Below are 110,885 nucleotides of genomic sequence, written 5' to 3' on the forward strand. Positions count from 1 at the left end.
ACCTGTATATAACTCATCATAAAACTATACAACAGTCTACATCAACCTGTATATAACTCATCATAAAACTATACATAAAACTATACAACAGTCTACATCAACCTGTATATAACTCATCATAAAACTATACAACAGTCTACATCAACCTGTATATAACTCATCATAAAACTATACAACAGTCTACATCAACCTGTATATAACTCATCATAAAACTATACAACAGTCTACATCAACCTGTATATAACTCATCATAAAACTATACAACAGTCTACATCAACCTGTATATAACTCATCATAAAACTATACAACAGTCTACATCAACCTGTATATAACTCATCATAAAACTATACAACAGTCTACATCAACCTGTATATAACTCATCATAAAACTATACACACAGTCTACATCAACCTGTATATAACTCATCATAAAACTATACAACAGTCTACATCAACCTGTATATATAACTCATCATAAAACTATACAACAGTCTACATCAACCTGTATATAACTCATCATAAAACTATACAACAGTCTACATCAACCTGTATATAACTCATCATAAAACTATACAACAGTCTACATCAACCTGTATATAACTCATCATAAAACTATACAACAGTCTACATCAACCTGTATATAACTCATCATAAAACTATACAACAGTCTACATCAACCTGTATATAACTCATCATAAAACTATACAACAGTCTACATCAACCTGTATATAACTCATCATAAAACTATACAACAGTCTACATCAACCTGTATATAACTCATCATAAAACTATACAACAGTCTACATCAACCTGTATATAACTCATCATAAAACTATACAACAGTCTACATCAACCTGTATATAACTCATCATAAAACTATACAACAGTCTACATCAACCTGTATATAACTCATCATAAAACTATACAACAGTCTACATCAACCTGTATATAAACTCATCATAAAACTATACAACAGTCTACATCAACCTGTATATAACTCATCATAAAACTATACAACAGTCTACATCAACCTGTATATAACTCATCATAAAACTATACAACAGTCTACATCAACCTGTATATAACTCATCATAAAACTATACAACAGTCTACATCAACCTGTATATAACTCATCATAAAACTATACAACAGTCTACATCAACCTGTATATAACTCATCATAAAACTATACAACAGTCTACATCAACCTGTATATATAACTCATCATAAAACTATACAACAGTCTACATCAACCTGTATATAACTCATCATAAAACTATACAACAGTCTACATCAACCTGTATATAACTCATCATAAAACTATACACCAGTCTACATCAACCTGTATATAACTCATCATAAAACTATACAACAGTCTACATCAACCTGTATATAACTCATCATAAAACTATACAACAGTCTACATCAACCTGTATATAACTCATCATAAAACTATACAACAGTCTACATCAACCTGTATATAACTCATCATAAAACTATACAACAGTCTACATCAACCTGTATATAACTCATCATATAACTATACACAGTCTACATCAACCTGTATATAACTCATCATAAAACTATACAACAGTCTACATCAACCTGTATATAAACTCATCATAAAACTATACAACAGTCTACATCAACCTGTATATAACTCATCATAAAACTATACAACAGTCTACATCAACCTGTATATAACTCATCATAAAACTATACAACAGTCTACATCAACCTGTATATAACTCATCATAAAACTATACAACAGTCTACATCAACCTGTATATAACTCATCATAAAACTATACAACAGTCTACATCAACCTGTATATAACTCATCATAAAACTATACACAGTCTACATCAACCTGTATATAACTCATCATAAAACTATACAACAGTCTACATCAACCTGTATATAACTCATCATAAAACTATACAACAGTCTACATCAACCTGTATATAACTCATCATAAAACTATACAACAGTCTACATCAACCTGTATATAACTCATCATAAAACTATACAACAGTCTACATCAACCTGTATATAACTCATCATAAAACTATACAACAGTCTACATCAACCTGTATATAACTCATCATAAAACTATACAACAGTCTACATCAACCTGTATATAACTCATCATAAAACTATACAACAGTCTACATCAACCTGTATATAACTCATCATAAAACTATACAACAGTCTACATCAACCTGTATATAACTCATCATAAAACTATACAGTCTACATCAACCTGTATATAACTCATCATAAAAAAACTATACAACAGTCTACATCAACCTGTATATAACTCATCATAAAACTATACACAGTCTACATCAACCTGTATATAACTCATCATAAAACTATACAACAGTCTACATCAACCTGTATATAACTCATCATAAAACTATACAACAGTCTACATCAACCTGTATATAACTCATCATAAAACTATACAACAGTCTACATCAACCTGTATATAACTCATCATAAAACTATACAACAGTCTACATCAACCTGTATATAACTCATCATAAAACTATACAACAGTCTACATCAACCTGTATATAACTCATCATAAAACTATACAACAGTCTACATCAACCTGTATATAACTCATCATAAAACTATACAACAGTCTACATCAACCTGTATATAACTCATCATAAAACTATACACAGTCTACATCAACCTGTATATAACTCATCATAAAACTATACAACAGTCTACATCAACCTGTATATAACTCATCATAAAACTATACAACAGTCTACATCAACCTGTATATAACTCATCATAAAACTATACAACAGTCTACATCAACCTGTATATAACTCATCATAAAACTATACAACAGTCTACATCAACCTGTATATAACTCATCATAAAACTATACAACAGTCTACATCAACCTGTATATAACTCATCATAAAACTATACAACAGTCTACATCAACCTGTATATAACTCATCATAAAACTATACAACAGTCTACATCAACCTGTATATAACTCATCATAAAACTATACAACAGTCTACATCAACCTGTATATAACTCATCATAAAACTATACACCGTCTACATCAACCTGTATATAACTCATCATAAAACTATACAACAGTCTACATCAACCTGTATATAACTCATCATAAAACTATACAACAGTCTACATCAACCTGTATATAACTCATCAAAAACTATACAACAGTCTACATCAACCTGTATATAACTCATCATAAAACTATACAACAGTCTACATCAACCTGTATATAACTCATCATAAAACTATACAACAGTCTACATCAACCTGTATATAACTCATCATAAAACTATACAACAGTCTACATCAACCTGTATATAACACATCATCATAAAACTATACAACAGTCTACATCAACCTGTATATAACTCATCATAAAACTATACACAGTCTACATCAACCTGTATATAACTCATCATAAAACTATACAACAGTCTACATCAACCTGTATATAACTCATCATAAAACTATACACAGTCTACATCAACCTGTATATAACTCATCATAAAACTATACAACAGTCTACATCAACCTGTATATAACTCATCATAAAACTATACACAGTCTACATCAACCTGTATATAACTCATCATAAAACTATACAACAGTCTACATCAACCTGTATATAACTCATCATAAAACTATACACAGTCTACATCAACCTGTATATAACTCATCATAAAACTATACAACAGTCTACATCAACCTGTATATAACTCATCATAAAACTATACAACAGTCTACATCAACCTGTATATAACTCATCATAAAACTATACAACAGTCTACATCAACCTGTATATAACTCATCATAAAACTATACACACAGTCTACATCAACCTGTATATAACTCATCATAAAACTATACACAGTCTACATCAACCTGTATATAACTCATCATAAAACTATACAACAGTCTACATCAACCTGTATATAACTCATCATAAAACTATACAACAGTCTACATCAACCTGTATATATAACTCATCATAAAACTATACAACAGTCTACATCAACCTGTATATAACTCATCATAAAACTATACACAGTCTACATCAACCTGTATATAACTCATCATAAAACTATACAACAGTCTACATCAACCTGTATATAACTCATCATAAAACTATACAACAGTCTACATCAACCTGTATATAACTCATCATAAAACTATACAACAGTCTACATCAACCTGTATATAACTCATCATAAAACTATACAACAGTCTACATCAACCTGTATATAACTCATCATAAAACTATATACAACAGTCTACATCAACCTGTATATAACTCATCATAAAACTATACAACAGTCTACATCAACCTGTATATAACTCATCATAAAACTATACAACAGTCTACATCAACCTGTATATAACTCATCATAAAACTATACAACAGTCTACATCAACCTGTATATAACTCATCATAAAACTATACACAGTCTACATCAACCTGTATATAACTCATCATAAAACTATACAACAGTCTACATACATCAACCTGTATATAACTCATCATAAAACTATACAACAGTCTACATCAACCTGTATATAACTCATCATAAAACTATACACAGTCTACATCAACCTGTATATAACTCATCATAAAACTATACAACAGTCTACATCAACCTGTATATAACTCATCATAAAACTATACAACAGTCTACATCAACCTGTATATAACTCATCATAAAACTATACAACAGTCTACATCAACCTGTATATAACTCATCATAAAACTATACAACAGTCTACATCAACCTGTATATAACTCATCATAAAACTATACAACAGTCTACATCAACCTGTATATAACTCATCATAAAACTATACAACAGTCTACATCAACCTGTATATAACTCATCATAAAACTATACAACAGTCTACATCAACCTGTATATAACTCATCATAAAACTATACAACAGTCTACATCAACCTGTATATAACTCATCATAAAACTATACACAGTCTACATCAACCTGTATATAACTCATCATAAAACTATACAACAGTCTACATCAACCTGTATATAACTCATCATAAAACTATATACACAGTCTACATCAACCTGTATATAACTCATCATAAAACTATACAACAGTCTACATCAACCTGTATATAACTCATCATAAAACTATACAACAGTCTACATCAACCTGTATATAACTCATCATAAAACTATACAACAGTCTACATCAACCTGTATATAACTCATCATAAAACTATACAACAGTCTACATCAACCTGTATATAACTCATCATAAAACTATACAACAGTCTACATCAACCTGTATATAACTCATCATAAAACTATACAACAGTCTACATCAACCTGTATATAACTCATCATAAAACTATACAACAGTCTACATCAACCTGTATATAACTCATCATAAAACTATACAACAGTCTACATCAACCTGTATATAACTCATCATAAAACTATACACCAGTCTACATCAACCTGTATATAACTCATCATAAAACTATACAACAGTCTACATCAACCTGTATATAACTCATCATAAAACTATACAACAGTCTACATCAACCTGTATATAACTCATCATAAAACTATACAACAGTCTACATCAACCTGTATATAACTCATCATAAAACTATACAACAGTCTGCATCAACCTGTATATAACTCATCATAAAACTATACAACAGTCTGCATCAACCTGTATATAACTCATCATAAAACTATACAACAGTCTACATCAACCTGTATATAACTCATCATATAAAACTATACAACAGTCTACATCAACCTGTATATAACTCATCATAAAACTATACAACAGTCTACATCAACCTGTATATAACTCATCATAAAACTATACAACAGTCTACATCAACCTGTATATAACTCATCATAAAACTATACAACAGTCTACATCAACCTGTATATAACTCATCATAAAAAACTATACATCAACCTGTATATAACTCATCATAAAACTACACACATCAACCTGTATATAACTCATCATAAAACTATACACAGTCTACATCAACCTGTATATAACTCATCATAAAACTATACAACAGTCTACATCAACCTGTATATAACTCATCATCATAAACTATAAACAGTCTACAACAGTCTACATCAACCTGTATATAACTCATCATAAAACTATACAACAGTCTACATCAACCTGTATATAACTCATCATAAAACTATACACAGTCTACATCAACCTGTATATAACTCATCATAAAACTATACAACAGTCTACATCAACCTGTATATAACTCATCATAAAACTATACACAGTCTACATCAACCTGTATATAACTCATCATAAAACTATACAACAGTCTACATCAACCTGTATATAACTCATCATAAAACTATACAACAGTCTACATCAACCTGTATATAACTCATCATAAAACTATACAACAGTCTACATCAACCTGTATATAACTCATCATAAAACTATACAACAGTCTACATCAACCTGTATATAACTCATCATAAAACTATACAACAGTCTACATCAACCTGTATATAACTCATCATAAAACTATACAACAGTCTACATCAACCTGTATATAACTCATCATAAAACTATACAACAGTCTACATCAACCTGTATATAACTCATCATAAAACTATACACCGTCTACATCAACCTGTATATATAACTCATCATAAAACTATACAACAGTCTACATCAACCTGTATATAACTCATCATAAAACTATATACAACAGTCTACATCAACCTGTATATAACTCATCATAAAACTATACAACAGTCTACATCAACCTGTATATAACTCATCATAAAACTATACAACAACAGTCTACATCAACCTGTATATAACTCATCATAAAACTATACAACAGTCTACATCAACCTGTATATAACTCATCATAAAACTATACAACAGTCTACATCAACCTGTATATAACTCATCATAAAACTATACACCATCTAACTACATCAACCTGTATATAACTCATCATAAAACTATACACCATCTATACTACATCAACCTGTATATAACTCATCATAAAACTATACAACAGTCTACATCAACCTGTATATAACTCATCATAAAACTATACAACAGTCTACATCAACCTGTATATAACTCATCATAAAACTATACAACAGTCTACATCAACCTGTATATAACTCATCATAAAACTATACAACAGTCTACATCAACCTGTATATAACTCATCATAAAACTATACAACAGTCTACATCAACCTGTATATAACTCATCATAAAACTATACAACAGTCTACATCAACCTGTATATAACTCATCATAAAACTATACAACAGTCTACATCAACCTGTATATAACTCATCATAAAACTATACAACAGTCTACATCAACCTGTATATAACTCATCATAAAACTATACAACAGTCTACATCAACCTGTATATAACTCTCATCATAAAACTATACAACAGTCTACATCAACCTGTATATAACTCATCATAAAACTATACAACAGTCTACATCAACCTGTATATAACTCATCATAAAACTATACAACAGTCTACATCAACCTGTATATAACTCATCATAAAACTATACAACAGTCTACATCAACCTGTATATAACTCATCTATACAACAGTCTACATCAAAAAACAGTCTACATCAACCTGTATATAACTCATCATAAAACATACACATCTCATCAACCTAACTATCATACTATACACAGTCTACATCAACCTGTATATAACTCATCATAAAACTATACAACAGTCTACATCAACCTGTATATAACTCATCATAAAACTATACAACAGTCTACATCAACCTGTATATAACTCATCATAAAACTATACAACAGTCTACATCAACCTGTATATAACTCATCATAAAACTATACAACAGTCTACATCAACCTGTATATAACTCATCATAAAACTATACAACAGTCTACATCAACCTGTATATAACTCATCATAAAACTATACAACAGTCTACATCAACCTGTATATAACTCATCATAAAACTATACACAGTCTACATCAACCTGTATATAACTCATCATAAAACTATACAACAGTCTACATCAACCTGTATATAACTCATCATAAAACTATACAACAGTCTACATCAACCTGTATATAACTCATCATAAAACTATACAACAGTCTACATCAACCTGTATATAACTCATCATAAAACTATACAACAGTCTACATCAACCTGTATATAACTCATCATAAAACTATACAACAGTCTACATCAACCTGTATATAACTCATCATAAAACTATACAACAGTCTACATCAACCTGTATATAACTCATCATAAAACTATACAACAGTCTACATCAACCTGTATATAACTCATCATAAAACTATACACAGTCTACATCAACCTGTATATAAATCATCATAAAACTATACAACAGTCTACATCAACCTGTATATAACTCATCATAAAACTATACACAGTCTACATCAACCTGTATATAACTCATCATAAAACTATACAACAGTCTACATCAACCTGTATATAACTCATCATAAAACTAACACAGTCTACATCAACCTGTATATAACTCATCATAAAACTATACAACAGTCTACATCAACCTGTATATAACTCATCATAAAACTATACAACAGTCTACATCAACCTGTATATAACTCATCATGTATATAACTCATCATAAAACTATACAACAGTCTACATCAACCTGTATATAACTCATCATAAAACTATACAACAGTCTACATCAACCTGTATATAACTCATCATAAAACTATACACCGTCTACATCAACCTGTATATAACTCATCATAAAACTATACAACAGTCTACATCAACCTGTATATAACTCATCATAAAACTATACAACAGTCTACATCAACCTGTACTTATTATCACCTTTGAACATTTTAATAAAAATAAATCAAATGTTAATTTCCTAAGGTCGTATTATGTTCTCCACACGTTAGTTGAATATCACTGCGTCTGACAGCATTTTAAAAATTTATTTCAATTCAATTATTTATTACCTTGAGCTTTTCGGCTCATTGGGAAATGAATGTTCATTGGTAACTAAGATTTGTATGATGTTGTAACCTTATTTCAGGCCATCGATTTACCCATTTTGATAATGCTAGTTTACTTTCTAACTATATTCAAATTCGAATGAAGCAAAAAAGCTTCAAAAATGGATATCTAAACCAAAGGGACCTGGCACGAAAATTTTTAACCAACAGTATACATATATATATATTATAGTATCTATAATATGTATATATGTATACTGTTAGTTTAAAAAAATCGTGCCAGGTCCCTGTGATCTAAACGCAAGTAGAGCATCAAATATCTTTACAATGGTCTTATAATTTCTTAAATACTACAAACGGCGAGCTAACGCATCTCTCAGGAAAACATCACGGTATTGATGCAATCAAATATGAACATCGATGACGTATAAATAATTAAGGTTCTTTATTAGCACATTTCATAACGAAATTCAGGTTATCATCAGGTAGCGTGTGCATTCGATATCCAACTTGTTTTCAATCGACTTCCGGAAATTCATAGTTGATCAAGTGGTTGTCTTCATTAGCCAATCATGTAGATTTCATCAGCCGGAACTTCTAAAGCAAGTCGATATTTCTTTGTCTCCAAAGTCTGCGACAACGTCTCCCTCTTCTCATAGGACGACATCGAACCTGCAAAACAAAAATAGTGTAACAATCTTAATTACTCAGTATGAGTGGCAGTTTTGGGCTGCTTCTGGACTCTTTGAAAAACAGCTCGCGAACAACATGCATGCGCGTGAGGGTGAGCGCGTGTGGGTATTCCCTAATACCTTATACACATAACCCTTGAGTCAATCTAGCATCTTTCCTAATATACAGAAACCCTGGTGAACACTTGTAAGACAGGTACGTGCTATTTTTTTCTAGCTTTTCTCAATTATATGGTAAGTTACTAAAAGATGATAGAAAGTATTCAGAGTGGTCTGGTTGAAAACTCGACTGACAATTGATAATTGAAAAAAAAGAGACTTCCTTTGAAGATTACAGAGAAAACGACAATCAAGGTTAAAGCCACACCATACACAGTTTTTCGATTCTTTTGGTATACATCAAAGGACCAAACTACCTGCTTATTTGTTGTCGAATACAGAGCCTTGCTATGACATAATCCACGGGTGGATATTACGACGGTGATAGTAACCCATGGAATATCGAGAATGACATATGTACTAGCTACGGGCCTATATATCTATAATAACTTTAAAGAAAAATCCTTACGGTCGAAATCTTTAAGAAATAAAAACAATAACGACTGACTAGTGAGCGCTTTATGGGGCGAAAGCGCTCACTAGTCAGTCGTTATTGTGTTTATTTCTTATATATACACTGACCTCCCCTGCAACACATGCGCATCTCTCGCAGTCTGACTGGAATGCCCTCCTAAACCCATGCTGAATAAAGACGCCCTTGTATGCACAGCCTAGAAAATAAAAAGAACATACACATATTTAATCGCTAATTATTTACACGAATTTACCCTATTTCGGTGTATATTAAGTAAGGTTTGTTGACCTCCTAAATTTATAATCTGTACATAATTATATTTGCGCATTAATCATAAAAAACAAAAACTTGAAATAATAAAATCTTGAGCATTTTCAGTTTTTACACCTTATATATACTGATAGATGTCCTTTGTTTTATAGACTTCTTAAAAGTTTGATGCTCCGGTTGATTAAAAGTTTGATGCTCCGGGTGAGGATCGAACTCACAACCTCCGCATTCCTCGTCCTGTGTCTAGCACAGGGAAGGTACTGTCTATAAGTACGGCGCGCTAACCGATTGTGCCACCGGAGCATCTATGCCAATTGATTTATGTATCACATGCACATTACAGATTAATTTGTAGTCTTTGATATGTATTCTGCTGTATACCATATGTACTATTAAGTTTACTGACACCCCCACCCCCGCCCATTTAATATATTATGTGGTCACAACGTAACGGCTCTCCGCCAATCATTTGGGGACATTTCTGTCTGAGGTGCGACAAAGTACAAATTTTCTTAAAAGTGCATTCTACAGTAGAGTGAGAACCGAAATGTCCAAGTAGTTTATATTCGAGAGAATTAAACTAAATAGAATTTTATATATTTAACCGAGCTATATCACGAATTACGTTAAAGACTAGGAATACAATGTACGGTACACCCGAAAATGAAAATCTGTATCGTACAATGTACCGTGGTGTGTAAAAATTAGCCTGTTCATAATATCTGAATTTCTATTGTATATATGTACATTATCTTATTGTGAATTATCAATTATCTTTGTTGAGGTCCATTTGGTGGTATATAACGACTTGGTAGATTTAAATAATGAACAAGGGCATAGGTCGAGGTCATTATTTTAGACTCTATCATGGTGATTCAAGGCGTTATAACACCATGTGGACCGAATCAAAGGTCCTTAATAATTTCTCATACAAATTGTATAGTTCCTTTAATAAATGTCAAAAGAATTTTCCGATTTAAATATTACAGGAAGAACGATGGCTATAGGACGTCACCCTGAAGAACTCAAGAGTTGCTAAATGACGTTACAAAAGATACATGTACAGTGTATATACAGTGTATGCTTCTAAAAATGGCCAACACCGAGTCAATATGCTACATACCGAACCTCACGTGACCATGTATTAACAAATAGAGGAACAGCAAAACATATGTATTATTTCCATATAGTATTTAAATAATGTCGTAGACGACTAGCATACATTCCTTGTTTCTTAATGACAACAGTTTATTTCATCGAGCTTTGTGGGAACTTTAATATTTTTCAAAATCATAACAAATATCAAAGTTCCCACCTCACGAGATGAAATATGATTTACTGTCGTTCATCAAGAAACAAGGAATATCCTCAGTTTATTTCATTTTAGTATCTATTCTATGTCTAAACTAGGTCAGCTGATACCGAATTATCTATTTCAATCAGCCGCGAATTTTCTGCTTACAAATTTAGTTCTACACTCGCGGCATTTCGACAAAAAATTTATGCAGCACATGTTTCAACAATTAAATGCCCATTACCTTTCCGAAGCAAAATTTGAAGGTTTCTTAGAAACATATATAACACAAGAAAATACATACCGATGGCCTAAGATGAGGTAACAACACCAAACATATGAAAGATTTCTGCGTAATATATAATAACTGTGGAGATTCATTTCGCTGATTTGCCGTTTGGCGCAGTGATAGTTAACTACCGGGCGGTATTTATATAGGACGACGGCGGGAAACATCAGACGACCCGCGTTATGAAAATTAAAATTTTATTTATTTTGATAAAATTATTCAGAAGATGATGATAAGTGTAGTATTATCGGTAAGTTAATAACTTTTGCGACTCTACAAAATTATCGATCTCGTTTTACATTCCCATATCAAAAATTCAAAGCCGTTTCAGAAAGGTAGGGGACCTTTAAAAAAAACCCAAAATGATGCACGTGATATGTCAAAAAAGGGTATTCCCGCCAAACGAAAATTTCACTGTATAAATGCTTCTTATTGGTCAATATTAAGTACAAATATCAAAAGTGGAAATTTCACTCGGATACCACATATACCACATATATTTTCACCATAAAACTTTATATTAGATATGCTCTGGTTTTCCACTTTTCTCGTTGGCTAATACATACTTACGTGAGGTTCAATGTATAGCATATCAACTCGGTATTTCCATTTTTCGAAACACCGAGTAAGTATTCCTTCTTTTGCGTCATTCCTAGACGTTGAGTTCTTCAGGGTGACGTCTTATGGCCACAGTTCTTCTTGTAATTTTTTAAAAGGCACTATATCTGATAAAAAGTTATGACCTCAACAAAAGTTCATAATTGATAAATATTTCACGCTGACAAATGCAATAAATACCTCGCTTGCAGTGACAATGTGCCGCCATACCATCCATACAGATACTGTATGTTCCTCGCTCTGACGTCTGCACACAGTGGAAGCCTGGCGCGTCACAGCCGAGGTTACTGCAAATATAAACAGTCACAAGTTATATGGTCATCGATTGGATAAAGTTACCAAGAACCGAAGCACAATTTTAATTGCTAATAGACAACATCAATAACAAAATTTTACTTTATTAGCACATGAAGGAACAAAATGGCGTCGCCATTTGTAACGTCGCTTCTGATTGGCTGAGATAACGGCGTAATAATTTGTTGTAAAATAAAAATCCAAAAATGAATTGTTATTTGAATTATTTTATAAAAATCTGAGTGCGTTCTCAAAGCACACCTAAGTTTATGTGTTATATATCCATAACATAAATATCTTATTCAAGTGTCACATTTTCACGGCACGTGCAAGTTACATCAAGTAGGCAGAGAAAACATCCATATTGCCATAAATATTAATAAAACGTATCCGGCCACAATCACTGTGGAAAAATATATCAAAACAATATTTTTGAAGTACAAACGTGAAATAAATCATGACATTTAAATAAAATAAATGAAAATATTATCATAATGTCAATCACAGTATGATGCATACCAGCCAGGTCTGCTCCACATGCACATACAGGCTATGATACTGTAATGTTGGTAAATAGATAGATATCAAATAAATAGATAAATAAATATATATATAATAAACGAATAAATAAATAAATAAATTAAAATGAATAAATATATAAATAAATTAGTATAAATAAATAAATAAATAATAAATAGATGAATAGGAACCTACTGGTGTTGACAGCCATCTCGGTTGTGGCCATGCTCTGCACCCTGTCTGTCGGCTAGTAAACCGTCAACCCTTTCCTCCTGTAGCCGTTCATGAATGTCTCCACCCAATAAACGATCAAATATTCCAGAAATTAAGCCACTGGATAGTAGGCCACCGCCGGAAGGCAAACCACCGGATAGGAGGCCACCGCCGGAACGCAAGCCACCGGTCAGGAGGCTACCGCCGGTTGCCAAGCCGGTTGCCAGAGGGCTGACTGGCACTACTCTGTGAGTGTGCAACCCAGATGTGTGACTGTTAAACATGGGTACTTGGGGCACTATATGGGGATGGGGAGGAATCGGTACTATAACCGCATCGGACAATCGTCCGAGTAATGAAAGAACTAAAACTATCCACATGGTGGTTGAAAAATAACAGTCGCGTGCTAGCGGAGTATTTTATATAGATGGTGTGACGTCATTTGTGATCCATCAGTACCGCCTCTCCGTCAGGCGATAACCCATTACATTGGTAAAGCGGAAAAACACTAACCATAAGGTCGCTGGGTTGACTAATCAACACTTACAACAATTCAAACCGGTATATTTACTTAATAACGCATTTTCTTTAGAAAATGTATTTCAGAATGAAATTAATTTGTCTTTTCGCAAATTTCTCTTGGCCAAGATATGATGCTGAAAACTTGCAAAAAGAGACGGCCAATTTGATTAAATTATTGATCAACTTTTGACCTGGAGGACAACTACTTTACTTCAGAATTATTGTCGTAAATCAACTTTCGGAAGAATTGTGATTGTATGCTTGGTATGGTCCCATTGGCTTTTTGGTCAAAGGTACCAGATCAATCGGAACACATCGCCCACTTCTGCGAACGCAGGAGAAAGACGAGCGGAGGTGATCCGATTGCTACATGATCTATTAGAGTTACTTCCCTTCGTTTCAGCACTGACGGAATCAAACAAATCTAAACAAAGTCATCAAAATGGCATGCGTTTGTTAGAAGCTAAAAGTTAATAGTGAAGCTTTGTCAATCTTCAAATGGACAAATGCTGAAATCAAAGGCCACACTTGAGGCTTAGCCAATTTTCAAACGTGGAAACGCTTAACCAAATACCAAAACTAAGGCTTTGGAAATTGCTCATATTTATGTCAAAAGTTAGAGGCTGTGTCAATCGCAAAAGGAAAGAAACGCTAAACTATTAAACACCTAAACTATGTTCAACTAAAGGCCAAACGTTAGGTTGTAAGCTAATTAGCAACTATAGGCTGAGAATGGGACGGTGCTGTGGCAGTTGTCAAAGGACAAACATCCATCTAAAGATCAAAGTGATACCGTGACAATCGTCAAATTATCAAATTATGTTGGCCGGTTAGGGCCAACTCGCAATCTCGCAACCTCGACTTCCAAGATCGCGAAGTTGCAAGGCTTGCGATCTCGCGATTCTGCCTCGCTGCCTCACCTCGCAATCTCGCGGCCGCGACTTCCAAGTCGAGATTGCGAGGTGGTCCTAACCGGCTACCCTACCAAACAACTAAGTTAAGACGTAGTGAGATCATGTACGTTTACGATGTCAAAGGATTTTAGATTGAAACACGAGATAACGCACAATTTTCCTAAGTTACAGTACAGATGTCTGGGTCTTATATTGATATTGACTCCATGGTTATTTATTATCCTTCCTGGGCCCAGTTTCATTAGCATTCCCTAACTTAAAGAAATTCCTTAACTTAAAATTCTCCATAGGAAATCATCACAGAAGTTAAGGAAGTCTTAAATTAAGGAGTCTTCTTTAAAACCAGCAATACTTTCCTATAGAGAATTTTTAGTTAGGAGTTGTTTAAAATGAAGGAAAGTTCATGCAACTCGGCCCAAGTTCTGATCAGTTATCAAAATTCAGTATGATTATCTGACTTTGCAAGCTATACACAAATGATACGAAGCAGGAACAGCTATCAACGATTTATTTCCGCCATTGTAAAAATTTATCAACGTCTTTTAGGAGATGTATCGACTAAATAGCGATTGTTGTCCTGACTGATCAATATGTCTTCACGCCCGATTGAAACAGATTCGATGACGCTGGTCATGTTCAGGTCCGTGACAGATCCCCGCTATCAATTGTTATACATCATGACCATGATCACTTCTGCTCGCTCGCCCAGAGAGAATTTTACTGGGTCACGAGCTGCAGTTACGAAATAGCCCGAGATGATACCTTTAGGATGCCGTCTCGCGTGTTCATCAGTTCTGCGCAATGCTTTGGCTCATTACATAATCGTCAACACAAACCCATCAATGAATGAATTGTTTTCAATTGTTCGATTAACGTTTTGTTTACACATTTGATGTGAAGTTTCACGATCGTATAAACACCTTTAGTATTTGTTTTCATTTAATTTTAAAAGCCAAGAATAAAACATCTTTTAGAATAGCGATTGCATTCGAAAAAAATTCGTTGGTGGCACTATATGAATATATGGAATGAAGTAATGATGCGCGTGGGCAAACTAAAATGTGTTATTTTTTGTGTTAATTTCCATAATATATACAAAAATAAACACCAATTATTGTTCAAATGATGACGCATCTTTAACATTCAGTGAATATAGCACTAAAAAAGGGCAAAAGTTCCACTATACAAGACGCACCACGAACATACTGCAGTCTCCCAAAAAACACACCCGCACTTCATACACTTAACACATCGCATACAAGGGAGGCCGTCCTTACATGACCCTGGTTGTTTATAAACAAGCATACAATTATGCGCAATCTAATTTGTTAATTACTAATTTGTTAATTACTAATTTGTTAACAATGTTCTTTTGCGTGCGATTCACTTACTCAAATTTCGCGATCCAGGTAAACTCGCGAAAGTTTATCTCCGCAAATTTACATCTACATCATTGATACTGATAGGAATATCCAGTCAATTTTAAAATACGCGAATGATAATCTTCGCGAACTTATTTTGAAACGGAAATCGCGAAATTTAGTAGCTGCGAAAGAAAGTTGGTTTACAGTTTCCGCCTCGATATTAAGTTCTGTCATCTTAAATGTATTTATTTGATTGACCTTCTGTGACATACGAACTGTACGTGTGTCAGAAGAGGTACATGTATAAATAGATTTGATTTGATTGACGACCGGGAACAGTGGGTCATCGCGACCAATTGTGCGCGTGCATTCTTTGTCCACGTGGTCGTCACAGGACACTGTGTCAGCTGGACTTTCATACATTTGATTTCATACTTTGTATTTTATCTATTTTCTTTTTGTCTATAACGGGAACGACCAGTTAATTGTAAATACATGGATTTGTTGTCATGTTTTTGGTATCATAAATATCGTGGATGTCCACCGAAACGTTGGACGAGTAGTATTAACACTCTCAGTATTTAAAAATCGCTGTCGTTGGTGACCAGGTGGAGTAATCTACCGGCATTCTCTTGATATTTATATCCCCTAGGAAGGTCTGCAGCATACCACTATCACATGGAGACAAGCAATCGATGAACCCTTTCTTGTTTCTAGTCCTATTGAAATCATTTGGTAAGTATACATTGCCTGACATAAATGTCAGATTTACTTAATTACCTTCATATTGCGATTCACTTTAGCAATTAATTGCTTTCAGTTGGCAATTATGGAAGGATGAATGCCAACTACAACTGCAAATGATGAAGCACCTTATTTTAAGTTTTAATAATATCTATCGTAAAAAGTAGGTCACATTTACCTAATATTGCTAATTTCATTTAGTATGCATATTGTTGATCCTATATCTGTCCTAACACATTTAAAAAAATAGGTCACTGTGACCTAATTTTGTGATTTGTAAGCGTTGCCTTCTTTGCTCATCACAGAAGTCAATTTTCCTTGCTCTATAATTGTGTTCTAAAAAGTACATTTGTAGGTCATATTTAACCAATTTAATTAAAAACAAAATATTTTGCTAATTTCAACTTGCATTGTTCATGTCAGCACTACATGCAAAGCACACAACCCCAGTCTGTCAACTATCGTGTTGTAACAAACTTGCTTCCACAGCAACTAAATTTTGAAATTTCTGTTTAAAAACATGGCTGCAGAGATTCACTCTGGCGTAATCAAACTTGAATCAACATTTCCTTCCAATATTTGTCAGGCTATAATTGCAAATTTCCCAAAATTTCATGTATTGGGAAAGAAATTTATTTATAGTAGATAAATTCACCTGAGCTAAAGATCGGCCAGACTTGTTTGGTCAGCCGGCCAAAAAAAAAAAAAAAAGACAAAAAAGGGTATATTAACAAAAAATATATTTATTCAGCACCAGTTCCTCTGGATGTAAACAATTAACTGACCACTAAAATTGAACAATTCAGATAGTGGTCTACAAATTAATATATAAATTTAATAAAATTAGAAACTTCATTTTTATAAAATTCCTTGTTTTTATATTTCTGACAGCAGGATGTAATTAGAACAGTATGTCAAAAGTTATAATGATAAAATCATCAATGAACAAAATTGCCATTGGGGTTAAGAACAATTAAGGTGAAAAAACAATGAAAAATAAAAATATTTTTGTCACTGGAGTTAAGAACAACTACGGTGAAAAACTGAAAAATAAAATGTGGTATTTAACAAAGTAAAAGGCACCACTATCTAAAACAAAACGTTAAAGGCCTTGTGTGTCTTCCAAGTGTATCAGGAAGGTTTTAAATACTGGATAAGATAAAGAAATTTTTCTATGACGATTTTGGCAGTATTACTATTCTTTCTTTGTATATTACAGAGTTATCTGCCCTTGCATGTAGGTATTGGTTGTTACATCATGTGTTTGCGAGCATAACATATTACATTTAAGAGAAAATAATGTGAATATTGCTCCCAAAATGATGACTTTATAATTGATACCTACCTCCACATTAGTTATATGTAAAGATTGAAGATCTGGGTAGAAATTTCTATAGTAACAACCAAGGGATGTATTAGTATAATTTTGCATGGTGAGAAAATTGTATACTAAATGTTGTTTTACCATACAACATCCTCAATACTCATGGGGTTACATTCACTGACATTATCCACCCCATGACTATCTTATAGTAAAACTGAAGGCAGATCAGGGAAAAAACCCTGACCAATCACAAGCCTGCGCATCTTCATTTGAAGATTACAGTAAGAGAGAGAGAGACGTCCAACTTCAAAGCAAGAGTCAACCACAATGTAGTTATTCGAATCTTTTGATGTACATCAAAGAATGAAACTAACTTATAATTTGTTGTCAAGCTCAGAGCCTTCAGTTTTGCTATGACCTAGTCAAGGGATGGATATAACGATAGTGAGAGTAACCACTGAAATATAGAGGATGTGCATAAAGTGATATTTGACAAAGAGCCTTCTATTACACAGTAGGTATTACCATCAAGTGACAATGAATTGGGGTAAACTGGACCATGATAATGTCAATAGCAGTATATTTATTGCATATGTGTATATTACAGAGTTATCTGCCCTTGTGGGTAAGTATTGATGAACTATGAGGTCACAATAGATACCTTGAAGCAAGGGAGGTAACTCTGCAATATGCAAAGACGGAAAAAAGGTTAACATTTGCAATCAATTTGAAATACACATTATTTAATTACACTAATGCTGACAGTGTAAAAAGTAAGTGTTTTATCAATATGAATTAAATAGTTATACAATGTTGTTGCTTGATAGGCTCAGCACATATAAAACATTAAATTGAAGAATAAAGAATATGACAAAAATAATACGGAAAATAATACAAAGTAACATATTCAAAATGAATTCATATACATGTAAAGAACAATAAAATTGTGGTCCCAACTTTCAGCTGTGTCAAAATGAAACAAAATCAAAATGGACTACATACAAAGCTATAAAACATGCTAGATATAGCGATACTTAAATTAATAATAGGTCTAAATACTAGTCTTGGATCGTCAAGGTCGTTAAAAATGTATACATTCATGTACCAGATTTTAATCAGCATTACTTATTTTTTGTTCTATATATACATCTATTTGTTCTTTAGTTCAAGGTCAAAATGAAAGGTTAAAGTGCAATTGATGTGTCTTGCCAAACATGTATTTTTGTTGTAGTATTTTCTTATGCGTTAACTCCAATCTAATTTAAGTCAGACTTGTAAACGTTTGGAGTCACCTCAGCATGACCCCTATGGTTAGCTAATCAGCGTGTCGCCGATGATATCTTCAGTGTGGTTGATTCACTCGGATGTATAAATGGCTATGTAACGTCCCAAGGTGTTCCGACTCTGGGCCAGGGGTCATGCACCCATCTTTAATTAGATAGCTTTTTAAAGCTCATTACCACCATATGTTCAAAAATAAAATAACAAATGGCCTTGACCCCTGTCGATAATAATGACCTTTGACCTAATGTCAAATAAATGAAATAGGTTTATGTGATATTTTGTGTACAAAAGATAAAATATAAACAATAAACAAATATGTACATCAATATAACAATATACATTCAAAGCATCAAAAGTAAGAGATTACACATCTGGTGGAATTAAAAGTATTTTTTATAGAAACAATAGAAAAATTTAACAAGAAATTTAAACAAAGCATATTGTTCCCAATACAGATATGTGTAATGTAATTGTATAATACTGTGTACTTCAACAAAAATAACAACTTCTCCATTAATCTACATATTTATCAATCTTAATGTGATGCCTACATTTTGCGACCACTTAATTTTGGGTTTTCATGCTTAACATTTTTATTTCCACTGGAATCATATCAAATTTAACTATAACCTTAATTGAGCAATATCGAAAATGAAAATGGATTTCTTGAAATTGGATAAATGAACACATGAAGAGATACCATTATTGAAAGACGAGCTCAAAACAAGTTTTTGTTTGTGATTTTTACATCTAATCAATCTCCTTTTTTTACCATTAAGAGATATCTCTTGTTACTGGGTAGCAAAAGCAAAAGTTTCCCAAGAAATTGATAATGCCCACTTTCTTGAGAAAACGAATTAAGAATGTCATGGTCACACATTTTCAGAACACAAAATATATTTTGTTATTAGAAATGGAAAAATCAGAAGAGATCAAAAGTGTTAGAGAATGATATGCAAGAAAATACAATCAGTTTGATCAGAGATATATGTACACCTTGTAATACAATTCTTGTTTTTAATCATTCACCCCTAAAAGTTCATAATGGTCTGCTCTAGTCTTTGAATTAGATGAGTCTAAATCACCTCAAAGGTGAATGATATATTGAAAGTATTGATGGCAAAAAGTTAATTATAATATATATTTAGGTTGAAAATCTGCAGTAAGATTAATCCATCATTGATCATATTTGTCAACCATTAACTCTTAATTTTATCTTAACCTACTCACCCCTGAAATTTTATAATAGCCGAATCCAGGTCTTGAAGAAGAAGAGTCCAAATGTGTTTTCAGGGGTTAATCAATAAAGCATTAAGACAGCGAGTCATGGAGAAGGGTAAATAATATCATCAACATGTAATAAATCAAAACAGTAGGAATGGTAAACAATCTCCTCTTGTTTGTACAATAATCATTTAGAAAAGAATGTTACATCATCATATAAAAATATCTATACAAATGTCACATTGGCAAAGCATATACAAAGCAATAGTTGGTGAACAGAAATTTAAAACTACCATACATCAGGATAGTTTATGCATCATCATGTTTTTCATTTTTATCCAGAGTTCCCATAGAAAAACCATCAATACTTTTAAAAAGATATATGCGCCATAACTGAGCAAAAATTTTGACATGTGATTTTTATCGTAAACTTTTGAAAACCATCAGGTTTGATAATGTAAGTTTTGAAAGCCTTTCAAATGCACGGACCTACTTGTGACGCTGTCAAACGACTTATCAACATTAATAACAACATAGAATATTTGTAATTTGATGTTTTTAGGCTTTTTATTTTACTAATGTATATTGAGATGAAAACAAAACTGCAGGAGTCACTTTACATTTACTAATAACACTGGAATGACATTGTAAACCACAACTTCACTTCGTGATGTCAAAGTATGAATATAATTATTTTTGGCAGCACTTATTTGTCTGTGTGAAATGATTGTATTGTAAGTATAATCATTATTTTTAAACAGTTGTTAACTTTTGCTGGTGAATAACTTGAAAATCTTTTATTGATTCTAAGTAGGATTATTTTTCAATTATGGCAGATACAACTTTGACAAATGCTTCAAGGTGGGTTTCAAACTTTTAATCCAAAGATGGAATATTAGAAGAAGAATCTCAGAACACCTTATACCGTATTCGACCCAATAAGTGCCCATGTCCCTTTAGCGCCCCTCCCCCTTTTTGAGGCCTCAATTTCAATTGCCCAAGCATAAATAAGGACCAAAACTACATAAAACGGTATAAATTCACAATAATTTTGACTTATTAGCACCTTTTCATTTTTATCAATTTTTTAAGAGCCCTGGGCGCTTATTGGGTCAAATACGGTATTGATATTGCTACAAAAAATTCCTGATTTATGGTTTTTGTTTATCGTGCAAATCTCAAAAAAATATTTTCTGATTACCTGTAGGGGTATACAAAATTAGGTCACAGTGACCTATTCGTTTGTCTAGAAGCACAGTATATTTAGGGTTCATCAGTAAATAACTTTTACTGTATTATAACAAGGAACAGAAACAATAGAACCTGAGAGAGAACACAATCAACCTATTATCTTAACGCATTCACCCCTAAAATTCCATAATGAACTGCTCTAGAGGAAGAAGAGTTCAAGAGTATTTTAAGGGTACGAATGATCTAAATACTGGAAAATGAACACATCAATGTGTAGGATAAAAAAAATATAATTTTAGCTACTGGCTATATACTTTTGACAAAGATATATATACATCTCAAATAAGTACAATATAATATGACTGCAATTTAATAGCAGAAAATGGGGGGGGGGAGACTTATAAGAACAGTGAAAAAATCTATATACATGAGTGAAATGGTTCATTTATCACAAATAGCTTATCTTTTGTGTGTCACTGACACCACACTGAATCTTTTAACTCCTTCACCCCTGAAATTTCATAATGGACTGGTCTAGTCTTTGATTTAGAAGAGTCTAAATGTGTCTTCAGGGGTGCATGAGTTATACCCAGATAGTTTAATACAAGATGCTTCCCATACAAAGGAAACATTGCCCATGTCTGCATTCCAACATTACCCATGTCAGATGTTATTTAGCAGGGTTCATACAGAAAAAGTAATTATCAAAATAAGCACTTTTTAAGCACTTCACTACTAATTTGTAACCACTAAATATGACATCACAAAATTTGCTTAATGAAGACCTACTACAAATGGAATACACTCATCAAAGAATCTTTTTAAAGAAAACAGATGATGGACTTACATTTTAGAATCTACAAGCAATTCTTTTTTTATAGTTCTTATTCTTTTCTAAATCTAAATTGATTGCATTTTTGATGGAAGAAGCATCAAACAAAGAATCATAAGCATTTTTTAAGCATAGTATGTCAATATGGCAAAACTAAGCACTTTCTAAGGACAAAACCTTTTCTTAGCACTTTCTAAGCACATAAACCTCAAAATGAAGTACTTTCTAAGCTCTGTACAAACCCTGACTTGACTACCCTGAACGACACCTGTAGTACGACTTGTACCTGGTTTGTTGTCGGGGACTTTCGTTCCAACCCTTAAAGATGTTGTTTTGACTACACTGTCACTTGAAGTGTGCCTTGTTGTCCATGCGACTATCAGAAGGTGTTGTCTTGGCAACCATCAGATGGGTGTTGTCAAGGTTACCTTAAATAATAGCCTGTAGCAGGAATTGATGCTGTTAGTATTTTGGTTCCAGTCCAGAAAAGTGTTGTCTACGCTACAGTTATCCCTTTCCTAAGAGTATCACATATATCAGCAGTTGGAAACAGCATGCAGTGGATTGAGTACAATCTAGAAAACAATAACAAACATATAAATAAATCAATTGATAAATTCAGTTTTGAAGGAATTTTTTAAAAACTTTTGTTGTTTGGGTTATCTCCCTTGCCTCATCAAGTCATTTGTTATCTCAGCTTAAAAGCATATGTACGGAATTGAAATATAACTCAGAGTTAAATAATTTCTCTGTTGGGGAGTGGGGATGGGATTGGATTTATATAATTTAAAAGAACCAGGCCGGCACCATTAAATTATTCTCAGACAGTTTTTTTCACTCAAGTAATATCAATATTCTGTTATCGCCATGAAGATCACAACACCAAATTATGTCGACATCACTTATGTGGATAAGCTATTTTATAAATGAAATTTATCTTTCCTGGCTAGCTTAGTATACCTGGATGGATCTTGTTTCTTTGGAAATCCGTCAATGTGTACAATATTGGTATCCGAGTAACTGAACGTCAGCTGTAACATAAAGTAACAGCACATATAGCACACTGTTAAATCAAAATGGAGGCCAGCAGCTGTCTCATTAATGTTTACAGCATCAAATCAAATGGTAAATGACGTAGGATTCCAAGATATAAAGAAAATTTCATTTCTTTGGCAAAAATGACACCATGGACATGTAACAGCATTAGTTATGGCCATGGTCAGGAAAAAATTGATCTAATGTCAACCGTAAATAATTAAAAGTTTTAATGTTCCAAAGTTTGACTGTCAATATATTCTCCTGGTGCGTAGCCTACCTGATCCTGTAAATTCCGTACAAACCAAAGAGCTTCTAGGTGAGAGTGGAAACGGTCAATAATGGTCAGCTCCTTCTGTAGCAGGTTATCTGTTGAAACATAAACCAGTCAATATTACAGATTTATCCCCCTTGGTAGTAGGTATCAATTGCGATGTCATGATATTGTGAACACAAATTACGTTGTTTTGTCTTGAAAATACAACATTGCACTCATAGAAACATTATGTTTACATCCATATCATTTATATTGACAGAAAACTCAATTCAATTTTTAAAACCGCAAACATCAATCTTTACAACTGGTTTTGAGATGGAAAACTGAAATTTAATAGCTGCAAAAAATAGTTGGTTTACAGTGCCAGTTAAAAGATCCAACATCAAATATCTATTACATAATGGTTATCATGGGTTACATACTAATTATAAAACCTATGGTACAGTCATCAGGCAGTCGGATCATGTCAGAAGTGGTCATGAATCGCCCTCCACTGGAAACAAAAAGCAAAGGAATGGTAGAAAAACTTGCCAGGAATATATACAGAATACATTTTCTTAAAGCATCAACTCCACTTAGGGCTGTTCCAGCAAAACATATATGGTAGGGGGGGGGAAGGCACTTTGAAATTGGGAGACCCACCAATAGAAGCGATTTTCAATTTTGTTGACCCCCACACATATCTATTTTTTTGTTAACAAGACCATGGCATAGAAGCCATTTAATTTTTTATTTTGCTCCGTCATCTTTTTGGATTTACATACTTTGATTTCTAGCATCACTGAAGTCAAAATGGCACTGTATATGGTGCAATTGTTGGATGTGCTGCATCTATTACTAAATTTGTATAAGGTATAATCCTCGTAGAACCAGCGGAAAATCTAGTTACTAAAGATACAAAAGGTATTTCTCAAACGCACTGTCATAGTCATCTGGACATTCACACTTCAGCTTGTGAACTGTCACTTTTTCCTCAACTTAATACCAGTGAATTTAAATAAAGATCTGTTATTTTGCCAAAACTAATCCATTGTTTCTCTGTATCATTGTCAAGTTTGAATGAATACAAATGTTTTAGATAAATATTCTGTCATTATTATATCAAAACACTTAGAAAATAAAATTGTTTTTTATTGAAGATGAACAACACATTAAATATTGTCAGAAATAAGTATATGTTTTGCTGGAACAGCCCTAATCATGAACTTAAGGTTTTGCTTCAGGTGATACTAATTGTAAACAGGTTGGTAGGATATATGGACTGCCATCAAAGATTCCATCTTTGCATATTACAGAGTTATCTCCCTTGCAAGAAGGTAGCAATTGTGACTTCATTACCTAATGAGCAAATCTCACACTTATTTCTCCGAAATAAATGATGCTACAGTTGCAAACACAATACATCGTAATCAATACCTAACAAGGACAGATAACTCTTTAATATGCAAAGACAAAATTTATCAATGCGAGACAAAATCAATACTTATCCGCAAGGACAGAAAACTTTTTAATATGCAAAGACGGAATATCAATGCGAGACAGGACAGGTTGGGGAATAAGTAAGGTAAAAGTAGGTATAGATTAATAACGTGGATATCTGGGGATTAGGCTCAATGGGATTATAATAATAACCAGATTCGTTTGGAAGGAAAGTCAATTTTCAGCATAACGCCATGCACAGTTGATCTTCCACGGTGTCTAACTACAGTAGGACCGAAGCATTTCATGAAAGGGTAACAAATTACACTTTTTTAATATATAAACATTAATTAATAATCCTTTAATTCTTATCCAACCATCATTAATGATTCCAAAAGATTGGGATCAATTATATGTTTGAGGCAAAAGTTTCTACAAGCATATAAGCAAGATACATTTGGATAGAATTTTTTCTGTTATAACCAAGTGTAAGCCAAGTTCAGGATAATAATAAAATATTGCCATTGTGCAAATTTAATTTATATAATTGGTCTGCGTTTCAGAATTGTCATCAAAATATGGATAAGGAGAATATAAATTGTTTATATGGGAAGCATACCTTGCATGCGGCATCATTTTGAGAGCTAGGCTGCGGCTGATGCAGAAACCAGCCCCACCCGTAGCAAACCAGAATGCTATCTTCTGCTGTAAACAAAAAACAGTACTTTGGTTACGATCATCAGCTTCAAAAATTTGTCAAGGATATGGCGACTAAATACATAAGCTCAGGGAGATAAATATTTGAAAAACATTTCTGTCAATTTTAATCCATTCACCCCTGAAGACGTAATTAGATTCTTCTAATTCAAAGTCTGGAATAGTCCATTTTAGAATTTCAGGGGTGAATGAGTTAAGAGAATTTGACACAAATCCCTAAATAGATATTGAAAAGGACTGGGCCCAATTTCATGAACATTCCTTAAATTTAAGGAATTCCTTAAGTTAAAACTATCCATAGGAAAACATTACAGGTTTTAAGGAATGCTCCTTACCTTAAGATTTTTCCTGAACTTTTGTAATGCTTTTCTATAGGGAAATTTAAGTTAAGGAATTTCTTAAAGTTAAGGAAAGTTCATGAAACTGGGCCCTGATGTTACTTGTAAATTATACAGGAACCCTGAAATCAAAATTGGGGAAGGTTGGTGTAAAGCAAGCAATGGGAGCCCTTAAATGGGCGTTCATCTCCTACAGGAGTTTGAAGCTGGGGTCCCGATGCAGGTGGACTTCAATAAAGGGCTATATTGTAAAGGTAAAAGGAGACCCCTAAAATTAACACAATTATACATTGATGTACTGTGCAGGGCTTTAAATTTTGGAGTTAATATTTACTGTTTCATATGAAGAGCATATTTGCGGCGTTAGATTTTGCGATTCACTTATTCCTATTAATTCTTTAAACTTTTGTTTCTATGTGTATTGATGATTTTGTGAATATATTGTTGGTGTTTTGAATGTTGTTTGGATTTCAGCAAAATAGTGATATATAGCGAAAATAAGACACCCACAAAACTGACATTCTATACAGTATATATAGAAAACAGAAAAGAGGCTCCAACTATTAAAGGCAAGTTATACATATACTTGATATATCAGTCACTTTTCATTACTTTGAGATTCCAAAGAATTTCACTGATCTACATTCTAGATTATGGTAAACAAATGGACAAGAGGTCAATGGGACCTGTATCCCTGTTTGGTTAAGTCCATAAATGTTAAACATCAGTATCTGCACCAGGACTGTAAAGAGTTTGTCGATTTTGATACCATTGCTTCATCCTTGTAAACCCAGACCCATATATACAAAATTTTGTATTGATTTAAAACAACTTTTTGATGGAGACTTATGAAGTTGCTTCATGGCATAAGTTAGCCAGCCATTTGGACCTTTGAACCTGGCCTAGATTTTTCAAAACGAACTTCAGTCAAAATTTTTACATGAGTTGCATCACGAGAAAAATTCAAGTTGAAGTTTTGAGAAATCGGAGCCAGGTGGGCAGACAATACAGGTCAAATGATATTTCTACTATGGCGCTTTACCTCTGGGTTAGAGCGTTTCATAACTTCTATGGGATGTCTAAGACTAGGTCGACCTAGGTACCAGTCGTCTGTATGGTTGTACGACTGCAGCAGCTTAACTAGACCAGGAACGTTCAGGTAAGTATCGTCGTCAAGGTGACAGAACCATCTGAAACAAGGGAGATATAAAGAGAGAATTACAAATTACTAAAGAACAAGTAATCTTGAGGGACTGAAACAAGGGAGATAATTACAAATTTCTGAAAAATAAGTGATCTTGAGGGACTGAAACAAGGGAGATAATTACAAATTACTGAAGTGTTATTGAAGGTCAGAACCATGTGAAACAGGGGAGATAATTATAAATTAATCAATAGTTCTTCTTGAGGAGCAAAACCATCTGAAACAAGAGATTTAACTACCAAATAATAAACTGTTGTTTTCCCCAAAACTTTTCCGAGTAGGACAAAAATTTTAACATTATTTATCAATTGTGCAACTTTGTTGAGGTCCATATGATGTAACACCACCTTGGTAAGTAATGAATAAGAACATAGACAGGTCATTATTTTAGATTCTACCAATTTCTACATAAGTATGTAGTTCCTTTAACGAATGTCCAAAGAATAATCTGATGATTTATATTAATTACAAGAAGAACGATGACTATAGGATGTCACCCGGAAGAACTCAATGTCACTGAAGGAATATTGACTCAATGTTTCTTAAAAATTGAAACACTGAGTCTTGACAGCTGACCAGCAGATTTTCTATAGTTTGATAGCTTATTATCAGCCAGAACTTCATTCAAATTGTAAAAGCAAAATCAATACATCAGTTGTGTCATATAATGTCTTTAAGAAAACATATACATTTATACATATGGTCAAAATGCATGTTTGAAGAAACAAATTTTTTTTAATCGCTTTTAGAAACAGCAATTTTTTTTTTTTTTTTCATTTCCATTTCAAAAACCGGTAATAAACAGTGTTATTAATAAATAATATTTACAGCAAATGATTTATGACGACCAACTAACCTTTTGCCCGTGAGCATAAAAAAGTCATATTCCACTGCCATTTTACAGCTGAGAGCTATCCTGAAAGTAAAATCGTGACAAATGGTAAAGAGCAGACAAATCAATACTGAAAAAACAATATACTGGCATCATCAGCAGGAACCGGATAATATGTGTATATTTGGTCTGAACTTTGTGTATATGACCACATATTTTGATCACTCCAGCCAGCCTTTTATATTTGGACTATAAGGCCCTTTATATCCATGCATCATTTAGATGGGTTGTCTATAAAGGTGTAGTTTTGAAAAAGACTTGAGACATACTGTTTTGATTGATTCCTAGATCTTATAGTTTTTGGTCTTAGAGCTATAGTATACACCCGTCAAGCTGTTAGAGCCCCACCTGTGATCTAGTATTTTTATATGTTTATTTTCTGTTTCATGATCTAACTTACCGTTTCATGATCTAACTTACCGTATTCAAACCAATATATGCCATCATACCTATAAATAGCGCCCCACCTTTTTTTTTTTTTTTTTTAGTCTTATATTGAAGTAAATGCATACTGAAAACAATATATGAAAACTGTGTTTCTTTAAAAAAGATTTCTTTTGCAAATTATTTTGTGTTATCATTTTAAGAAAATCTAGTCCAATTTTGATTCTATTACGTGCCTGCTACTCTGGGGTAGAATATGGACCTATTTAACCGTGACATTCATACTTACCTATAATGAGTATTAGAACAGTTAGTATTGATGAGATGTCCATCTGAAATGTAAAATAAAATTCAATTTAATATATGCATACATGGATATTCTTTAAAGACTTCTACATGTATAAGCACGACTAATTTCTGACCATCAAGACAGAAAATTGTGTTGAATGTGCAGTAACAAATAAAATCATAAAATTACTCATAAGTAAATGGACAGGTCAAATATATGTCAGGTTTTGTTATAGATGATGAAAGCCAGAGCACCCAGAGGAAATCCCCAGCCCCAATGAAACTCAAGATGACAGGCTTGAATTCTTAACCTAAGTCTTATAATGACATGTGAATCCCAGAACAATTGCAAGATCTAATATTTATTTATACATCTGACTGTTCATGGAAAACATTTTCCAAATCATGACATCATTAAAATGTACTGCAGAAAATACAGTGTGTAAAAATTTCAACCCATATATTTTAAGTATGTGTAATTTTGTTGACATGTGTTGGTTTCCTGAACTTTGCACCCTGTATCAATCCGGGCGTTCTAGATTGTTGTGTAAACATACACAGAATATATAGGACATTCTTACATATCTGCACATTCTTTCAGCAGCGTTATCACTGGGACTGAAGCCTGAGAGAGGTCGCTGCATCACAATAAAACAAAGCCAGCCTCTGTTTAAAATCTTATCTGATATCTCAAATGGCCATGACCATTTCACCCACCTCGACTTTTATTACCACTCAGATCGAATTACATTGTACCAACACCGGAGAAACAAGTGTTTGTCACAGATTTATAGACATAGATAATGACTTTCCCAGTGAAATACATCACCACTATCATAGAATATCAATATTTTCCTGAGTGTATTGTACCATAAGTCATTTAGTATATTGACAATACCACTGATAAAATCCAATCAAAATATTAATATTTCTCTCTGTGTATTGTACATGTACATATGGTAAGTCAATTTATTTAGTATACTGACAATAACACCGGTTAAAATCCAATAAGTTTGTACCAGTATGTTGTTCTAACAAATGAAGATTAATGTAACTGTTGAAAAAAAAAAAAAGCTACACTCCAAGAATCATGTACAGCTCCTAAGCTTTATTACAGTCTTAGGAACCAGTATAAAAATTTGAAATTTGCAAAAGATGTTTCATTCCAAGAAATTGTGATAAATAAATTATGATGATCAAAGTCAAATCTGCTTTATCGATCTTCTTTGAATTTGGATTAATTTGATATTAGAAAGCTGAAGTTTGTTTGCAATTCATTCAATATATTATACCAGATAGTATTTATGCAGTTGTGAAAGGTTTTTATATTCACAGAAAAACCTGAGTTTCCAGTGAAGAAACATTGACCTAGGCTAATACCTATCAGACTGGTTCTAAAATGACAACAAGAGGCCCAGAGGGCCTGTATCGCTCGCCTGGTTTGTAATGCCTAGTAAGGTTCATTGTTTCTTTTCTGAAGGAATTTGAATATTTACCTCTAATTCCCCTATTGGGCCCCACTCTTTCTGCTCAAGGGGGTCAGAGCCAAAAATTATAGGAATTCTGTTAACCCCAAGGATGTTTCTGGGCCAAATTTGGTTAAAATCCAAGCAGAACTCTAAGACTAGTAGCGATTTATAGGATTTACCTAAATTTCCCTATTGGGCCCCGCCCCTCCTGCCCCCAGGGGGTCAGAGCCAAAATTTATACAAGTTCTGTTCCCCTTCCCCCAAGGATGTTTCTGGCCAAATTTGGTTTCAATCCATGCAGAACACTAGGACAAGTAGCGATTTATAGGATTTACCTCTATTTCCCCTATTGGGCCTGCCCCTTCTGTCCCCGGGGGGCCAGCCCAAAATTTATATAAGCTCTGTTCCTATTCTCCTAAGAATGTTTCTGGCCAAATTTGGTTATACAATCCATGCAGATCTCTAGGACAAGTAGCGATTTATAGGATTTACCTCTATTTCCCCTATTGGGCCCCGCCCCTCCTGCCCCTGAAGGGTCAGAACAAAAATTTATACAAGTTCTGATCCCCTTCCAACAAGGATGTTTCTGGCCAAATTTGGTTACAATCCATGCAGAACTCTAGAACAAGTAGCGATTTATAGGATTTACCTAAATTTCCCCTATTGGGCCCCGCCCCTCCTGTCCCCGGGGGGGTCAGAGCCAAAATTTATACAAGTTCTATTCCCCTTCCCCCAAGGATGTTTCTGGCCAAATTTGGTTACAATCCATGCAGAACTCTAGGACAAGTAGCGATTTATAGGATTTACCTCTATTTCCCCTATTGGGCCCCGCCCCTACTGTCCCCGGGGGGTCAGAGCCAAAATTTATACAAGTTCTGTTCCCCTTCCCCCAAGGATGTTTCTGGCCAAATTTGGTTACAATCCATGCAGAACTCTAGGACAAGTAGCGATTTATAGGATTTACCTAAATTTCCCCTATTGGGCCCCGCCCCTCCTGTCCCCGGGGGGGTCAGAGCCAAAATTTATACAAGTTCTGTTCCCCTTCCCCCAAGGATGTTTCTGGCCAAATTTGGTTACAATCCATGCAGAACTCTATGACAAGTAGCGATTTAAAGGATTTACCTCTATTTCCCCTATTGGGCCCCGCCCCTCCTGCCCCCGGGGGGTCAGAGCCAAAATTTATACAAGTTCTGTTCCCCTTCCCCCAAGGATGTTTCTGGCCAAATTTTGTTACAATCCATGCAGAACTCTAGGACAAGTAGCGATTTATAGGATTTACCTCAATTTCCCCTATTGGGCCCCGCCCCTCCTGTCCCCGGGGGGTCAGAGCAAAAATCTATACAAGTTCTGTTCCCCTCCTTTCGGGCCAGGTGAGCTAAAAATCTAAAATGTAGGCAACACTGCATCTTACATAATTTTAGAATGGGGATAAAATGTCATTTTTCATGAATCTACTACTCGAGATAAGATTGCAAATTTGCTGTTTTAACAAAAGACAAATGGGGATAGAATGTTAAAATTTTCATGAATCAACTTGAGATTAGATCACGAATTTTTCTGTTTTAACATGAGACAATGGGGATATTGTGTCATTTTTTCATGAATCTACAGGAGATTAAATCATGAATTTTAGTTTCAACACAAGGTCTGTTGTCAAAACTTAAAATCCACAGGGCCTTAACGGTCATCTGACTACCTTGACAATAGTAAAATTAATTATATATGGTGTCACTTTGTCAGGATCATGTCAGGATCATTTTCAATTTCTTTCAACAAATTTTATTTCAAACAAGAGGCCCAAGGGCCTTTAAATATAGGAACTTAATTATACATAGTGTCATGGTTGTCATCTTCGATTTGGGATCAACCAGAGGTGTAACAATACTTTGTCTGGACCATGTCAGGATCATTTCATGCAAGTTTCAGCCAAATCCCTTCGGTAGAACTTGAGAATAAGTTCAAAATGTGTTTTCAAGATGGCGGCTGTGACGGCCATCTTGGATTTCGGATTGACCCAAAAAATAACAACACTTTGTCGGGACCATGTCAGGATCATTTCATGCAAGTTTCAGCGAAATTGCACCGGTAGAACTTGAGAAGAAGTTCAAAATGTGTTTTCAAGATGGAGACTGTGGCGGCCATCTTGGATTTCAGATCGACCCGAAAAATAACAACACTTTGTCGGGACCATGTCAGGATCATTTCATGCAAGTTTCAGCCAAATCGCACCGGTAGAACTTGAGAAGAAGTTCAAAATGTGTTTTCAAGATGGCGGCTGTGGCGGCCATCTTGGATTTCGGATCGACCCGAAAAATAACAAGACTTTGTCGGGACCATGTCAGGATCATTTCATGCAAGTTTCAGCGAAATCGCACTGGTAGAACTTGAGAAAGTTCAAAATGTGTTTTCAAGATGGCGCCTGTGGCGGCCATCTTGGATTTCGGATCGACCCGAAAAATAACAACACTTTGTCGGGACCATGTCAGGATCATTTCATGCAAGTTTCAGCCAAATCGCACCGGTAGAACTTGAGAAGAAGTTTAAAATGTGTTTTCAAGATGGCGACTGTGGCGGCCATCTTGGATTTCGGATCGACCCGAAAAATAACAACACTTTGTCGGGACCATGTCAGGATCATTTCATGCAAGTTTCAGCCAAATCGCACCGGTAGAACTTGAGAAGAAGTTCAAAATGTGTTTTCAAGATGGCGCCTGTGGCGGCCATCTTGGATTTCGGATCGACCCGAAAAATAACAACACTTTGTCGGGACCATGTCAGGATCATTTCATGCAAGTTTCAGCCAAATCGCACCGGTAGAACTTGAGAAGAAGTTTAAAATGTGTTTTCAAGATGGCGGCTGTGGCGGCCATCTTGGATTTCGGATCGACCCGAAAAATAACAACACTTTGTCGGGACCATGTCAGGATCATTTCATGCAAGTTTCAGCCAAATCGCACCGGTAGAACTTGAGAAGAAGTTCAAAATGTGTTTTCAAGATGGCGCCTGTGGCGGCCATCTTGGATTTCGGATCGACCCGAAAAATAACAACACTTTGTCGGGACCATGTCAGGATCATTTCATGCAAGTTTCAGCGAAATCGCACCGGTAGAACTTGAGAAGAAGTTTTAAAATGTGTTTTCAAGATGGCGGCTGTGGCGGCCATCTTGGATTTCAGATCGACCCGAAAAATAACAACACTTTGTCGGGACCATCTCAGGATCATTTCAGGTAAGTTTCAGCTCAATCCCACTGGTCAAACTTGAGAAGAAGTTCAAAATGTGAAAAGTTAACGCACGGCGGACGGCGCACGGCGCACGGCGGACGGCGGACGGCGCACGACGACGGACGAAACATGATGACTATAGGTCATCCTGACCCTTCGTTGTCAAAACTTAAAATCTACAGTAGATTCAGGTAAAATGACATTTTATCCCCTAAATAGAATCTGTCAATCTAATGAACTTTACAAAAGACCCCAGGAGAACATATATATATCAGGATAGACATGTATTTTGGCACTCTAGACAACACTTACATGGAATGGTGGATAAAACAACGACACCTTGAGAAGCCTTAGAAATCACATTTAGGCATCCCCAACAGTATTTTATGGATATAATGTTTCAGTCGTTTGACGACCATTATCAGATTGCATACAGTGTGAGAGATAGATGTGTGTATTTATGACCAATGGAATGTCTGTCTATACTTAACCAACCTGGAAGGTCTAACTTGTCGTTGTCATCCGTGAAAATGTACGTCTACAACAAACAAAACAAATACAGACATTAGTGATAGTTTAATTGTACATGAAAAGTTATATTAAAATTATAATAAGATATTTTTAAAATGATATTAAACATTTACACAAAGAGACTGCAGACATTCAGTTGTTGGCTGTCCCCCCCCCCCCCGACCCTCCAATTTAATTCACAATTATATAAATAATAATCAAAAGACCTGAAGAATCTTCAAATATAAAGATCACAATCCTGTTTCCAAATTTAAACCATCGTATTTTTTTAAATTTGATATTAATGCTGCTTTTCTAAGAAATGGAACATTATAGGTCCAAGGGCCTATAAAATCACCCGACAGCCGTATAGGAAATTAATCAGATATGGTGTCATGGTGGCCATCTTGAATTTAGGAACCACACGAAAAATTACAACACTTGTCAGGATCATATCAGGCAAAACCTCCTTCCCACTGGTGGAACTTCTGAGGAAATTCAAAATGTGAAAAGTTTACTTAAGGCAAATGACAACGACCTTGGATGAAGCATGATGACTATATATATATAAGTTATCCTCATGGCCTTCAGGTCAGATGGCCTAATCAGTGATAAATCTACGTGCGCATCCCAAGTCCTGTACTCACAGAATTTTAAAAGGACCCATGAAATTTCTGGGAATGGGTATCTATAACACTGTGGGACCCATGGTTTTCACAAAAACCATTGAAAAGGACCCACAATTGAAGATATATGTACATTTGGATTAACATTTTTATTTTATTTCAAATTATGCAATACATATTTCAATAATATTACAAATAATAGTGAGTGCAAAAGGCAATTTGAAACACTGCATTACTTATATGGAATCCTTACCTATTGAAATACTTCAAGTAATTAACATACCCAACCCAATTTAAAGTAATCAATTTGATATAGGGAACAGGTTACAAATTACTACTATAGAAAAGCTGCAGGTTTGAATTCTTTGGTTCCTTCAAAAATCAATACAGATGCAATTAGTGAATTACAGTTTCAAATTTACACAGTTGAAAAGAAGCACTGCTTGTAAAATTGCTATTTTGATTGCCAAATTGCTGTTTCAATTGCCAGATATATCAAGATTAGATTTTCACGTAGATTTATTCACAGTGATAATTGAGTTTTGGGGTTCCTTTTAGTACAACTGTAAAATTGATTTATTTGGCATTATCAATTAAATTGCTACATCTACACGTATTTGAGTAACGATAGTTTGATATCATACAAATCTCGGCCTAAGAAACCGAAGCAAGACTCACTTTCGTGTTGAAACATTCCATGGGGAATTTGAAGGGAGGGGAGGAGGTTGATGAAATCCATATTAAATATTTAAATTATAAGTATCAAACACACTTAAAAACTTTCTGCATGTAGCGTTTCAAAAAGAAATGAAAAAGCCTGGAGCCTTATATAACAGTGCATGTAACACCATGTCATAGCGATCGTCAACCGCTTCTAATGACATCAGTAATTTGTCTGTTGGGACCCACCTAAAGCCTAGGGCTGGGTTACAAGTACACATGTACCTTTCTTCTGAACCCTAACGTGATCGTCTTTTACATGATACAGGTATATGTCTGACTATTGACCCTTATAAAACCACCAGCATCAATTTAACTTAACACCTTAGAATTTTGCACCTACAAATTAAACTACACTTTTTTAATTTGTACTTAAAACTGCAATTCAGAGAAATTTACATTTCATTTGATTCTATTTCAATAACTTAATTAATTGATTGAAAACAATTTTAGGTTATTAAGATTTCATTTTTTAACTGCCCTGGGCTTTTATTGGGTCGATTATGGCAGACATGTTAATTTCATCCAATTATATTTCAATTAGAAAATGAATACAATTGAACCACATTGCTAATGCAGATCGAAGAGTCAGTTATCTCCTAAATACTCTGAACATGCTATAGGCTAATTTGTTTCAATTGTACCAGTACTTTGTTTCTTGACAAAGTGATTTATTCAAACATATGGTGGTGCAGAATTTGACTTAAACATTTATCTTTGTTTAGGGAGCCACAGGGGAATATAAAAGTGTTTCTGTGTAGAACTGTAATTCTGCAATAAATCTGAATTGACGTGAAGTTGCTATGGGTAAGAATTGTCTTTTCCAGCTACAGCTGAGGGCTCGTGATGAGGTTACTCGAGAGAATCAAATGCAACAGTCAAAGCAAATGGTGGAGTCCAAATATAGTACAATGTGAATGTACGTATTCAAAATTCACTTCAGCGCTTTTTGGTATTGTGATAACTTTGTTGCTGAATCAACAGTATTTGTTGCTGAATCAACAGTAAAACAGTTGTTGTGTACTGAAAATAGGTTGATGCTTTTTCTTCTGGTACCCTAGTTTTTTGGACACTAATGATGATTCTGGAGAATTTATCTTTTAGATATATGTTGGTCCAGAAATCCTGAAGCTCCAAAGTTGGAATGTTAAGAGACTATAACATATATTGGATCAGTATACAAATATATCCATCTACCCAGCACCCTGAAAACAAATTTAAATTGCTCTTCTTGAAAGAAGAACTGGCATCCTTAACTTCTACGACCAGGGCTTCTAAACAGTCCAACTGACTGTGATTCTAAGATCAGGGCTTCTAAACTCTCCCAGGCTGTGATTCCAAAATTAGGGCTTCAAAACTCTCCCAGGCTGTGATTCTAAAATTAGGGCTTCTAAACCCTCTCAGGCTGTGATTTTAATATTAGCTATAGGGCTCCTTAATTCTCCAAGGCTATGATTCTAAAATCAGGGCTTCTAAACTCTCCCAGGCTGTAAGATTCTAAGATATTATAAAGGCTTCTTAACTCTCATGGTAAATCTAAGATAAGGGCTTCTAAACTCTCCCAGGCTGTGATTCTAAAATCAGGGCTTCTAAACTCTCCAAGGCTGTAATTCTAAGATTTATAAGGACTTCTAAACTCTCTCAGGCTGTGATTCCAAAATCAGGGCTTCTCAACTCTCCCAGGCTGTGAGGTTAAAACTCTCCCAGGCTGTGATTCTAAGATCGGGGTTTCTAATTAAACTCTCTCAGGCTGTGATTCTAAGATTAGGGATTCTAAACTCTCCTAGGCTGTGATTCTAAGATCAAAGTTTCTAATTAAACTTTACCAGGCTGTGATTCAAAGCTTCTCAACTCTCCCAGGCTGTGAGGTTAAAACTCTCCCAGGCTGTGATTCTAAGATTAGGGCTTCTAAACTCTCCTAGGCTGTGATTCTAAGATCAGGGTTTCTAATTAAACTCTCTCAGGCTGTGATTCTAAGATTAGGGCTTCTAAACTCTCCCAGGCTGTGATTCCAGGGCTTTTTCTCACTGCTTTGGGAATGGGGCCTGTGGCTTTGATTTTGGGAAAATGTGCGACAAAACAAGGATTTGGGGAAAATTATGAAATATGAAATAAAGCATAACAAATAATATTTTTTATTTCTAGTGTAGTTTATGTACTTTTCTGAAGCCAATTCACAAATATTTAATGTCTTAACCAACTAAGTTCATGTAATATTTTTGGATAGTTTTCAAGAAATTTTGATTTTGGGAAATTTAAGGCTTGAATTGGGAAAAATTGAGAGTTTTGCCATGGGGAATGGGGTCGAATTTCTGCCCCAAATCATGTTGAAAAAGATTCTAAGGTTAGGGCTTCTAAACTCTCCTAGGCTGTGATTCTAAGATCAAGGTTTCTAATTAAACTTTCCCAGGCTGTGATTCTAAGCTTCTAAACTCTCCTAGGCTGTGATAGCTTGATATACACAAGATTTTTTGTGGAGGATGATACACAAAGCTGCCCTTGTTCTGAAATCCTTACTGGGGTTAAAAAGATCAGAATTCCAGATCTCTTCTTTCTTTGGTATTGGGAGGGGCTGCCGTCAGGGGGATCCTATCGCACCATATTTGTTTATTCTTTGTGCTGAAATTCTAGCTATAAAACTGCGAAATAATAAAGATATAAAAGGAGTAAATGTTGAAAATTGTCCTATTTTGTTATCTCAGTATGCAGATGATACTTCACTTATACTCGACGGTTCGGAGAAATCTCTAAAAGAATCAATTATGGAACTTAATAGATTTGCAAAAATTTCTGGACTTAAAATGAATGTTGATAAAACGCAAGTGATTTGGATTGGTAGCAAGAAATATAGTGAAGACTCTTTTTTACCGGAACTTAAATTACAGTGGGGGAAGGAAAAATTCGAATTGCTAGGTATTGTTTTTAGTGTAAATCTCCATGAAATGCCAAAACTTAACTTTGACAAAAAACTAATCAGACTAAAATCTTTGTTAAAAGTATGGAAAAGAAGATCTTTAACACCTATAGGAAAAATTCACATTATTAAATCCCTACTTATCTCACAATTCAATCATCTTTTTATATCTCTTCCCAATCCAGATAATAAATTTATAAGCAAACTTAATTCAGTATTATTTGACTATTTATGGAATGGGAAACCTGACAAAATTAAAAGGGAGACAACCACACAAAATTATGCAAATGGAGGATTGAAAATGATAAATACCATAGCTTTTATAAATTCTCTTAAACTTACATGGGTAAGAAGACTTTATCAGACTAAAGAGAAATGGCAGACAATTCTAAAAACTTTTATCAATATTGATCTTCTTTCAAATTGTGGTTCGGAATATATAAAGATGTGTGAAAATAAATTAAAAATAAATTCTGGAGTGATGTTTTTAAATCGTGGTATATGTTAAGCTCAAAATATAACGAGAAAATCTGTCAGGAAAACATTTTGATGGCTCCTATTTGGTATAACAGTGATATTAAGGTGGATAGGAAGATAATCTTCTATAAAAACTATTATCAGAAAGGTGTGTGTATCATAAATGACATTGTTAAGAGTGTAGAAGGAAGTTTATTTTACACATATCAAGAATTTATTCAGATTTACCAAGTTAACACAAATTTTTTTACAGTACCAAGGTCTTGTTTCAGCTACCAAAAAACTAATTTCTTCATATGATTTACAAAGAAAACAAATTCATTATCCATATATGCCTATTAATCTGCAACTCTTTCTCAAAGATAGAAAAGGATCAAAACTGTTTTATAACTTTTTAAACAAGTCCGATATAATACCGTCCGGTCCTAGAAAATGGAATGCAATTTTTAACAATATAGATCATGAAACTTGGTGTAAAATATATAAAATTCCATTTAATGTTACAACAAATGCTAAACTACAGTGGTTCCAATATAGATTAATCCATTATATTTTGGCAACAAATTCATTTTTGTTTAAAATCAGAGTAGTTATCTCCCCTCTTTGTGTACTCTGCAATACTGAGCCTGAAACTATTACACACTTGTTATGGGAGTGTGACGAAGTGCAAGGATTACTTGAAAGTTTTGACACATTATTACAAGCTCTCTTAATTCCCTTTTCTGTTAATAAAAAATCCTTTCTTTTTGGACTCTTGCATGAAAATTATCTCCATAGTAATAGAGTGGACAATGAAATTATCATAATTATAAAGCAATACATTTACAGAATGAGATGTTTACACAACTCATTAAGCATCAACGCTCTTATCAACACAATTAAAGACCATTATACAATTCAAAAATATATTTCAAATAGTAAAGATGAAAAAGTAAAACTTAAATTTGAAAATGAATGGAGAAAATGGGAAAAACTAATCAAGTTATAATTGCACTTTGTCACACATTTACTTTATTAAACTTTTTAAATCCATATTTATAATTTGTTTATTTTATTTCATTTTATTCCCCCCCCCTTCCCCTTTCCCTGCACAAAGCCGAAATAGCTTTTTTTTCCTTTTTTTTTTTTTTTTTTTTTTTGATTAAAGATTTTTTATACAGTTATAATTGTTCCTCCGTCTCCATCCTACCTAGACTCTTAACTTTTTTTTTCTTTTTTCTTTCTTTTCATTTTCCTTTTTCTTTCTTTATAACTCTATCACTTTTTCTTTTTCTTCTAATCCTGTCTTTGATTCCTTTCCTTAATATTCAGTACAATATAATTTTTCCCCTCATCTCCAAACTCCTAATTCGTATAATTTTTTCTACGTATGTACTAGAAATTTAAGTTTTGTATTTGTATGTATGTGAATGTATATGCATGTGTTAAATATATGAGTGTATGTTTTTTACGTAAGTATGTATGTGTTTGAGAGTCTATTGAGTGTATTTGTATATTTAATTGTACTGAATGAAAATCACGAATAAAAAGATAATTATAAAAAAATAAAAAGATCAGAAAACACTCACTTCATTTCCTGATAAGGAGGAAGGTGACGTTAACATCCCTTGAAGCTACAGATAGACAGATACACAATCTATGTGATTGTTGTACAGTCATGTACAAGTGTCTTCAGCACGATCAAGCTTTACTTCAAGATTTTTAACTAATTTTTTTTCCAACAATCTCGTAAAAACCTAAATCATAAGTATACTCTTATTAAATTCAGAGAACCACACATGTCATAAAATTGAAAACTTTAAAATTCTTTCAAAAGAAACATTTTTGTCTTGTCTTGGTTGACTATTAATTATTTAAGGTGGTTTGATACAGTTAGGCCGAAAAATTTCCCCTCTTTTAATTTCCTTTAAAATTTGCTCACTGAAAGATTGGTTGATAAACTGTTTATTAAGGCTTTTATTTGAAATTTGATTGATCGGTTTTGGAAATATTGTACTCTCAATAACCTTACTTTACCGTCTACTTTTCTCAAAATACGATTTTACTCACATATTTTCAAAGCTTGGTAATTGACTGAAATATTACAAACAACAACATTTTTCATCTTTAATTTGTAAGTTTAAATGGCTATCAATGACCTTAATGTCGTTTCCACTATTAAAAATACATTAATTGTGAATATTTACGCCAATGCGTATAAATGAGGACTAAAAAGGGCCATTTTTTTCATTTGAATTTCAACTTTAATACCTATTTTCAAAAAATTGTGTTGTTTAATTTTCTATATTTTTTGTCCACATAATAAGAGTTGTTTGGGTTACAATGAAAGAATATAAAAAAAATTGAACGAGGAATTTTTGAGTAATTAACCTTTCTATACCCCTAACCTAGGGCTGAAACGATTAGTAATTTTTGTATTCGATCACATGTAATCGATTACTAATCGATTAATCGTTTGAATTGAAGGCAACTATATTGTTTCACTACTGACTACTGAAAACATCCGCCATGTTTTGTTATCAACTAATAATAACACCTACCGTATAATATGACAGAGGACATGCCTTATATAATATAAGCCTACCAACAAATAAGAATAGATTTATTGACAAAACAAACGTATTTTATCCCAAATAAGCTCTGAATTCCGTTCCTGTATCGTCTTCCGTAACATCGTTTAAATCAAGTCTGCTAACCCGCTATTTTGACATGACCTTCACACGTACGACTAATCAACCAAATCTGGATCGCTACGGAGCGACATGACCAAATTTTCGTCAATGAACTTTTTTATTTCCGTGATCAAAAAAATAAATAAATCAACAACTCTTATCTTCAATTAGATTATGAACAAAAACATTCTTTTTATATGATAAACACATACATTAGTAAAATTTAAATGTTTAAGATTACTGCTCCTTCCGCTCCCGAGCGTCCCGGCGGCGATTAGGCCTCCGTGACGTAATAACATGGAGTCGATCGCTAGTGAAAATTGGCGAACAGCACGTTGCAAGCTTTCTCATGACATCCACTTTTTCATTGATTAATGACTTTAACTTCCACAGAGACGTAATTTAACAAGTATTTCTCACATCATATATGCTTAGTTGAGTTCAAAACATGTACATAAAGAGATGAAACTCCAGTCAGAATGGCTTACTCAGAAATCCATGATCTGTCAACGTGTTTAGTCAGCTTACAATACACTTGCTATGCATTTTACGATTAACGATTAATAAAATCTTAAATCGATTATCAGCGATTAGCTTCATTAATCTAATCGCCTCCGATTATTCGACTAATCGTTTCATCCCTACCCTAACCCCCTGAAAAATGACTTTTTTTCACAATAATCATATTAGACCGAAATGAGCGGTAATATTTTTATAAAGTACAACTTATATATTCAACACTATAAAGTGTAATAGTCTGATAATATAAATTGTTCTAACTGTTAATCTCGATGCCACCGATTTGATGCTATACAAAGCTAAGAAATGGCACAAATAAGCCATTATTGTTGATCATATTAGCTAAACATGATACATGTAGATATCTACATACGCAATATTCATAAAATATATATACTGGCTTTTACAAATTGAACGGAAAGCATGGGTGGGGCGATGGAGAGATTAAAATATTTCTGTATCTGTAGTATTATATTATACTAGAGGATTACTCGGCAAAATCGGAATATCTTGATTTAATTTTGCATCTCACTTAAAACACAGGTATAGTCAGTGTCAAATATTCACAGTTTAACGGAGTTGAACAGAAAATGTTGATTAAAAACAGTGATTAAAACAATCACTTGATTATTATTAAATCTCATTTTATTTAGACAAGACGGTATCGGCATTTATCAGTCTGTTTGTATGAGTTATTTGCTTCTTAGAAAATACATGTAGCTTCATGTTATATTAGCCTAGCTAAATTCAATGATCTTGCAATATCATTTTTTCTAGTTTGTCAAAACTAGGTCCTACACCTACCATACCAACTTTGATTTTCGTCCTGTTATCAAGCTTTACTTTCCTCAAACCGAACTAAGTACAATATTGACAAATTTGCTGTTTATCGACTACACTATCCTGATTTTAACATTTTAAAAGGTAAGATATCGTTAGACGGATAACATATAGATCGCTATTCTTCATAATCTTAGTCAAAAAAAAGTTTTCATGTGCAGTTCCGAATGAACTCATTGACCTGAGGAGGTCCGAACGAACGGCGCATTCTATCAATGTGCAAGACGGCAAAACCATTAATTGTGAGATTTTTTGTAATTTGTAGTATAAGGAATACTATAAATACATGTACTAAAAATTCCTGTATAATATATCTGACGTAAGAAGTCTCTTCCTTCACTTCATTATTAAAACAAAGCCGGGCAGGATGTGATCACAGGTACCTGGCTCGTTTTTATAAAAAATGTGCTGTTCTAGTACATAATATATTATGTACTAGAACATGTTTTTTTTTTTCCTTCATAAAAACGAGCCAGGTACCTGTGATGTGATGGTGATGAGGGTATTTTCCCAAATTCAGTCAGTTTTTCCCCAAATGCAGTAAAATTAAATTAAAACCCCAAATTTGATGTCTTTTATATATTATACCTATGACATCAGTAAAATTAAATGTAGAATTTTAAGAATATAATATCATTTGAAGAAACAGCTAAACACTTCTTTGTTATTTAATTTCCCCATTTTGATATTATTTCAACAAAATTGTGATGAAAATTTTTAAATTAACAAAATGATGCTGATAAATTTTCCCAATTTTTGAAAAACACAAATGAAGTGTATTTTCCCAAATTTTGCTTGAGGTACTTTTCCCAAAACGGCTTTTAATTTTTAAAACTGGAATGTAAAACGAGATCGATAATTTTGTAGAGTTGCAAAAGTTATTAACTTACTGTTAATTCTACACTTATCATCATCTTCTGAACAATTTAATAAAGTAAATTAAATGTTAATTTTCATAACGCGGGTTTTCTTATGTTTCCCGCCGTCATCCTATCTAAATACCGCCCGGTAGTTGACTATCAGTATCACTGCACCAGACGGCAAAACAGCGAAGTGAATCTCCACTGTTATCATGTATTATCCAGGAATTCTGGTACATGTCATGTTTGGTGTTGTTAACCCATCTAAGGCCATGGATATGTACTTCCTTATGTTATTAATGTTTTTAAGAAACCTTTAAATTTTGCTCCAGAAAGGTAGTGGACCTTTAAATAATTTCTGTACTTTTCATGCTGATAATTAAGGTAACTGTTTAGACAGGATTCATTAATAAGCCATTTTGCTATCACAAAAAGACACCTCACCTGTGTGAAGATGTGTATCACAGGTAAACTGTCCTAGGGACATAAGTCAACAAATCATGACACCCTAACTCTGACATCTAGCTCCAGATCCCCAGATCTATCTCAGTTTGGCCAAAACTTATCAACTCAACCTAAAAAGCTTGATTTAAGTCTGATTGCTCTGGTTTTATTAATGTTTTAAGAACCATGATCATTTATGGACATGTCAAATTCAGTTGTAGAGGAAAGCCATAATACCTGGAGAAAAACCATCAACCAGTGGTCAGTACCTGGCAACTGTCCAAAATGGGATTTGAACTAGGAACCCAGTGGTGGATCGAGGGCTTGTGGTAAAATGTAGGGACATCTTAACTTCTCTGTCATCAAGGCTCCTAAGATTTGATTAGGATAATTATATTGTGCAATCACCAAATAAATTTTATAACATTTACAGTCAGGACCATTTAAGGATATGCCAGGTTTAAATTTAGCTAGTGGAGGAATTTGAAAGATGGAGTATGTACCAAAAACAAAAAGTATCAACCAGCGGTCCGTACGTATATCTATATATACGTATTTAGACTCCCTCGGACATCTTATACAATAATATAACCCCTCTGCCTCTGTAATCCCTTAATTAAAGTTAATTCTTTAGAAATACATATATATATATATTGTATATAATGTTAATAACTTAAAGGTTTGGAGAAATTGGGATATGGGTGTATTAATAAAAAACATTTTCCTTTCATGATCAGTTTTGCAATAAACCTGAACTAAAAGCTCAAATCTATAATTATAAACAGTTCAGTTACAGCTAAACAGTAATATTTTTTTTTAATCTATACTCCCAAACCAATCCAGCACCACGCACACACATGAAAGTTGCCTTTAAAATCTTTGGTACACAGCTAGAGTACCCATGCATGGTTAGAGGTATAGAGGCTGGTGGAATGGGTACTTTAGTCCATTAGTAATAATTAGCATGCCTGTACTTAAAAATAATTACCATAATTATCAAAATGTCAAAATTTAGCTAAACAAGCTGGAGATTTATACAAATCACATGAATAAGAAACTATGTTATGACTGTCATTCAACACCCATTTCGACACTATGATTATCAAAAGTTAAACACAGTTTAAGGAAAATATCAAAATCATTATTAATCACTATATAGAATTCATCAAATCACACTGTTGGCATGTTCATTCAAATCTTTTAAAAGGGGACAAAAAAAGGAACAATTGGATCACCGATCGCTACATGTCAGTGGCGAATTAATGAAGACATGTCAGTAGCCATTGTTAGGGACAATAAGAGATTTGTGGGAAAATGAAAATATTTGTCAGTACCAGCATTCCATTGTATTGGAGAATGAATGATTTCAACGTTAACATTAGCACTTATAAAAGGGTAATAGCACTGCTTCAGCTTGGAAGGCTTTTCTTCCATTTTCCTTTTTTAATCCAAAATATTCTCAAGAATTTGCAAATTATGAATTTATGATACATGTATTTATGATTTGTTCGTCGGATATTGTCGGCATTCTTGACCTGTTTATCATTGAAAGTTAAAACCAATTCTTTCACTTAAATCTTGAAGAAATGATACTGAAAATTTTTTTGTGTGTTCCATCATGATTTTTAAGAGTTTTGAAACTAAATATTGTGGGAAAAAAAATCTCTACCGGTAATTGATCTTTATGTCCCAATTAAATTAAGATCTATAGCTAGAATATCAGGCTAGGACTGTATGCCATATTAAAGTACAAAATAATGATGTATCATGTACAAAGTAGATATCATATAATTAATATACATGTACTTATATTATATATTGACAAATATATTAACTTGTATCATAATTAGGTAGGATTAATTACATATATAAGTATATTATGTACATATGTTAATGTATATACATTTATTGCAAGAAACGTGTGTAATTTAATTTCATGTTAACACAATCTAAGGTGCTTTACCGCAGTCATTGCTGAGAGCAATGTAACATCTTAACAAATTTAAGTGAAAAATTTATGTGAACCAGACTCACTTGTATCGTATATCATACACAGGTAAAATGACCTTTGTCTTTTTGAGGCCATGACATCTGGCAATGAACAGTTTAATAAGGCCAAAAAAAATTATATGCATGTTTCAGGTTACATGACTGAAAAAAATAGGGTAGGTCGGTCGGGATTTATTTTAATTTAATTTTTTTTTTGGTGGGGGAGGGATTAAGCGGCTACATTACAAAGTAATTTAATAATACATGTAATTTGTCTTTCAGGCTTTTTAATTAGCCTTGCTAGAAGTCTTCTATTTCAAAAAGTGTGATAAAATATAGCTAGGGTCAGAAGTAAAAACTAGGGTAGGTAGGGGTACCTCCCCCCTAAGTGGTAAATTATCAATCAATGTCAGAAGTGCTTAGGATGCACTTTCTGTCGGACATTACAGCATGCTGCATTTTCAAGGCCAACTACCTTTCCGAAACAAAAAGTTTCTTAAAAACAAAAGTAATGTAAGAAAATTTATATCAAAATTTGGTTCGTTTAGTTTACGTCCTATTATTAACAGCTAGGGTAAAGGTGTGCCAGGTTTCTGAGGTTTGATAGTGAAGGAAAACAGGAGTACCCAGAGAAAACCAATAGAGCAGCAGTCAGTACCTGCAAGACAACTGCCCCACATGAAATTTGGCGGTATCTTGTACCTGTACCTGTCTCTCAATCTTCATGCTGGTGCATGTCTTTATGGCTCGCTAGAGATATATTCTTAGCTTAACAGATTTGACGTATAGAATTTTGTAAACTTGTCAATCAACAGATTTAAATCATGGTCGTGCCAGTTGAAGAAATAATTTAACAAAGAAACCAGAAACATTTTGTTATTTGACAGTTGATTAGAGATAATCTCGCAATTTAATTTTATTTATAGAATAATATTTTATATCTAAATAGCTTGCAATTTGCAGGTCAGTAATTTAAGAAGGATGAACTAAGGCGCGTCCATAATTCTGATTTTCAAATTCTGCTGAGTTCCATGGCTAGTTAGTACAAAGTAATGTACAGTAGAACAGGGTTATGAAAATTTTGATGATTCCCACAGGAAAATAATTGATTAATCATGAGTCAGTGTTGGGATCAACCAAGGGGACTGTTTCCCTCTGCCTTGGGTAAGGAACTATTTCCCTCCGACTTGGGTAATTATTACAGTCCCTTGAGTTGAAGTCCTTGGGTTTGCATGGCCCCAACGTTAACACCACTGGGAAAAGAGTTTTGGCTGTTGACTGATAAGGCATGAATTTGCAACAACTGTATACTATAAGCGAGATAGCATTTTATTACATGTATATTTATGTTTAACAAGAGGCCCAAGGGCCTTAATGGTCATCTGACAACATTGGCATCATATAGGAAAAGAAGAAGAAAAGACATATACATGCAGTTTTTCAAGAAAGTGATTTTGGCACCCATATCTTGGAATCAAGAAAAAGTTCAAAATGGTGTTTTCAAGATGCCGGTTAATGTGGCCATCTTGGATTTCTGATCAACCCAAAATATAACAACATTTGGTCAGGACAATATCGGGATTGATCATTTGATTTTCAGACATTTATTTCAGCCAAATCATATTAAATATTTAAATTGCGACGATCAGTTCAAAATATGTTTTCAAGATGGCTGCTTTGGAGGTCATTTTTTCTTTTCAGATTGACCCCCAAAAAAACAATAATTGGTCAAAACCATATGTCAGGATCATTTCAGGCAAGTTTCAGCTAAATTATAAAAGTAGAACTTGAGAAGATCGAAGTTCAGATGGTTCACTGCTGTGGCTGCCATTTTTAATTTTTTTTTTATTCTGAATTGACCTAAAAAGATAACAACACTTGGCAGGGATCAATCTATACTACTCTTAATTACTACTGTTTTGGGGTACTCAAGGAATGAATTTCCCCATCCTAAAACTCCCCTCTAGAATATTAATGCTCCCTTTGAAGTTAAAATATGATCTTTTGCTTTCTGTACATGTAGCGAAGCTATTTATATAATAAACAATAAATCAAAGTAATAGAATGTACGTAATTCACTAATTGAAAATATATATTGATGGCCTATATATCTATATATATATATATAGCTAAGATGAGGTTACCACACTAAACAAGATTTCCTGCATAATCCACAGTATATGTTAAATATAAATAAATATTGCATTGATGAAGAATCATTTTGCTGTTTGGCAAAGCGCATGCAATATATGTACTAGTCATATGTTTAACTAACTGCCTGGTATACCAAATGCCTGCGAATGGTTATTTGGAGGACGACGGGAATCATAAGAAGACCTACTTGTTGAGAAATGAACATTTGATTTATTTTAATTAAATTGTTCAGAAGGTGGTGATAAGTGTGGTATTAATGTGACAAAATAATCTCATTTATATTCATATTAAATGAAAATGAATAATAGCCATTTCGGAACTTAGGTAGCCTTATGAGCCTTTAATGAGTCATATCTTAAAATTAAATAGTTTTAATTAATAAATTTATTAATGCAATCTCTTTGGTTGATACTGATTAATTGCAAAATTTAAGCTGGTTTAAATAGAAATATTTAGTAAAATTTGTTCTTAATTAAATTTTGAGATAAGCATTCATTAAATGTCATCATTAATTAGGCCTATTAAACCTAGCTAATCACTAGTAATCAGTGATAAATTAATGACAAACGAGACATGAAAACCTTTCTCGCAGTTCAGTCGTATGTTTATAATTTAATGATTAATTACCGTGTACGGTAGCTTTAAATTCATTAATGTAAAGCATTCATACCTCCTCCCGTGCTTGGCCGATCCACGTATTTATCAGGAGCTTCAGACGACGATCATGATATTTTTTGGTCGTTTTGACAGCAATAAAAATGTCACTAAGTTCTGTCCTTTCATTTTTAGATTTAAGACTGGGATGCACATTTTTCCTTTTCTCCTTTTCATCGTCCGTTATCGTCTCAACCGACATGGCATTTCGTTGTTTCCGCGATAATAATTCAATGTCCGAATCTTGATGATCAACAGGTCCCAGGACGCCATGTTGTTTCTGTCCAAAACTTTGTCTCTGTGCAATGAAACTTTTTTCGAAGTTATCGTGAAAATATGACACAATCGAAATTACTGAAATGAACAGACATATCGAAATTTTAAGAAATTTTCGAAGAGAACACCTCATTACTTATAAAATGTGCCTTCCGAATCATCTGTGATCTCGGAGAGAGCTCGCATTCCGACACACACTATCTCCTCTGTTCTCTGTTTGTGAGTAAACGAAGCCAAAACTTTTCACACGGTGGTTTTCTAAAAATAACTCCACATTGTGAGCGGGTCATATGGGGTCAAGGGTGAAAGTTTCAATTTCCGGAAGTTACTGGGAGTCTCAAACATGCGCAAAGCAATTTCTGATCACAACATCCGGAAAAATCACAAGATGGCAAGTGACACTTGGTAAGAACGAAAATAGCAATTAATTTCGAATTGTATTGATTTCTCAACAATAAACAACCTTAAACGGTTAAAAGACTAAGTGAAAAATATGTTGATCAAATCAAAGTTTAGCCTTAGACGCCCTCTTTCTTAATTGGCTTCTTACATCGAATGAATGCACTGTATATAACCCCCTCCCCCACGCCACTGAGCCGTATCACCTCACCTACAATCGTCACTATTGACGGATGGTGACAAACCATAGAAGAAGAATCCAATGCGTGTGATCGTAGATCGACGGTTTCTAATCCAAAAAAATCAGTCAGTCATGCACTCAATCGGTAAAATTTATAGGGAGTGAGCATCGTTATATCGCTTGTGTTACATCTTGTGATTCCTAATTTCTTTATTTGCGATATAGATTTAAGATTTGTGAGTCAATTGTAAGCTACAAATGGGTCAAATCTAGCCCGCTAAACCGGTCTATGTTATGAGGCTTTTTAAAAATAAAAAAAATTGCCTAATGATTATAAATAGTCAGCTCGCGGTACCGCTATAAAATGTGAAATGGTAGGACAGTTTCGGCCTATGATATGTCAGCGGTATATTTCTAATATATCGCCCATGCAATTCTGGGAAAACGTACACATACCTATTAATTGGGATCTTATGTACTCCGGATCTTATGTACTCCACTGCCCCTATGTTTTATCCCATTTTTGCACAATGAAATACTTCCGAGACCCTTCTATTTTACACATTTGTAATGGCCGCGCTATACACATTTAGAGGAGCAAACGGCAGCCAATCACCTTCGCTTCCGGTTTTATTTAAAAAAATATATGTGTAGTTGAGAGATTAATAGAGTTCTAGACAGTTAGGGTTTTTATTGTGGAATTATAAATATTCAAATTGAACACGACCATCGCTGGTACCGTATCACTTTCGCAATATTCATATTTGATTATACATATAGCAGACACATGGTATCATTTTGTTTATTTCTGAGAGTGTGAAAACATTACTTGAATTTCACTTATTGGCCTTGAAAAAACTTTTAAAAGCCTTGAATTCTGGGCCAAAAAATAATGGGAACCCTGGATTACAGCTAGTGAGCATCACATAAAAAAAACAACCCACAGTTTACAACTGTCAATGACTTGCTCACATTTTTAGCTCACCTGGCCCTAAGGGCCGGTGAGCTTATGTTATGGCGGGGCGTCCATTGTCCATCCATTCGTCGTCAGTCCGTCAACATTTCCTATAAAATGCTACTTGTCATACAGTTCTGCATGGATTCTAATGGATGACACCCCCGGGGCTGGAGGGGCGGGAATCAATATGGGAATTTAAGTAGAGGTATAAATCCTTTAAATTACTACTAGTCATAGAGTTCTGCATGGATTCTAACACTAGTCATAGAGTTCTGCATGGATTCTAACCAAATTTGCCCACAAACATCCTTTTGGGAAGGGGAATAGAGTATGTCTGAATTTTGGCTCTGAACCCCCGTGTGCTGGTGGGGTTTGGGCCCAATAAGGGAAATAGAGATTGATCCTTTGAATTAGCCATAAAGTTCTGCATGGATTGTAATCAATCATGGCCAGAAACATCGTCTGGGGAAAGAGAACAGAATTGATATGAATGAGTGGGAACCAATAGGGAAATTATGGAGGTAAATATTTAAAATCCTTCAGAAAAAAAACTATGAAACTGTATTCAGAACATTACTTGGCATTCATGAAAAAATGTTTTTTTTTAACATATACTTTTCCGAGATAATTTTTTTAAGTGCAAATGTATATGGGAACACATCTTTAACAAAATACAGTACTGCAAAATTGAAATAAGCCAAAGATCAATAAGCAAAAAAGGACGGAAAATTTATGGTATATTCACATTTTCAGTCTGCATTTGATAAAAAATTTGATTGAAGTTTAAAGAAACTTGAGGTCTTAAATATCTGTGAACATCATTTTAGAGGGGTCATTATATTTAATTACACTCCAAATTAAAGATAAAGGATCTGTCTGTCGATTGAATATATACTTGTTGTCATATCTTATACAGTTTGTTAATAATTATACTTTTTTAAAAACTGGGTAAAACTGTAAACATACTAAATTAGTGGTATTTTTATTTTAGCGCATATCTCACACTGTCTTTGATGCGTAAGTTCATGTAACGATAAATGTTTAAAAAGTGTATTTCCGGTATTGAACCATCGAATTGCGCTGATTTATGTTCGCGCTAATAAATCCTAATTCATCATTTGTTTTTGCATTTGTGCTACAATTTATTCGTGCTAAAATGTTTAAAGTATCATATTATAGTTATATAAGAGTTATTTTTATCTTGACTCAGTATTACGCAAATAACATCTCACTGTCTGTTTATAACTACAACTAAAAACGCTTAAAAAATTGATAAAAATGAAAAGGTGCTAATCAGTCGAAAATACTGCAAATCTATACGGTTTTATGTAATTTTGGTCCTTATTTATGCATGGGCAATTGAAATTGAGGCCTCAAAAAGGGGGAGGGGCGCTTATAGGGACATGGTCGCTTATTCGGCCGAATACGATATATGTAATGTAATTGATCTTTATATGTTTCCAGGTTGACTGAATATGACAGCTGTGCCAGGCTTGGACAAGACCTGATGGTGAAAATCAATGATAGAAATAAACACAACAGAACCAGCTCTACATACACGAAGGTACAGTGGCCATGTCGTTATCATTGTCTCTATTAATGTAGAACTATATTGATTTCAAAATATCTACATATGTACCTGGTATTAAATACGAAATGATCGATTGGTTAAAATGTAGAGATTAATATTGTCCAAAAAATCAGTATCATCAAGTTACAACATGGTTGATTCATTTCATCATATCAATACATTGAGAATTTTTGTTTTTATTTTGAGTATAATTTATTTTACAAATATATGTTCTATATATATATTCTTTATACGTTTCGGAATAAGTGTACCTTTTTACCTGAAGTAAACAGGGATAAGATTAAAACTGAAAACTATTCTCATGATAATTGCAAGCTGGCTAGTCCTTTATGTTTTGATGAAATTATTAAATTTACCGTAATCACTGCCTCTGATTAATCATTAAATTAAAGAGAAGTTCTATCTAGCCAAGAGGTATATATTGCATCAAGTATTCACCAGTGTTACACATAAAAATTGCACCCCTCTCATATCCCATGCCTCATCAAAAATGGATCAAAGATTTATTATAAACGTATTTTTCATAAACATATTTAACAAACCTACAGTTTAAAGTACTAAGTATTATTGTTATATGATTTTTCAGCTGACAGCCCAGATTCGTGTGTCGATGAAACAATTTAGCAATGACCTGAACAAACTCAAACAGCAGCTGATCCGCGCCTCGTCATCCTATCACATGTATCCTTGTACAATTTACATGTAACTGTTCACCTTTTACCAATCAAATAGCTCAATTCTTTATTAGAATTGATTTGGCCAATCAAATAATCTTATTCTTTATTAGAATTAATTTGGCTAATAGATTATGTGACTATTTTATCAATAACGTGTGTACAATCATAGTAATTTTTAGTTATACTCAATTTGACTGTTTGAAGTTCCAACTATCAGTTCTTATGATTGGCCTTGACAAAGCCAGAACCCAGAGAGAGGTGGAGAGGCGCCAGATGATGACTGATAACTTAACAACGAAAGAGAAACAAATAGAACAAGCATTCCGAAATGAAGGAGGAGATACAAGGTAATGATGAAATCTATGTAATACTGTGTATAGTTGTTAGATTTTTGGGTGTAATGTTTCGCTATTTACCGATTGGAACATTTTTGCATAGTTTAATATTCTTGTTATTTTTGTATGCTTTTGAAAGCATCATAATCTTACAACAGGGTGCACGTGTAATATACAAAGCCATGATTTTAATAAAATTTGTGAAGTAATTTTGAGAGGTATTAAAATTTCTCAACTTTGGATGGATCCAAAAAATTAAAAACCCTGCGAATATATATTTGCAACTATATAGTAGCTGAAAATTAAAACAAACCTAATTAACAATTTTCGTAACGAAAGCGGAAAAAAAACATATCATCAATCCTCGGAGAAGTTTATGTACATTGTATAGGGAAACCAGTGGTTGGTCGTATTTTATTTATGGTTAAATACATGTTTCAATATACAATGTACTTATCAGATGATACAGTAATTTGGTAATGTATATACATCGTATCAACATGGCATTTGTTTGTACCATACAGTATTGCCGGTGTTAATTTTCGAGATTTTAACGGTTAAAGGTACTCATTAATGGGATCAGGAGGAGACACCTTCGGAAGCAATGATCCATGGGGGATGAGGGATGATCCAGACGAGTATCGGGACATGTCCAATAACGATCTCCGTAACCAACAGCAACAGGTCATCCAAGGTAATCAATTTATCACATACTTGAGAAGGTTATCCTGCAGTTGGGAAAAGATAACTCTGTCTTAAACTGGGAAAGGGAAAAGACATCTCACACGTGCTAGACAATGATGTGATGTACCATGCGGCTGCCATTGTCAATGATGTCATTCATTTTGATACATAATGGCACTTTAAAAATGTTTCTAAACAACTGTATTTGGACAGGGATATCTCAACCAATTTTGAAAGATTTGGCCATCAACCTTTGGCAAGCTTTAAGCCTCGGGTTGATCAGCCAAAATATTTCACAAGGGTTGAGATATCGATGTCCACTTGACAGACCCATAGTTAGTTCTTTTTCACCCATATTTTAACAACAAATTATGAAATTACAGTTATTTAGAAACATTTTCAAAGTTCTTGTATTAGATCATACAGAGTTGTCTTCCTTCTGAAGCATATTTCTATTGTTCTGTTTCACACTCTTCAGCACAAATTAAATTGAAAGAGTGGAATTTGAGGTTATCAATAAAGAAATGCCTATCACTTTGAGGAAGGACAGTTTATTTTATAGGAAAGGTATGTTCATGGAAAGGTTGGGCAGTTTATAAAATATATTAAAGAGTACATTAAAATTTGCACATATTTCAGAATCAAACCAGTTCTAATAGAAATAAGATCCAGTCGAAACTTGTTATCTTGAAATTCAACGGACCAACAAAAATAATTCGCCTCATCCAGAATTTGACTCAAACGTAATGTCATAAGGTGTGATCAGAACGTGGTTTTTAAACGGCCCTTATCTAATGACTATTACAACCGTGATAAGCATATTATCATGATTTTCCAACTTATAAGGTTTGTATTAAATCATTTTGGTTATTTGTTTTCAGATGTTCATAGATTTTTTTTTAATACATAAAAAAAACCTTGAATTACTATAATCTGATCGTCATGATAATAGGCATGCACCTTGATTTCTCGTAGGTGGTATACTGATTTCAGTGGTTCATACAACAAACTTTTACGGAATGAAGTAGCTGAATTTCAGACTTTAATGGTATTTCAAAATAATAACATAGAAAAAATAAACAATAGTTTTCACCTACCGTAAGCAGACTACACACTCCGTTTTCGGCTCTCACACACATGTTCACATACTGGTTAATATAATTTACGGTAAATAAAAAGAAAGTAGATTTCTATACCAACGAAGAAATACATTGTATGACTAAGACACTTAGACATATGCAACGGTAAACCAATCATGTGTTACGACAAACCACAGGAGAACTTCAATTGTTGGTATACATGGTATATTAATGTACCTGTAATTTTTTTTAAATTTGAAATTTTGACTGAAATTAAATTCGAGATAGCGACTGGTTTCCCCCTTAATATCCGTTTTAGGGACCAGAAATTGACTTTGACTCAACCGAAGTTTTAAGTCATCGAAATTCAAGTCATCCGATCTTAAGATACATATACAAAGAAGGAAAAATAACGGGACTTCAAAATTAATTCAACTCAGTCGGAATTTCGAGTCAAGCGATTTTGAGATAAGAAGTTTTGACTGTAATTGGTTTTACTGTGATATGCCAGAAAAGCCCACTGTAATAAATGTATGTGAAATGTTCAAACTCACTTACTGTCCGCCATCACACATAGGGGTCTGATGTCTTGTATGACGAACCCTGGCCCTTGTCAGTGTAAAGTAAAGAAAATGTTTGTATAGAACTACTCATATCGCTCTTACAGTAGTGTGTTTGCCTTATTAGATGTATGTCCTTGTCTAAAAATAATTTAATGAACTCCTCAATGGTTATGAATTGCATTTGTTTAACGTGCGTGACTTTGGCTTGGGCATGGCACAGTGTACATGTTGTACCTGCATAATCATATTGATCAACGATTTGGAATTTCAACAGTATCAATCAAAATACTTACAAATAACTTGTCGTGAAATTTGTCAATATTTTTTGTTATTTGTTTCATAAGGAATATATGTCATGTTTTGCTTTGTGGTTATGTTACAGAATTAGCCTCACTGAATTGTCCCTTTAAGACTAGTCTTTATAAAGCTTCTTGGTGAACATGAATTATCTCCCTTTTACCAAAGTGCAATGTTGAAATAAAAGTACAGAATAATGTGTTATTATCATGTTTTTACTCTGATATTAATAGTGGATTTTGATTTACAGAACAGGACCGTGGCCTTGAAGCTTTATCCAGTGTGTTGTCCCGACAGAAACAGATGGCTATTGACATTGGCGATGAGGTAGACAGTCAGAATGGTATGTACTCTTTGTTATATATATACATTGTACAATAAATATGTAACAGGGTGCAGGATTTACAATGAATTTAATACCTGCCTCTGCCTGTGATCGAACTCGGGACCTCTGGATTACTAGTCTGACGCTCAACCGATCGAGCTAAAGAGAAGTCCTCTAGCCGAGCGATATATTGCGGCTAGTATTGACCAGGGTTACAAATATTTAAACAAAGTAGAATCATTTTACTGTAAAAAAAACTTGTGTATGCAATTGAATTTTGTGTATTCCATGGACAATTGATGGTTTACAAGCTGTAAATCAAACAGCAACTGACTTTGCATTTTGCATTGTGTGTGCCACAATATTTTCTCTGACATTGAATAGGTACACATGCATGCTCAAGTATGAGGTGTGGCTACATATCACCTGGTGATCAGTCAATTAGAATTCACAAATTAATATCACACCAAAAATGATGATCCAACGGGCTTTGTGTGATGATTAAGATGGGTATTGGATAGACCTCTAGGTCATACCTGCTTAATTCATTGTGAAAAGGTTATCAAGCATAACAAAATTAAAAATGTAAAATATAAATATATAAAATAGGTTTGCTAAATACTGTACATGCAAATGCAACTTATAGACAAATTATGATATAATTTTGATTATAGTCAAAACTGTTATGGTGGTTGGGACTGCTTCATAGTAATTAATAAGGCTTAACATTTTAATGAAAACTTAATGAGGCTTAAATTTTTAATGAAACAACTTTTTTTGTACATAAGTCATTGCTGATTTTTTTAAACAGAAATAATCTTGTACTGATAATATTTTTTATTTCCCTTTTAGTGTTAATTGATGAAATTACGGACCACACGGACCGGACAGGAGAACGACTAAAGAAGGAAACCAAACATATACGAATAGTGGACCGGAAATCTAATGCATGTTGTAAGTACACACCAAACTTATACAAATAGTGGACCGGAAATCTAATGCATGTTGTAAGTACACACCAAACATATACAAATAGTGGACCGGAAATCTAATGCATGTTGTAAGTACATACCAAACTTATACAAATAGTGGACCGGAAATCTAATGCATGTTGTAAGTACACACCAAACTTATACAAATAGTGGATCAGAAATCTAATACATGTTGTAAGTACACACAAACATATACGAATAGTGGATCAGAAATCTAATGCATGTTGTAAGTACACACCAAACATAAAACGAATAGTGGATCAGAAATCTAATGCATGTTGTAAGTACACACCAAACATATATACAAATAGTGGACCGGAAATCTAATACATGTTGTAAGAACATACCAAACTTATACAAATAGTGGATCAGAAATCTAATACATGTTGTAAGTACACACCAAACATATACAAATAGTGGACCGGAAATCTAATACATGTTGTAAGAACATACCAAACTTATACAAATAGTGGATCAGAAATCTAATACATGTTGTAAGTACACACCAAACATATACAAATAGTGGATCAGAAATCTAATACATGTTGTAAGAACATACCAAACTTATACAAATAGTGGATCAGAAATCTAATGCATGTTGTAAGAACATACCAAACTTATACAAATAGTGGATCAGAAATCTAATACATGTTGTAAGTACATACCAAACTTATACAAATAGTGGACCGGAAATCTAATACATGTTGTAAGAACATACCAAACTTATACAAATAGTGGATCAGAAATCTAATACATGTTGTAAGAACATACCAAACATATACAAATAGTGGATCAGAAATCTAATATATGTTGTAAGTACACACCAAACATATACAAATAGTGGACCGGAAATCTAATACATGTTGTAAGTACACACCAAACATATACAAATAGTGGATCAGAAATCTAATGTATGTTGTAAGTACATACCAAACTATATACAAATAGTGGATCAGAAATCTAATTATATATGTTGTAAGTACACACCAAACATATACAAATAGTGGATCAGAAATCTAATACATGTTGTAAGTACACACCAAACATATACAAATAGTGGATCAGAAATCTAATACATGTTGTAAGTACACACCAAACATATACAAATAGTGGATCAGAAATCTAATACATGTTGTAAGAACATACCAAACTTATACAAATAGTGGATCAGAAATCTAATACATGTTGTAAGTACACACCAAACATATACAAATAGTGGATCAGAAATCTAATACATGTTGTAAGTACACACAAACATATACAAATAGTGGGTCAGAAATCTAATGCATGTTGTAAGTACACACCAAACATATACAAATAGTGGATCAGAAATCTAATACATGTTGTAAGAACATACCAAACTTATACAAATAGTGGATCAGAAATCTAATATATGTTGTAAGTACACACCAAACATATACAAATAGTGGATCAGAAATCTAATGTATGTTGTAAGTACACACCAATAGCATCCTTGATTTAGAAGAGTTACAATCACTTACAACCTCTACACCCCTGGAACATCGAAAACTAATATGCAGTTCAGAAGAAGAAAACTGATCACTGACAGGCTTGTAGAGACTTATTCCTTGAAAGATTTACAGAGAGCGATGCTCAACTTTAAAGCCATAGGTTATGATTTCTGCATATCCATTTCGGAACAAATCAAATCATAACATTGTAGACAGTGGCCATATGAAATTGGACAATTGGAGTGTGAGGTTTCTGTTTATCAGGCTTAATGTGAAGTTTACCTACATGTATTCGATATTTCAAAGGAGGAGAGAAAATTAGAGAAAAGATCCTATTTTCCATTAACTGACATACAGATCATTGTTTGTTGGGCCACAATATCACTCTGGTTTATGATAAATAATCCCAAACTCTTGACTTACAGAATATTGGTGGAATTTATACACAGTTCAGTATCTTTTATATTGGTGTCTTCGCTGACCAAGGTCAGTATAATGCGACTGAATGGAATGTGCCTGTTTGGTGTATTTGTCAGTATGCTTCAGTGATATAGCACTAAAAGGGCAAGAGTTCCACTTAACAAGAAGACACAACATAAATATACCGTAGTGTCCCAAAACATACACATGTTCACAAGTAACAGCACAATGCACACATGGGAGGCCGTCCTTATATGACCCTGGCTGTTAATAGGACATTTATCTAACAAACCGAACCAAACCTTGTTTGTTTGATTAATTAATGTCCTATTAACAGCCAGGGTCATATAAGGACGGCCTCCCATGTATGTGGTGTATAGATAGAGTGAGTGGAGTGAGTGTTTTGGGAGACTGTGGTATGTTCGTGCTGTGTCTTCTCCAAACTGTTTACCTATTTAAGTATACATCAGTGGCAATATAAAATATACTTTCTATCGTTACAGGTTACTGGGTCGTCATTGTCCTTTTGTTTGTTGCTATAATTGTTGTAGCTGTTATACCAAGTAACGGGAAACCGTGACCACAGAAAACAATTCTGGTAAGTATAGATGTCTCTCTGGGATCTTTTGTATCTTCGTCCTTGTCAATTTAGGGGCATATAATGTAACTGGTATCTATTTCACCCTGTCTAAATTTCAAGACATTATCTAGGTCGTTGAAATGTACCATAAATGTTGATTCTTATTTATGCATTTCAAATTTCTGTTAAAAGTTCTTCTCATTGGCATGGCTACTGTTATGTATAAATATGCTATGTATGAATTTATTGAAATGGGAAATAACTTATTCATATTACATATTTATGCATAATTTTGCTTAAATACATTTAGATATAAAATGAAAGCAATATTGCACAGACCATGAAATATGAATGTTTTCCATTGAGTGACTATAACTTTCCTATTCACAAATATGAATATTTATTGATTTATATGACTAATATTTCAGAATGATGTCCATTTCACTCGTTTTAGATGGAGATTAGCTGCAATATATGGTGCTTCAGACTTGGATGTTTCATGGATTTTAACGAGACAATAAATTTCTTAAAGATTTTGAAGGCAGTTGGATTGAGGAGAGATGATGTTGTGCTAGAAAACAAAAGTCCCAAGATGTTCAAACAAAGAAATTGATAGCCATGGATTTAGGCCGATATGTTGCAATTCAAGATATTTGATTAAGATACACAAATACAGTGTAATTTGCCTAAACTGATGTGACTCCTGAGGCCGGAATATTTGTGCGGCATATCTGGAGGATTCTGGATTGTAAAGGTTGAAATAATTATTATAAATCAATAAGGAAACATTGTACATAATTAAGTTGGAATGCACAGAGATCCAGTTAAGACAAGGAATAGTTTTAACAGGTTTTACTATATGATTTTCCTTGTTTGAAACAAAATATTCAAACAATTCTTTGTACGTATTGATTTGTACATATTTACCCAAACATCATTTGTGATATTCCTTGTTTGAAAGGAACAAAAAATTTTAAATGTACATACAAGATTACTTGAGTTCACTCAAAAAGTCCTATATATATATTTAAAGATATATTGGTAAATAACTACAGTTCACAAAAAGGGAAACTTTTCTGCAACAAGGAAAACCTTTCTGTGACAGGAAAGTGATTCATTTAGGATTCATGAATAATGATTATCATTAACATCTTCACATGAAAATATAACCTTGGAGAGGAAGGAATTTGATTTCATAATTGATATGGAAATATGTAAATTATGAGGAAGTTACCAAGAATTTACGAGGTAGTTTCCTATTTCTTTCATCCTAACCCATCCTAACTTCATTATACAATGCCATGTATATTGAGTTGTTTGTGGTGGCTCTGGGCGAGAGCTAGGACTAGAATATTGAGGCTTAATTTTGTTTTATGAAATTATCTTATCAAGAAAAATAGGAAAATGAACTGATGAAAGGTAAGCACTAATTCAATTAGGATAAGACTAATAGATCTACAAGAACAATCTTATCAAAATTAGATATGTAATAATTTGCAATTTCGCTCCAATACAAGATGTACTTTAATTGAGAACTTAAACATTTGTGATATTTACTCTCATTGAAACAGCTGATAACAATGACACTGTTTTGGGAATATTTTTACTCTATAACAGGATTTGATGGGGTCGATGACCAGTTGGCTCAATCAGTAGAACGTCCGACTAGGGTTGGAAGGTCTCGGGTTCGAATCCTGATTTTACTGCTTCATTTTCTTTTCTTTTTCATCTCAATGAATATCCTATAATCAAATAAGCACCAATACCTGTTGTGGCACTAAAAATTATTCTTTAATACAATTATTACATTTTCAAATCAGGAAAAATTTAGGATGAAGAGTCTTTTAAATTTCTTCTTTCTAGATCATAAATCTCAGATTTTTATTAAGTCATGGCTGTGTTATGTAATGACTGCTTTTTGGTTATAAACATCATAAACATTTACTTCATAGGTGCGATTTGTTTGTCAAGAATAAACCATTTGTTTCCTTGATAAATATTATTTTTAAAATTACCGTAATCGATGCAATTAGAACCCTGGGTACTCAAATATTGAAGAATCAAGAACAGCTTAATAGAACCAAATTTGGCCTAACCTTTCATAAAATCATTGTACAAAGTCATTTGCCAGAAATCAAATAAAGGAACCTGAGGTTTTCATATCTTTAGTGTAATTAAGGCCTCGAAAGTAGGAGGGTCTTTCAGAGGATTGGAAGTGCTTATTTGGTGGAATACGGTAATCTATTTGTTGTTATTTACAGTACCAAAGTATAGAAACAGTTTTACCGATTTTCAGTAACATGGCTTGCTGTACATCAATCTCAGGCTTTTAACTTTATAAATAATATGAACACCTCAAGTTACCTCCCTTGTGGATAAGTATCCTTTGAGCAAAACTTGCATCGTTTTCTATGAAAGCATGATGTTACACTTACAAACACATGATGTCACATTCAATATCTACCTTCAAGGGCAGAATTAACTCTACTTTGTCACAGTATTATACATATAGAGATGTCTGTATATCTATAGAGTCAAAAGCCTGTGCATAAATTCTACTGTTCTGTGACCTCTGGGTGAGAGGGAGAGATGTGATACTCTGAATGATTGGTGCATATATGTGGTATATTATTGTATAGTTTGTATATTGGTGGACATTAAATTATCATACACTTTCACTGTGTGTTTTTCATGTCTGATCAGGGAAGCTTGCTACTGATACTGATATATCACTGTAACAGATTCAAGGTTCATGAAAACAGGAAACATTATATAAATAGAAAATAGTATTTCTTCCATCAACACCTTGCTCTGATTTCTCAAAACAAAATTGCAGACTTATGTCATAACTGAAGTTTTTTCTCCTTATGTAATTACCGGTATGTGAAAAATTTTGAAATTAAGTTTGTTTCAATAAATCAATGCCTTTTGATATACACTTTAATGACCACAGCTGTTAAAAGGAAACTTGGATGTGTGATTGGGTGATATATGTGGTTAAGCAAATTACCTTAGAGCACAGGGGTCACCTGAACGGCCAATCCTTTGGTTTTTCTCTGGACACTCTGGATTTCTTTCACTCTAAGACTATTTTTACACACGTTAATGACCAAAGTGGTTTTATCAAAATAAACCATTGCAATATGTGTTATAGAAAAAATGCTATTTATTTCCGGTATACTGCTAACCAATTTCATTTGCAGCTACGTAAGTTTGTGATTTCCATTTCAAAACAAGTTTGTACAGATTAATAGAATCTTTCCCTTCCTAGAGAATGTGACAATGAAATCACAACCTGAGAACGTCTAACCCGAGGCTTGCCAAGGGATGAACATTCAGGAACTTCCCCAAGGGTTGTGATTTTGCTGTCTAACCCTCATCGGTAGGAAATGATTCTTTTTCTCCCATATGCAAAAGAAAAAGAAGAGATAATAGCCTAAAAAGAAGCATTTTCACAGCAATATGAACATGGTTCCGTCGTCTGCACGTCAATACTGATGACGTCATTGACAATGCACGCCATGGTTACACCGCATGAAGTCATGATGTCACATAATTGTCTTTGGGTTCAAAAGGTTAGTGCGCACAATCTGTCATACCCTAGGGGTTGACAGAGAAATCTCCCATGGCTAAAACCGGTGACAAATCAGTGAATGGTGGGAGAATAACATTCTCATGTTTAGATATGACTTGAAATTCCTATCAATATCAATGCAATGATATACATGTAGAAGTTGATTTGCAGAGATAAATTTTCACGAATTTTCTTGGTTCGAGAAATTTGTAAAAGAAAATCGCACACATAAGAATGTTGGTGTACAATGCACAGTAACCTACATACTACCTAAACTTAATTAATAATAATAAAAAAACATAAAAAAAGAGCTTAAAACTCCTTTAGCTATTAGTATTTAGGGGTGACGTTTATTCAAAACTAACAAAAAAATGATTTTCAAGGTCACTTACAAATGAATAACATTGAAATTGTCTAGAAAATGTGTTAAATTTCAAATGGAAGGTCATATGGGATTTGTGTATCACCATAAGTATGTGGAAACAATGTGCCTTGATTATTATTCACGGTCACAGCAGTTTGAATCTAGATACACAATATGACGGGAAGAATTGGCAAATGTAAATAACTTTAACATGCAATTAAACAACTTGAACTTGCATGATTTAAAGTTGCTGTTCACATTGAAATTATCTGTTTTTCTCATCAAACTTCATGAAATTTGATAAAGTATACCGTATATGTTTTTTGTACACCATGTAAGCTGTGCCCTGATGACGGCCTGCCTTTAAGACTGAAACATGCATGTTGGAAACCAGCAGCACCAGATGAACCTAGAATATATATACCATTCAGTGCCTGGCTCAGGAGTTGCTGCTCTTATTTTGTTGATGAAAGTATATATGCATAACTTTTGGATATGACATAATTTTGCAACACTGATTTGAGTTAATATATAACTTTATATATTTTACATTGATTATGAAACAAGTTTTACAACTTATACAAATTAATTTCGACGACCCAGATGAAATCGCATGAGGGGTCTTAGAGTGGAATTAAATCAAGGTACTCAGAGAAACCCCACATGATCGGACAGGTGACCTCTAACCTTTTCACACCTGTACTGGGAATAAAACCTTGACTGGCTAGGTGAAAGGTGAGTGGCTTAACCACTACACTTCCTGATTACCCTGATTTTTTTGAGTTAATTACTTTGCATGGGTAGTTGTAATTTTGATTATCAATGAATTGTCAATGATGAGTTTTTGGTCTGAATGTGATCTCTGATCCCAGACAAAGTTTAAAACAAGGGGAGATAATAAATGATGACATTTAAGTACCTACAGGTAATGGAAGGATTTATCTATTCGTCAAAAACACAGGATCTGGTGGCCCTACATCGACCAACTTTAGCCACTTGTTTCAATCTAGAATATATTCTGAAAGTTAAAATGACATGGGAAGAAAGAGTTTGATGTAAATAATAAGGACTCATATATTAGTCTTGTAGTACCATTGTAAAACCAAGAATAAGGGCCATGGTGGCTTAGTGGTTAAGTTGTCCTGACATATCACATGTCCTGTTCGTCATAAGTGTCTGTCAGTGAATACTGCTAACAGGTACAAACTAGCCTATCCCCTGTGGGGTTTGAGTTTGATTTCCATGTGGTGCAGTTGCCAGGTATACCGACTGTTAATTGGTGTTTTCTCTTCCGAGAAATCCTGTTTTCCAAAAAGCCTTTTCTTTGAACAGAAGAATCTTACCTCTCGGGTTGAGATTCTTCTGTCTCACGTCAAAGGGGTGAACGATGCTATTAAACTATACCTGATGTCACTAGGACAAGCATATCTAGTCAGTATAGCCAGGCTTCAGGATTACATAGGTTTTAATTACTATAACTATAGAAGAAAAATGTCATATAGCTATGCTGGAATACAGAGGGATTTGGATAAGACAAGGGCTGGATTAGACAAGTTATACTGTATAATGTCTATGGGATGACCTATAAATACATCACAGGTAAGTTAGGTACAGCCTCAGTAGCCAGACAGGTGTGAACAGGATGAGTCAGTGTGTGTGATCTCCCAACAGGTGAAATATAAAATGCCTACAAGGTTGTAATATACTCAAACAAGTCGGTGGACTTCAGAGATTTCCTTTGATGTAGGTGTCTGTGTAGGTGTATGTATTGTCACACCTGACAGGTAAGTAATGTGATCGTTAGACAGCTACTAGTGTCCTTAGAAAATGTAGACATATTTCACCATTTTATACTGCTCTGATGTGTATATATATCTATGTAATGCTGAAGAAAATTATAAATCTAATGAAGTTTCCCTATAAAAAGAATGGAGAGGTTGCAATTTTAGGTCCGGAATAAGTTTGGTCCAGAGCATTTGCATGCTTTCTGCATCCCCTAAAACTACATGTAATGTGCACTCTGTGACATCAAGGTTAAAGGTCAAATTCAAAGTTAAAGGTCAAATTCAAGGTAAAAGGTCAGATAAGTTAATATTTTAGCTATTGGTATCCAGACAAAAACTTTTAAGATATCAAAGATGTTATTTTGGGGGTAACATATTGCTTCTGAATTAGAGATTTAGATGTTCACATTACATGACATAAGTAAGATATGTAAAGATGTTATATTTTGACCTTGATTATTCTGTGTACAGTCAGGATAAAAAATATCTGGGTATGATTAGTTTTAAAATAAATGTTTAAAAGGCAATTACACTGAATGTTCTGTATATAGATACATGCAAACACTTATAATTAGCCCATTCAGAATTATTTATCAATTTTCAAGAAACAGCATCAATGGACCATCCAATGATGATATTTGTTGAGGGGAGATAACTCATCTTTTGATTAAATACTTTAATTTGCAAGTAAGTCTGTTTGGTCATGTATTTGGGTACAATGGGGAAAAATAGAGGTTATATAACTCCTCTAAATCCCTACTTCGTCATCAAGAGTTCTGAATGGATTGTCACTGGCCAAAAGGATCATTAGGGGAAAGGGAACAGAGCTCACATGTAGATGTTGAGGGGTCCAGGGGCCATATAGGGTAAATTGATAATATAATTTGTTCATTTCAACCACTATTAATTAAGTCATAAATTTCGCAATGATTTTTAACCTGAAATAATCAGAAATATTTTTGGTGGAAGGGGAACAGATTTTGTAAATGAACCTGACCACTCTGGGGCCAGAGAGGCAGGGCTCAATTTAGGATATTGTTTAGTTTGACATTATTTTGCCATCTATTTTTAGCCCGATGAATGCATGCATCCCTTTAGGAGAAATAAAATTAATTTGTTTGAAATTCTACTTTCTCTTTGAAATTTAGTATTTTGCCATAAACATGCAATATCCAGGTGAGTGATACTAGTATATATTAGGCTAAAAAAAGATATTAAAAAAGCCTAATAATATAGGCAGGTTTAGCGGACTAGAGTGATACATGCCTTCTGGGTCTCTTGTTTAATTATTTAATAATAATGCATACGCAGATAATTAAAATATTGTGGCCTTGAATTAACACTGGAAAATTTTAAGACAATTAAATCAAGATAAAATTAATCAACATTGTATACCTGTTTTCAAATATGGAATTGTTTGACGTCAAATAAATAAATGGCTTAAATGAGAGTTATTAACAACTTTAAATCATTCGGGTGGGAAAACTATAATTATAGCCTGATGCAGTTACATGTACTGTATGTATGGTTTTAAAACAAAATAAAACAATATTTTTGGTATAAATAGCTGATATTTAGGTAGGTGATAAATCTAGATCTAGTGTATAACCAAGATCAGCTCTTTTTATCCCATATCAAGGATATATACCTACCTAATTAATTGGTGCATACCTGTATATGTATATGTGTCATGATTGAGTAGTTCAATTAATTATACATTCCCTAGATCCTTGACACATATATTTATTTCACATTAGCATGTTTTATCTTAAAAAACAACAACAATTCAGCTGATTTTTTTTGGGAAAAAACACCTGTTTGATATATATAGCTATAACGTCAAGCTCCCGGTCAAGCACACCATACATTACATTTTTCACAGGTACATATCCTTTGTGTCATCAGGGGGAACAACTCCTAATTTTAAACAAGCATCGGAAGCCGTGTGACAAACCGGGAAGTAATCGTTTCGGTGTTTGTGAGTCACAAAACCGTCCAATATTAACCGGACTTTCCGAGAGACACATTATGAATATCTGCTTTATTTATCAGTCTGCTTTCACACCGTGAACAACTACTTTTTAATTAGTGCGTAAAACTTTTTGATAACGACATGGGGTCCACAGATGCCCAGATTTGTTTTGAAGGACCGCTAGTGAAAGTGACGGTAAGTCAAGTTGATAATGTCAACACACTTGTACCAACTTTGTAGGATAAATGGTCAACATGTAATTTAACTTTCTCTTGATTTCTTTAAGTTTAAATGAAATACACAATTTGGCACACAGCGTACATTGTATTCAAATAAATGTGCTACTGTATTAATGTACATTTTGTACCAGATCCGCCCCCATCGTTCCCCAACTAATATGGTAATTTGGTATATATCTATACACATGGTAGATTTTCATGTGTGTGTTACCTGTACGCACTAGGAAGTATAAACACTCTGTCTAGCTCAAGACAGGAGATATCTCGTAACAGGTATATCGAATACTTACCACTGTTTAAACAAAAGCGGGGTTTATAATAAAGTTACAAAAATCGAGGACGTCCTTTGCAAGAGTTTATATACAGAACTCTACATAGGAAAATGCAATTTTAATTTCTTTTATGTCATTTTTAAGATTCTTTGTTAAATTCAAACAACAGGAAATATTGAGGTTTTTGTCTATGCACATGTATTACGTACTGTAGGTATGGAGACAAGTACATTTTTTTGTACTTAGTTGCTATAATAAAAACCCAGTTACATACACGTAGATAGGAATCAAGTATGTTCATGCAAAGAGACCTACATTCAAATTAAAGATACTCCACAGCTGACAAATGGTATTTTTTCACTATCAAAAACAGAAGCAGACGATTAAGTATTTTTCTTCAGTTACAAAAGTGACTTACTTTACACCATTAAACCACTATTAAAAGTTTGAGCTTCTAATTCTGCTTCAAGTTAAAAATATGAAAAATAATTAATTGCATCCCGAAAAAATTCCGTGGTACTACATGTATATCCTATATGGAATGAAGTACTGATTGTGCATGCATCAAAGGTGAAATAAATTATTTTTATGTTATTTTTTTGTGTTAATAAGGCATAAATATAACACAATTAAACACCAATTATTGTTCAAATGATGAATATCATTTATGCTCTGTCGGGGTGGAGCATCTTTAATCTCTGAACAATATAAATGTTAATGTATGTATTGAGGACGACTGCATAAACATTGTATACTTTCTGTAATGAACGAATGCCAATGACTCTGAAGGTCATAACAATGATATTGTCTTTTACATCATATATCAACAGGTTTCTCAACCATATGATTATAAAACAAAATAATATATACTTAACTATGTTTTGATACTGACATACCTAAATGTAAAAGTGCACAATCTAAAACTAATATACCCAAATCTTTGATGTTATAAATATATGTATAAATTTCCTTCTAAATCCTGCATTGAGTCCCATACAATGCCCTATACAGATAATTAATATATCGCCTTAAGTGTTTTGCTGGTATTAGCTTCACATATAGGCTCGGATGTAGGTAATTGAAAAAACACAAGTATATATATATGGAAAATGTGTGAATAATTAAGGTCTTAGTAACAATCCTACACGTGTCAGTCTCATTACCGTATTTAACCAAATAAACGTCCACGTCCCTATAAGCGCCCTTCCGCCTTTTTGCATGCAGCTAGGCCTCAATTTCCCTTACCTCAATCAAATACTGACTGAAACTATGAAAACTGTGTAGGTCCTCTATTTGAGTTATTTTGCAAATTGATTGTTAGCTTACTATGTACAATAATTTTGTGAAATATTTGATCCTGATAATCGCCCCTTCATTTTTTCCATGTTTTAAGTGCCATGGACGCAATTGGGCCAAATACTTGGTATCCCTATTTTGTAAAGCTAAAATCTCAAATACTGAAATTTAATTCCCTTTTTAACTTTTTTTCACAATTTAAAGTGATTATTACAAATGTATAATATGGCTGTTGGTTTTTCTCCAGTTACTCTGGTTTTTCTCCACCTTCTTAACCTGACATTTTCTTGAAGACCCATATAAACTGTTAATGTAAAACAAAACAACTCTAAACCTATAAAAATTATATGTATAAGTCCTGGATATATATGAGTATGTCTACCCCCAGAGTTATTTATTAATTTAGTGTTTAGGTTAGTTTGATCAGTATAATGTCCCATTAACAACCAAGGTCATTTAAGAAAGTGCCAGGTTTATTAGATGTCGGTGAAAAACCAGAGTACCCTTAGAAAAACCACCAACCAGCGGCCAGTACATGGCAACTGCCCCACATGGATTTCTAACTTGTGACCCAGAAGTGGAGGGCTTGTTAGTAGTGTTATCAGGGTTTTCATAAAGTCTTTTAATAGATGGATGAAAATTAATAATAGATGGTTGGGGGCCACAGGCCCCTGTGGTGGCCAATACTTATGTCTGACAAATATAGCATGTTGTAAATAAGGAAATAGACGTCTGTTTTTGCTGGCAACCGGCTTTTAACAGCTTTTAACAAAAACCCTGGTTATGTTGGGACATCTTGTACGGCCTGGCCTCTGCAGCCCTTTATCAGATCACTGTGGTCGTAATTGTGATTTATTATTTGTTTTTAGTTTTGAAAGATTTTGATCAACAGATAACAAATAAGTTTATCTCTGTATCAAGGCGGGAAATACCCTATACTTACATGAGGACTCTGTAAAAATCGAATTGGAGCAATTGAGATATTTTAACAGCAGGGTCGGTCTATCGTAACTACGAAATGTATATGTAAAGGATGTCAAGATTACAGAGGTTCAAAAGTTAAGGGTCTGATAAAGTCATTCGTTATGTTGTACACATGACACTTAAGCATGAGACTAGCTATAGGTTATATAACAGGTATTCTCCATCTGTGATTTGAGATATAAAAACTGAATTTTCCTTAGAAAAAATTACATCACAAGAAATTTACTTTGTACATCAATGTATTTAATGACATTGGATGATAGAAATGGTTTTATGTCATGTCAAGGTCATTTAGGACATACAAGGTTTAGGAGATTGAGGAAAGTCAGAGTACCTGAAGTAAAACCACCGACCAGCAGTCAGAATCTGGTAACTGCCCCACATGAGATTCAAACTCGTTAACCAGAGGTGTAGGGCCTGTGGTAATGTGTCGGGACATCTTACCATGTGGTCATATCTGATGGTTCGCTTTCAATGTTTGATTTGAGTAAACCTTGAATATATGATATCATGTTATTTTCCTTAAGATTAAACATTAACTACCTACATAAATAAGTATTCTCTGTTAGCTTTGATTATCATTCAAGTTGACTGATACTTAATTAGCCACACATTTTAAAAATTTTCAATTTTGATTTTGGTTTGTTTAGTTTTATGTCCTATTAACAGCCAGGGTCATGTAAGGATGTGCTAGGTTTGATGGTGGAGAAAAACTGGAGTACCTGGAGAAAAACCACCAACCAGCAGCCAGTACCTGGCAACTGAGCTGTGTGTCAATTTCATCAATCACATTTTTAGCCAAAATTTGTCACTTTAAATTGACCAGAAAGCTACAAAATTATAAAATTCAAGTTTAAATAATATTGTTTTGTGTTATATTTGAAAAGTAAACAAGGGAAAATAAATGAACACCAGGTAAAAACAAATGTTCTTTAAACAGTACAACATGATGACACATGTGTGTGTCAAGAGGTTGTGACATCCCTACGATACTGATGGGAAGTATGGGAGAGAGATAAACAAATGTCAAGTACCGTAAATGATAGATGTACATCGTGTTTACAAACAACATCGTAACGAATGTTATAGAATTAGGAATCATTTACAGTTCATCAATAGCCAGTCACAGGTTTTTATTCTGGGTTATTTTGATATCATAAAGGTATAGCCTTTTGTCATTTATTTGAACATTTATTGTTTCTGATATGCTATGGGTATTTTAGGTCATCTGAGATGAAATTTTCTCTTGTGATCTGGTATTCTATTCCCCCTTTTTGTCTGTGATGTTGTACCTCATTTGTCTTAATTGTGTCCAAAAATTTTTTTTACATTTTCGACTTCTTCTCCAAAACTACTGAAGCAAATTCACTGAAATTTTACAGAAACTTTCTATGGCTTTAGGCCAATGAAAATTGTGAATTATTTGGTCCCCCACTTCCACCCCCATTCCAGGGGACGGTAATGAGAGACCTAAAGGGGTAAAATTCACTGAAAGTCTTCTTTTCACCTCACAGGTGTGTTTATTAATGGAAGAAAATTAAATGCTCAATCTTCGTGAATTGCCAAGTGACCCTTTAAGCCTTTTACAAAAATGTGTTCCGTATATACTGTCAGCCAACTTTCTTTTGCGGCTACTATATTTCACAATTTCTGTTTCAAAACATTTTCGCAGAGATGAAGTTTTGGAGATTTAAAATTGAATGGAAATACATTTGAATTTAATTATGCAAAAATTGAAGAAGATATCAATTTGCGAAAATGAACTTTCCCAAACTTATCTTGATCAAGAAATTCGCGAAAATAAATTGCAAGCAAAAGAAAGTTGGTTCACAGTGAACTATAGAAAACTTGACCCCAGGCCTCTCCCAAGGGGAAATTGTGAGACCTCATTTAGTATTTGTGTTAATTTTCTTGAACATGTAGAGAAAAATTTTGTCTATTGGTTGAGTTATAAAAGGGTCACTTGTCAAGGTTGAACTGTAATACTTGTAAATGATGGTCAATTTCATTCACGAAATTTGTCTTTCAACAGGCATTCAGGGTAAGTTGAGTAAATACACAAAACTAATTTCTTACATCTGGAATTACCAAGATCATGTCTTTATATCTAATTCTGTAACTGTAACATTATTCTTTTACATGTACATGTACAAGGTGTATGTAATTGAAAACTTAAGATTTGTATGTCATAACAATCAATGGTATGCTTACAAAGTTTTTTGAATGCTCGATCTACGATCTTCGCAACCATATTGCCTCGAAATGTAACTTTTCAGTAAAGCAAAATAAATTTCTTCTTGCATGGCTTATAAATTGTATGTATATAATCTGTTACAATATATGTACTATATATTATCTAATACATGGTACACTATGAGCTTTAAAACTTATATAGTAAGTTTTAACTTCAGATTTATTTTTAAAGAAAAAACAATAACGATATTGCAATATTTTAATACAGGATACTTGGTATGAATAATGTTAATTAACTGTCTTAATTATCTTGTAAATTATTAATTAAGCATACCTAAAAGTCCACTACCTTTCTGAAACGGCTTATAATTTTTAAAATGGGAATGTAAAATGAGATCGATAATTTTGTAAAATCGCAAAAGTTATTAATTTACCGTTAATACTACATTTATCATCACCTTCTGAACAATTTAGTTAAAATAAATAAAATGTTTAATTTTCATAACTCGGGTCGTTTTATGTTTCCCGCCGTCGTCCTAAATACTGCGCGGTAGTTGACTCACTGCACCAGACTGCAAAAGAGCAAATGACTCTCCATTATTTTCATATACAAATGTATTACGCAGGAAATCTTGCATATATTTGGTGTGAAAACCTCATCTTAGCCCATCAGTATAATTTTCTGAGGTTATTAATGTTTTTTTTAAGAAACTTTTGTATTTTGCTCCAGAAAGGTTGTGGGCCTTTCACTAGAAACTGAAACTAATTTCTCCATTTCTTAGATGAATATTTAATGGCCTTGTACTGATGCTTCATTGGTTAAGAGATTTAAATACTACATTAAGATGCTTTGGAATTTCTTGCCATATATTGTATTTTTATCCAAATTTTGTTTTTGAAATTCAAAATGGCCACTGTCTTTAGGCTTTAAATTTTAAATTAAATTAAATTTTGAGTTTTAAAATCTTCACAGTTAAAAATCTGAGTAATTAGCAAGAAATCATCTCATTTTGACCAAGCTTTAGATTGCTTTCACATTGATTTTCAGAAAGGTAGAAATACTCAGAACCTGTGGTGTACACTAGATAACGAATGTATGGCCTTTTACAGAAACAACAAGGTAGGTATCTGTCCACACCTGGCCTCGTACGTATTTAATGAGATTTCATTCTATCAAATAATCCATCTATTATCCAGTACCTTCACCATTGAGCAGAGCCCTGTACATTCCTGTGTAGTGGTCTGTACACCCCTGTGTAGTGGTCTGTACACCCCTGTGTATGGTCTGTACAACCCTGTGTAGTGGTCTGTACACCCCCGTGTAGTGGTCTGTACATCCCTGTGTAGTGGTCTGTATACCCCTGTGTAGTGGTCTGTACACCCCAATGTAGTGGTCTGTACATCCCTGTGTAGTGGTCTGTACACCTCTGTGTAGTGGTCTGTATACCCCTGTGTAGTGGTCTGTACATCCCTTTGTAGTGGTCTGTACACCCCTGTGTAGTGGTCTGTACACCCCTGTGTAGTGGTCTGTATACCCCTGTGTAGTGGTCTGTACACCCCCGTGTAGTGGTCTGTACACCTCTGTGTAGTGGTCTGTATACCCCTGTGTAGTGGTCTGTACACCCCTGTGTAGTGGTCTGTACACCCCTGTGTAGTGGTCTGTACACCCCTGTGTAGTGGTCTGTACACCCCTGTGTAGTGGTCTGTACACCCCTGTGTAGTGGTCTGTACACCCCTGTGTAGTGGTCTGTACACCCCTGTGTAGTGGTCTGTACATCCCTGTGTAGTGGTCTGTACACCCCTGTGTAGTGGTCTGTACACCCCTGTGTAGTGGTCTGTACACCCCTGTGTAGTGGTCTGTACACCCCTGTGTAGTGGTCTGTACACCCCTGTGTAGTGGTCTGTATACCCCTGTGTAGTGGGTACTCCCCTGTGTAGTGGTCTGTACACCTGTAGTGGTCTGTACACCCTGTGTAGTGGTCTGTACACCCCTGTGTAGTGGTCTGTACCCCTGTGTAGTGGTCTGTACACCCTGTGTAGTGGTCTGTACACCCTGTGTAGTGGGTACCCGTGTGTGTCTGTACACCCTGTGTAGTGGTCTGTACACCCCTGTGTAGTGGTCTGTACACCCCTGTGTAGTGGTCTGTACCCCTGTGTAGTGGTCTGTACACCCCTGTGTAGTGGTCTGTACACCCCTGTGTAGTGGTCTGTACACCCCTGTGTAGTGGTCTGTACATCCCTGTGTAGTGGTCTGTACACCCCTGTGTAGTGGTCTGTACATCCCTGTGTAGTGGTCTGTACACCCCTGTGTAGTGGTCTGTACACCCCTGTGTAGTGGTCTGTACACCCCTGTGTAGTGGTCTGTACACCCCTGTGTAGTGGTCTGTACATCCCTGTGTAGTGGTCTGTACACCCCTGTGTAGTGGTCTGTTACACCCCTGTGTAGTGGTCTGTACACCCCTGTGTAGTGGTCTGTACACCCCTGTGTAGTGGTCTGTACACCCCTGTGTAGTGGTCTGTACACCCCTGTGTAGTGGTCTGTACACCCCTGTGTAGTGGTCTGTACACCCCTGTGTAGTGGTCTGTACACCCCTGTGTAGTGGTCTGTACACCCCTGTGTAGTGGTCTGTACATCCCTGTGTAGTGGTCTGTACATCCCTGTGTAGTGGTCTGTACACCCCTGTGTAGTGGTCTGTACACCCCTGTGTAGTGGTCTGTACATCCCTGTGTAGTGGTCTGTACACCCCTGTGTAGTGGTCTGTACACCCCTGTGTAGTGGTCTGTACAACCCTGTGTAGTGGTCTGTACACCCCTGTGTAGTGGTCTGTACATCCCTGTGTAGTGGTCTGTACACCCCTGTGTAGTGGTCTGTACACCCCTGTGTAGTGGTCTGTACACCCCTGTGTAGTGGTCTGTACACCCCTGTGTAGTGGTCTGTACACCCCTGTGTAGTGGTCTGTACATCCCTGTGTAGTGGTCTGTACACCCCTGTGTAGTGGTCTGTACACCCCTGTGTAGTGGTCTGTACACCCCTGTGTAGTGGTCTGTACACCCCTGTGTAGTGGTCTGTACATCCCTGTGTAGTGGTCTGTACACCCCTGTGTAGTGGTCTGTACACCCCTGTGTAGTGGTCTGTACACCCCTGTGTAGTGGTCTGTACACCCCTGGTGTAGTGGTCTGTACACCCCTGTGTAGTGGTCTGTACACCCTGTGTAGTGGTCTGTACACCCCTGTGTAGTGGTCTGTACACCCCTGTGTAGTGGTCTGTACACCCTGTGTAGTGGTCTGTACACCCCTGTGTACCTTGTAGTGGTCTGTACACCCCTGTGTAGTGGTCTGTACACCCCTGTGTAGTGGTCTGTACATCCCTGTGTAGTGGTCTGTACACCCCTGTGTAGTGGTCTGTACACCCTGTGTAGTGGTCTGTACACCCTGTGTAGTGGTCTGTACACCCCTGTGTAGTGGTCTGTACATCCCTGTGTAGTGGTCTGTACACCCCTGTGTAGTGGTCTGTCGGTCTGTACTACCCCCTGTGTAGTGGTCTGTAAGGCTTACCTGTGTAGTGGTCTGTACACCCCTGTGTAGTGGTCTGTAACCCCTGTGTAGTGGTCTGTACACCCTGTGTGTACACCCTGTGTAGTGGTCTGTACATCCCTGTGTAGTGGTCTGTACAACCCTGTGTAGTGGTCTCATGATTGGATTTAATGATGTTTTACAACATGTGATGCTTTTAACATCAGTATAAAAGGCTGTAACAGATTAATGTACCATGGGTACAGATAGAGTTAAAATATGGCTGACTTTTTTTGCCCACAACTTAAACTAATAAGCACCCCCCCCCCTTCATCTTTGTTATAAATTTTTAGGTCACCTGATACGAAGTCTCAAGTGACCTATTCTAATCGTCTTTTGTCCGTCGTCGTCCGTCGTGCGTCGTCCGTCGTCCGTCGTGCGCGTCGTATGTCCGTAAACAATTTACATTTTCACTTCTTCTCCAAAACTACTGAAACAATTTCAATGAAATTTTGCACAAACCTTCTAGGGCATAAGGCCAATCAAAATTGTGAATTATATGGTCCCAACCCCCAAGGGGGCTGTGGGAGGGGCCAAAAGGGGTAAAATTGGCTAAATTTTCAAAATCTTCTTCTCCACTCACAGATGTGATGGAATTAAATACTCTTCATAGATAGAAAGGTCCTAAGATCCTTTACAAAAATTGTGAATTATATGACCCTGGGGTCTCAGATTTCCCCCTGGGGAGGGGGTTAAGTTTACAATAGTTTATATAGGGAAAACACATTTTTGAGTATTATTTGATCATTTGTAATAGGAAATGAGTCAAATATTGTCAGAATTATCAGTATGAGATGGCCATTGAATCCTATCAACCAATTTTCCATGACTGACCCCCAGGGGCCTTAGGGGCGGGGTCAAAAGGGGTCAAATAGGCTATAACTTCAAAAATCTTCTTCTGAAATTCTGGAAATGATAGAATCACATACTCTTCATAGATGGAAAGGTCTTGAGGTGTTTTATGAAAATTGTGAATTATATGACCCTGGGGTCTCACGTTTCCCCCTGGGGAGGGGGTCAAGTTTACTATAGTTTATATAGGGAAAACACATTTATGAGCATTTTTTGCTCAATTTTCATAGGAAATGAGTCAAACTTGTTTAGAATTATTAGCCTGAGATAACATTTTGATATTATATCTATATTGGTCCTGGTCAACCCCCTCGGGGCAGAGGGGCGGGGCCAAAAGGGGCAAATAGGCTAAAACTTTAAAAATCTTCTACATAAATACTGGAAATGATAGAATCAAATACTCTTCATAGATGGACAGGTCTTAAGGTGTTTTATGAAAATTGTGAATTATATGACCCTTGGGTCTCAGGTTTCACCCTTGGGAGGGGGATAAGTTTACGGTAGTTTATATAGGGAAAACACATTTTTGAGCATTATTTAGTCATTATAATAGGAAATTAGTCAATTGTAGTCAGAATTATCCCTATGTGATGGCCATTGAATCTTATTACCAAATTTTCCATGACTGATCCCCAGGGGCCTTAGGGGCGGGGCCAAAACGGGTCAAATAGGCTAAAACTTCAAAAATCTTCTTCTGAAATTCTGGAACTGGTAGAATCAAATACTCTGCATAGATTGGAAGGTCTTAAGGCCGTTTACAAAAATTTGTGAATTTCATGGCCCTGGGATCTCAGATTTTCCCCTGGGGAGGGGGTCAAATTTACTATAGTTTATATAGGAAAAACACATTTAGGAACATTATTTGCTTAGTTTTCATAGGAAATTAGTCAATCTGGGTTAGAATTATTAGCCTGAGATAGCATTTTAACATCATATCCAAATTGGTCCTGGCCGACCCCCAGGGGCCAGAGGGGTTGGGCCAAAAGGGGTCAAAATGGATAACATTTCAAAAATCTTACTTCTGAATTCACAGATTTGATGTAACCAAATAATCTTCATAGATTAAAAAGTCAAATTTATAAAATCACTGACTGACTTCAAGGGCCTGATGGGCAAATATATAGTGTTTATATGCATGTCTTTGTTTCATTCTGTATCTGATATCAGGTGACCGTTAAGGCCCATCTTCATCTTTGTTATAAATTTTTGATTTTCAAGTGCCCTGGGTGCTAATTACAGCGAATATGGTATGTAAAATGAAATGATCAGTGTGTTGTATTTAAGTTTTAAGAATTATGAGGTTTAAGGACTTTTTTTTTGTAATACGATCTTTATTCTCTTTTACTTCCTGGTAGATATACAATACCAGACATTCTCTATTAATTTACCCCTGAATATACATTTTGAACTCTTCTAAAACTGAGATTGGAACAGTTCATTATTGAATCATGGGGGTGAGTATGTAAAATTGACTCAAGAATTTAAGTATTTCGACATCAATGATAGGTTTAATTCGGAGTGTATGAAAGAAATATAAATTACAATTTGATCAGCTGATTATGTAATTGGAGTGGTTGACTCTAATATCCTTTTTTGCAAGCTAATTCATTATGAGTTTTTGATTTTAAGCACTTGTCCAAATGTACATGTTGGAAGTACATGTAACAATTTTTTTTTTGAGTTATTGTATCGCTAAGCTTTTTTATAATCAGGATTTTATTTAGAGTATAATAAGTACATTTTTGAAATCAACATGCATTAATCGTTTTCATTAGATCATGATAATTAACTGTTACAGAAAATAATGAAAACCTCTAACATCGTATCAATCAACAAAAATACAACAGAAGAGACACAAAATTTATTTTAGTATTTAATAAACTTCAGGAAATTTTGGGATCAAGGAATTTATAATGGAATATGCAGAAGGGGAATTTTAAACGTATTTAGCAAACATACATGTACTACAATGGCTCTGTGTCTGGGACATTTGTATAAATAACTTAATAACGTCTGGATTGAGTAACTTCCTGTTGTATCATGACACATGATTGTCGATCATGACTTATTAGCTGACCAGAAATGTCAAACAAGGACATAAATAAATGACAAATTATCATACTTTTTCCCCGAATCAACTACTATACACAAACAATAGATTTTCCAGTAAGTAGTTTGTGTATAATTGTTGTTTTAAATCCGTTTTTTCGACAAACAACCAGTAAATGACCTTGGTTGTCGATGGGCCGTGAAACTCGAACAAACAAACAATTTTTTTGGCCCCAAAATCCGTCAAATTTTCAAACTTAATTTTTTGTGATGAGAGTTGGATTTCAAAAACTGTTTACATCCTTGATACAATAGGTACAATATTTATACATCGTTGCTATGGTAACCATCCTAAACATGGATATAACATTGAATATAATGTAAATTACGAAAATTGAGTCGATTTTCCAGGAAATCTACAGTGCATTCTTTAACAATCTTTATATTTATCCTAAAAATGTTTTTTGCCTACATATTTTCAGTAAGTATGATGTTTGTTTAAGATTGTGCTCTGTCAATTTTAGACAAAGACTATATATGAAAAAAAAAAAAAAAAAATCCTGGTAGGCCAAAAAAGAAAACGACAAATTTTTTATTTTTCTTAATTTATGCATGATTCCCATAGTAACTAAAGCTGCTATAAGAAAACTGTGTTCAATATTTAAAAAAAAATAAAAAAATAAAAATTTCAACACTTTGTTTGAAATCAATAGCTGTTTAGGGCCAAAAAGGGGCCAAGCAATACAAAGCAGGTTAACAAATGTTAATTTAACAAAAACTAGACTTGTGTTTCTTTGTTATTTGTTAACATATCCATACTGTATGTTACATCTTTTATCCTTTCAGCGTTCGTCATGTATGTTTAGGATAGAGATCAACAAGGTCAAGTCTGTCACCCCATTACTTGATAAAAACCAATTTGAAGTTGTCGCCGAGAGAAGCTTCCTGTTTGTAAGTTATCAAAACAAAAGACATTTGATCTCAACGATAGACAAATAATCAAGATATTTGTTGTCAATTGGTATGTTATCTAGATGAATTTTGAGGAGATAATTAACGACATGAAATTGTGAGTGTATAGTTGGTAATTTATAGGGAGATGATATCATATAACAATGACTTGGGACATCAAACATTGAAGATGCTCTACCGTTGACGAATGGTATTTTTTTCTCTATCAAAATCAGGAACATGAAATAGTTACAAAAGTTACTTAACAACATTACCACCATTGAAAAGTGTGATCTTCTTGTTCTACTTCAAGATAGAAATGTTAAAATGATTAATTGCGTCTCGAAAAAATCCATGGCACTATTCTATATGGAATGAAATACCCGTTACTGTTTGTGCATCTACCATAAGCAAAAAAAATTTTTTATGATTTTTTGTGTGAATTAGATACATATACACGATTAAACATCAGTTATTGTTTAAAAGATATGTATCGTTTACAGTGATTTTTCTCCTTATATAAGTGGTGCCGGTAAACAAACCCATTCCCAATGCCAAACTCCTATATATTTTTAGCATTCATCAGATGGTGGGCTATTCAAATCGCCCTGCGTCCGTGGTCCGTTGTCCGCCGTCCGTCGTCCATCGTCCGTCCGTAAACAATGCTTGTTATCACTATTCACATGGAGGTTACCCTTGGTCCCTAGTTGTGCCATACAGATTTTGAGGCTGATCCGAAAAACAAGATGGCCACCAGGCAGCCATCTTTGATTTTGGCAGTTGAAGTTTGTTATCGATATTTCTTGAGAACTACTGAAGGGATTTTGTTCAAACTTCACATGGAGGTTACCCTTGGTCCCTAGTTGTGCCATACAGATTTTGAGGCTGATCAGAAAAACAAGATGGCCGCCAGGCAGCCATCTTTGATTTTGGCAGTTGAAGTTTGTTATCGATATTTCTTGAGAACTACTGAAGGGATTTTGTTCAAACTTCACATGGAGGTTACCCTTGGTCCCTAGTTGTGCCATACAGATTTTGAGGCTGATCGGAAAAACAAGATGGCCGCCAGGCAGCCATCTTTGATTTTGGCAGTTGAAGTTTGTTATCGATATTTCTTGAGAACTACTGAAGGGATTTTGTTCAAACTTCACATGGAGGTTACCCTTGGTCCCTATTTGTGCCATACAGATTTTGAGGCTGATCGGAAAAACAAGATGGCCGCCAGGCAGCCATCTTTGATTTTGGCAGTTGAAGTTTGTTATCGATATTTCTTGAGAATTACTGATGGAATTTTGTTCAAACTTTACATGGAGGTTACCCTTGGTCCCTATTTGTGCCATACAGATTTTGAGGCTGCCAGGCGGCCATCTTGGATTTTGATAGTTAAGGTTTGATATCCCCATTTCTCAAAGAGTGCTGAAGGGATCTTTCTCAAATTTAATATGTAGGTTCACCTAGGGCCCTTGTTGTGCATATTGCATTTTTGGACCAATCGATGAACAAGATGGCCGCCAGGCCGCTATCTTGGATTTCGATAGTTAAAGTTTGTTATGGCTATTTCTCAGATAGTACTGAAGGGATCTGTCTCAAATTTCATATGTAGGTTCCCCTAGGGACCTAGTTGTGCATATTGTATTTTGGGACCGATAGGTTAACAAGATGGCCGCCAGGCAGCCATCTTGGATTTTTATATTCAAAGTTTGTTATCGCTATTTCTCAGAAAGTATTGAATGAATCTTTCTCAAATTTCACATGTAGGTTCCCCTAGGGCCCTAGTTGTGCATATTGTGATTTAGGACCGATTGTTAACAAGATGGCCGCTGAAGGAGTCATCTTGGAATTTGATAGTTGAAGTTTGTTACCGCTATTTCTCAAAAGGTACTGAAGCGATCTTTCTCAAATTTTATATGTAGTATGTTTGAAAAAGTTTAAAAAGTAGAGAAATGATCCATCTTTCCTTTGTCAGATATAGATCATTCTTTGGTGGGCGCCAGGATCCCTCTGGGATATCTTGTTTTCCAATTACAAAGAAAATTTTCCAAATCAGTGGTAGTTACTTTTTAATGAATTTATAATATCTAAATAATTACCTATAATACCATGTTCATTAATGGGTAACTTTTTCCCAAAACTACTCTTTTTTGCTCTTAAAAATTCCCAATTTGTTACAAAAACTTTTTTCCCAAAATACCCTGAAAAATCACTGGTTTTGACTTGCTAAAATATATTTTTACTTATAATTGATATCTGTATTCAAATTACAGTTATGTTATAAATAAAATCCTTTATTTTTGCATGACAATGTGAGGTGTATAAGTACATAATAAATATCAACAACATTACTGTAAGAACTGGGCCCCCAAATTTTCCATTAAAACAATTTTTCACAATCATTATGCCAGTTGTCCCTGATAAAAACCACTGCTAAAATAAGCAAGTGCATATTTTTTCCACTTGCTATTCTGGTATATCTACTTGCAAAAAGCAAATAAAACTGAAATTCGAGCCCTGAGGGTGGAGGGCTGTCTTTGCTTCCTTATACTAGACGTGCATGATTTGAATTTCAATGGTGAAGGTCAAAGATCAAGGCTACTGACTACGACAATACAGAATTTACTTCCTTTCTAATTCAAGTTTCTTCGGGCGTATGAAAACTCAAAATTCATTACGATATTCCTTCGCAAAAAAAACAAAATTGTGTTGGATTGTCGTTTAGAACAGAAGGTCAAAGGTCAAGGTCATTGTTATTAAAGACAATAAGATCAAGTTACAGGCAATAATACATTCGACTTCCTTGGATCGAGATTACCTGGTTGGTATGTTTGATTACTAAATTGTTTGGATGGAGTATTTTGTTTGCAATAATTATTCATTTTGAATATTTGTTTACCTAATAAATTGCTCATTTGGAATATTTGTTTACTAAATTGCTCAATTGGAATATTTGTTTACGTAATTGTTTGGTTGTGTATATTCTGTTACGGTTTGGAGCATTGATATAATTTCCTGGTTGCAAATTCTGTTGATATGGGTCTGTGTTTTTTATCAGGTACTCTGAAATTCCACAACTGTTAAAGAAACTGGCTCATCGTTTTATGACCCTGGTTATTAACATACCTACGCTGTAACAGAATAATTGTAATAAAATGAAAAAAGTTTTTGTATGCTCATCCTTAGATTTAACGAATCTAATTAAAATTAAATTAGACCTGTAATTCTGCTCCACTATGAGAGGTCACCTCAGCATGACCCTTATGGATATAACTAATCAATGTGTTACTTATGAAATCTTCGATGTAGTTATTTCTCACATAACTATAAAAGGCTAACAGCACATCCAGAGATGTTCCGATTCTAGGCCAGGGGTCATGCTGAAGTGACCCCAAATGGGGAGTTGATAGATCTCTTGTATTGGAGCATATGGTAGAGCATCCAAGGGGAGCTGAATTACAAGTCTAATTTTAATTAGATTATAGATTAAACAATACATTTCAAATATCTTCGCTTTATATTTCAGTCAGCTGAGACAGTAGAACTTTGTAAGGAATGGATTGACCACATTGAGGAAGCCAGACAGCAAGATGGCACACTGGTCATTACTAGGTCAGTTCAAACCTATAACCTTGACCACATTTCAAGGTCATATACATCCAAAACTATAGAGTCATAGTTTAGATAATGATATGCTTTGACCTTTTCAATAATGAACTCATTTAGAGTAATAAACATCAATATTATGTATATAAATATATAAACAGAAGTTTGGTTTGAAAGCAGTACTACAATATTAGGCCATGGGCTAGGAGGGTCCCACATGCACCCCCCCCCCAAACCTCCGAACCAATATTTTTCTGAACCCTTATGACCCACTGATCACAAATCTAAATGTTAACATTGCACAAGTTGGGATGAACTTCCGGTTATGACGTCATCAAGATGGCCGCCATCTCGAATTTCACTAAAAATTGAAAAATAGTCATAACATTAACATTTTTCAACCGAAGTAGACAAATGAGGCATCAAAATGACCACAATAGAACAACAAATACATATCAGGACCAAAAAATCCAATATATGTAGTGATTTCTACACAGGAAATGAAAAAATCGGATTTAAAGCTCAAAAATGGTGATTTTTCAGCAAATTTTTAGGTCATCTGACCCGAAGGGTCAGGATGACCTATAGTCATCATGTTTCGTCCGTCGTCGTGCGCCGTCCGCCGTGCGCCGTGCGCCGTGCGCCGTCGCCGTGCGTTAACTTTTCACATTTTGAACTTCTTCTCAAGTTTGACCAGTGGGATTGAGCTGAAACTTACCTGAAATGATCCTGAGATGGTCCCGACAAAGTGTTGTTATTTTTCGGGTCGATCCGAAATCCAAGATGGCCGCCACAGCCGCCATCTTGTAAACACATTTTGAACTTCTTCTCAAGTTCTACCGGTGCGATTTGGCTGAAACTTGCATGAAATGATCCTGACATGGTCCCGACAAAGTGTTGTTATTTTTCGGGTCGATCCGAAATCCAAGATGGCCGCCACAGCCGCCATCTTGAAAACACATTTTGAACTTCTTCTCAAGTTCTACCGGTGCGATTTGGCTGAAACTTGCATGAAATGATCCTGACATGGTCCCGACAAAGTGTTGTTATTTTTCGGGTCGATCCGAAATCCAAGATGGCCGCCACAGCCGCCATCTTGAAAACACATTTTGAACTTCTTCTCATGTTCTACCGGTGCGATTTGGCTGAAACTTGCATGAAATGATCCTGACATGGTCCCGACAAAGTGTTGTTATTTTTAGGGTCGATCCGAAATCCAAGATGGCCGCCACAGCCGCCATCTTGAAAACACATTTTGAACTTCTTCTCAAGTTCTACCGGTGCGATTTGGCTGAAACTTGCATGAAATGATCCTGACATGGTCCCGACAAAGTGTTGTTATTTTTCGGGTCGATCCGAAATCCAAGATGGCCGCCACAGCCGCCATCTTGAAAACACATTTTAAACTTCTTCTCAAGTTCTACCGGTGCGATTTGGCTGAAACTTGCATGAAATGATCCTGACATGGTCCCGACAAAGTGTTGTTATTTTTCGGGTCGATCCGAAATCCAAGATGGCCGCCACAGCCGCCATCTTGAAAACACATTTTGAACTTCTTCTCAAGTTCTACCGGTGCGATTTGGCTGAAACTTGCATGAAATGATCCTGACATGGTCCCGACAAAGTGTTGGTATTTTTCGGGTCGATCCGAAATCCAAGATGGCCGCCACAGCCGCCATCTTGAAAACACATTTTGAACTTCTTCTCAAGTTCTACCGGTGCGATTTGGCTGAAACTTGCATGAATTGATCCTGACATGGTCCCGACAAAGTGTTGTTATTTTTCGGGTCGATCCGAAATCCAAGATGGCCGCCACAGCCGCCATCTTGAAAACACATTTTGAAATTATTCTCAAGTTCAACTCGTGCGATTTGGCTGAAACTTGCATGAAATGATCCTGACATGGTCCCGACAAAGTGTTGTTATTTTTCGGGTCAATCCGAAATCCAAGATGACCGGCACATCTGCCATATTGAAAACACATTTTGAACTTCTTCTCAAGTTTTACTGGTTCGATTTGGCTGAAACTTGCATGAAATGATCCTGACATGGTCCCGACAAAGTGTTGTTATTTTTCGGGTCGATCCGAAATCCAAGATGGCCGCCACAGCCGCCATCTTGAAAACACATTTTGAACTTCTTCTCAAGTTCTGCCTATGTGATTTGGCTGAAACTTGCCTGAGATGATCCTGACATGGATCGACAAAGTATTGTTACATCTCTGGTTGATCCCAAATTGAAGAAGGCTACTATGACACTATATCTAATTAATTTCCTACATGTTAAGGCCCTTGGGCCTCTTGTTTGAAATAAAATTTGTTGAAGGAAATGGAAAATGATCCTGACATGGTCCTGACAAAGTGACACCATATGAAATTAATTTTACTATTGCCAAGGTAGTCAGATGACCGTTAAGGCCCTTTGGGCCTCTTGTTCATATTTTGTTTGACGCAGCAAAAATGTTTCCCAACAGCAATCTATTATTTCTAATAAGTTTTTTGACCACTTGTCAATCAGTTTAAGCAACAAATCAACCAAAACCAATGTTAACATCGTATAAAATCCGGTTATGACGTCATCAAGATGGCCACCATCTCGAATTTCACTGAAAAATGAAAAATAGTCATAACATTGACATTTTTTAACTAAGGTAGACAAATGAGGTATCAAAATGACCACAATAGAACCACAAATACATGTCAGGACCAAATAATCCAATATATGAAGTGATGTGAACGCAGGAAATGAAAAAAAAAATATTTTAAGCTCAGAAATGGTAATTTTTCAGCATTTTTTCATATTTGGCTTGACACAGCAAAATTGTTTCCCAACAACAAATTATTATTCACAATTAGTTATTTGACCTCTTATCAATCGGTTAAAACAACAACAACAAAAATATATAGAAATGCAAAAGAGAATTGTTATACCATCATTTGGTTTACAAAACATCACCGGATGCGGCATTCCAGTTTCCTGGTGTCTTGGAATTTCCTGAATATAACATTGGCTATTGACGATTTATATCTTAACAAATTTGAATTTAAAGTTGGATGAATATCTAAGTGGGACTTCAAAATAATCCATTTTCATGTTCGAAATTTTGTAGACTAGTAGCCTCTCAAACTGAATTATTACAGCAAAACGCGAACTAATAGCTATAGGGTATCAAATTAAAGTTCCGTTAATACCATGACACTTTTCGAAACATATTGTGTCTTTTAGAATGAGCACATCCATTGTTTATTTCCTGTGCATAACGCAAGGAAATATAAGATGGTTACTACAGTGTCACACATTTCTTTCACTAGTTCTTAATGCTCATCATTTTCGTTGTGCGTGCTTTCTCGCCAGAGTGTCGTCTTCGACCTCGGTGACGTGATGTGACATTACATTACCGGGTTACCATCGTGGTTCTAACTTGTCAACTGTCCATGGTCAGAGTTAAGATCAGAAACATCGGCTTCAGGGATGTGGGAGCTCTTCCTGTTTCCAACCTCGTCTCACCTAGATTCACATATCGTATATGATGTTCCAGACTTCCCAGGCATGATGGAAAAGACACCAGATCAACATTCTACGGAGTTTTGAGTTGGTTCTCCTTAATTCGTATGAAGCACAATTCTTCATTTTTGTGAACCTCAGTGACCATAGGCGGCACAGGTGGATTCTTTGAGGTCATAAATGAGGTCTGCAGTGAAGTTTCACTCTTTGCCAAGTCTGGAAAGCATTTTCGAGAACTTTTTACTGGAGAGTCTTCAATGGTCTCTTTGCGCAAACACCAGATGTGACACAACAAGCACCTTCAAGGGAGTGGGAAAAGTCAGACTAATGAAAAACATTTAACATTTATGCCCTCATTAATGACCTCGATGATATCACCTCTGCCATTTATGGTTGCACGAGGGTCCACACGATTGATGAATAGTACTTCATACGATTTATGGAGTTATGTGCTAAGGAGAACCAATTCCACCATTGGAAGAATGTGCATCTGGTGTAATTTCCATTATGCCGGAGAAGTCTGAAACAGCATATACGTACGATATGTTAGAATATGAAAGAGATCCCACATCCCTCAACCTGTTGTTCCTGATATGAACTTTGGCCATGGATGGGTCATAAAAGGCTAGAACAACACTGGTAATGCAGTGTCACATGCAGACATCGAAGACGTCGATCTGGCTTTCGACGAATTGGATACTGATATCTCGAGTACTCTGATTCGGACTGCATGTACCAGCTACCAGATATGCCGAGTCTCTTCAGTGGATAGGTCAGTGAGGCGAGAAAGCACGCACAATGATAATGGTATCATTGAGAACCAGTGAAAGACATATTAGTGACATTGTAGTAACCATCTGACATTTTGCTTATGCTATGCATAGGAAAAAACAATGAATGTGCTCATTTTCAAAGACACAAACGCTTTGGGAACTGTTAATGATATTAACGGAAACACAGGCTTAGCTTAGGTTACATTTGTTACGCTATCAGTAGGTGTTGTGTTATTTTTGAGACGCTGCTAATCTACAAAATTGAGGGTATAACAATAATTCTTTTTTTTTTTTTTGCATTTCTATATATTTTTGTTGTTGTTTTTGTTTTTACTGATTGATAGGAGTTTAAATAACTGATTACGAGTAATAATTTGTTGTTGGGAAACATTTCTGCTGCGTCAAGCCAAGTATGAAAAATTTGCTGAAAAATCACCATTTTTGAGCTTAAAAGCTTATTTTTTTTATTTCTTCCGTACAAATCACTACACATATTGGATTATTTGGTCCTGATATGTATTTGTCGTTCTATTGTGGTCATTTTGATACCACATTTGTCTACTTTAGTTGAAAAATATCAGTGTTATGACTATTCTTCATTTTTTAGTGAAATTCGAGATGGTGGCCATCTTGATGACGTCATAACCGGAACCTATACAATGTTAACATTGGTTTTTGTTGTTGTTGTTGTTTAAACTTATTGATAAGTGGTCAAAAAACTTATTAGAAATAATAGATTGTTGTTGGGAAACATTTTTGCTGCGTCAAACAAAATATGAAAAATTTGCTGAAAAATCACCATTTTTGAGCTTTAAATCCGATTTTTTCATTTCCTGCGTAGAAATCACTACATATATTGGATTTTTTGGTCCTGATATGTATTTGTTGTTCTATTGTGGTCATTTTGATACCTCATTTGTCTACTTCGGTTGAAAAATGTTAATGTTATGACTATTTTTCAATTTTTAGTGAAATTCGAGATGGCGGCCATCTTGATGACGTCATAACCGGAAGTTCATCCCAACTTATGCAATGTTAACATTTGGATTTGTGATCAGTGGGTCATAAGGGTTCAGAAAAATATTGGTTCGGAGGTTTGGGGGGGGGGTGCATGTGGGACCCTCCTAGCCCATGGCCTATATATAACTTCATTCGAATGTTCAAATTTACAGAGAGAACAATTGTTTTAGGCTTTATTGAAAAAAAACCCATTTATGTATATGATGAGATTTAGATCAAGTCTTTTCTGAATTCTGTATGTACATGTTACAGAGTTATCTGTCTTTCGAGTAGGTATTTACTGTAACGTCATGTGTTTGCGAGCGTAACGTCACATTTTCTGAGAAAACAATGTGAAGTTTGCCTACAATATAATGACATCACAATGGATACCTACCCACAAGGGAGCTAACTCTGTAATATGCAAAGACAGGATAGCAGACTGAAAGTTAATCTATTAAATATCCTAGACCTGTTTTCAGTGTTACAAATTTAATTGTATTTTCGATTCGTGATCTAGAAGGACATCAACATTATCTTACGTATTTTGCAACTGGAATGTCTTAACATTCTGACTTAAAGGTTTCTTGTCTATTGAATACTTTCACCACACTTAATTTCAACTTTCAGTCTGTAATCTTGTAATTAATTAATCTTATTATAATTAAATTTCAGTCAAAAACAAAACAAGCCACCAACGTCACCAAGGCGAGGCTCCCTCCCACAACAGAACACAGTCAGCAATGCTTTAAAGCGCCTGTCGTCTGACAAGTCCGATACATCAAGTAGCGAATCATCCAGCCACACAAAACCCATGGAAACTATAGAAAGACAATCTAGTACAAAAAACATGATCAACCGATTTTCTGGTGGTCTTACCCAAAAAGAACAACCAGTAAGTTCACCCTCTCGTCCTTCACCACGCAACTCAGGGAGTAAAGTCGGCAGCCTTCTGTTACGTTTTTCTTCTGACGAAAGTGGTTGTCCATCCCCTTCTTCACCTCTGTCTCCAACTTCTCGACCACCGAAACCTGCTGACAGACCAATGTCATCTGCCATGCCAGAAAAGCCATCATCTAATTTGCCAGCACGGCCATTGTCTACCAGCGTAAAACCAAGTCAGCAGAAGGAGACTGGAATTACTACAACAAGTTCAGGAACTAAAATAGATCTGTCAGAAGTTTCAAGTGTAGCAAATGTGTCCAGTCGTAGTCAGAAGACAGACTCAGGTTATGGCTCAGTTATATGCAGCAGTCCTCCAAATGAATCTCCTCAAAATCACATGGACCTGCCTACTGTTAACGGGGCAGATGCTTGTAAATATGAGGACATTAGTCATGATGTTGAAGAAAAAGTTGTGCTCCGTGTGAAATCGATACATACTGTTGGTAGTGATGATGTTGTTATGCGACGGGGAACTAAGAAAGAGGATAGCGTGGACAAGGAAGAGGACGTTGATGAGGAGGAAGAAGATGAAGATGAGGCTGCGCCCAATCTTCAACTCCTTGACGAGTTGATGGGTTTAACGTTTGAGGAGATTGAAATTCCTCAGAGCTCACCTGTAGATATGAGCTCACTCACTGAACTCAAAGGTTTAATGACAGATCTGCCGCCATCTTTGTTGCTGCGGAGAAGTATTGATGTAAATAATCAAGGACCAGTGGAGGACCTGAGACAATTTCTTAAAGCAGCCCAATAATTATGTATACCTATACTGTGTGTTTAGGGGTCTTCATCCCACCCATTACTCGTTCATTTAGTTGATATATATACTCTCATAGATACACAGTGGACATTGTGCATGTTTGTCAACTATTTGAAACAAATACGGGAGGTGAGCAGTATGAACAATCCATTGAAAATTATTCTTTATCTACATTGTTGTTTTGAATATAACATTTGTACAGATGGAGAGGAAAATGAGTTGTCAAATCATGACTTTATTTTAGAAATAATTTCCTTATTGTGATATTTACTAGTGAAGTGTTTTTATACTTGGTAATTCATAGTACTGATTTGTATCTTTTATAATAACATGTCATACATGTTATAGACATCGACAACACTCTAGCTTAGTGATGTCATTATCCCGACTAAACATTTGTATATAAAAAAATGTATGTTTTCAAAGACATGCTGGTTTAGTTTGTAAACTGTTTCTTTTCCCTTCCATTGTCTTATGTTAGCATTATCAGCTTTAAGTAATACTTGTAACATCAACAATATATATAGTTTCTTACATGAGCGATTATTTCATATGTGATTTTTTGAAACTTGTAAGGCTGGCAAAAATAAAAACTTCAAAACAAGTTTCATAAAATCTCATATGAAATGAACACAAATTAAAGATACTTTTTATCACATAACTATCAAGGGCCGGTGAGCTTATGTCATGGCGCGGCGTCCGTCGTCCGTCGTCCGTCCGTCCGTCCGTCCGTCTGTCTGTCCGTCAACATTTCCTTTAAATCGCTACTAGTCATAGAGTTCTGCATGGATTGTAACCTAATTTGGCCACAAACATCCTTGGGGGAGGGGGAACAGAACTTGTATAAATTTTGGCTCTGACCCCCCGGGGGCAGGAGGGGCGGGGCCCAATAGGGGAAATAGAGGTAAATCCTTTAAATCGCTACTAGTCATAGAGTTCTGCATGGATTGTAACCAAATTTGGCCACAAACATCCTTTGGGGAGGGGGAACAGAACTTGTATAAATTTTGGCTCTGACCCCCCGGGGGCAGGAGGGGCGGGGCCCAATAGGGGAAATAGAGGTAAATCCTTTAAATCGCTACTAGTCATAGAGTTCTGAATGGAATGTAACCAAATTTGGCCACAAACATCCTTGGGGGAAGGGGAACAGAACTTGTATAAATTTTGGCTCTGGTCCCCCGGGGGCAGGAGGGGCGGGGCGCAATAGGGGAAATAGAGGTAAATCCTTTAAATCGCTACTAGTCATAGAGTTCTGAATGGAATGTAACCAAATTTGGCCACAAACATCCTTGGGGGAAGGGGAACAGAACTTGTATAAATTTTGGCTCTGATCCCCCGGGGGCAGGAGGGGCGGGGCCGGGCCCAATAGGGGAAATAGAGGTAAATCCTTTAAATTGCTACTAGTCATAGAGTTCTACATGGATTGTAACCAAATTTGGCCACAAACATCCTTGGGGAAAGGGGAACAGAACTTGTATAAATTTTGGCTCTGACACCCCGGGGGCAGGAGAGGTGGGGCCCAATAGAGGAAATAGAGGTAAATCCTTTAAATCGCTACTTGTCCTAGAGTTTTGCTTGGATTGTGACCAAATTTGGCCATAAACACCCTTGGGGGAAGGGGAATAGAACTTGTATAAATTTTGGCTCTGACCCCCTGGGCGCAGGAGGGGTGGGGCCCAATAGGGGATTTAGAGGTTAATATTAAAATTCCTTCAGAAAAGAAACAATGAACCTGTATTCAGAACATTACTTGGCATTACAAACCAGGTGAGCGATACAGGCCCTCTGGGCCTCTTGTTAAGATACTTTTTATCACATAACTATCAATACCTACATAATAAAGAATTTCATGTAAAATGTATTCCGAAAATCCAGCAGAGGCTGCCAATTTATCCCGCCGTCTTCATAATCTTGACGTCATGGCATTTTCCTCGATTCATTTCATTGTTTCTGTATGACATCACAATGAATTTCCAGCCAATGAAAATCGCTCCAGGCCATATTACACTAGTGACATTATGCAAAAATAATACAAGGGCGAAATCACTGGATATCAGGCGGATTATGTGATAAATCTAAATATGTACTTAAAGTACTCTGGTATGTTGTACCTATAAAATTACCTACCTTTGGATGTAGGTGATACTGTGACGTGACTGGTGCTTAAAACTGCAGTTGATGCTGGAAACAACAACAGAAAATTATTGATTAAAAAAAAAGACTTTCATTATACATTTCGTAATACCCGACATATCATAAAAATGAAAAAAAAAAAAACAAACAAAAAAATTGATTATTTGTACATTCTTTTGTACATGTTGTATTATTTATTTTGTACATGCTGTAAAATGAGACTTAACGAAGTCAGGTAAACTTTGTACCAATTGATATAAGAGACTTTGCACATTTCTAAAAATATGTATGTAATATAATGAGTAAATATAGACTGGCCACTAGACTCTACAGAGTTTTGATGAGAATTTCTCTGATAAATTGTCTCCCCCTAGTATGAATCGCTCATAATTTAACGAAATAATAGAGCCATGTTTTATTGTTACATGTATTCCTATGATATTCTAGAGATTTTTGATAAATAATAACCCAGGTTTTACAAATATTTGTTATATATTGTAATTGAAGTTTTATTTACAAGACCTAGAAACAAACCAAATTAATTCCCACTTGACTGAATTCAAAGATAAACAATTTAATCGCAAAAAGCTCAGGACAGATTATTTTTATGTTTGTCTGTATAAGGCTGCTAATTTCATATTGCGTAGCTTAAAGTAGTGCATTATCTCCCTTTAATCAACTCAGTATCAATGAAGGGGAGGTAACTCTGCTGTACATATTGTATACTTCAGTCAAAACCACTTTATAAGAATTAAAAGTCTTGATTCAAAGCATTATCAACATGAAATAGTTAAATATTATTTTTTTCATAACTCTGTCGTAACTGGAATGGTAGAAAAGCTTCTGATTTTTAGCCTTAGTCATTGTATAATTCAATGTACGTGGCCGTCTGCAGGCGAGTCTTCGCTCAATAACAAATTTTAGATAATTAATAGATCTTTAATGTTTATTGACTAAATTAATTATGTCTGAGAATATGAATGTTAAATTTTATAAATGTATACACATTAATTACATATATGTACAGTACTGTATAATTGTAATTCTACATTACATATATGATAAAAATATGTAGTTCATATTTCAGGAAATATAACTTGAAATTGAAAAACTAAAGATCAGAGGTATTTACGAATACTCCTTTTGTAAGTCAACATTTTTATTATAATTTATAGAATCAATGCTCCATCTTTCTTCAACGTTTTTTATTTAAAGTGTGTAGAGTACTCAATAGCATTACCGGTATACAAATGAACAAATTACGTATACATGATTATATTTATTTTCCCTGTAAATATATATATATATATTATATACATGTATGAAATGCAATAATCCTTCTACCTTCTCTATTTACAAACATGTATTTTATCTGAATTCCTGGTTCTGACTCCACATTTTGACATCATCAAATCTACTTACACCTGAGAGTCTGTGGTGACCTGAGTGTTTACATAACCTGGAATTTACCACTCATTTCAATTCCTGGGTTCAAACCTATATGGGGCAGTTACAATGTATACTGTCCACAGTACAGTGATTTTTCTCCAGTGATTTTTCTCCAGGTACTCCAGCTTTGCTCCTCCTCCTAATCATGACACTTTCGTAAATGACCCAGTATACTAATGAGATGTTCAAAAATATAATAATTAATCCCATATCAAACTTGCCTAAACCTAATAAAGTGAAAGCTTGGAAAGTATAGGTTCACATTAATCTACCTGAGTATTTACGGAAACATTTAATATAAACTTTATTTCTTTTAAATCGATTGCAAAACAATTTATACAACTTATACAAATCACTTTTGATGCCCCGGATGAAAGCGCGCAAGGGGTCTTAGAGTGGGAGGTAACTGGAGCGCCCGGCGAAAACCGACGTGATCTGGTAGGTCATGACCCCTGACCTTTTTATGTCCGTGCTGGGGCTGGGGATCGAACCCCGGCCAGCTAGGTGGAAGGCGAGTGGCTTAACCACTACACAACCTGATCATCCATTACTGAAACATTTGATTTGGACCAATTAAATAAAGGGTGTTTGAGTTGTACAAGTTTGAGTAACCCATGGTGAACAGTTTAAATGAGACATATGCAGTGTCAAAAGATTGTGTGAGAACCAGACAGAACTTGTGCTTCAATTAGATATATATGGATGCATGCATTATTATAAACTGATATTACTATTCTTTTTGTGTATGCATTATTTTGCAAATGTTTGTCTTGAGTATTAGTAGGTTTTTTTAGGATTAGGAGATACATTTCCTATTATTGTTGTCCATTAGGCCATACAAAAAAAATATTTGTGTTTCTGGTTACCTGACCGACCCTATAAAATCTGTGCCTACTCATAAACTTTTTATCAGTTTTGTCTTCAAGCAAACAAATAACAACCTAAATTTTGTTAGGTTTTGCACAAAATCAGGAATTTTGGTACAAATTCTATGAATTCAAGACGTCAATAATCCCCTGGGAATCAAATCCATGGTTTGTCTAAGGTTGGATAAAGTCTATATTAGTTTTTCACTCCAAGAAACTGGGATGAAGAAGAAAAAAAAAAAAAAAAAATCACTACCTATACTGACCCTTCATTTTTAAAGGGTGTTACCGGAAACAAGAATATTTTTTCATTTTGCCTTATCTTTTCAATATTTGCAATTATATATTGAGGCATATGTTGTAAAAAAATGCCTTGCAGATTTAGATATTAATAAAAATGATTTAATTATAACTTCTTGAAAATAATTATGTAGTTTTTATGTATGCAAGACCTTTATGCAATCGGATATCCTGGTATAGCTAGCCACAGATGGAGTGAAATGAAGGGAGGTAATTGATGTATCAGAATGGTGTTATTGGTCTAGCTTACCTGTTGTTGATGTATTGATTCAATAAAGCCAATGTACAAAGATACTTCGCCATTAAATTGTCATTTTTAGGCCCGGATCAGTACACATCAGTAATTGTTTGATCAGTATCGAAGTTGAGGATTATAATTTTGACTTTGTCCTTCCTCTATTCCTTCCTTCCTTCTACTTCAGCATGTCCCGTTTTGATTTCAATGATTTTTAAACTAATGAATCATTTTGAGTGAAAAAAAACTTTCTTGAAGAACTTGGAGGAAGCTTTGTGAAAAATCTAGTGAAACCTCATAGAAATAACACAGAAAACATCAGGCATTTTAGAGATGCTTTCATGTCAGAAACCCGAAGATGAAGTTGAGAAAGCTTGGAAATCTTATTGAAAAAAATTTGTATCTGGAAGAACATAAGCTGGAAAACAATCTGATATCTTAGAGAAAAGTTTTTCATTCTGACTTTCACATTCCTTTTTTCCTAATCAACACCCCCACCGAAAAGGGGGAAAAAGCAAGTCAGCAAAACTGAAGAAATTTCAGTTCAGGAGAGAGAAAAAAAGACCAATTACAGTTCAGGAAAAAAAATAAAAAAAGACTAATTACAGTTCAGGAAAAAAAAAAAAAAGACTAATTACAGTTCAGGAAAGAAAAAAAAAAGACTAATTACAGTTCATGAGGGAAAAAAAAGACCAATCACAGTTCAGGAAAAAAAAAAGACTAATTACAGTTCATGAGAAAAAAAATAGACCAATTACAGTTCAGGACAGAAAAAAAGACCAATCACAGTTCAGGACAGAAAAAAAGACCAATCACAGTTCAGGACAGAAAAAAAGACCAATCACAGTTCAGGACAGAAAAAAAAGACCAATCACAGTTCAGGACAGAAAAAAAGACCTATCACAGTTCAGGACAGAAAAAAAGACCAATCACAGGCCTTGAGTGACTTTCTCTAAAGATTACAGAGAAATGTTCTACTTCAAAGCAATATATATATATTGTATTATGCATATTGTTATATACCGTGTTAGATTCTTTTGATCAAAGGACCAAACTACCTTTCTCATCTGTTGTCTACAGTTTGGTATGTCGGAGTCCAGGGGTGGATGTCACAGTGATAGTAACCCCTGGAGTATTGAGGGGGCCCTTATATATCAAGATGGATTCTTGATAATGAAGGAAAGGTTATTTATCTTTTAGCACATTAAACCAGTGTACTTCAATGAATGTCCTGCATCCCATGGTATGTCGTGCCAAATATCGCATGTATTTCCTCACAGGGACCTGGCACAATTTTTTTTAACTAACAGTATACATATATATGTGTAATAGTATTATATATGTATGTATATTCTGTTGGTTAAACATTTTCATGCCAGGTCCCTGTGTATTTCCTGACCCAAACAGATCGACTGTCGGAGAAACATCTACTGCAAACTAGAAATGATATAGATATCTATTTAATAATTTGATATGGTAGCTACTTTTACTTTTTAGAAAATAGAAAACTTAGTAATTGCTACCATTATAAAAAAATAAATGTACATTAAAATTCATAACTCGGCAGATATGATGTAAAGTAGGCCGTGCTATGTTAGCTTGACAGATCAAATGGTTTCTTTGAAATATATATTGTCAATATATATGACTTGTATGTATGTATGGATGGATGTACAAAAAAATGTACATAAGGAAAGTCCGCAATATGTGTAATCTAACATATCTGTTCTGAGCGTCGACTTTGGTACATACATGTACTCTACAGTACTTTTCTGTTTTCTACTGTATATTTTCATAAATCTCACTTTAGCACGTTTAAACCAAATAACATACCTATTTCAAAGTTTTCAAGATTAATCAAGTTGCACGAAACACGTGAACACTAGAAAAAATGTAAGTTAGGGCAGTCGGGGACCGTCGGCACTTTCCGTAAACTCCAGATCAAAGTTAATTTTCGCCAATTGTTTGGTTTGTGTATTACATTGTAAGTACATGCGTGCACGTACAATGAAATACGCATGCTTTGAGACGCCATGCTTAACACGTCTGCAACCGGAAAACACATTGATTATGAAGTCAGAAAGGTGGTCAAAGATGAAACGCAGTGGCGAATTTACTGGGGTAAGTGTACGTGTAGACTCGACAGTATTATCGTCAACTCGACTTTTCTTGTGACCGACAGAATCTGCGTTAATCCTCCAGAAAATAAAAAAAAAACATTTGACATACGGATACACTGTGGATTATAGACAATTGGATTGGGGTACAAATCTGTATCTATAGCCTCTCTGTTAAATAGAGGATGTGACATCATCACGTAAGGGGATCTTAAGTTATACCATATACTTCAGTCCAGATGAAATCCATTTCTACACCTAGAAACTGTACTGTAGCTACCACAGGGACCTGGCACGAACATTTTTAACTATCAGTATACATGCACGAAAATTTTTAACCATCAGTATACATATATATTATATATATATATTATAGTATAATATATATATGTATACTGTTGGTTAAAAATTTTCGTGCCAGGTCCCTGTGGTAGCTATACACAAATTCCAAACGACATTCATCCCAGTATTATTTTGTTATATTGCTCTTTGGGCGAGATGATGGGTGCATTTGTACACAAAAATAATTTAACATCTCTTGCAAACTATTTGAAATTTGGATACTATTTTGAAATTGACTTGATTCTTGAGCAGTTTAATTGGTTATATAGATATATCTTATGGTATGACATTTCTTCTTGACTACCTTAATCTGAATATATGTCTTCAATTAGGATCTGTTGGGAAAAACTAAAAGATAATTCTAATTACTTAATTGTTTCTAAGGAACATTCTTTTATTAATTACTCAGTTATCAAAGTCACTCAAATTGTAATTGCAGTGAGAAAAAACTGATGATTTGTTATGAACTGAAGTAACTTTATTTAAAAAAATAAAATAAAAGTGAGAGGCTAATGACATCACCTTGGAACACACCTTTGACATTTTTTTTTACGTTTATGTAATGATCTTTAACCTTTAGGTTTGACCTCCCACTGCTAGGTTTGACCTCTGACTTGGTACACTTACATGTATGCTATTGTATTTTCCATGCTAAGGGGTCCATCCTACAAATACCCTATTTGATGAAAAGATAATTGGAAAGTAAAAAAAACACCCTGAACTTCTAGATACAATGTACTTGGACAAATGCTTAAACTGCTTATTTTTGTGTAGGATCATTCACTTAAGTTCTTAAAGTACACTTAGCATATTTTCCCTGGTATGAATTTGATGTATTTTATTTGGACCTTGGGAGTTGTAAGCCTAACACGAGAGATCATAGAAAGTGTTAGTGAGGCTATATAACCTAACCAATGAGTCTGGTATCGTCTGGATGTATCTAACAGTGCAGGGCCCCCTCTCCTACCCCATCTGATATTGTCTATAACAATACCGATAAGACATGTTCCATACACCTCGGTAATGATATACGATCATTGACTTTCTATACCGAATTGAAACACAAAGATATGCATGCACTACATGCGGTTTTGATAAACAAAGTGATGATTTTACCAATCCCTTGTGTTGGCGTTGAAGGGATTAGTTTAGATTTTAGAAGCATTACCAAAATTTAATAGCAGATATCATCGTTCTCAGACAATACTGAAACAGTCTTTTGAGGAGTACTTTGGTGCTTGGTGAAATGGAAGTTGATTTCACACAAGGCTGTTTCCCGACAGACCATGTGTACAACAACGATATTATAAGTCCCTAGGGTTGAAAAACATGATCCGGAAGATCTAGGCTCGAAGTGTAAGAGCAGATCAGATCCATATGGTTTTCAGTTTGTGTATTGTTCAAAGTACTTTAAAGTTTGACAGTTCTAAAGGTGCATATTTAAACCAAAATAGCTTTTATTTCGTAAAATGGAATAATCAATAAAAAAACAAATTTGATAATTTTATAGAATTGCAAAAGTTATAAGTTGAATTTATTGTTTATACTACACCTATTAACATCTTCTGAATTATTTAAGGATTAACTTGAATAGATTTTTATGTTATGGAGATATAACACAAAAATCTGAGTGTACTCTAAATAAACCGCGAAGCGAGAGGTTTATTCTGAGAGCTACACTCAGATTTTTGTGTTATATCTCCATAACCTAAAAAATATATTCAAATTAATCCTTATAATTCAATTTACTAAAGATAATCTTTTCAATATTCAAAGTTCATTATCGGACTCTTTTGTCTATGAAATCATTACGCCGTCATCTCAGCCAATCAGAAGCGACGGTATAAACGGTGACGCCATTTTTTCCTTTATGGGGCGATCAAGTAAATTTTTAAGCTAATGAAAATGCTTGTAAAAAGCAAAATTGAATTATTTAATACATCAAACGTCAATTTTCATAATATATGTGGCCCACAAACCTCATATTATTTGGATCGACAGAATATGCAGGAATACCCAAACTTTTCTCAACTGAATGACTGTGGTTTAGGCTCATTAATAAAACTTAATTTGAAAGCCTTGACAGAAAAAGTTTTAGTTTTGGAATGATGGCTTGAATTTTGCTTATAATGAACAAAATAATGGAGTAAAACAGTTTCTTCGTACATGTATGATGGCCAGTTTAAATGCCATATAAGACCTTAAAAAGAAAGAATTTTTGAATCTTTTTAGGAAATATATCTTATTTCTAAAATGATAAAGTATTAATCAATACCATCTGTGATATTTATCTTCTGTAGTATTTCAATGGAACAAATTGGACAAAAAAGAATAACTGTTTTTTAGAGAGACTCAAGGAAAAACAGGGAAGTAATTTCCAGACAAAAGTCTTGTAATTGATGTGTCATCCAGATTTAGCTTTAGAACAGCCATAAAAAAATGTTGCTTCCTTCCCATACATTGGCGAAATTAACTTTCACATTTCTTCTGGGGACGAAGTTAGAATGTTGCATGGCATTGTAATAGTCTAAATCGTCCATCAGGAAGACGATTTGAGGCAGAATTTTTTTTATATTGCTCTGTTAGACAACGAGAAAGAAAAGCTTTTAAATATACAAAAGATAAAAGAGTTATAGAGTTCACCAGTTGGTATTTTAACGAAAATGTAGTTTCAAAACGATTTTCTTCTTGTGACTGAATATAGCATTGTCTATTGTATCGAGATTAAAGATCCGTGCAATACTTTATCAGTGTATTGCTATAGATGATGTTGTTACATGACTCTCTATATAAATGAAATAAAATATCTTTGACTGTTTTCACATGAATTTGCTTGAGTATCGTAACAAATATATAAATCCTCAAAACTATTGCCCAGTCACCAGTTTGACTAGTGACAGGCGAGGAACGTTTGCATGTGGTTAATTGTTGACGTCATAATTAATTATTGACGAGCTCGCTGACAAAAAAATATGTAGAGAGAATACATGGTTAGCATCTTACAAAACAAGGTTTATTTTAGTGCGAGACGTAGGAAAGCCAAGATGACGAGGAATAATAGACTATAATTACTTGACAGGTATACATGGTACCGGCATATTAGTGACTTAAACACTCCTTACCATATCTGCGGTAATTGGCCCCTAGGGACCATGATAGGGAGCCAAAGTGTTGTGGACGAAAAACACCTTAAAATGTAAGCCATATTGTAACTCTTTCTGTACTCGTGGCACATTAATCTGTCACAATAAACATACAAATGCCTTCTTTTCTTTGAGATGCATCATTACATCGTGATTCAGATGTGAAAGACCTGCACTTAAAATGGGATACAATGCCGATGTTCTAAGCATCACATAGTTATATGATATTGTGAAATCCATGAGATGGGGGCGTTTATATAACTTCAACTCCATCTCCAGAAGGGGGAGGGGTGCTTATATAGGGGAGCGATAATTACGTTAAATATGGTATGACATGTCCTGTGTCAAATACTCATTGTTACCCTGGTCAGCTCTGCACGAACCCTGATTGTAGTCCCTGTATATGGAGACTTTGGACATTGAGAGGCGGTGATAATTGCAGTATTAGGTACGGTAATGAAGAGACAAAGCCAGCACACTAGGTATTAGTGCCCTGGTCAGATAGGGATGTTTGTCTCACCTAATTATCACTAACAAAGTTAGCACTACTGTGTGTGACCAATACCTATCCAGATACTGCCTCCGTCAAAGAGATCAACAACAGTCTGACATGGAGGTCACGAAAACCTCTGGCGTATCGGAACAAACAATGGAACTATATGTACGTATAAAGGTACAACATGCTTATTTGTCTGAGGTGTAAAGTAGAACTGATTGTAACATCCAATCTTATGGAACTTTGAGTAATTTAATAGATTTTGTGTTAAGTTAGATTATCACCGCCTACATTGGGCATGCAAACTTCATTATGGGTATTTGGTAATAATTCTGGTGTAGAACATGATATATTGCCAAATCTACCAATTAACGAGTTGGCTTAGGAACAGTTGCTAGATACTGACTGTAGATTGGTGGTTTTTCTCTGGATATTCCAGATTTCCTCCAACTCTTAAACCTGGCACATCCTTTAATGACCCTGACTGGTTAAAGGGTTTAATCAAACAAACAAAACCAGACCCTGGTTAATTGATGATGCAAGTCAAAAAGCTGAGACCAGGGGACTTAAAGATGTCTGCCACTTCCTTTAACTCACTCACCCCCGTAAACACATTTAGGATCTTCTAAATCAAACACTAGACCAGTCCATTATGAGATTTCAAGATGAATGAGTTAAAATGTCTACCACTTCCTTACGATACAACACTTAGATAATACTACTACTAGGTTAGTTAATACTAGGGAATGTCTCCAAAACAATTCTTGAAATCTGACATTTCATCACTACTCTTTTACAATATCGATCACATGCCCTTTTAAAAGATAAGTTTCCTTTCCTTCCCTACTCTCTGCCATGCTGCACCCCTCCCACTGTGTAGCTTCGACAAGGGAGGTAACTGAGGGGGAGGGGAGTATCAGACTGTAACCTTTTTAATTGCTTTACAAGTTGAATGGTTAGAGTGAAATTCTTGTTATAGACCAACAAAATGCTTAAACATTGAGTTAAAGAGTGAGTTAAAATACAAGATTCAATATACCAATATTATTAAAGATCTGATGCAATATTTTTTTCTATTTGGTCATCTGATATCAGCAAATGTGGTCAACCAATTGAACGAGTCTATTATTATAATCTGCGAAACTCCTTGAAACTTTCTATATTCATCAGACAAGTGCCATAGTTGTGCCATTTGCTATTGTGGAAATTAAATTTTAGGAATATTTTCTGTTACCATTGAAAGGAGTAGATATGATAGGACCAGTATTTGGCCTTAATTTTTCAGGCCGAAAAATATTAACTCTGATCTACATCAATTTCACCTCAATAAATACTCTCATACTTGCCATTCATCAAAACATAACTTTTTATAACCATGCACACGATGTGCTCCACCTATGACGTCATCAAATTGATGATTTTCCTCTTCTCGCCAAATTTTGCTAGAAATTCATCATCTTTAGGTTAGAAAAGGCTTGAAATGGATTTGGCCGCCACCTTGGAGCAACTTTATATTTTGCATGGATATGCGTAAATACATGATACACAACGTGTGAAAATCTCTTTCTGCTCCACGAAGGCGGCCACATTCATTTTTAGAGAAAGCCACTCAAAAAGTATGATTTTTCAAGGATTTTTGTGAAAAATGTCGGGAAACTGCATGTTGATGACGTCGTAGTGAACATAATTGGCACATGCGGGGTATTTTCGGGATGTAATGTGTTAGCAAATGTATTCAACTGTTATATGTCAAAATATGTTGTTCTTTACTGGAGAATTAATTTTGGGGCCATATTCGAGTCTTAACGTACCTTCTCCTTTAGTCAAAAATACCAAATTACTGTTTCCTTTTGTTTCCAGACTATTACTCCAAAAGCATTTAACGCAGCTTAATGAAACATTTTGAATATATATATCAGACAAGTGCCCTAGTTGTGCCTTTTGCTATTGCGGACCATCCATATTAGGTGTTTTTTCTATTACCATGGAAACTTCGTCAAAAATACCAAATTACAGTTTCTTTTTTTTTTACCTGCTGTTTTTTCCAGTTTTTACAATAGTTTTACAATGCTCACATACATTTAAAGTTATACTTGAATAATTATTACTTTAATTTGAACTTGATGTATTTGAGTTTTATTCCAACTGCGGGGCACGAGGGATAATGCACGAGGGATAATGCCACGCTTTGCGTCTCCTTGTTAGTTATGATCTGATAAAAAAAAGTATGATAATGAAAACAGAATGAACTCATTCATCCCTAGAAACACAATTGAACTCTTCTAATTCAAAGGATAGAAGACTTCATTATGAGATTTCAGGGGTGAATGAGTTTAAGCCTGATGTATGATCTACATGTAGCTGTCATAGTCTCTATTATTGATTTCTCATTTTCTACTGTGTGTAAAAATCAACTAGTGCTTATTTTCTGTCACTAATTCAATTGATTATCAGATTTTGTTATTGTCGATAAACAACTGATAAAATTTGCCATCAGTGATTGAGGATCATTTCATGGCTATTTGTCAGATACAAATGAGTAAAGAAAGACCATTGATGTTTAAAGTATAAATGAACTTATTGTGAGTACATTATTTTAAGTTACATGTAAATTTTGCAATTTTACAGGCATTTCGAAACCGCAAAAAAATTAATTTCCGTAAAAATGATGTGAGCACAATGTACTAGTGGTGTTCCGATTAATCAAGCTTGTCGAGTATCGTTGGTTTGAGGTGTTTGTTGAATTAATCGAGTAAGAAATTTGTAATCAAGTTTGTTGGAATTTTTCGACACCATGATAACGAAAGAATAAAGTTAGCTGATCACTAAACATGCAAAAAATCATAGCCAACTTGTTAAAATCATTCCCTTGTGTGTGGTTGTCACTCATACCAATTGAAGAACGATTAAGCACTCAATGTTCAGGTGTTCAGAGGCCTCGCGATCATAAGCCTTTGAAGGAAATTTTTATACGAGACTTGTTTATACATCAAGGAAAAAAATAATTGATTTCAATCGATCATTGATTGGTTAAATAAAACTGATGATCGACCATGAAATTTCAACCGATTCCAACACTACAATGTATGGTAAAGATCGAACCCTTGATTTGGACAAAAAATGAAATTAATCTTATTGATTATGATACAGTACTTTACTGTATCTTTCAACTTTAAGATTGACCATGGTCACTCTGAGATTGTCATTACATCTTTAAGATTGACCATGCATGGTCACTCTGAGACTGTCATTACATCTTTAAGATTGAACATACATGGTCATTCTGAGATTACCATCACAGATCTTTAAGATTGACCATACATGGTTATTTTGAGATTGTCCTGAATAGCAACTGACCAGCTTTTTCTGATAATTAGAATTGTTACTCTTTGACCTTGAAAATATGACAACACAAAAGATTTACTGGGGAATGAAGATTCGGCCCATTCTGCTTTATGAGGTGGCCATTCTCTGATAATGATTGGTCACCAGATCTATCGGCTTTAGACACGATGTCTGAAATTGCTATAGCCCCTCTGTTTAATTAAAAACATACAAATTGACAGATAGAAGGACCGCCATCATCTCTTACATTAAGTTATACGGTATGACTCAAAACTGGTCAATATCCAATAGACCTACATACTCCAGTCGATTGCTCATATACAAATATAGATGAGTGGATACGACCATGCTGGAGCTCGTCCGCTGACGTCCATCTTCATTTCCTATTATATATTGTAATGAAAGTGTTTAATACCATTGCCTATCTGATATAGTGGGTTTTATTTACAGGCGCAGAAGAGGTTTCGGCTACAAGTGAAAGTTGGAGAATCGGAAAGTTTTTCCAAGACTGCGTCATTGGAAATCCAGGTACCACTTTTTATTTAGATTTGAAAGCTGAATAATTCCTTGGATCCGATTGGATAATGTTTCTGTATAGATCCTTAGTACAGGTTGTAACATTAGAGATCCCTGCCGTGGGAAGTTGGAAGATTTTCCTTTTGACCCTTAAAGGGATCATTGAAGCCCTCAAGGACAAAATCTAGTTTTGAAAGTTACATGTAAATATATCTCCATGGAATTCCATGGACAATATATTCTTACATAGATCCTGAATTAGAATTGTCATCGAAAAATCCTACAGTGAAACTAATTTGATCAATGGATTCTTTGACAGAGTCAGTCAGAAGTTATCTGCAGAATAAAACTAATTTGCAGACAGAATCCCTTACAATGAAAGTGATCAAAATATGAAGAACCTCTAAAATTTTTACTTAGGATTTTGAGAAAATCTACAAGGATTTTATTTAAAAGCTGGACAATATCATCGCATTCTCCAAGAATATTTCTGAAACCTTTGTAGGACAGCTTTCCTTGGGTCCTTGGACAGAAGTAATGTGGTATCTGGAATACCAGTAAGTATCTTATGGAATTTACTTTATAGCAAGTTATTTTCGCAGGATAAAATTTTAATGATTTTGACCCAAAACTAGAAGATAACATTTTAGGCTTTAGCGTAACAAAATTTTGAGCTTTGGCTTGAAGTGTATATAAAATTCAGTCTATTCTTAATACTTCAGGATCAAAATTCTGTGATAATCCGGGAAATTGCGTAAAATATCAACCCTGTGAAAATAACAGGTTATACGGTACTAGAAGTGTTGTCTTTATTGGTTTTCCTATTTGAGGTTGTAGAAATCACCTCTTATCTTGTTAGAAGTAACATAGATATGAAATATCTGATTAGCTAATGGCAGGATATTGTGAATAAAAGTATTGTATGGGTAATTTTGGAGAAAGCAAGATATTGCAATATTTAAGCATTAACCCTTTGTTTGTTGTTCAAAGCACGGGTAACAATAGTTCTGGTTCCAATTAATACAATAGCCGTTGTGTATTTGAATGTTATTTTTTTTTAATTTTATTTTCATACCAGAAGCAAGTCTTTGATTACCTCCCTTGGGTAATGTTTGACAACATAAAACATGGATTATCAGTAATAGTGAATTTCATGTACGAGAAGAATTTGTAATAGTTTGATGATTGTAGTAAAAATTAGGCACCATTTCTAATGTCTCCTTGGGGAATAATAATGTATTATGTTTATATTATAATAAAAATCGCTGATCCAAATCGTTTCTAATGATTAATTATTGGTGCGGAACATTCACGAATGATTAAGTATCCAGTTATTCGAAATCATACAGCTAGCTGCAGACCTTCTGTATTTTAGATAAAAGCATTCAAAAGCAGTTGATTACTGTATAGATTTTATATAAAATATATCATCTTAACAATCAAATGATGCTAATGATCGAATCTCCTGGTGGACTGGTCTACTGTAACTAAATCATGATCATATTTCTGAATTTATCCATGTCAAAAGGTCAAAGGTCAAGGTAATTGTTTATGATGGATATCAACTTTTTTATTTTGAATTCCATTTTCAAAGGAATGGCAGATATGAGTTGAAATCTGCAATGTCTCTCATTCTTTTCTGTCTTTTGTTTCATTAGTTTTGTTTTAGCTACGAGCTCAAATCCCATGTGGGGCAGTTGCCAGGCACTGACCACTAGTTGGTGGTTTTTCTCTGGGTACTCTGGATTTCCTTCACCATCTAAACCTGGCATGTCCTTAAATGACCCTGGCTGTTAATAGGATGCTTAACGAACAAAACCAAATCTCTTGGATATGAAAAATACTTAACAGCAGCACATAACTATACTTACTGCTATTACTGTGGCTTGGAATAGACATGGCCCTTTCAGAAGAGGTCATTTTTTTTTACTCACCTGGCCTGAAGGGGCTGCATGGTGAGCTTATATCATGGGATGGCATCCATCTCTTTTCTTTGACAAACACACCTGGTAGATCATTCAGTGGTGGGCAATGAGATCTAAGGATCTCAAAACAATCTCTTATATAATGTGAAAATTGCTTAAGAAATCCGGTGAGTGATACAGGCCTTGTGGGCATCTTGTTTCTAGTCCAGAGTAATTTCTTCATTTTCTCCAATCTTGTCGAGAATCAGCCTCTGTCTTATCAATGTGATTACATATCACTAGACAAGGAAATTAAATTACTATTATCAGATGTCCTTCACTCACCAGTCCATGAAAATGGCACCCTGGGACATTCTTGTCCAAAGATTCCTATAGTTTCATTGGGACTAGCAGCTCAGGCAAATTGCCTGATCAGCTGAATCCAGAACTGGTGATCACAGGGACCTGTAATGTAGAAGGAAGGGGTCTGCTGTGTAGATATATTGTAGTACATATAGTATCAGGTACACAGTAGACTCCTTCCTTCTATACCTTACAAATCCCTGTGCTGGTGATTTAGGCCCAACAGTCAGTGAAAGCTAGGCAGCTATAAGCTGTCCATGGTAGACTTTATGTTTTTAAGGTTTTACTGACCAAGCCCCTTGTGAATTTCTAGTAATATTTTATATTGGATTGTTCTGCCTGCTGAGACCGATTCCAGACAGAATTTTATTAAAACTTACAAAAAAATGGATTGGTAGGAAATTTTAGGTTTGTCATAGAAAAGATATTACTCTGCATGGTCGAATTTGATTTCACATTCACTGGTGAAATATTTGATAAATGATTGCAAAAACTTTAATGTCACATGCAGGTAAATTTTATCTCTTCTTGTCTTGTAATGGTGGCTGAGAATGGATATTTCGTGTTTTACATTTTTGACTGGACTATTACACTTCAAAATTGATTGATTTATCAATGAATTAGAAATAGATTTTTGCTTTTGCTGATTGGACATTATAGTTTATGTAATTGATGTAGATAGACTTGGCACGAAAAAAAATCAGCTTTTCAGACATTTTAAATTCTTTGACTTACGAATGGAGACTTTTTTTCCCAACTTATTTGATTTTGCCATGAAGATTAATTCTTCATCAACATTCTTAGGGGAAATCTCATTGCTACAGTGAATAGCATAAAAATGGTAAACCAGAAGATTCAGATTCTATCCCAATGGAGGCAATGAGATACTGACCAGTGACCACAACCTCATCCATCACCATTATATATATACAAATAAAGAATCAAGATAGCAACATTTTGATTTTCTAGGTGTTAACTCTGATTCCACAGCCCCCACACAAACATTTATAGATTGCTGTCTTGCATGGAAACATCCAATAATACTCCTACGTATGTTACTGTAGTTTGGCGAAATTTTTGTGTTAGATAGGACATCAGAGTTATACCTATAGAATTCTGAGTAAACAAGGTTCAACAGTATACCTAATACCTGTCGTTATATGCAGTGAAATTAACCCCTGGAATATCAAGGATGCATGATTGTCACTCTGTAATTTTTATTTCTCTAATCACTTAGCCAGTTCTGTCTGTTGACTATTGATTTCTGTTATTTATCAAATTTTCAACACCAATTTGTGAGCACTAAATCAGCTCTCAAAAGTTTACACTCCAAGACCTCAAAATGTCATCCTCTTCTGGTGTAAGGGAGGGGACATGAATGTTTTATAGTTTCAATCAGCTTGTCTAGAACTAGACTGAAACAATTAGTCCTTTGTGAGAAAGATGGTCTGATACTTGAGAATTTACTGTACTAACATTTCTCATCACAATTTCTGACTTCATTCATGGTCGGTCTGTGTTATTAATTTTCTATGAGTTACGTATGTCTAAGGTAGGATTTGATTAGGTGATCAAGTCTGGAGACTTTAAACTTTATTACTGAGAAATGTTCATATCTACAAATGTATGGTTTTAAAAAATCTTCAAACAGAATATTTAAAGCATTCAGTTCCTTATAGTCCCTTAACATTTCTTCTTCAGGCTCCGCCCTTTGTAAAGTCTCAACTTTTCTAATGAGAAATGATCATATCTTAGTTAACAGATATGGTCTTAAAATCTACAAACGGAATATGAAGGTCACAGATCTAAAGTTCTTTAGTCCCTTAATTAATTTCCCTTTCAGGCTCCGCCCATTGTAATCAATAAGTTTGTGTCTTGTTTGGATTGCACTAAACAAACTACCTAAAATTTGAGCGTTTTTATGGCTTTTTTGTTATTTTTTAATTATACATCAAAAATATTTCATCCAGTTTTCAAAGTCTTGTTTCACAACCAAATTGTAATAAACTCTTTCTCGGAAACAAGCATACATCAATCATGGATCTTTTGCCATATTGTAATAGGACACTATGTGATAAATTGAAAGTTCAAGGTGTCAAGGTCATTGGAAGGTCATGGACCAATCCGATTGAAATACAGATCTATTTTTAACTCATTCACCCCTGCAATGTCATAATGGACGGCTCTTGTCCTTGATTTAGAACAGTCTAAATGTGTCTTCTGGCGTGAATGAGTGAAGCGATAATAAGGATACGAATTTTAATCATATTGGTGATTGGCAAATAAGTCTTGTATCTGAAAATGAAAATAAGTC

General features: G+C 34.6%; 4 protein-coding genes and 1 non-coding gene across 7 annotated transcripts; 2 read left to right on the top strand and 3 right to left on the bottom strand.

Moving 5' to 3' along the window:
- Positions 1-9,495: 9,495 nt before the first annotated feature.
- On the bottom strand, positions 9,496-15,249 carry LOC138324612 (uncharacterized). The gene is made up of 4 exons (XM_069269665.1): positions 13,811-15,249; positions 12,983-13,089; positions 10,439-10,527; positions 9,496-9,737 (listed from the first exon to the last, which is right to left on the bottom strand). Exons 1-4 carry the CDS (start codon positions 14,206-14,208, stop codon positions 9,663-9,665), a joined length of 669 nt encoding a protein of 222 aa, XP_069125766.1. The 5' UTR covers positions 14,209-15,249; the 3' UTR covers positions 9,496-9,662.
- Positions 10,795-10,904, bottom strand: Trnai-uau (transfer RNA isoleucine (anticodon UAU)). Its single transcript has 2 exons — positions 10,867-10,904; positions 10,795-10,830 (listed from the first exon to the last, which is right to left on the bottom strand). It is a non-coding gene; the product is annotated as a tRNA-Ile (tRNA).
- A 2,848-nt stretch (positions 15,250-18,097) lies between the features above and the next one.
- On the bottom strand, positions 18,098-50,365 carry LOC138324084 (fringe glycosyltransferase-like). Its single transcript, XM_069269128.1, has 10 exons — positions 49,869-50,365; positions 34,969-35,011; positions 29,783-29,825; positions 29,074-29,133; positions 28,056-28,203; positions 26,578-26,663; positions 24,962-25,032; positions 24,543-24,631; positions 24,188-24,258; positions 18,098-23,802 (listed from the first exon to the last, which is right to left on the bottom strand). Exons 1-10 carry the CDS (start codon positions 50,259-50,261, stop codon positions 23,724-23,726), a joined length of 1,083 nt encoding a protein of 360 aa, XP_069125229.1. The 5' UTR covers positions 50,262-50,365; the 3' UTR covers positions 18,098-23,723.
- A 97-nt stretch (positions 50,366-50,462) lies between these two features.
- LOC138324085 (syntaxin-8-like) lies at positions 50,463-63,359 on the top strand. 2 transcript variants are annotated; one of them, XM_069269130.1, is made up of 9 exons: positions 50,463-50,533; positions 53,131-53,230; positions 53,844-53,938; positions 54,180-54,281; positions 54,833-54,963; positions 57,143-57,235; positions 58,070-58,171; positions 60,605-60,699; positions 61,110-63,359. In XM_069269130.1, the coding sequence occupies exons 1-8, from the start codon at positions 50,472-50,474 to the stop codon at positions 60,679-60,681; spliced, it is 762 nt and encodes a 253-aa protein (XP_069125231.1). In that variant the 5' UTR covers positions 50,463-50,471; the 3' UTR covers positions 60,682-60,699; positions 61,110-63,359. The 2 variants fall into 2 exon arrangements, with proteins under 2 accessions (XP_069125231.1, XP_069125230.1); XM_069269129.1 differs by having other exon boundaries at positions 61,136-63,359.
- A 4,964-nt stretch (positions 63,360-68,323) lies between these two features.
- Positions 68,324-92,024, top strand: LOC138324083 (nucleolar protein dao-5-like). 2 transcript variants are annotated; one of them, XM_069269126.1, is made up of 5 exons: positions 68,324-68,570; positions 74,408-74,479; positions 80,680-80,784; positions 84,302-84,387; positions 90,333-92,024. In XM_069269126.1, the coding sequence occupies exons 1-5, from the start codon at positions 68,517-68,519 to the stop codon at positions 91,354-91,356; spliced, it is 1,341 nt and encodes a 446-aa protein (XP_069125227.1). In that variant the 5' UTR covers positions 68,324-68,516; the 3' UTR covers positions 91,357-92,024. The 2 variants fall into 2 exon arrangements, with proteins under 2 accessions (XP_069125227.1, XP_069125228.1); XM_069269127.1 differs by lacking the exon at positions 74,408-74,479.
- The last annotated feature ends 18,861 nt before the right edge of the window (positions 92,025-110,885 follow it).

This window comes from Argopecten irradians, chromosome 5 (genome assembly GCF_041381155.1).
Source record: "Argopecten irradians isolate NY chromosome 5, Ai_NY, whole genome shotgun sequence".
NCBI lineage: Eukaryota > Metazoa > Mollusca > Bivalvia > Pectinida > Pectinidae > Argopecten > Argopecten irradians.

Excerpts from the sequence above, each read along its gene's own strand:
- LOC138324612 (XM_069269665.1), bottom strand. The coding sequence starts at position 14,208 with ATGTGGATAGTTTTAGTTCTTTCATTACTCGGACGATTGTCCGATGCG. Across the intron at positions 13,090-13,810 it reads CGAGATGGCTGTCAACACCA|TAACCTCGGCTGTGACGCGC; the intron begins GTAGGTTCCTAT and ends TTATATTTGCAG. Across the intron at positions 9,738-10,438 it reads GCGCATGTGTTGCAGGGGAG|GTTCGATGTCGTCCTATGAG; the intron begins GTCAGTGTATAT and ends TTTGTTTTGCAG.
- LOC138324084 (XM_069269128.1), bottom strand. The coding sequence starts at position 50,261 with ATGAGGTGTTCTCTTCGAAAATTTCTTAAAATTTCGATATGTCTGTTC. Across the intron at positions 28,204-29,073 it reads TTTATGCTCACGGGCAAAAG|ATGGTTCTGTCACCTTGACG; the intron begins GTTAGTTGGTCG and ends CCCTTGTTTCAG. Across the intron at positions 26,664-28,055 it reads TGAAACGCTCTAACCCAGAG|CAGAAGATAGCATTCTGGTT; the intron begins GTAAAGCGCCAT and ends TTTTGTTTACAG.
- LOC138324085 (XM_069269130.1), top strand. The coding sequence starts at position 50,472 with ATGCGCAAAGCAATTTCTGATCACAACATCCGGAAAAATCACAAGATG. Across the intron at positions 50,534-53,130 it reads AAGATGGCAAGTGACACTTG|GTTGACTGAATATGACAGCT; the intron begins GTAAGAACGAAA and ends ATATGTTTCCAG. Across the intron at positions 57,236-58,069 it reads TGAGGTAGACAGTCAGAATG|TGTTAATTGATGAAATTACG; the intron begins GTATGTACTCTT and ends TTTCCCTTTTAG.
- LOC138324083 (XM_069269126.1), top strand. The coding sequence starts at position 68,517 with ATGGGGTCCACAGATGCCCAGATTTGTTTTGAAGGACCGCTAGTGAAA. Across the intron at positions 68,571-74,407 it reads GACCGCTAGTGAAAGTGACG|AAAGGTAGAAATACTCAGAA; the intron begins GTAAGTCAAGTT and ends ATTGATTTTCAG. Across the intron at positions 84,388-90,332 it reads GGCACACTGGTCATTACTAG|TCAAAAACAAAACAAGCCAC; the intron begins GTCAGTTCAAAC and ends ATTAAATTTCAG.